This window comes from Tachypleus tridentatus, chromosome 2 (genome assembly GCF_004210375.1).
Source record: "Tachypleus tridentatus isolate NWPU-2018 chromosome 2, ASM421037v1, whole genome shotgun sequence".
In the NCBI taxonomy this organism is placed as follows: domain Eukaryota; kingdom Metazoa; phylum Arthropoda; class Merostomata; order Xiphosura; family Limulidae; genus Tachypleus; species Tachypleus tridentatus.
The window spans coordinates 53,398,469-53,542,647 of NC_134826.1; the positions used below are offsets into that span (position 1 = coordinate 53,398,469).

At 32.8% G+C, this 144,179-nt stretch overlaps 3 protein-coding genes across 5 annotated transcripts in view; 1 reads left to right on the forward strand and 2 right to left on the reverse strand.

Moving 5' to 3' along the window:
* Positions 1-719: 719 nt before the first annotated feature.
* On the forward strand, positions 720-30,246 carry wds (WD repeat-containing protein wds). Its single transcript, XM_076487516.1, has 14 exons — positions 720-799; positions 832-886; positions 9,185-9,281; positions 10,558-10,631; positions 11,945-12,034; positions 13,916-14,005; positions 14,518-14,601; positions 15,295-15,350; positions 17,954-18,000; positions 19,921-19,996; positions 21,149-21,182; positions 21,938-22,012; positions 23,465-23,552; positions 26,884-30,246. Exons 1-14 carry the CDS (start codon positions 735-737, stop codon positions 26,982-26,984), a joined length of 1,032 nt encoding a protein of 343 aa, XP_076343631.1. The 5' UTR covers positions 720-734; the 3' UTR covers positions 26,985-30,246.
* On the reverse strand, positions 30,138-111,448 carry LOC143243829 (surfeit locus protein 4 homolog). Of its 3 annotated transcripts, XM_076487514.1 has the most exons (6): positions 110,946-111,448; positions 45,059-45,250; positions 43,911-43,994; positions 43,480-43,743; positions 42,688-42,731; positions 30,138-32,298 (listed from the first exon to the last, which is right to left on the reverse strand). In XM_076487514.1, the coding sequence occupies exons 4-6, from the start codon at positions 43,660-43,662 to the stop codon at positions 31,845-31,847; spliced, it is 681 nt and encodes a 226-aa protein (XP_076343629.1). In that variant the 5' UTR covers positions 43,663-43,743; positions 43,911-43,994; positions 45,059-45,250; positions 110,946-111,448; the 3' UTR covers positions 30,138-31,844. The 3 variants fall into 3 exon arrangements, with proteins under 3 accessions (XP_076343629.1, XP_076343628.1, XP_076343627.1); XM_076487513.1 differs by lacking the exon at positions 43,911-43,994 and having other exon boundaries at positions 111,282-111,447; XM_076487512.1 differs by lacking the exon at positions 43,911-43,994 and having other exon boundaries at positions 110,946-111,447.
* Positions 111,449-135,492: 24,044 nt separating this feature from the next.
* LOC143243831 (uncharacterized) overlaps positions 135,493-144,179 on the reverse strand; it is a 12,035-nt gene continuing 3,348 nt past the window's right edge. The window contains exon 2 of the mRNA XM_076487517.1: positions 135,493-138,421. Coding sequence (XP_076343632.1) covers positions 137,246-138,421 — 1,176 coding nt within the window. The 3' untranslated portion in view covers positions 135,493-137,245. The remainder of the gene's footprint in view (positions 138,422-144,179) is intronic.

Consider the following 144,179-nt stretch of genomic DNA (forward strand, 5'->3'; position numbering starts at 1 on the left):
AACTGCCTCAACTGGAGTCTTGCCTGACTTTTCTAAATCTTAAACTACTGCCCTCATGCCCTGTTGTTTTAAGAATGTAGCCTCATAAATAGTTGTCTTTATTAATCTCCCGGATAATTTTGTCAGTTTCATTAGATTACCTCTCACCTTTCTTTTATTGAGAGAAAATAAGTTGAAATCTTAACCTATTCCTATAAGATGATTCTTCTATCTCTAAATTCATCCTAGTAACTGTCATATGAACCCTTTCTAATAAGTGAATATTGTTTCTTATATCTGGATACCAAAACTGTGTGTAATATTCTGTGTGAAGTCTAAACCAGTGATTGGTGTAGAGAGGGAATTACCTCTTCTGATTTCTAATATATATATAAGTATATCCTAGTAATGGAGCATTAACTTGTTGGTGTGACTTCTACAGTGTCAAAGTCCTTTTCTTTAACCACTATTGAGTGGTTTCCCAGCTATATTAAATGTGTGATCCAAATTACAGTAACCTTAATCCATTAGTAACAACCTCTTGCTTATCACTTAAGGCTGAAATTACAACTGTTTTATGATATTGTATTATTTGTTTGGCATGTGTATATAAAAAAAAAACATTTTATTTTTTTTGTGGTTTAGGTACCAGAATAACTACTATGAATCTATTTGGTGAAAATTGTATGAACTATTCACTTTTTTTCTTGGTTAATTTTGACATTTTAGCGTGAGTTGTGCAAAAAAGATATCTAATGGCAACAGAGGACCCACCAAAGTCTTCTCAAGAAAGCGATAATTTAAAAACTCATCTCAATCACAATCCAGTGCTCAGTCATCTTGCCCAGTGTCATCTGGTGGTGGGATAGTTTCCAAGTCTACAGATTCATCTAATTCCTCTAAACCTGTAAGTATTAGATTGCAAATTTCTGTCAAGTATTATTACAATACTCTACATATTTGCCATGTGGTTTTATTTGCTCTCTAGGAAAACTGATGAAGTTGTCAGTTTTTACTTTAACATGTTGATTGATCCTGAAAAAAAAAGCTAGGCAGTTAGTGGAACTTTGTAACTGAGTAATCGTGAGGCTTGGACAGTTGTTATTTTAGTTACTCAGTTATCTTCACAAGGTGTCTAATAAATATAACAGATTTAAAATGCCAGAATTTAAGCTTTGATACCTGCGACTCATCACAGAGTACAGACACTTTATTGTGTAACTTTGTCTTGCAACAAACAAACATAATGGGAATTATTTGACTCATTGGAATAATAAAAAAATTAGTAATAATTGGAAACCTTGCTTTCAGTTAGTTGGTTATTTCCATGAGTCATCACACTAATTTGTAGCTAAGATCCCATTTCTATAAACTCCACCCTGTACTGTAAGGCTGTGTGCATTCTGTAGGAGTGATGTTCATGCCCTTCTGTTTGGTTGGATGAGAGTTGCCCAAAATTAGATGATTGGTACCATAGACAAGTTTCACCATTGGAATCTTGGGTCAAAATGAATGGTAGTTTGTTTGAAAAGTTTGAAACCTGACACAGAATTATGGCTAACATGTTTCATGTTGCATTAATGTGGCACACATGCATTGTACTTACTGTATTCAGTAATATAAAACCAATTGTTTTTTTTTACTTAAAAAAGTGACTGTTTTGGTTGTGTTTTAGCAGACTGATATTTTTAATATATGGCCACATATCAATTATTATATATGTATATAGGTTATTACTATTTGGAAATAAGTTATTAAATATTTTTCTTAAAATATAGAACAGTAAAGAAATAAAGCAGAAAATTTCTCTTCTAGTTGTACTTGGCTGATGACAGATGTTGGTTGTTAAGTCTTTTAAAATTTTACATGTGGAAGATAAGAAATGAAATCTATTTTTTTAGGTTTTATGTTTTACAGATGAATAAACAAGAAATTATAAATAACTACACTGATACCATAGAATTATAGTATAATTTATTAAGGCTAGTAACTAAGATTTATTTAAATTAAAAAAAATACAAAATTTCAAGCAGACTAAAGACACAATCTAATTTCTTGAAATCTTGGTTTGAAAGAACATGGTAGCCTTTTAAAACATTAAAATGACTAAGAAAACCACTAGGGAGACATTTTAAGTTGTTGAATGGTTATTCAACTGTATATAAATGACTTTTCAAAACTGGTGAACAGGGCTACCATGTTTGATTCAGTACATACGTCATATCTTAACAAAATAAAAAAGATATGAGGTTCTTATTTTATTTTCTACCTTGATAATATTAGTAATTTTAGTTCATAATTTGTACAAAACTATAGACTTAGTATTTTGATATCACAAACATCTCATTTTAAACAGTGCTGCATTCAACATACCACACAACTCACTAAAATCTATATTTGTATGTTCTTTTAATATTTAAGTTTAAGAAATTAACTCGTATATAATATTAAAGTTTGAATTATAGTCTACAATTTAATTCTAAATTTATTGACATAAATTTATAAATTAGCAATTCATTGAAATTTTGAATGGAAGTCAAGAAATGTGATGCCATGGCCTTTGATCAGTGACTTGTTGGGGTAGGTTTGAGTACCTTAAGAAAATTTTAGTCTTACTATAAACATGGTTCATTGTGTGTGTGTGTGATTATTCTAGTTTTTGGTATTCTAACAGTACACTGTTTGACAGTGTTTGTTTGTTATGCATAAAGCTACACAAAGGGCTGTTTGTGCCTCTGCTCACCACAGATATTGAACCCTGGTTTCTAATAGTATAAGTCTACAGACATACCACTTGTTCGACAGTGTACATGGAGGGATAAAAACACTAAATATGGGACATTTCACTTCTGTATAGACTTCTTAATTTAAAAGACACAAGTATTTAATCAGCTAAACAAGTCATTTATCACTTTTCATGAAACAAGGTGTACAACTAGCATCTAATCTGGGCTTCCACTAGAAAAATAACTCTTTTAGCCACTGTGGATAAATAAAGTAATTTTCTTTTAGCCACAGTGACAGTTGTTTAGCCACAATTTTAGGTTGCCAAAAACTGTGTGGTGCGTGACTTTTATTTGCATCAATTCTATCCAGTAAAAAATAGTTGTAATTATGTTAAAATCTACAAGACATTAAGTTTTGTACTATTTCTTTATTCTCCAGCAATCTTCCCTGCCAAAATAAACAAAATAACAAAATAAACATGATAAAGAGGAAAATAAAGAGATACATTTCTCAAAATAACACAGAAACAACAAAAAAAAAGACTTGAAACTAGAATACGGTAGCATGACTAGTAAGTAGATAAATCCAATGGCAGCTCCACAGCCAAATCATTCTCAACAGATGTGGTAGAAGTTGACACCTGAGGTTCCGAAGCACATTTCTTCAACAGGGAATGGTACCCATGTCTGTCTTTGTGAGTGACCTAGTATCTGAATGTAGAGTTGAAATTAAAATGATCTAAAGGTTTGGACTCCATGGATAAGTTCAGTAACATTTCTGTCTTGGCCACAGACAGACTCCTCCTGGCATCTGTTTTGATGCTGTTGTACCTGCTAATTCCCTGCTCACAGTCAACAGATGTAACTGGAATTATTAATCCAATTGCTGCAAGCTGAGACAGATTTTGAAAAGTTTAATGGGTCTGGTGGATGTATTCCTTGTAGAAGTACTTCATGTTTCTGTTTTTGTGAGCATCCTGTTCCATTATGTTCCTTAGTAGCAGTCATTCAGTCAGTGCCTCATCCTCATAGACGAAAGGAGAGAAGTGCTGGATGAGTTTCTTTAGATCATCCTCATCAGATACTGCTCTGCTGTGCTAATGGGCTAAATATTGAAAAAATGACATGATGTTAGTGTCTGGGAATACTACTTGTAGTCTTGTGACCACCTCTTCAACAAATGACTCAGCAGCTGATCTGTACTTTTCATGTTGTTTATTAATATCTTTGATGTCATGGCTTCTGTAAGAAGTGTAACCACTGGCATCAGGAGCTTGTGGGAGTTCCTTCAGTGCAGTCTGGGTGTAAGGACCAGGGATGTGTACCAGCGACTGAATTGACCCATCAATAATTGCTTTAGCCTGATCATAAGATAAATCAGCTCTCTGTAGAGATCTTGACAAAGTCCAAGAATGCCAACAGCATCAGCCAAAAATGTGTTATCATGACAAAGCTGTAATTTCAATTTTTTCAGAGACCACTAGGTGTAGTCAATATATTTTTAACTTATTTATAGCTTAGTTAGAAAGCCAGTTAACCTGGTAGTTTTGGGATGTTCTATTCCAGATGTTTGATGTATTTATGTGTTCTAATTTGTATATTTAAAATTTACATGAATTTGTATTTAAAAATGGAACTTGGGAAGGATGAGACCTAGTACTGTCACTGTTTGGACTTGCAGAGAACATGAGAGTTGTGCTGTTTGCTTGTGTTTATAAGTGCTGATGGACTACTGCAATGATTGATTTGATTGGACAGAATGATCATTGCTATGACCTGCAGGCAGCTTATCACATATGCAATACAGTTGACTAGTGCTTGGACAGAATCATTAAAAGAGAGCCATCGTGTGAAGAACACTTGCTTGATTTTTTTGCTTTTCTCTCCATGCAATGCTTTGCTCTCTTCCAGAACCCAATACAACTTGGAAGAATATCTCAGGCTTTTTACAAACTGGTTCAAAACTGAAATGTACTTCACAAGGTATGGCACCTAGTTTGCTGCCTTTTCAGCTGCCAACTGTAATCCATGTGCCAAACAATGACTTGTTATTATCCAGGGGCATTCCTCCTTAAATTTTGTAGCAACACCGGTTTTAATTCCCACCATAACATTTGCACCATCAGTTGCAAGTCCAACCAAGTTAACATCAAACAATCCTCAATCTGCCATGACTGAGTGCATTGTGTTGTAGATAGAATCAGCCCCAGTGTTGGTTAGCTCATGCACAGCAATGAATCGACTTGCACCTCCACCTAATGATGAAAGATACCTGATATAAATTATCAGTATAGAGGTGTTTCCTGGTTCATCTGCTTCAAGAGCAAAAAATGGGAAAGGCGATGTCCTAAAGTCTGCCTGCATTTCATCCAGAATTACATGATTTAGGGCACTGTACATATCATCCAGGGACTGGCTGTGGGTGTATATGAAGCTCTCTGTTCCACTTTGTTACTGAGTCTGTAGTTTTTTAGAAAGGTCATTCCCTGTTAGAAAATATATAAGAACTTGTGTTTTGAAATAAGACCACTAATTACAGTAATAAACAAAGATATTTGGAAGAGTTGGCTAGCTACTAAATTTTTGATAGATATTTTCAAAATGTTTCACTTTTAGAAAATTGTCAAATTGACTTTTGTTTTAAGAAAATACTGTAGAAAACAGAAAGTATCGTATTAATACTAGAATGAAGAATATTCTTACATTGAATACTTGTAGTGGAAGGAAGGAATGAAACTTCACAGTTGGGATGGCTTCCTTTGCTTGTACATGTGGCCATCTGTGCCTGAATGCCACCTTTACACCCCCCACATTCACAGCAGCAGTTGACATGTCCTTCTTCAAAACTTGTGATGCTACTGCACTGCAATGATCTTCTGACCGTGCATGCTTCACCAAGTCGTCTTTTTTAGGCTTAGTAGCGGTTTTCCCAGTGGTAGCATAAATACAGTCAAACATCGATATAAGGCGCTAGTTGGGGTCCAAAAAATTCGACCGCGTTGTATCTGATTGCCTTATACCGATTTGATTATATATTTTTTTTACCCTTGGGCTGAGCGATAATGCAAAATTTACGCGTTTTGTAGTGAAATAAAGAAAAACAAACAAAACTACTTACACCAATGATATAGCATTTTTTAAAATTTAGTTTTATTTATTAAACTCAATTTTAAGACTGAAATTAAATGTAAAAAGCAGAATTCTAAAGAAATTTATCGAATTCATTACTTTGATGGGGGCTGATATTCTAAAAGTAGTTCCGTCAGTGCAATCATGTGATCGTTTTACGATTAGACGCTGATTAAAATTAGTTCAATTTTAAAGTTAATACATATAGTAATTAATTTTGATAATTTATTTACTAATTATTAAAATCTAAGTACAAACTGAAGTCAAATAATTACCAGATAAAAAAATCTCATGGCAAAGTTTAAAATACGAATTCAGTACTGAAACAAAAACGGATTTTTCAAAAAATTTAATAACAATAAAATATAGTAAGCACATAAAACAAGTTGAAATGCACAAATTTATAGTTACTCAGTAGTCTTCTTTCTTTCAAAAGCCTCCAAAAGTGTCTGTTGTTTTCCTCCTTGGTTCCGCATCCTCTTCGCAGTTCTCATTAGGTCCTGGATCTGTAGTATCTTGCAAATTCCTAGATTGTGGTGTTCTGCCCAATATAGAAGTTGTTCTGTGTACTGTACTGCCTGAGTTGAGGTGATGCAATTCCTGAGTTCTTCTGGAATGGGGTCATCTTCTTCTTCATCTGGAGTGGTAAAATCTGTGGGTGCTGCGCTGGGTTCTCTATTGCTTTCTGGATCTCTTCATCTGTGAGGGGTGGCTGGGTAACTGGTGCTACTCGTCAATCTCGCCCACTACTTCACAAGGGTTGTCAAGGGGAGTCCATCCTGGTAGTCTACAAACTTCCTTTCTGCCTCTGCTACTTCTTCTGCTGTAAATCCATGGAAAATGTCATCTTTTTCTTCTATTGGTTCTGGTTGTGGTTCTGGTGCTGTATCTTTGAGTCCTTTATTCCAACAATTGATGATGGTGCTCTGGCTTATCTTGTTCCATGCTATGCTGCTCATGTAGATGGCGTCCTTGATGGTCATCTTCTTCAAGAACTCTGGTACGTTGCTGATATCATCGACTATGGCCTTGACCAGTTGAGCTCTGTATTCTCTCTTGAAGCTGGCGATGATCCCTTGGTCAAGTGGTTGAATCTTGCTGGTGGTGTTTTTGGGTAAGTAGAGTACGGTAATCTTTCCATCTCTGCTGGTGAGGTTCTCTGCCGGCGGGTGTGCTGGGCCGCCAGGAATTATTACATGCAGGCCGGGGTTTGATCACAATATGCGGCGTGAAAACCATACAAAAAGATTGAAGTGGATTTGGTTTTGATTTTGATCACATTAACCGGCTGATTACATTAAGCAGTGGTAATATTAAGCGGCGCCTCTGTAGAAACCCCAAAAAATTTGGGGCCTAAGACCATCATCGCCCAACTGATTATCTTGCTTTATCGATGCGTTTTATATCGATGTTTACCTGTATTTGTCTTCTTGTTATCCCTGCATAATTTGCAATGAAATGTATTTTGTTGGGAAACATGTTCCAGCTGAGGAAGCTGTGAAAACCAAGTGTTTTAACAACTCTGAAAATTGGGGTATATTTTTTTCACACTGACAATCTGATCACTGCTGCAAGCTTCAGTATCTTCAGAGCTGTCTTTTCTTTTGGAAGTGGATTTCCCACCATCAGGTGATGTTGTTGCCTCAACCTTTTTTTAAAAAAAACTATAACTGTTCAGACATCTTTTTATCTGATCTAGGAGTTGTCATGATTTTAATTCAAACATATGTCAAACAAAACTTTGGATTTCCATTTTGATACAGACCATATGTTGGTTTGACAAAAGTCAGGTTTTGTCTGATTACTGTTTGTGTACCACGGGCAGAATCAAACATGTAGCATAAGAAATGAAAATAAAAGAAATCATTAGCACAGCTGAGTAATAATTTTTTTTTTAATTTTAATTTGTTAGTTGTCATATCCCTGAAATCATAAAAATACATATATAAAGAAAATATAGATTACAGTCAGTAGTAGTTTTTAAAGACGTTTCTTGTTTATTCAACTTGCTTGGGGCCTCTGGTCATTTGTCATCATTAATGGCGTAGATGGTGATAAAAACCATGAAAGCTGTTAAGACCGAAACTTGATCAGAATAAATAAAGGAAAACCATCCAAGTCTGAAAACTTATCTTTTGCCACTGTGGTGAAACCAACACTAGATTTTTTTAGCCACAGGCTGTTTCTTTTTGCCAATGGCAATGTGGCTAATGGCTAGTGGAAGCCTAGCTAATGAAGTCATTATATATTTAATAACAATAGAAATAAGAATATTATTATCCAACAATGTTCTTTATGTATATTTTGCTTCCTTAATAGATATCTTAAACTAGTTATATTAAACATTATGATGTGTAGCTTTACAGATACATCATTGGTCCAGTGTACCAGTGCTGTTGACAAAGGGTTAATTAATATGCTTCATTACTTATGAGAATGGGTCACTTCAGTTTGAGTTGCATGCAATAGTCAGTTAATTGAAATTATGATTAAATTGATTAATGTCATAAATAATCAGCTGATACATATTGCTGTTTTTTTTTTTTATAAGTTATTAGTAATCGTGAAAAATCTAACAAATACAGTAAAACATATAATTCAAGTATATTCTACTTGTAGCAGAGATCAGATTGTGTATGATTATTAAGGTAGAATATCTTAAGTAGATTTCTGATACAGTCTTCTTTCTTCTCACAAGAATAGATTTTCTTGTCTTATGCTGCCTTCTATTTGCAAATGTTTTTTCATGCCACAAGCCTTCATCATCCTTTTGTTGGAATCCAAAGTTCCAACACGTCTCTCATGGATCACCTTTCCACCAGTAGGAGAGCACTACTGTGATGCACGTAACTTCCTCTGCACATCACTTCTTGTTTAGCAGTATTTGAGTGTAGATGTCTTTTTTTGTACATCTCTAATTACTCAAGAAGTGGTTTAACTTTCGTTACCATAGCAGAACTTCATTTAATTCAGTTTAATTTTTTTAGAGAGCATTTGATCTACCTGTTTTTTTGACATGCATTTTTTGCTGGTTGGAAGCTTGTGGCAGGAATTCAAAAAAGTTTGCATATAGAGGGCAGCACAAAATGAGAAGAGCTAATCTTGTAAGGGGAGGGAGGTACTTATCTGAAATAAATTTTCATTTTGGAAAATTATAATTTCTGTCTATGTATCTATGTTGTAAGTTAAGAAGTCAACTTTTGTGTGAACTTAATGTTGTTACATATTTTAGTGCCAAATATTTGTATGTTAATTCAAGTAACTTCTTGCTGGACAAAAATTTCTTCTTCTATGCAATATTAATACAGTGTTCTAATACTCAAGTAAAGTCTTAGCTGTTATTTTTACAGAAACCAAACTATACACTGAAGTTTACACTAGCTGGACATACAAAAGCTGTGTCATCAGTGAAATTTAGTCCTAGTGGAGAATGGTTAGCCAGTTCATGTAAGAAGTATTATGAGTATTTTGCATGTTGTCAAAATTATTATGTGAAGCGATAATGCTTTAATTTTAGCAATAAGAATTTACTTCATATTATATATTCACAGAAAAAATTACTGAGAAGTTATGAACAAGCAAAGATATTTGTATCATGTATTACGTTAATACAGTTAATTTTCATAATTTTAAACAGAACTTCACTGCTGAAACAGATTTATTTACAACTTTTAATACAACACACTCTACAATAGCACTACATTTTTGTAGTCTTTACCCATGCTTGTTTGAACTAAAATTGAAATAGAATAATTAAATCTGTAAGTCAAAATTTATTAATTTTGTAATCTTTAATCAGCTTAGATTTCAATTCTTTTGCTTCATTTATACTCAAAATACACATAGTTTTTTTTCTAATACTAGGTAGTTTAAATAAAACTAATTTTTAAGTGTTTTTTTTCCAAAATTTTCCCCAAAATATAACCTAAAATTATCAATTTGTTTTGTATGTGTTTCTTGCTGTAGGACTAAGGATTCTTCTTCAGTAGGTGTCTGTGAGTTGGTGATAAATTAAAAAACAAATCAACAGCATGCACTACTCTTATTTTTTAAATTATAAATATACATGTATTCAAACTAGTTAAATGTACATATAACAAATTCTTTATACTATGTATATAATAGTTGTATCATAAATACTATATATACTATGTATATAATAGTTGTATCATAAATACTATATATACTATGTATATAATAGTTGTATCATAAATACTATATATACTATGTATATAATAGTTGTATCATAAATACTATTCATGCTTCTCTACTTCTTCTCAAAAGTTCAGTTCATAAGCCAAATTTCTTTTCTTATATTTTTATTTCACTAGTCTTGTGCATAATCCACTTATAATTATAATGTGAGTTACCACTCCTAGAAATCTCTATATCCTCACCATCAATAGATTTCACACAACATTTGATAACTTCAGTACCAATGAATTATAAGCACAATGTTTGATTCTTATCAAGTTGTCACTAATTTGTAATAACAGATAATTGTAACTAATTTGTAATAATGTTAATTGTTTAAGGCCTTACAGACAATTTAATTAGAGTGTAATGTAGTAGTTCCAGTTGTAGAATTTTGTGATAAATACTATAATTTCTCTCTTCTTTTTTTGTATTTTTCACTCTTCTAGCTGCACATATTATCCAGCAGAATATTCCTTCCATAATGAATGTTTCATTTTGTTAACATTATATAAATATTGTTTTTCAGCTGCTGATAAACTAATAAAAATTTGGGGAGCTTATGACGGCAAGTTTGAGAAGACAATATCTGGACACAAGCTGGTAGGAAACAATCCATCTTTGCTTTGAATATTGCTAAGCAGCAGAATTTTCAGTTACAATAAAACTATTTAAAATTATATATGTAACTGAAAAATAAAAATATGTTTTATTTACTTATTATTTTTTAGTTTCTAATTAGTTAATTTTAGTTGATTGAAATAGATACACAGAGTAAACTAAATTTTGTTGCACCTTTTTAACATCCATTTTGGATGTTTAATTATGATGTCTAGCAAGTTACAGTTAACTTGCTAAGTTTATTTTTTGATACATATATACAGATAAGATGGTAATTTGCAGTTTAAAGTTGCTTTTTACAGAAAGACTCTTTCACTTCCCAGTAAATAAATTATAATAACTCTTGCCTTGTCACTTATATCAAAAGCATCACTCAGAAACTGTTGCATTTTAAAGTTATTAATTCAGTAATTACTTTTTTCAATTTCTGAAGATTAGGCCTACCTTAAGGACACCATCTTTAATAGTACATGTCTAGAAGTCCTACAATCTAAAATATTTTCACTTGAAATGTGTTTAATACTATAGAAAAGCAATTGAAGTTGTTGAGAATGTCTGTATGCATTTACATTGTCCACCTTGAACATTCACGCTTTATTAAAATTGCTCAGTCTTAATAATTTCCACATATTCACTGATGCTCATTCAGTGCAGAAACAAGAAAAGCATTGTTAATTTTCACATTATAATGCCAACCAAATTTTGGGATACCCTGTACATTGTTTTAAGTAAAATGTTTGGATTAAATTATTTTTGGAATGAATTGAATGTTTTTTGGCTTATTGTATACACTTATTTTGTTATTAAGAATGTAAAAAAAGTTATTTGAGAAATGGATTTCATCTCTCAAAATAAGCTTAAAGAATTTTCTCTAATCATTTAATAATTGAAGCATTAGGCTTTCTACATATGTTTCTTACTTGTGAGTAAAATAAATTTACCTTTACATCTATCATTACTTATTTAAAAAAACAATAAAAATAATGATTACATACACATGTTAAAGATTTCTTTTCAATTTCACCAAAGGTGAAATTGAAAAGAGAATCTATGGTGTTTAGGCTTAACTTTTCATCCGTTGCCCTTACTGTTCGCTGTGGACTGCAGTTTCTTCTATTCTGTTGTGTATTTTATCAGCTCCTTCATTTCCACTGAACAAACTTTGTAAGGTTTTGTATGTTTGGAGGTTTTTTATGAACATCTCCACAGGAAGTATTAGCAGTTGATGTATTGTAGACTATGAAATATTAGATGTTATATTCTACCAGATAATATGTCTAATGTCTAATTTGCAGGGAATATCAGATGTTGCTTGGTCAAGCGATAGCTGTTTGCTAGTGAGTGCTTCCGATGACAAAACCCTGAAAATATGGGAAGTCAGTACTGTAAGTATTATTACATCAGTATATCATGTTTGGAAGTTAGTATTTTATATATTATTAGATCAGTATATTATGTTTTGAAGTCAATGTTGTATACATTATTACATCAGTATATCATGTTTGGAAGTCAGTACTGTATGTATTTTTACATTGGTATATCATGTTTGGAAGTTAGTATTGTATATATTATTAGATCAGTATATCATATTTTGAAGTCAGTACAGTAAGTATTATTATGTCAGCATATCATGCTTGAGTGTCAGTACTGTATGTAGTATTACGTTGGTATATCATGTTTGGAAGTCAGTAGTGTAAGTATTATTATGTCAGTATATCATGTTTGGAAGTCAGTACTGTATGTATTATTACGTCAGTATATCATGTATGGAAGTCAGTACTGTATGTATTATTACGTCAGTATATCATGTATATCATGTTTGGAAGTCAGTATATCACTGTACTGTATGTATTTTTATGTTTTTATGTTGGTATATCTGTATGTATTTTTATGTTGGTATATCATGTTTGGAAGTCAGTACTGTAAGTGTTAGTATGTCAGTATATCACATTGGAAAGTCAGTACTGTATGTATTATCTCCTCAGTATGTTATCCAGTAGAGTATTTTTTTATTTATTAAAAGAAAATGTTTAAAATGTGTATTTGTTAAACATGACTGATCCTGTATGTAAAGTATAGAGCTGTTATAAATAGTAGGTTATAACTTTTAGTTTTTGACTTTCATTAGTACTAATTTACATAGTTTACTGTGTTGTTACCAAAACTATGAGTTTATTGTACTTTAATGAGTGAAATAAAGTATTCTGAATGTATGCTATAGAGGATAGGATTGTTATGATATTAAAAAAATTAATATATCTCATTTATATTCACATTATATACCAGGTGAGATACCCTTACAGCTTCATACAATAAATGTACATTTTCACAACATTCTGTTATGGTGAGTTAAAAGATGTGCAACTATCTTAACTACATAACAAAGCTTCATTAAATGGTTATGGTTTTCAACAGCCATTTTTGAAAGAAAATTTTCACTTAATTATACAAATATAATAAATAATCAGAATAGGGTAACTGGCTTTTCAGTTAGAAACTAAATGTGAAGTGGATTGGCAAACATGCAAAAGTAAGAATTGTGATAGCCAAATAGTGAGCTGATAAAGATACATTTCAGAGACATAGCTTAAAATGTTGTGTACTTTCAGAGAAATGGATCTGTAAAATGACTTTTAAATAAGAAATAACATTTTTTGTGGATATTTGCCAGAACATATAAAATAGTGAACTTGAGAATCTGTCTGTAGTAACATTGATTAAGTTACGTGGTTTATTAATGTACTGGTAGTTATTCAAACATATTTCAATGGTTTCTTTTAGCAAGAGAAAATATACCTGTAAATGCTTGAATGCTGCCTCGTGAAGTGTTGAATGTTTATAATTATTTTAAGATTCTTGGCTAATGAACAAACCTTTGAACGTGGCTCTAGTAAAGTGCAGAGTCCCAAGTTTAAAGAAGTCTTAAGTCATTTTATTAAAAATTGATGTCTTTTGTATGAAGATAAAGATGAACTCTTTTACATGGTTACTTTTAGGGATTTATATTTTATATATAAATATGTTTAACTGTTTTACATGGTTACTTTTAGGGATTTATATTTTATATATAAATATGTGTTTAATGTTTTACATGATTACTTTTAGGGATTTATGTTTTATATATGTGTTTAAATGTTTTACATGGTTACTTTTAGGGATTGATGTTTTATGTGTAAATATATGTTTAACTGTTTACATGGTTACTTTTAGGGATTGATATTTTATATATAAATAAAGTTTGAAGTGTTTTACATGGTTACTTTTAGGGTAAATGTCTGAAGACTCTCAAAGGCCATAGCAATTATGTGTTCTGCTGTAACTTCAATCCCCAGTCAAATCTTATTGTCTCTGGTTCAGTAAGTTGTTCTTCATGTTAAGTGATTCTGTTTTGCGACTCTAATTATAACAGGTAATTACTTGTAAGAAATAGTAATGTTGAAGCAAGCTGTAAAGTTAACATGTGAGATTAATATCATGTCATCTTTGCCCTGACATTATTTGGCAGATGTCAGTTTCTGTACTAGGTAAGGTATCGAATGTTTGGTATAACAAGCCATGGCACTAGCTTGTGTTTACGTGAAATGTACAATGAATCTTGCTTGAGAAGAGGCTGGGGCTTTCCAAACTTAAAGTTTTTCATATAAAATGTGGTATCTTTAAGAAGGAATGTCAACATTAAATATCTCAGGTTTGTTAGAGTTTCACTTAAAAACAGTATTTATGTCAATAACATAATTTTTTATCTACTCTTACAAATAATTTACCATGCCTATTTTTAATAAACTCGTAATTTTTAAATGCTGTCTTGTGCACAAAATTTCTTTTGAAAAAAAAAAGTTCATATCATGTGACATTGTTTCTTTCCAAGTTTGATGAAAGTGTACGAATATGGGACGTCAGAACAGGCAAATGTTTAAAAACGCTCCCAGCTCATTCAGATCCAGTTTCTGCTGTAAGTGTTGAGAAATATTTTATATTTTAAAGTAATGTAAATTGTGGAAAATTGTTGTTATTTCTATTCTCTGATTGTGTTGAACATCTATTTTACTTTGAATTCTATCTAGTACTTAAGTAGTATGAACAGTATTATTACTAATTCTACCACATGATTATGGCCAATGTATAATTTCATCTGGTGTAAAATCCTTGATATTTAAGCAGCATGAATGATACCGTTTCATTATTGTGACTACACGGTTGAGAAAAACAAAATCTATTTTCATTGCAGGTACAACAGAAATGACTCCTTAATAGTTTCAAGTAGTTATAATGATTGCAGGTACATTTTAACAGAAATGACTCCTTAATAGTTTCAAGTAGTTATAATGTATTTTTATTGCAGGTACATTTTAACAGAGATGGCTCCTTAATAGTTTCAAGTAGTTATAATGTATTTTTATTGCAGGTACATTTTAACAGAGATGGCTTTATTTTCAAGTAGTTATAATTTATTTTATTACATTTTAACAGAGATGGCTCCTTAATAGTTTCAAGTAGTTATAATGTATTTTTATTGCAGGTACATTTTAACAGAGATGGCTCCTTAATAGTTTCAAGTAGTTATAATGTATTTTTATTGCAGGTACATTTTAACAGAGATGGCTCCTTAATAGTTTCAAGTAGTTATAATGTATTTTTATTGCAGGTACATTTTAACAGAGATGGCTCCATAATAGTTTCAAGTAGTTATGATGGATTATGGTAAGTACTTGATCTAATTTATCAGTAATATTTCTGCATATTTTATTCTCTGTTCATTCATAAAGTACATAATTATGTAAACTTTGTGTTAAAACAGTGTCACCTGTAACCTACCTGTAAGTACAAGTGTGATTGATGCCTTCAAAGCATTAAGATAAGAGCACAAAATGACATCAGTAAATGTCCATCACTTCAAACAAGGTTATGAACAAAACTTTAGAATGTTTTGTTTATAAATGGATCCAATTTCAAGTTATTTACCCAGCAGTAGTATACAAGTATGAGATTCATTTCAGAAGAACTACACAAAACTGATGGCACCCTGGCTGCTGACTGGTAAAATTAAATTTTCATCCATCTTGCCTTTCCCTCAGAAACAAGACTTATTTTGTAGGGGCTGGTTTTCAAGCAATACAGTACCTAAATCATGTAGCAAACATGAATAGCTTGGCATGGCCAAGTGAGGGTAGGGTGCTCGGCTTGCAGTCTGTGGGTTCATACCCCTGTCCCATCAAACAGACTTGCCCTTTCAGTTGCGAGGACTTTAAATGAGATGATCAATCTTACTATTCGTTGGTTAAAGAGTAATCCAAGAGTTGGCAGTGGGTGAAGATGACTAGCTTCCTTCCCTCTAGTCTTACACTGCTAAATTTGAGACAGCCAGTGTAGGTAGTCTTTATGCAGATTTGTGTGAAATTCATAACAAACCAAACAAATATCAATTATATTAAGGCTGGACAGGCTTATTCAGAAACTGAATAGGTCACATGGCTAGTAGAGAACGTGACTGAATTGCTCAGTGGAGTACAGTATGTTTAGAACAATATTTCACAATAGGATATTGATAAACTTGCATTAGCATTAAAAAGTTTACTGCTATGTTCAAAGTAAATTAAAATAGGAATTCATCGTGCAGCTTCTTTGATTTTTGTTTGTATTTTCTGTAATAATGTTTTGTTCTAATGATAAACTGACCACTTACAAGTATTCATCATTTTTGATCCCTCTGTCTTCCCTGATTATTTCCAATACTGTATATCTCATATAACACAAGAAAAACAGTTGTAAACTTTGACACTGAGAAGAAGGAAAGAAATATCTTTGCAACTGTACAAGTATATCCCAGCTAATAAAGTATATCCCAGCTAATAAAGGTTACTGTACAAGTATATCCCAGCAAATAAAGGTTACTGTACAAGTATATCCCAGCAAATAAAGGTTACTGTACAAGTATATCCCAGCTAATAAAGGTTACTGTACAAGTATATCCCAGCTAATAAAGGTTACTGTACAAGTATATCCCAGCTAATAAAGGTTACTGTACAAGTATATCCCAGTTCTCTAAAATTATTTTTTTTTTAGATGATGACAACCCCCCAGTAATAGGTGCTCAAGATTTACATAAGGCATTAAGAACTTTAAGATCAATGACTGGTCTCAAATTATTATTTTCAATTTTGTGAAACAGACTGTGTATTCTACTGTGTATACTTCTGAAAGTAGAATACTGTGTAGTGTATTTATGCTATTTACACTTGTACATGTAAAGTTGGATTTTTGTTGTTTTAATTTTAGTTCCTGAAGTAATTAGTTTGATCTCGGGTTGTTCTTCTGAATGTAATTTTTGGTTTGAGTTTATCTTTCATTTTTATAAAAAACTACTAAAATTGGGGAATTATTTGCTGAAAAATAATTTTTTCCATATGTTGTATGCTTTTAATCGTAAAATTACTAAATAAGTCTATAATTATAGTTTATTATTTTATGTGGGAAAACATCAAAGAATGAAATGAGAAGATTGATATTTGTTGTTGATAGATAAACACTATTAAGCCTATCATGAGAAGACGTATTTGTTGTTGATAGATAATCATATGAGAAGATTGATATTTGTTTTTGATAGATAAACACTGTTAAACCTATCCTGGAAGACATATTTGTTGTTGATAGGTGTTAAGCCTATCCTGAGAAGATAGGTATTTGTTGTTGATAGATAAACACTGTTAAGCCTATCCTGAGAAGACATATTTGTTGTTGATAGATAAACACTGTTAAGCTTATCCTGAGAAGACATATTTGTTGTTGATTGATAAACACTGTTAAGCCTATCATGAGAAGATTGATATTTGTTGTTGATAGATAAACACTGTTAAGCCTATCATGAGAAGATTGATATTTGTTGTTGATAGATAAACACTGTTAAGCCTATCATGAGAAGATTGATATTTGTTGTTGATAGATAAACACTGTTAAACCTATCCTGAGAAGACATATTTGTTGTTGATAAATAGACACTGTTAAGCCTATCCTGAGAATATTGATATTTGTTTTGATAGATAAACACTGTTAAGGCTATCCTTTAATAAATTTGTAGAAACACTAATGCTTATTAATAATTAAAAACATTCTTCTAGTAGTCACAACTTGTAATTCAAGATATTTTAAGGAGTAGATTTTTCTGTAACATAATAACTTAAAAAATGACAGTAGGGTCCACGCTTGGGACATGGTAAGTTCAGAATTAGCCGAGAAAATAAAGGTATGGCTTAGAATTCTTAAACTTGAATGTGTTGTGTTTTCATAATATTCATATTTTGTTTCAGTCGTATATGGGACACTTCATCAGGCCAGTGTTTGAAAACTCTAATAGGTAAGTAAATCATTTGTAGAGAAATAAAATTATTTACAGCTACTGCAGATGGAACTAGTGAAAAATATACAAAAAATAACCAAGGTTGTAATGATATGTATATAAGTTGACTAAGTTTTACTTATCAGCAGCAAAATGAAGTTATCAGTATATTTCAACTGTTTGTATTCTGGAATATTATTTTAATCATGTATGGATTGTAAGTAGAATAATACAGCTGTACCACCAAACATGCTTGCCCTTTCACCTGTTGGGGGTGTTATTGTGTACAGTCAATTCCATTATTCATTGATAAAAGAATAGCCCAAGAGTTGGTGGTGGGTGGTGATGACTAGCTGACTTCCCTCATAGCCTTACGCTGCTAAATTAGGAATGTCTAGAGAAGATAGCCCTCGTAGTTTTGTGCAAAATTCAAAACAAACCAAACTGCCACATTATCCAACTGTAGTTAAGCCAGTTGATATAATGATGATACACTTAAACCCTTCCCAGCATGATACATTAGAAAGTTTCTACAAAACAGCTGCTATAGTAATTTCAGTTTTAAATTAATTTTATTACTGGTATGAGTTAAGAATTTAAAAGTTAAAAACATAGAGATCTTGTTAATTAATAACTTCCTGTTTCTATTACACATTGTCATTTTTTATTAGTGAACTCTCAATAAACTTAAAGATTTCATAATTACTGATTTCATTTGCTTTTGGCATGACTCCCATAATGTGTTAACAAGTGTGTAGAGGGATATGATGTAACTCCAGAGAGCATCACATATAGGATGGTTTTTGATATGTTATCTTGACATTTTACTCAGACAGTTTTTAATTGTGTGATTATAATATATTCAAGTACTCATCACTTTATTACACATTAAAGACAGATGAAATATTTCAGTATTTTTCTACAAATATGTGAGTAAGTGTTATACAAAGAAGAACCATGGTTATATATTCTGGATGTGAAAGCCAGTGTCCTGGTTTTGAGTACATGTCCAGATAATTGGCTAATTTAACAAAGACAGGAAAGATACTGGGGGTGAGATTCACCTTAGTGATCTCTCACCCACATTCCAAGTCTTATTTAATGTTAGTATTTACATATATTATTGTTTTCTTAATTTCTAATCAGAATTGGTTTTCTACAGAAAAAATGACATAAACATTATTATAACATAGTTCTTTAATATTAGACTATATACATTTTTTATAAGATATTTTGCCATCAGTGTTTAATTTTATTATTTTGAATATCTTTCAGTGTAGCTTGTGTAAATACTTGAGAGAGTATATTCCAGCTAATAAAGGTTACTGTTCAAGTATATCCCAGCTAATAAAGGTTACTGTTCAAGTATATCCCAGCTAATAAAGGTTACTGTACAAGTATATCCCAGCTAATAAAGGTTACTGTACAAGTATATCCCAGCTAATAAAGGTTACTGTACAAGTATATCCCAGCAAATAAAGGTTACTGTACAAGTATATCCCAGCTAATAAAGGTTACTGTACAAGTATATCCCAGCTAATAAAGGTTACTGTACAAGTATATCCCAGCTAATACTGTACAGGTATATCCCAGCTAATAAGGTTATTGTACAAGTATATCCCAGCTAATAAAGGTTACTGTACAAGTATATCCCAGCTAATAAAGGTTACTGTACAAGTATATCCCAGCTAATAAAGGTTACTGTACAAGTATATCCCAGCTAATAAAGGTTACTGTACAAGTATATCCCAGCTAATAAAGGTTATTGTACAAGTATATCCCAGCTAATAAAGGTTACTGTACAAGTATATCCCAGCTAATAAAGGTTACTGTACAAGTACATCCCAGCTAATAAAGGTTACTGTACAAGTACATCCCAGCTAATAAAGGTTACTGTACAAGTATATCCCAGTTCTCTAAAATTACTTTTTTTGTTAGATGATGACAACCCCCCTGTGTCTTTTGTGAAGTTTTCTCCAAATGGAAAATACATTCTAGCAGCAACACTAGATAAGTAAGTAGAATGTAATCTTCAAATGATAAGAAACTAAATATTTATACTATTATAATAGCTTATTATTATTTTTTATTAAATTGGCTATGATATGCACTTTACATGACAGATTCTAATGTGAGATCACCTATTTCTTTTAGACCCAGACAAACAACTGGCTGTAAGTTAATGATTCGTTTTTTTATTTTCCTCACTGAACAGAATTTAGCTTTGGGTTAAAACTATGGGATTAAAAGTGTGTTTATAGCATGAGATATAGAAACATATTTGTGCAACCTTTTACGGATGTTATAGACATATTCGTGTCACTTTGTAGTGGACGCTACAGGTGTAATCGTATCAGTTTGTGATGGACATTACAGGTGTAATTGTGTTGCTTTGTAGTGGAAGCTACAGGTGTAATTGTGTCAGTTTGTGGTAGACGTTACAGGTGTATTTGTGTCGCTCTGTGGTGGACATTACGGGTGTATTCCTGTAACATTCTAGAGAGAGTTAACAAGAGTGAAATGAGCCTCACTAACATATTAAATAATTGGAAAACATTTCAAGTATTATTTCTGAAGCTGCTTCATTACTCTTGAGTGTTTTAAACAATGTAAGTAATTTGCATGTGATACTTTGGTATATACACCATGTTGTGTTAAAGATTACCTTCTTACCTTTCCAACGATTATTGGTGTTAGTCCACGCACCCCCCCCCTTTTTTTTTTCTTTTTTTTCCAAAGATGAAACCTAGTTTAGGTTCTCAGTATCCTTCCTGGCAGGGAGCTAAATGTGGGTTGAAACAATAAGTTTTGCTGCTGTACAGACAAAAATATAGCTTACTGAAATCTCATTGTAAGAAATCACTATAAGATTAGAATCAGCAAAACAAGAAAAGAAATTTGGGATAGTGCGATGTAGAGATAGAGACGTGACAGAAATGAACGTTTGAATTTTTTATAATTTTTATTCATGAAATAAATGATAGAAGCATTATATAATTCTAATATATAAAATCTTTAATATTTTTGTATAAAAGAAATGGTGTCAGGAATATATTGGACTGGTAAAAACGTATGAAGTGACTTCTTTGTTTGTATTACAGTTACACTTGACAAAAAGTAGAAATATTTTTTATATGAAATTGTTTTTCTCTTTTTTTTTTTGCAGTACACTTAAACTCTGGGATTATAGCAAAGGAAAGGTGAGTTAGGACACTTTGACATTTGTTAAAAATAAATCAGTGTGACGTATAGCCATTGATTGAACTTAAAAGTTACTTAGTACTGGTTTACCTAAGAATATGCCTGGCATGGCCAGGTGGTTAAGGCATTCAACTCATAACCTGAGGGTCACAGGTTCGATTCCCCATCCCACCAAACATGCTTGCCCTTTCAGCCATAGGGGCATTATAACATGACTGTCAATGCCACTATTTGTTGGTAAAAGAGTAGCCCAAGGATTGGCAGTGGGTGGTGATGACTAGCTGCTCACCCTCTAGTCTTACACTGCTAAATTAGGGGTGGCTGGCACAGATAGCCCTCAAAACAAACAAACCTAAGAATACATTTCAAAGAGAAAAAGACAGATAAAAAATGTTTAGAGAAATTAATCATTATAACAGAAAATAAGCAGATTCATAGTTGCATCTTTTGAGACCTAATTTCGTTTCAGTGGAAAAGTGACATCGTGAATTTTTTGTACTTTTTTTAAGCCTAAAGTTTACTTCTGACTGTGAAATTGTATCTTAAACAGCTTTAGGTGTTTTGCATGTAGTATATTGTGATTTAGTCTTGGTCTCATGTATAGATATGAAAATCCATAATTCTAAGAAACTATAGGTAATTGATGTTACCTGGTTAAAAGTTTTATTGTACAGTTCTTCTGATGTTTGTGATCCTAGGGGCAAAATATCTCATTTTTACATCATAAAATAACTTAAAGATTTTTATTTTTCAGTGTTTGAAGACGTATACAGGCCATAAAAATGAAAAATATTGTATTTTTGCAAACTTTTCTGTCACAGGAGGCAAGGTATGTCAAACATATTTTTATTTATAGTTCTAAGTGGATCTTTTCTGCCATTTAATATGTGATTTTATTGTTTTCATGTTTTAAATTTACTGTAAATATGGTAAGGTTTATGTTGAAGCTGATGAGTGATACAAAGAACAGTATATTACTGGTCTAACATGCACACTGTTTCATTTAATAGATAGTCCAGCATTTCACTAAAATGTAAATGTTTATTATAGTATTTAATTAGTAATTCATCTTGTCTCATGGTTTATTTTGTAAATAAAATGCGATGATCCAAAACACAAAGAGAATGACGGTTACCAACCACTAAGTAATGTGTAAACTTTTGTCTCATGAATGCAAACACCGAAAGCTCGACAGAAATAAATAAATTTTACTTTAAAAGTACTTCATGTTACAGTTTACTCCATGAGAATAACTTCCAACCCTCAGTGGGAGGTATGAGGACTTGTAACACAAAAATGGGTTTATATACTTGTGGTGGGCTTAACACAGATAGCCCAATGTGTAACTTTATGTATAACAATACATCGAGGGAACAACTTAATGTCTGTCAAACAGATAATTTTATTTAAGGTTATTTTGAGCAATATGTGCTCACTTTTGATTGTATTTTTCAACGAGAAAAGTTTTTTTAGTTTCAGTGCTTGAATTTCTTAGAAGATCTCTGTCTAGTTCATGTAATCTTTTAAAACATTAAACTTAGGTGTATACAGGATAACTGATTTTAAGAAAAGTGCTTGAGAAAGTTAATAATGCCAGGAGCAGCATTTTTATGTAACTTTTTCTCTGCTTTTAACTTCTGATACATCTCAGTTCTGTATCTTCATTGTATTATATTTTCTGGCCTTTCAGTTTTTTTACTACAAGGAGAAACATAACACAGATTTTTGGTAAACTTTAATCTGCAGAAGTGTTCTCTTATGATAAAGGCATACAATGGTTGTTGCTGTCAGTCAAGTAGCACTAGATCCAAGCTGAAAGCAATATTTATTGTAAAAGTGATTTGTTACCAATTTTATCATCATTTTTTGAACGTTGTGTGAATTTGTCTCTCACTATCAGAGTTGCAGAATTTATCATTACAGAAATGTTGTATTTTAAGACACGAAGCACACACTATGTGGTATTTTTTGTCTTTTTATAGCAGAGAATAGTGGTCATATTTAATGATTACAACATTACAGCTGTCAAACTGTATAATTCTATCTAATTAGTAGGCTAATGAACCAAGTTTATAAAACTGGTAACCTGGTGAGAATGGAAATATAGTGTTGAACAAAGTACATAAAACTGGTAACCAGGTGATAATAGAAGTGTAGTGTGAACCAAGTTTATAAAACTGGTAACCTGGTGAGAATTGAAAAGTAGTGAGAAAACTCTGCTACTATAGATTTGGTAGATTTTGTTAAGATACATTACAGTGATTTGTGTTCCTTCACACAGTGGATCGTGTCGGGGTCAGAAGACAACATGGTATACATTTGGAACCTGCAGACTAAAGAGGTAGTACAAAAACTCCAAGGTCATACAGGTTAGTTTAGATGTAGTTTGTCAGTGAACTTATGATTACTGACTATTTCTGAGTTTAATTTTAATATTCAGACTTTCACTCTTGGTCCTGGAAGGTGAATCACAAACAACTCAGACCTTTGTCATTGTTACAAATTATTGAATTTCAGTAACTTTATAAGACAAAGTGCAGTACTATAAAATAGAAAAGCTAACATTGTGTCTATTAACCTGAGTTTAAGAGCAACATTTTTGTACAAAAAACTTGCTTCTTTAAAGCCTTCAGTGGTCTTACAAATCATAGTTTGAAGATGGAAAGTTCTGGGCTTATTAGCATAGATTATCTTCATTTCTAAGCTAAGCTGAGATTTCAGAACTTTATAAATGGAAATATTCACTCTTAAGTGTTTCAGAAGGAACCTAACATGAAACTATTTTTGTAGAATATAATAGTTTTTGTTTAAATTTGCTTCTAACTGACCACTTGTATTGCAACAATAGCTTTCTTACAGTGCCACTGAACACCTACAACTTTTTCTGTTGAGTGAGAAACCTGCAAAATTGAAACATACAACAGTGACATATTGTACAGTAGGCATTTTGACACTCATAGTGTTGAGTTACCATTGGGAATTCAACTCTTGTTTTGAACATAACTCTTGGTGACGACTTAATATTATGAATTGAAATGTAATAATTATAATCAGAACTTGCATACCTTTTGTTATGTCAATTTTCATGTCTAAAACTGTTTACCTTTATTGCTTGGTAAACAGTAGTTGTTTAAAATTAACATTTTAATTTTTTTAACATTAACATCATTAGTGTTGCTGAAAGTAAGTCGTTAATATTAAACCAATTTGTACAAAATACTTAATTAAATTTCTTTGGTAATATTTTTGTTACTGTTATCACTGTAGCAGTGAGCACCCCACATTCTCCAGTACAGAGAGATTAGTAACATTGTTGAAATGAAATGAGTTTCAGATGACAAACAAGGGGTATTGATAATAAGTGCTGACCCCTAGTGGGGAGACAAGCTACTTCACAGAAGGTAGACTGCCACACTTATTCCTCATCTATTTGTTTCATAGATACACCTTATGGTGCTTTGTTTTCTCATGCCATCTGAGTGTTGATGTTAATCTTGGCTGTATAGTGTTTCTCTGATTCCCCATCTGTTCATTTCCTACACCATGCAGTACTTTGTTTCCCATTTGAATGTTGACAAAAATCTTGCATAGTTGTTGTTTTTAACCTTGTTGGTTAATACCTAGCCAGTACAGTTGCCAATGTGAAATAGGGGTTTGTCAGATCACTAGTTTAACTTTACCCCTCCTTAGCCTGGTACGTATGTCCAAGTGATGGTTACACCATGTAGTTGCATTATTTCTGCAATCCACTTGCAACTTTTCAGTCTGATCTAGATGCAACTTCTCACTGAATGAACCAGGTAAGACTGGTAGAATGTGATGTTCTTTGGCTCAATTTCCTGATTTGTCTGTCAGAGGTTATCCCTGATCCTTTTCTTCCAGAGTGATGGAAGTGCCTACAAAGAATGTTTGTGGTTTATCCTTATTGACTTGTATCTTGTCGAGTGTGTCAAATGTGTTTGTGGCTTTGGCAGAAATGATGACATTGCACCATTTGCTTATCTTCCTCAGGAATGGTTGCATTTTGTGTTTTTCATCTTATCTAGAGCCTCTGTCTGGACTGAGCTGTAATGTAGATTTTAATGAGGACAGGAGGTGAGACTTGAGACAGACCAGTGTTGATAGTAGGCCAAGCTTCCATGTTTCATGACTGATGCATCTTCTGGTAGTTGATACATCTGTGACCGATCCTACACTAATGCCTGCTCTGAGTATTTTGTCAGCAAGAATGGATACCTGGACTCTACTGTGAAGCTACTGTTGTGTTCTGTCTTTAAAGCCTTTCCTTGTATCAGCAATATTGATACAACCACTTTGATAACCATCAAATAATGATGGTAGTAGTAATTCAGTGTGATAGACAACTCTTCTAGCTAAGCCTTCTCTGGGATCTTGCCTTTGTTATTGTATAGGACAATGATTTGATAACCTTTAAGATGGGATTGATCCTTTTTGGAAGGATTTCATAAAGGCATTAGTCAATATTTCAATTACATGTTGTCTAGTTCTGTTGATGCTAAGACACTTCAGAAAGTTTAGTAGCACAAGGAACCCAAGACATAAAGTATATAGTTTTGAACTAACTTGGGTTTGTTTTTATCCAAATCCAGTAGTTGGTTAGAATGCACTTAAAATTACATTATCAAAAATGTAGCAAGTTAGTTGTGTAGGTGATTTGTTTTTTACAAGACTAAATAATTAATCGAGGAGACCCTATGTTATACTAAAAAGATGGCTTGAAAATTGGTGTGAATTGTCAAAGTGAAAAACAAATATTTTTGTGTTATGTCTGTTGTTTTAGTGACAGAACAACAACAGATTAGGATAAGGGCTATTTCACATGAACTTGTGTTGTCTCTGGCTTGATGGTTAGGCTCACATAAGAGAAACTATGCACTGTTACAGAATACATTAAGTATTAATGAAACTATGTCTCTAATTACTTTGTAAATTTATATTTTTCTAGCCATTTGGGAGTAGTTTTATTGGAAAATTTCATATGTTGGAAAATTCTCCCTTTGTGGTAGGTTTTATCAGATACTCTTAACTCCTTGATTCTAAAATTGTTCCCAACAATGACTCGACCTCATGAAATGTTTCATGTTTTCTAACATTTGTTAATATAGATATTTTACCAAGTGTCAACTAGAGAAACAGACAAATAACATGATTTGCAAAACACACCACAAATTGTTAACTAGATTATAACTGAAGTGTGACAAAATATTTTTATTTACATAGGTTTCAACAAAACTTGTATAACAAGTGATGAATCAAATCATAGAGTGGACCTCATAGTTGTTTTTAGAATACTTATTAGTTTCACTGCTTAGTGATTCCAAATAAGAAGACAGTAGCATTCATGCTGTTTATTCTTCATATTGGCCCAGCATGGCCAGATGGGTTAAGGCATTTGATAGCCTTCATGTAGCTTTGCACAAAATTCAAAAAATAAAATAAAATTCTTCAAATTTGATATAAGTTCACTGTAGGAAGGAAAAAAGCTCAAAATATTATACGTGCAGTATACAGTCTGTCACTACAAGAAACCTGCTTGTTCCTTTGATTAGGGTTACTAATGAGGGATAAGTTCTGTGACCTACATACAACACAGGTGATGAATCAAATAATAGATTGGACTTAATAATTGTTTATAGAAACATTTGGTATGTAAAATCATTTTGTTTATAATTCCTGTAGATGTTGTCCTGTGCACGGCCTGCCATCCAACTGAAAATATAATTGCTTCGGCTGCCCTGGAAAATGACAAAACTATCAAATTGTGGAAGAGTGATTCATGACAGCTGTGTTGATGTGGCAAGCATTCTCAGTTTTGGTGATGTATTTGTTTTTCTATGTTGTGTATCAAAAATTCTTTTTAAAAATTTAAAAACAAAAAAGATAATTCCAGTTTCCACGTGTCATGTTGGTTTAGGTTTTCAGTAACAAAACTATAAAACTGTTTACTTGGCTGGTCGCGTTATGATTATCTTAAGACATACAAATATTTAAAAACAGAATATATACATATCTAGGCATTATACACATTTCTTTAATATGCTTTGAACACATTAATAAGGGACATCAGTAAACATGACCAAAAAGAAAAATATGTGTACACAGATTGAACGTGGCTTATATTTTGTACAGGTGATCAAGTAATAACTAGTTTTGTAGAATATACTTGAAATAACCAATGAAATGGAAGCAGGAGCGACATTGACAATACCATCATTATTATATCTGGTACAAACTCTTCAAACCATCTTAACATACAACCAAACTAATTTGTACCCGTAACACAGCACTGTGTAACTGTTATCATTGTACTGGGCATACCGTAAACTGTTTCATTACCAAAACATTTGATGAATAACTAAGACTAATTTTTACAAGTATCAAGTCATTGGGTCAAACTAAGAAACATTTCTTCATCAAGGATGTGCTTATACGTGGCCAAGATTAATTTTTACATGCAATAAATTGCCACAGTGTGACTACCTAAATAAAATAAATGTTATTTTTTGTTTTCTTGATTAAGGTCACTTACTGAAATCTCTCAGTAACAACGCACAAAAATAACTTAAATGGAAAATTAATGGGATGCCAGTTAAAAATAAACTTGGTGTAATCGACTCAGTTTCATCTCTCATATCCAGTGTGTGTGAGGAAATAGCACACATTTTATAAAGTAAGTTAGCTATAATTTCTGTTATGTTTTTTGTTGCATTAAAAATACACGATATACGTTTATCATAAAATTCAGTTGTGTTCTGCAAGTGGAAACATAATGTTAAATTTGATGAAAGAAGAGAAAGGGTTTTAATGTTATAATGTTCTTGTATTAACAATGAATGTTATTAAATACTTACAAGACTAAATCAGTTACCTGGCCTAGACTCCTAGATTCCATCAGAATCTCAAAAACTTGGTATTCTTTCTGTGGATGTGGGGGTTATGTTACATCTATACATCATAAGCAAGGTTTCTCCACTTGGAATAGTTTTATCTTCAGTTGAGGAAGAAGTACTTATCTCTGTTTGAATGTTTTAATTTCTGAGTTTTAGTAAACAAGGGAACCAGTGTAGCTTGGGAGTTAGCCCAGTAGAAACTCCAAATTGGATCCTATTAGAATAGTTTTTGGAATGGTGTCTTCAGAAACATCCAGGTTTCATTCCTGGGGTAATTCAGCACTTTCTCTGTTCACTGTCTATAATGGCCTTTCAGCAACTTTAAGTTTTTTTTTCTAATTTCATTTCTTTCTGGGCTGTCTGTCCATTTCCTTATCAGAACTGCTCTTACTTCTTTTTATACTTGGTTTTCTGTACAATTCTTTTGAACAGCATGTGGAAGGTGACATGCCATTTTAGTCATGATCTTTCTATTCCTTCTCTTAACTCTGAACTTTAACCACATTTAATGCACTTTTGTGACCCTTATTCTTCTCTTAACCCCAAATTTTAGCTACTTTAATTGTCAGTTCTATATGAAATAACTTTACTTTTACTAAGGATATATTAATATATATTTATTCACATACTTGGAACTAATGAACCATTACGTGTTATTTTAATATCTTGATAACAGATTTTCTATTTTTATTAGATGCTTGTTGTTAAAAGACAAAACTACACAATGGGCTATCCAAATTCAATTATTAGTGTTGTAAACCTTCAGACGTAGTGCTGAGCCACTGTTTAGATAATATGCACAGTTGGGTCATGAAATAACCCAGGAAATTCAATTTAGGATTGGTTTAAATGTTTACAAATAAGGAATCACTAAAATGAATTTTATTTTGGAACAGTTTAGAAGTTATGACTACTGTCAGCAGTATTAGGTGTTTGGAAATGTTAGGATCGTGTATATACTATAGATATAAATTGATTCACATAATTATATTGACATGAACAGACTTCATCTTGTAAGTACAACATTTATGTCCAAATATATACATGACTGCAATGCAGGTTATTAAATTTATTATTGCTTAAGATTGTTTTATAAGGTTTATACATTTTATTGAATAAACATTATTTGGTTAGAAGGAAATAAAACCATGATATTACTTCACAATAAGGCAACTAACAGTCTAAATCATCATGTTGTAGCTGTAGTCTTAATGTCTTTGGAACTTTTCTCAAACTCACTGTAGGGCTATCTGTAGTAACTATTCATAACTTAGACATGACTGCCTGAAGAAAAGCAACTAGTCAACTCATCCCACTGCATTATAATGCCCTCACAGTTAAAAAGGCAGACACGTTCAGTGATGAAATTGGAACTTGTAACTCGCATATTGCAAACCAAGTGTCCTAACTATTGTTTTGTGATAGGATGAGTACTGCTAAGAGATTTTATATTAGGCTAGTTTCTGGAAAACGGAAGTATTGATTGAATACAAGAAGTTACAAAAATTCTGTTTGGTTGATAAACCAGTGTACACCTTTCCACTGAGGATCTGACAAATCACAGTTGATGTTAGTATAGTGTATAATAAGCTGTATTAGACTTTACAGTAATATACAACTCACCAAAACATGGTGCACTTGTCTGGAAAACTACCTGATCTACATGCGTTAAAATACACATCAGGTTGTTTGACAAAACTCTTTACTTTAACCAGAAAACTGTGTATTTTTCTAGAATATACAGAATTAGGTATGCAAGTTGACTGTCTGATTTAGGTCATTGGTATATTTAATTTTCTTTTAGTAAAAATTGTGGTTTATATCCTTTCCATTTGGTCCCTCAAGTAAAAAATTACACACGATTTTCTATTAATGTGAATGTTAGTGGTTTGAGAAAATAAAATAATTTCCATAATGCTTTCATGTTTATTCAGTTATAAAAATTTAGCTGAGTTAAGAACAAATCTGTAACCTACTTTTGTCGTGATTAACACATAAAAACAAGTGGACAGTGTGTAAATATCACCAGTACTGTATAATAAATATTTTTTAAATGTTTTTTTATTATGTAAAAATATTTACAATGTTATAAATTGAATGTTTAATGGTATAAACAATTTATACATTAAACACTGATATTTGATAAAAGTTTACAAAACAGTTTGTTTATTATTTCTAGCAAGGTAGATATATTAACGTTATTATAATTAGTGACATTAACTAATGTTAATATACAAAAGAGAAATAAAAAGCCAACACAAATTAAGCTCCCTGTTAAATGTCACCATCATATAGAAAGACTTATCAACCACATAATAAACAGGTTACAAACTGTTAACTTAATAAATATATGTAATTTAATGAAAGTAAAAAAGTACTTTTAAAGTTCCATGTTATAACTGAAAATATGTTTATGTTTATCTACTGCTGGACTTGAGGTGTTTATATAACAATACCAGCTTACTGTGGTTCGAATGATAATTTTCTTCAATCTTATACAAGATTTTGTTTCCTCTTAAGTTTAAACATAAAAGAACTGCTTCATGAAGTATAACTTTCCTCACAAAATTAATTTGGACAGTGCTGTCCAGTAAAATTTCCTGAGAGATTAGAATCAAATTAGAATGCACCTCACTTTATTACAGCTTTTGAAACATAGGAGATAAATAAAAATTTCTTTTCAGTTATCAACTTAGACAAATAATTAATTACTAGGACAAATTCTAAGGTAAACTTTAAATGCTTGAGAAATTAATGGAAGACAAATAACTAATTACAAGGACAAATTCTAACAGGCAAACTTTAAATGCTTGAGAAATTAATGGAAGACAAATAACTAATTACAAGGACAAATTCTAACAGGCAAACTTTAAATGCTTGAGAAATTAATGGAAGACAAATTCTAACAGGTAAACTTTGAATGCTTGAGAAATTAATGAAAGACAAATAACTAATTACAAGGACAAATTCTAACAGGTAAACTTTAAATGCTTGAGAAATTACTGGAAGACAAATAACTAATTACGAGGACATATTAATGGACTTGGTGTTTATTAAGTATTGGTATATTCTTAATGTCGTAGTTGTGTAAACAGTACTGGAGAAAGCAGTATTTGATAAACTCACCTAGCTAACTGACCGCTATTTGATGAAATGAAAATGTTTTTCATGCGTACGTAGATGAAGTAAACAACAATAAACTGTTAACCAGATTAAAGTGTACGTGAAACTTCAGAACTTCTTCAAACTTATCGTGTCTTCTTGAACTCTATTATTTATTAAATTTTACTCTCAAAAATAAATCTTACGGTATTGATTATGTGAATATATCAAGTCTTTAGTTACCATAACAATGGTAAATAGTCAGTAGTAATGAAGAATGTTTCACTACAACCATTAAAGTACTGCCACTTGGTGTGTTATACAGGATAATTAGTATACTTAACAAATGAGTATTTTGTAAGTATGCCACACGAACCATTCAAAGTCAAATACAATTTGGTTCAGATAGTGAATACATGTATGGCTTTCTTCATTATTAGGTGAGGTCAGTGTAACGTTTAGTAATATTTATGTCAATCTTTAAAGTAAAACAGTTTCAAATGATATTTTGAATAACGCTAAAACTTGAACTGTTGGAAGTGGATTTCTTTCTTGGAAAAAAAAATGAAGATATATTTCAACATTTAAAGCAATGTTTTTTCTTTTAACGTAACATACAACAAGTTGTTTAAATTTTTTGTGGTTGATCTACCACCGTTTCTTCTGTTCATCCATGCTGACCCCACCAGGTCCTAAAGACACAACCATCAGTAATCCACCAACCACGGACAAGGTCTGAAAAAAGTCATACTTCAGGAAATCTCTCATTGGACTGTATGAAGGAACAGACCACCAAGCATTTAAGTAGCAATTGAGACCTAAGAGCCAGAGAACCAGTAGTAAAGCAGATAGTTTTGTTTTATAGCCAATGGTGACAAGCACCATTAAGCTCGTAGCCACAACATTCTGTACAATGTAAATGATGGACAACTCCAGTCGAAGAACTGTTGTAAACATAAAAATCACCAAGACACGCCCCGTTAATTGTAAGTAGCTGAGAGGTTTGTTGTCTCCCAGACTTGGCAAGCCAGCAAATATGGTCTTGCCCTCTGACCTACTTTCAGCAAACAACAACAGCAGGGCTCCGACTAAAGACAGGTTTCTGTGGTGAAGAAACATTAAATGAACAATCAAATAGTAGTTATAAAATCAACATATTCTATTTATCATTATATAAGACAAACACAGCCTGCAAGACTATTTCAAAGGCTCATTTTCAGTTTTAAGGGGAAATACACTAAAGTGTATTCACTTTTTTTAAAACCAAATTTTTATGCTTAAAGAACAAACAAAAAGCAACATTTGAGGTTCTTTTTCCTGTCAAAAAGTATAATTTCTGGAAATAAAGTTGTATAAACGTGTTCGTATAATATTTGGCTGTAATATTTCTTGCAACACCGAACACTATGAACTAGTATTTTCTCACAACAACAAACCGTGTTCCAAAAATCACGACACAATATTGATTTTTAAACATTTACATTAATTTTTGAGAAATAAACTAAAAAAGAAGACATAAACAGCATATTTTAAATATACTTCACAGAAATTGATTATTCTCCAATGCCTATACCAAGGGAAAATAGCATCCGAAGTTTGTTTCTCGAATAGATTGATATATAGCTAGCAATAACGCTAGTTTGTGTATTTCAACACTAGTGTTAAGAACTAACTCCCGGATATGTTCCTTAAATCTATTTATATTAAAACAGTCATTATCTTATTGGCAAGAAAACCTGTTTTAGTTAATTATATATCCATACTAACTTGAATCTCTGCTTGTTGTATGTAGAGCTAAAAAAAGTCGGTTCCTAAACTACAATTTACACTACAAGCAGATTATCTGCATCGCAACATCAAAATAGGTGTCAGCACCTACTATGCAACCTCCTCCATTCAAATTTACAATTTCTTCAATATAAATGAAGTTTTAAGTTCTTTGTGAGGAAAGATGTTAGCAGGTGATGAAGTGTGAAAGATAACAGATATAAGAGAGAAAAGGTAGAATAATAATTAGGGTGCTTATTTTCCGGATTATTTTGTTTGTATTTTTCCCTGTTGGTTAATTATATTTTGACCTCTCACTACATTTGTAATAACAATAACCTGGACCCAAATTTCAACTCTCAATTGTAATCATTTCCCCAACAGTTTGATTTAGTTTCACGCACATACAATTCTTGTGTATGTATTTGATTATTGTTTTGGTTAAATCTGATATTCTATTTCTATCTAACCAAGAAAACAAGCCATTTCGTCATTGGATAAAAAAATCGGATAGTTGGGAGTTTAGTTGGTTGGCGTTTCATAGTGCAAAGCAACAGGGCTATCTGCGCCAAACATCTGGTAAAAAATTAAAGTAAAATTATTAAAATTCATAAAAAGGAATAAAGGTAAAACGAATTTTAATTTTTGAAGTAGAAACTTAAATAGCGTTAAATCCAATTTTTATATCCAGTTTACAGGAGCAAGAGAGAAACTAAACTAAGACAAGTTTTAAAGGACTTTCTGTAGCATACTTTTAATTATTATAACTCGCCAGGATGACTAACGGGTAAGTTAAAACATCAGTGTTAGTCACCTGAAGTTGACCTTTCCAGTTCTGGTTTCGAGTTACTTGACGTCACGGCCGTGCTCTAATTTTATCTTAATTCGTAAAAAGGAATCATGCTAAAAAAAAGTCAAATTTATGAATTGAAAACTTAAACAGCGTTAAAAAGGTCAATGGCTTTTAAAAACTAAAATAATTTGTAAAGTTAAAAAACTGTGACCAATGCTTAGTCTGGTGAGGACAACTTCCGCTTTCCGATTCTTAATGAAGCACGACGGGCAAAGTCCAATAGAGGGTTTCATCTGGAAAAGCTTATTTTTACGTTGATCACTCCAAGTCGACGACCAATTGACACGGAGCCAAGCCTTGAATACACGACTAGAGTCCACGTATGGAACCGGTACAGCAGTGATAGCATCAGTTTTTTTTTTGTGTTTTGGAATTTCGCACAAAGCTACTCGAGGGCTATCTGTGCTAGCCGTCCCTAATTTAGCGGTGTAAGACTAGAGGGAAGGCAGCTAGTCATCACCACCCACCGCCAACTCTTGGGCTACTCTTTTACCAACGAAAAGTGAGATTGACCGTCACATTATAACGCCCCCACGGCTGGGAGGGCGAGCATGTTTGGGATAGCATCAGAGCAGACAGACTTAGCTACGTTGTCAGCGAGCTCGTTCTCGCAAATAACAACGTGGCCTGGTATCCAGAAGAACTGAACAGAAGTTATGTTAAAGAGAAATGGGCGAGTCGTGTTTGAATATCGGCGAGATAAAGGTAAGAACTAACGTAAAGCGATTCCAGGGCCAGTATAAATAGTGTAATTCGAGTACTGCTTAGTTTTTATGTGATCCAGGGCATTGTTTGTTTGTTTTGAAAGCTACACGAGGGCTATCTGCGTTAGTCGTCCCTAATTTAACAGTATAAGACTAGAAGGAAAGCAGCTAGTTATCATTACCAATCGCCAACTCTTTGGCTACTCTTATCAACGAATAGTGGAATTGACCATCACATTATAACGTTCCACGGCTGAAAGGACGAACATGTTTGATGTGACAGGGATTCGAATCCAGGACCCTCAGATTACGGGTCGAGTGCCTTAACCACCTGGCCATGCCGGGCCTGATCCAGGGCAAGAGAAATAGCATACAGTTCGGCAGTGAACACAGAAACTGTAGTAAAGATTCTGTGTGCAACACCAAACCACAACAAACAAGAGCCACCTGACTTCAAACCATCCACGTAAATGGGAATGGAGGGATGGTTCAAAAGATGCTCAGTAAATAAAAACGGTACTTGCAATCAGGAGTGTCTGCTTTTCTCAGATGACTTAAAGAAATGTCACATTTGGGGATTGTAACAAGCCATGGTGGGTGGGCTGACCAGTGGACACAGCAATGTTATCCAAGGACAGACCTAATTCATCCAATGGCGCTTGGATATGAAGGCCAAAAGGAACAATGGCAGATCATCTGTTCTGAAAACGCATCCCCAGGTGGGATGCTGTGGTAAGGATAAAAATTTCGAAGCATACAGTGAAGACAGTTGCAAATGGCAGAAGTGTAGAGAAGGTTCAAGAGACTGTAAAAGCTCTGGAATGGGAAAGTGCAGAAAGCCCTGGTGCAGAGCTGAAGTCCCTGACAATGAAAGGGGTTCAGCATCTTTGAGGCCGAGGTGCTGCCAAAGACATAGACTAGTGACACATCGTCTAGTTTTGATCAAATAAAAACATGATATATCTTTAGCATAGAACATTGATCCGATACCCAAGTGGTGGAAGAGAGAACACGGAGGATGTTCAGCGCTCTTGTACATTTAACTCGTAGCTGCTTGATGTGTGGTATAAAGGTCAGCTTACAGCCAACAGATAAGCCCAAAGAACTGTATCAGGGACCATGGGAAGCACAAATTCACCGACAAGGAGTTCAGGATCAGGGTGAATACTTCAGTTGGCGGCAAAAGTGCATGTAAGCGGTTTTAGACAGAGAAAAGTTAAAACTGTTTATTGTGGTCCACTTCAGTAAACGATTGAGGACAGGCTGTAGCTGCCACTCAATAAACCTCATATTCAATGACTGACATGAGATGTGGAAGTTGTTGACATAAAACCTGTTTGCAACAGTAAGAGAGAGTTGTTCAGTGATGGTATTAATCTTTATACTGAACAGTGTGACACTCAAGACACAGCTCTGAGGAACTATAAGTTCCTGTAGAAAAGAATGGGAAAGTGCTGAACCCACACGAACTTGGAATCGTCTGCCCACTAAATTTCTTTAAATAGAAATCGGCAAATGGCTACATAATCCAGATATGTGGAGGTCTTGCAAAATGCCATACCTCCACGTACTATCATAAGTCTTCTTGAGATCAAAGAATATTGATACAAGATGTTGTTTGAGAAAGGTTTCTCTGATTGATGTTTCAAGTCAAATCAGATGGTCCATGGTGGAGCATTATCACTGGAACTCACACTGAGTGGGCAAGAGGAGGTTATTTGATTTGAAGAACCAAACAAGACAAGCATTAATCATCCTCTCTGAGATCTTACAGAGACAGCTCATCAAAGCAATTGGACGGTAATTTGAAGGAATCTTGGGATCCTTCCCAGGCTTAGAGAAAGGTGAGACAACAGCCTGGTGCCAAGCATCAGGAAAAATATTCTCCTGCCAGATCCAGTTAAAAACAAGAGAAGGAGATAGATGGTGTATATCATCAGACCCAACCAATGAAGGGTCAGTATGAGTTGCACCAGTGTAAAGGGACAATTATGGTCATAGAGACAATCAGCCCAAAAGGAAAGAGGTGATCGCTCTGCTCGAGTCTTAGTGGCTAAGAAGGTGGAAGATGAAGCAGAAGTGCTTGATACCCAGCAAAAGCTTTCACCAAAAGTACTGGCAATGCTCTGGGTATCAGCTACTTCCTGGTCATCAGAAAGCAAGATCAAAAGGGGAACAGAATTATACTGCCCACTGACCTTTCGAATCTTGCCCCATATGACTTTGGAACTGGTGGTAAAAGAAATGCTAGAGGTGTATTTAATCCAAGATTCCTTTTTGCTTTGACATATGACCTGCTGAGCATGCGCACAGGCCTGCTGAAATGCAATGCAATTAAAAGTGTGGGATATCTACGAAAGGTATCCAAAGCCTGATTTTGAACTTTTTTGTTATGTGACAGACAGGATTCCACCAAGGATGAGGATACTGTGGGAAACGTGATGACGTTTTAGGAATATTCTGGACACTACAGTCAGTTACTGCCGCCAAAGAGTCATCTATCGATGGCAGGTTCAAGTTCTGCTTGATCCAGCTTCTACCAGGTCACGTGGATAGGGCGGCATCGACCACGGCCAGTCTCTCAAAATGACAGCAAAATGATCATTGTCTCGTGGATTATTGTCAACCCTCTATGAAGAGTGGGAGAATAGTGAAGGGGAGCAAACTGAGAGATCAATAACAGTAAAAGACTGACTAGGTGCATAAACATAAGTAAAAGAACCAGTATTAAAGAGAAAAAAATTGTGATCTGAGAACATATGCTCTAGGGAGCGATCCCTTCCATCAATAGCAGCACCTCTTCAGAGGGGATAATGTCCATTAAAATTCCCCAGGATTAAAAAAGGAGACAGCAACTGTTCAATGAGAGCAGCAAGGTCTGATTGATCATAGGTATCTTCATGAGCTAGGTAGAGAGAACAAACAGTGATGGTACAATCCAAGGAAACATGGATGGCTATGGCCTCCAAGGGTGTGTCAAGCGGCAAAGAGAGGATGAGCACAGCTGATCAACCAACAGTGCCACCTCTCCATGCACTCGTTCATCACACAACCTGACATTTCTGTACAAAGAAAATTGCCGAAAGATGACTGTATCAGCAAGTTTCAGAAATGTTTTCTGTAAGGAAAGACATACTGGATAGTAAAGAAGCAATCAGTGTTTTGATGTCATCCAGATTAGAACGTAAACCTCGACAGTTCCATTGCATCAAGGTAGCCATTTTTATCGATGGGTAGGCGAATTGGGTGGATAGCCCTTCTGTTTTCAACCACATCTTTTTACTTTTTTCAAGGGAGATATATCGACCTTCATGGAACCTGCTCTGGGTTGATTGGACAGGTCTCTGTTGTTGGAAGAAGATTTCAGGGACTGACGACGTGAACGAATGATCGTTTTGCATTTTGGGGCTGGAGAAGAAGATGTACCCGAGGAAATGCCCGTACCCGGAACCAAAGGAAGTGGATCTGGAAGTTTGCTGGAATGAATGGTAGGGACAGAGATGGGTGTTGACGTTGATTCATCAACTTTCTTAATCATTGAAGTCAAAAGACTTTTCATATGGATTGAGAACAATTCTTTCAGAGGCACGGAGAGATTCGTCTGCATTCCCACTGTAGTTGTGGAATGACGTGCAGCAGTGTACGTCTGAGATGAGGTGGCAGATAGAAACTTTCGAGCCTCAGGGTAAATGATATTTTGAATTGTTTTCAAATGTTGTACCTCTTCTTCTTCCAGCCATTTAGGACAAGAACAAAAGTAGGACGGGTGAGAGCCATTACAATTGACGCAATGGGGGTCCTTTTCACACTCATAGGTATAGCGGTCCTTGCCACTGCAACAAGCACACATCAAGGAACCACGACATGAGGTCTTTGAGTGACCTAATTGCTGATCTTGGAAACATCTGAAAGGGTTTGGAATATATGGCCGTACATTATAATTAAGATAACCTACCTTGATGGTGACAGGTGGATGTGGTGATCTAAATGTCAAAATGAAAAGACCGGTCAACATCATAATTCAATATTTGCGAGTGAAGATATGCTTCACTGCTGAAACTCCTTGGGTAGAGAAGACAGCGAGGATTTCTGAGTCAGGGATGTTCTTCAAATCCCTCTCAACAATAACTCCTCGGGAATAATTCAAAGTAGCATGAGGTGTAACCTCAATAGGTATATCCTCAATCACCTTTCAGTGTAAGAGTTCACTATGTTTAGGAGTGGATGTTTCCACTAATGTGTCACCAAAGCAAAGCTTTTTGAGTGAGCAAGTCCCTCTAGTTTATATACAGGTAGACAGATACACGTAGAGAACGTTGTATATAGTTTATGTACAGATAGATAGATAAAAGTACTGAATAGTGTATAAAGTTTAAATACAGGTAGATAGATACACGTACTGAATGTTGTATGAAGTTTGCATACAGGTAGATAGATACACGTACTGAATGTTGTATAAAGTTTGTATACAGGTAGATAGATGCACGTACTGAATGTTGTATAAAGTTTGTATACAGGTAGATAGATACACCTACTGAATGTTGTATAAAGTTTGTATAGAGGTAGATAGATACACGTACTGAATGTTGTATAAAGTTTATATACAGGTAGATAGATACACGTACTGAACGTTGTATAAAGTTTAAATACAGATAGATAGATAGATACACGTACTGAATGTTGTATAAAGTTTGTATAGAGGTAGATAAATACACGTACTGAATGTTGTATAAAGTTTGTATAGAGGTAGATAGATACACGTACTGAATGTTGTATAAAGTTTGTATAGAGGTAGATAGGTACACTTACTGAATGTTGTATAAAGTTTATATACAGGTAGATAGATACACCTACTGAATGTTGTATAAAGTTTGTATAGAGGTAGATAGATACACGTACTGAATGTTGTATAAAGTTTATATACAGGTAGATAGATACACGTACTGAATGTTGTATAAAGTTTGTATAGAGGTAGATAGGTACACTTACTGAATGTTGTATAAAGTTTATATACAGGTAGATAGATACACCTACTGAATGTTGTATAAAGTTTGTATAGAGGTAGATAGATACACGTACTGAATGTTGTATAAAGTTTATATACAGGTAGATAGATACGCACCGAACGTTGTATAAAGTTTAAATACAGATAGATAGATACACGTACTGAATGTTGTATAAAGTTTGTATAGAGGTAGATAGATACACGTACTGAATGTTGTATAAAGTTTGTATAGAGGTAGATAGATACACGTACTGAATGTTGTATAAAGTTTGTATAAAGGTAGATAGATACACGTACTGAACGTTGTATAAAGTTTATATACAGGTAGATAGATACACGTACTGAACGTTGTATAAAGTTTAAATACAGATAGATAGATACACGTACTGAATGTTGTATAAAGTTTGTATAGAAGTAGATAGATACACGTACTGAATGTTGTATAAAGTTTGTATACAGGTAGATAGATACACGTACTGAATCTTGTATAAAGTTTAAATACAGGTAGATAGATACACGTACTGAATGTTGTATAAAGTTTGTATAGAGGTGGATAGATACACGTACTGAACGTTGTATAAAGTTTAAATACAGATAGATAGATACACGTACTGAACGTTGTATAAAGTTTAAATACAGATAGATAGATACACGTACTGAATGTTGTATAAAGTTTGTATAGAAGTAGATAGATACACGTACTAAATCTTGTATAAAGTTTAAATACAGGTAGATAGATACACGTACTGAATGTTGTATAAAGTTTGTATAGAGGTGGATAGATACACGTACTGAACGTTGTATAAAGTTTAAATACAGGTAGGTACCAGAGATGCCAACTATTTCAAATGACTGAGCGTAATGATTGTAAACAGAGTCCTTTTAGATTTACCAGAAACAAGACAATCTGGTGAACAAGGCCTCTTTTTTCCAACTTGTGAACTATCGCATTGGTGTTTCTATGACGCTTAGAAAACGAGAAATACTCATCTACGCGAGCGCTGATTGGCTGACAAGCACTGATGACGTAACTATGGATTTCCCCACGTACCCAGTGTGGAAAAGTACCGCACTCAAACTATTGGTAGACGTCGGAGATACAAATATTTTTTATTATTTCAAGCACAAACATGATTATCGCAAGTAGCCATTCAGATATGTCTTTTATTTATTATCAAAATTTATTTGTATCTCACTAGAAATTTTCTTTTCAACCCTTTCAAGCCCTGGGGGAACAATTTATGACTTTATTGTATAGACCTATATAATACATAATAATTTGGGAGTTGCAACAAGTCGTAATATTTGTATGTATGAGCGTATAATCATAATGTATACACCAAAATCGTAATGATTACGCTCAAACCTTAATGGTTGGCATCTCTGAGATACATGTACTGAATGTTGTATAAAGTTTATGCACAGGTAGATAGATACACGTACGGAATGTTGTATAAAGTTTATGCACAGGTAGATAGATACACGTACGGAATGTTGTATAAAGTTTGTATACATGTAGATAGATACACGTACTGAATGTTGTATAAAGTTTGTATACAGGTAGATAAGATACACGTACTGAATGTTGTATAAAGTTTAGATACAGGTAGATAAATACACGTACTGAATGTTGTATAAAGTTTAGATACAGGTAGATAAATACACGTACTGAATGTTGTATAAAGTTTGTATACAGGTAGATAGATACACGTACTGAATGTTGTATAAAGTTTGTATAGAGGTAGATAGATACACGTACTGAATGTTGTATAAAGTTTATATACAGGTAGATAGATACACGTACTGAACGTTGTATAAAGTTTAAATACAGATAGATAGATACACGTACTGAATGTTGTATAAAGTTTAGATACAGGTAGATAGATAACGTACTGAATGTTGTATATACTTTATATACAGGTAGATAGGTACACTTACTGAATGTTGTATATACTTTATATACAGGTAGATAGATACACGTACTGAATGTTGTATATAGTTTATATACAGGTAGATAGATACACGTACTCAATGTTATATATACTTTATATACAGGTAGATAGGTACACTTACTGAATGTTGTATATACTTTATATAAGGTAGATGGTACACTTACTGAATGTTGTATGCAGCTTATACACAGGTAGATAGGTACACATACTAAATGTTGCATACAGTTTATTAGTTTATATACAGGTAGATAGATACATGTACTGAATGCTGTATAAAGTTAAATACATTTTTCTTCTAGAAGTTACATCTGTGGTTACTAGAACTGAGAATTCCATGGGTGAAAGTGCTCTGTTGGCAGATGAAAGTATGTCAAAACTGCACTTCCCACATGATTACAAAGCAAGTTTAATGTGAAATAAACACTTTTGTGTTTCACAGACAATGGTGTTCTAATGATTATTGGCCTAATCTTCTAACCATATATATTTTTACAATGATAGGTTTAAAGCTGGATCATTGGTGATATGTTTTTTTAGGTTTTCAAAAATCAATCACTATAGTCCTAAGCAAGTTTGAATGTTAACGTTTGTTCTCATATGGCTGTCAGTGTGGTCACATGACAAGTTGTGACCGAATTATGAATTTATTTTTTTATTGATAAATTCAAGTGACAATTTAATCTCAAAATTATTCATCATCGTTCAGGATGTACGTGAGAATGTATACAACTTCAGAATGTTGTGGGCCTCACAACCCAGAACAACAGATAATGTTTTAATCAAAATGATCATTTGACACATTCAAGTTATGTTCGTTTTTTTATTTTTGTAAATTATTCTAGAATCTGAGTGCATGAGGCTCCCAACCAGCTTATGCACTAGACAAAAATTTGAACTACAGAAAAAAAAAGGTTCTAGTATCAAAATGGTAGATGTTTTTAATTACAGATTTACTTGAGCCAAGTTTATTTCTTTAATGTAACTACTACTATTATACAATTACAGAAACACAAGTAGGGAAAGTTTGGACAATATATGAAGACTTTTCAGTGAAATCAGAGTATTAGCTTTCACATTTATATAAGTTGAAATAATTCTTTTATGTTTATGTTTACAACAATATAACCAAGTTATTTTCAGATATTTGTGATTGTTTTCACCCTTATACATCTATCTCATCTTACAATATTGTTGAAACTTTGAAACTTACCTCAGCAAAAACTGTACATCCCACAATATGGTGTATGCCAAAGTCTGAAAAAATGCAAAAACAAATGCCATATGTATTAAAGAATGATTAAAAAGGACAAATGTGTAACACATTATAAGCACAGATCTGTCTCATGAATTTCCTATATTACCTGCTTACCACATAGCATGAGAGGCAGAATTTTCAGTCTGTGAATATGTGTGATAGCAAATTAGAGAAAATAAACGAATATAAAGGTTGTTTGTTTCTCATACTTCTATTAACTGTGTTAATTAGCCCTAATTTGAAACTGATAAACAAATACAGCACTACAACCAACAGCTGGATTTCATTGTTACTCTTATGATGCATCTTTAGCCTCAGAATCATGATTTTGTTGTAACAGGATGCAAACCATGGACCCTCAAGTTCAGATTCTGGCATACTAACATTGAGGCCATTCCTGCTGAAAGACCTGAGACAATACGGAAATATTACAGAAAAGAGACAAACAGTTTGGACTAACAGATACAATCATGGAATATAAAGTTAGAAACAGTGGTATACATTTTTACGTTCTCTGTGGCTAACCTAACTGAATATGGCATGGTTCTACACTTATATTCATCTATTTTTGTGCATAATTTTCAACATTCAGTGAGTTAAACAGTATTTACTTTTCAAAACACGCTGAACACGTTTATTATTTCATGTTTGTTAATACGTAAAATGTCCTTAAAGCTAGAGTTTCGAGTTTCGTGCTTGTAATGTTTAGAAAACAACACTTTGCATCATCATCAGTGGTGATCTTACCTGAAGGACAACAATACCGAACAACATTCCACACGCATAGTCCACTCTGAATCGTGTCAGCACCATCAACGAACCTCCGATTTGCCCAATGAGATTAAACCCCACAAAAAATGTTGCCAGAAACCAACCACAACCCCAAGAAGCATGGATGTAATGTTTTTGGTCATCCCATTGGAACCACATACGAAAACCATCCTCCAAGAATGTACTAACCAGACATAATCGGGCGAAGAACGGCAAAAAATATTTGCTTTGTTTTAATACCTGAAAAAGAAAGATAAAGAAACAGTTTGCAGAGAACTAAACCCAAAAATATACACGTGTACCAAAATCTGAAGAAACAACAACATTAAGTAAATATTTATTTCGTAATACATTATAATAATTATTTTTAGTTATAAAAGTCTTATATAATTGCATCGTAAACTTACAAGTTACGGTCTTGACAGGATGTTCACCACTGGTGTTATGGCTGCTTACTGTTTTCAGAAACATCTTGCAACTACAAACAGATTCTAATCACAAATATCTTTGATTTATATTTGTAACAAATATTTTATATGTGGTTTCTTAACTGAGTTAGAATTTATTTTTATAGTTTATATTAAAGGAATACAAAACTTAAAGTTCAACAAGTGATCATCTAAGCAATCCCAGTATCCATCTTGCTTCCGGTTTAGTAGGATATTATTTAACCATAATACTACACAAACTATCTGACCAGCACATTTCATTTGTTGTGTTTAATTTTATATTACAAGAAACATTTTCGAGTCGCCTTTAGTAACAACCTCAGTTGTTTTTATAATATTTAAAACACTAATGAACAGAGACCATTTCGCAGTACACATATCTTGATCGATTTTACAGTCTGGAATGTTGTAGGTATGATGATAAAAATAGATTAACATAGTCTGGTACGTTGTAGGTATGAAATGATAAAAATAGAACAGCATAACCTGGAAATATGTATATACGAAGTTATAACAATAAATTTAGAAGAGCTTAATCTGGAACGTTGTACATATGAATAACAATATAATTTAAAAAGGCATAGTATGGAACGTTATACGTATGAAGCGAAAACACTAGAATTTAGTGGGGTATAGAATGGAACGTTGTACCTATGAAGTGATAAGAAAAGAAAATATGAAACATATATTATTTGTTTGTTTCATGTTTCACCACACATACTTTTCATTTTTCTGCTAATGCTGAACATTCGATATTGACTATTACTATCGCTATCACTAGCGATTCTAACTGGACTTATACTACACACACTAGATGAGAACATATTTTTGTTTGTTAGTTAAACTAGTTTTATGCACCAATTAGTAGATTATGCTTTATGTATTCACCATACTTAGATACGTTACTGTAAGTTCGTCGTATGGTAAAAACAGTTAACAATTTCAACTTCTCGCTCTAGTAGCAACACGTCATTCACGTTCTGACCGCTTTTATAATGTAGGTCAGTCAAAATGCCAATGCAGTTTAACTTCGAAATTTGATATTACACAAGTTACTGAAACTTATTGTAACGTAAACAAAAATTATATAATGGCGATATTTTTACCTTATCTGCAATGTCCTCAGCAGTTGTTAATATCTCTTGCTGGTTAACCTTCATGGTAGCCATACCTTACGTCTCCCGACAGAAACACGTTTAACTTAACAGACGATAAAATGTAGGCCTACCCTGGCATTAGTGTACACACACGCAATCCACTTCCCAGAGTTCTGTGTTTAATTATTGGAATAGAGGTAGCTAAATATAGGAAATAAAATAAACTATTTTAGTGAAAATAAAAACTGTTTTGACATTGCTCGTAAAGGCGCTTGTTTGTCAAAAAATTAGCAACTTTAATAAAAATTCAAAAGAGCTAAAATGGAATAAAATTGCATCGTTTAAAGAAAAGTTTCGTCACTGTTAAACATTAACAGCTAAAATGAGATAAAATGGCGAAATGCATTTTATCTCATTTATATTTAATTGTAAAATGAGAGATACAAACACTTATATTTAACTTTTACCCAAACTGATTGAAATTTTCATGTTATTCTCACTTTTCTTAAACAAGTGACTAGATGTTGATAGTTTATTTTCAAAGATTTTAAGATTTACATGTATTGTTATACGTTATCTTGATCATTGTTATATCTTTATAATCATTCGAATGTAGATTAAGTTACGATGTTTCTAGGTTTCTTTTACTATAAGTATATATAGTCTCTTTTTAATTATTAAAAATTAAAACCTAAGAAAATATCTAATACTTAAATGTATTTATTTTAATTCGTACTTTTCCAGTGAAAGTTGAAATTTTTTAACAAGAGGATGACTTTCGTTCTAGATTTTTTTTTCACTCAATTATAAAAATATTGCAATTAAACACCTGAGGGCTTGCCTGCCATCTAGTGGTGTATTTGTAACTTACTAAGAAATATATGTGCATAACACAGCAATTATCTTGGTGAAACATGTTCATTATTGTTGGTATTCGAGATTTTACTTACATAAGAATTATACAAGGTATAATAAACAATCAACAACAGATGTTTTCGGAAAACTTCCTTTGCAAACGTTTGAAAAATTAATTCATGTTTCTTAACTCAATCTCCAAGTTTAAACGAATATCGGATCGACATACATATTTAACAGTAAAAGAAACCATAGCTGTGGTGACAGAAATTATTAAAAAATGCAGTATTAACAAATTCTAGTGGCTTAATCCTTTACTTCAGTTGGTAGAAAACTCGCCTTGCGTGAAATGAAGAAATTGGTAAATTACACACACACATAAAAGTCGTAAAGTAAATGCCGCTTCACGATTCTGATGTAACGTCCGGGACTACTTTTTGTGCGTGATAAGGCAAAGTTTGAGCTATCACAATATGACTTACGAGTTGAGCCCACCGAGGGGAACAAACCCATGATTTTAGCGTTGTAAACCTGTAGACTTACCTCTGTACTAGCGGGGGGCTAACTACTAAAGACAAACCTTTAACTGAGGTACTGGAAAAGTCGCTTCACGTGCAGAAAATTTCGGATTCACTTGTACTCGCGGGAAACAAAAGCCACATACGAAAGAAAAAAGTACATAGAAGTTGATTACACGAAACGTGTTTTCAGTTTTAGTTCCAACGTTTTTGATTTCTGTTACTTAATTTTTCAATGTTAAAAAGTAGTTCTCGTCAAATCATATTAACGTTGACAAAAGCAATAACAAACAAACTCTGATATTAAACGCATACATACAAATATTGTTTACTTAAGAATAACAACTTGCATTTTTAACAAAAATCCTCCAGTGGTACAGTAGTATGTCTGTGGACTTACAACCCAAAAAACAGAGTTTCGATACCCACGGTGCGCAGAACACTAACAACTTCACTTAAAAACATACGAAATATTTGTTTAAGAGTAAATATACAAGTTATGAGAGTATTTATTAAATTTGAGTTCCCCGCTGGAACAGTGGTAAGTCTACGGATTTATAACCACAAAATTAGTGGTTCGATTCCCCGCAGCAGAGAGCCCGATGTGGCTTTGTTGTAATAAAACAAACACATTTAAATTTAATATTAGTAAAGAAACGTATTCAAAGACGTGATTTGTTTTGAAATTTCTTTAACTTGGAAATAAATACAAGAATTACAGACTTCTCTTTTCTAAGTTGTTCGCAAGTTAATATATTTTAATTTAAATTGACACGTAAATATATGTAAATATATATATTTATAATGACAACCTACTTACACACTCTTACGTGTATGCATAGATTTCGTAGTTTAAACCCATCCACACACCCACATATATGTGGGTGTATAACTGTGTGTATTTCTTAGTTTTTAACGATATTAACTCACTGCTGTGTGAAGATGAAGTTTAATTCTAACACTGTTTTCTTGCCTGTCATAAATAAAACTGAATTATGTTGTTATAATGTAATGTATATTTCATAAGAAGTATTTTTTGTGAAGTATTTGAACTGAACAGAAAGTCTACTAGAAACAAGGAACGTAATGAACTAGGTTTTCTGTTTGTTGTTGTTAAAATAACGTTCTGTATAAAGAAGGATTTTAATGATTTCTAAGTTACAAACCAAGTTAAACCAAGTTAGATAATAAAATATTAGCACTACAATGTAGCTGTTTGGATGTATTTCTTATTTATATTCATCTGAATACAGAAAGCAATATTATAAGTATGCTTATATGAAAACCACGCTTTTGAGTTGATTATAAAAATTAGTTTAAAAGTATAGAAACAACAGCCGTGAAGTGTCTAATGATGAGAAAAAACAAAAACCACAAAACAAGCAAACAAGAATGAGAGACGAACGATATGGACAGGTCACTGTGGTCACTGGATACCACGTAGGTCAGTTTTTACAGCTGTTATTCAACACTTTTACTGAATATCACGTAGGTTAGTTTTTACAGCTATGTTTCAACACTTTTACTGAATATCACGAAGGTTAGAGGTTAGTTTTTTTAATGCCACAATTCAACTCCTTATGAAACAAATGTTAACCTGAGACTGTGTTTATTAACGAAAAAACAAATTTTGTTTAGATAACTAACTCTACTATTAATTAGCCTTGTAGTAAAGTGTACTGAAAAACAACAGGAAACAATGTATTTAAATAATGGTATTAAAAACAATGAAGTTCATTAGTTTTGTAGAATTTTCTTCGTTTGTTGTTGATTGCGAGGATACCCGCTGGAGGACGCTTTGTTTTAAAGAAATCTTTCTAGCTTGTGAACTCATTTTCTGTAAGAGTGTGTGTATGTGTTTTCTTATAGCAAAGCCATAAGGGGTTACCTGCTGAGGCCACCGAAGGGAATCGAACCCCTGATTTTAGCGTTGTAAGTCCGTAAACTTACCGCTGTATCAGCGAAGAACTTTCTGTTACAGACGAAACACGAACAAAGTACGCTTTCAGTTAACTAAACTTAAAATATTGTTGCTTTGTAGAAACAAATGGTTGACGTAAATGGTCATTAGTTTTTAAGTTAATACAAAGTTTAAAGATCATTCAAATAACACGGGAAACACAATTGTGGCGCCATCTACACACATTAAAATTCTTAGCAAGCTGCTGGAAATTCAAAGTTTATTTTGAACAAGGGTCGACAGATTAATAATTATGGTACGTGTAATTATGCAGAACAAATACATAATTCTAGTTTATTTTCTATTATAAAAAAATCCACGAATGCTAAAATAAACTGTAATCAATCTCAACGAACTGGTGGGCCTATTTCTTTTATTTTTTTTAAAGCCTTGATACAGCAATTTATTAAATCACTAGAAAAATCTCCTCACCTAGTTTAATATTATTACATTGTTTTGAAAGCGAACGTGTTTTATCAGAGTCCCTTGTTAAAGAACAAATAAATCATAAGTTGGTTTGTAAAAATAAATGCCTGACGTAAATGGCCATAAGTTTTTAAGTTAATACAAAGTTAATAAAAATATCAATTTTTACAATCTGTCTATGTGAGGATGTAGTTTGAATACGGTTCAGATCAGTTATATTAAAGAGTTCTATCGATAAAACTATCTGATTAATTTCACATACTTGACGGTACAAATTCTGATGGTTTGAAAAAAAACCGTGATGTCCACAAGAGAGTTGGTCTAATCTTATGATAGAAAATAACATTAAACCATAAATGTTGGTCGTCACAGTTATAGAAATACACGATTTGCAAGACTATGAAACTGAAGTGATAATAAAAATCTCAACTAAATACATCATCAGTCGTAAATAAATCAGATGACATGTTTGTAGTAAAAATATATGTAATTTTTTTGAACGTATGGGCCTTCAGATCACAGTCCGGTAGGCTACCCCAACGACTAGGACCACGCCCAGCTAATAATACGAGGAAAATGATTAGTGCACGAGAAAATAAAGAGGCTTTATTGTTCATGTTTATTACATGTGTATAGTGGCTGTAAAGTCTAAGACCGTTATGTTTCCAGAGTTAATAATTTGTATAACCAATAACAAATATGCGTATAACTTAACACACGTCTTTAACATGAAATTAATAACTCCACTGACATTCAGTGGTTGAATAAAAGAACAGACAGACAACATTCTTTTTTCATTCACTACAATAGAAAACTAAGAGAAAAAGACGAAACCTTTGAAGACCGAATTGGCTCTTGTCCTCGTTTACAAACCTACTTCTTTTAACACCAACCACGAGTTTAGATACGGACTATGAAAATACCTTTAAAACACTAAGAAATGGAAACATAAGATCAACTTGTGTTTGTTTGTTTTGGAATTTCGCACAAAGCTACTCGAGGGCTATCTGTGCTAGCCGTCCCTAATTTAGCAGTGTAAGACTAGAGGGAAGGCAGCTAGTCATCACCACCCACCGCCAACTCTTGGGCTACTCTTTTACCAACGAATAGTGGGATTGACCGTCACATTATAACGCCCCCACGGCTGGGAGGGCGAGCATGTTTGGCGCGACCGGGATGCGAACCCGCGACCCTCAGATTACGAGTCGCACGCCTTAACACGCTTGGCCATGCCGGGCCTCATCAACTTATGAATGAATGTCGTTTGCACAAGAACATTTCGGTTGACAAACCTAAGAAACTTATCACAAACAAAGTGTTATTTTTTAATATTGACAACCCACGCCTTTTAAACAACTTTTAGGTATTTTATACAAACAAAAAACCCTGTGAGTGAAGACAAACACAAAGTTTAAATTTGTAAGTAGTGATTTAGATAACTTCCTGATAAATGTTACTCTTCCACTTTTATATAAGTATGTCATAAACTAATTCATATATAATTGTTTTAAAATGAAAAGTCTTTCCCGTTTTCCAAATATATGGTCCCCCGATGACCCGATGGTACATCTACAAACTTAAAATATCAAAATCCAGTGTTCGATTCCCCGTGGTGGGCAGAGGTGCAGATAGTCTATTATGTAGCTATACACTAAGATAACAACAACAAATAATACACGGTCCTTATTGGCACACAAGTAGGTTTGAAGGCTTATAACACTAAAAACTTGGTTTCGACACTCGTGGTGGGCACAGCACAGGTAGCCCATTGTGTAGCTTTGCGCTTAATGATAAAGAAATAGATAACTAAATATATGTGTAAGGTAAACATTTTAAAAGTAAACATAAATCATTAATTAGATTCCTCCTGTGAGAAATAAAACAGAACAATATTTTATTTCAATAATTTCACCCAACCACAAAGTCGAACTAAAGAAACACATATCAAGGAATATTGTTTAACACTGGCACTGGTACTAATGTAAAGTGCATCATTTTATTATTGTTTCTTTCATTAATAATGTTGGTTGTATTAATATATATTTATATCAAATGCAATGAATCTTATTTTACTTTACTTTTGTTATAAAAATTGATTTGCATTGTTGGCTTAGTATCTGTATTTAGGAATAGTTTAAATCTCCTAAACCTCGTGAGGAGGGATTATGGTCGAGAATGTCGTTAACAGCGAGGGTACATTGTTAATGAAATAACGTTTTTATTTTTTGTTTTTAGTTCTATCGTATAAAGGCGAAAGTTGATTCTTTTTCTACATGTACAATAAATAATATGTCAAGCGAAACTCTATCTTGTGGAATATCTAGATGGAAGAGAAGTTAACAAATACGTTTGAAACACAAAACATTGACTCTACCCATGATGAGCGGCGACTGAGAGAACTCTCACTAAGAAACATTCAAAGAAGAAGCTCGTAATATATTCGCTATTTATCTATTATATTATGAAATACCAAACCGAACAAAACTTTAAATTGTAAATAAAATAAAATATATATATGTGCACTCTACGTTGAACTGTAAAATGTACGTGTGTGTTTTTTTTCTTATGGCAAAGCCACATCGAGCTATCTATTAAGTCCAGCGAGGGGAATCGCACCTCTGTCTCAGCGTTGTAAATCACTAGACTTACCGCTGTACCAGTGAGGGACTGATTCGTAGGAACGTAATGAGTTAATAAGTTAGTTTACGTTTAGAGGAACCACTTCTATTAACGTATATAGTAAGTAAATCAACTTAAAACACAATTTGAAAACTTATGAAAACTTAAACACAGGTCAGTTATAGTGCTTGAAATATATATAAAATCTAAATTACTAGATTTTTCCAAAGCGCTATGTATTAAACAGAAAACAGTGAACAACATCTATCTCCAAGTTTATCGTAACACTAATCAAACATTAAGACTTGACTGGTACTCTTATAACGCATACATGGCTTGGAAGCGCGGGGGATTATTCTGTGGCAATGAAACGCGAACCATGGACCGCGTTTGACTCGGGTTCAAACAGGCACACTAACCATTAAGACATTCCTGGCTTTAAAAAGTGCAATAGTCAGGAGAGAAATAGAAAAAGGTCCTCTATGTAATCATGTTAGTTATGAAACATTTCGATATGAATTCAGTTATTTCCTTCTAGGCTGGAAGATATTCTATAAATATTAACACTTATTTCCTTCTGGGCCAGGAAGTATTCTACAAATATTAATATTTATTTTCTTCTGGGCCAGGAGGTATTCTACAAACATTAACATTTATTCATTTTTGGACGAGAAGATATTCTAGAAATATTAACATTTATTTCCTTCTGGGTTAGGAGGTATTCTACAAATATTAACATTTATTTATTTCTGAACGAGAAGATATTCTAGAAATATTAACATTTATTTCCTTCTGGGCCAGGAGGTATTCTAGAAATATTAACATTTATTTCCTTCTGGGCCAGGAGGTATTCTACAAATATTAACATTTATTTCCTTCTGGGCCAGGAGGTATACTACAAATATTAACATTTATTTCTGGGCCAGGAGGTATTTTAGAAATATTGACATTTATTTATTTCTGAACGAGAAGATATTCTATAAACATTAATATTTATCTCATTCTGGGCCAGAAGATGATATTATACAAATATTAACATTTATTTCCCTCTGGGCCAGAAGATATTCTATAAATATTAACATTTATTTCCTTATGGGCCAGAAGATATTCTGTAAACATTAACATTTATTTCATTCTGGGCCAGAAGATGATATTATACAAATATTAACATTTATTTCCTTCTGGGGCAGAAGATATTCTATAAATATTAACATTTATTTCCTTCTGGGCCAGAAGATATTCTATAGATATTAACATTTATTTCATTCTGGACAAGAAGATATTTTACAAATGTTAACATTTATTTCCTTCTGGGCCAGAAGATATTCTGTAAACATTAACATTTATTTCATTCTGGGCCAGAAGATGATATTATACAAATATTAACATTTATTTCCTTCTGGGGCAGAAGATATTCTATAAATATTAACATTTATTTCCTTCTGGGCCAGAAGATATTCTATAGATATTAACATTTATTTCATTCTGGGCCAGAAGATATTCTGTAAACATTAACATTTATTTCATTCTGGGCCAGAAGATGATATTATACAAATATTAACATTTATTTTCTTCTGGGGCAGAAGATATTCTATAAATATTAACATTTATTTCCTTCTGGGCCAGAAGATATTCTATAGATATTAACATTTAATTCATTCTGGACAAGAAGATATTTTACAAATGTTAACATTTATTTCCTTCTGGGCCAGAAGATATTCTGTAAACATTAACATTTATTTCATTCTGGGCCAGAAGATGATATTATACAAATATTAATATTTATTTCCTTCTGGCCCAGAAGATATTCTATAAATATTAACATTTATTTCCTTCCCAGAATAGTCTATAAATATTAACATTTATTTCATTCTGGACAAGAAGATATTCTATAAATATTAACATTTATTTCCTTCTGGGCCAGAAGATATTCTATAGATATTAACATTTATTTCATTCTGGACAAGAAGATATTTTACAAATGTTAACATTTATTTCCTTCTGGGCCAGAAGATATTCTGTAAACATTAACATTTATTTCATTCTGGGCCAGAAAATGATATTATACAAATATTAATATTTATTTCCTTCTGGCCCAGAAGATATTCTATAAATATTAACATTTATTTCCTTCTGGGCCAGAATATAGTCTATAAATATTAACATTTATTTCATTCTGGACAAGAAGATATTTTACAAATGTTAACATTTATTTCCTTCTGGGCCAGAAGATATTCTATAAATATTAACATTTATTTGCTTCTGGGCCAGAAGATATTCTATAAATATTAACATTTATTTCCTTCTGGACCAGAAGATGATATTATACAAATATTAACATTTATTTCCTTCTGGGCCAGAAGATGATATTCTATAAATATTAACATTTATTTCCTTCTGGGCCAGAAGATATTCTATAAATATTAACATTTATTTCATTCTGGACAAGAAGATATTTTACAAATGTTAACATTTATTTCCTTCTGGGCCAAAAGATATTCTATAAATATTAACATTTATTTTCTTCTGGGCCAGAAGATATTCTATAAATATTAACATTTATTTCCTTCTGGACCAGAAGATGATATTATACAAATATTAACATTTATTTCCTTCTGGGCCAGAAGATGATATTCTATAAATATTAACATTTATTTCCTTCTGGGCCAGAAGATATTCTATAAATATTAACATTTATTTCATTCTGGACAAGAAGATATTTTACAAATGTTAACATTTATTTCCTTCTGGGCCAAAAGATATTCTATAAATATTAACATTTATTTTCTTCTGGGCCAGAAGATATTCTATAAATATTAACATTTATTTCCTTCTGGACCAGAAGATGATATTATACAAATATTAACATTTATTTCCTTCTGGGCCAGAAGATGATATTCTATAAATATTAACATTTATTTCCTTCTGGGCCAGAAGATATTCTATAAATATTAACATTTATTTCATTCTGGACAAGAAGATATTTTACAAATGTTAACATTTATTTCCTTCTGGGCCAAAAGATATTCTATAAATATTAACATTTATTTTCTTCTGGGCCAGAAGATATTCTATAAATATTAACATTTATTTCATACTGGACAAGAAGATATTTTACATATGTTAACATTTATTTTTTTCTGGGCCAGAAGATATTCTATAAATATTAACATTTATTTCTTTCGGAGCCAAAATATGTTCTACAGATATTAAGAAGTAAAATGCAGGTTATCGTAGAACAACCGACTCGAAATATTTTCTATGTAAAATAGAATAAACTGAGAGAAACATAGAACCTGCCATGTAATGAAGGAGAACGTGATAATTAGCTTTAATGTTATTCGGTTTTTCTTGTGGTTTAGGCAGTCGTCTAATGTACTGTGCATCTGGGGTTCGAATCTTGTCACTGAGCATATTTGCTCTTTCAGCAGTGGGGGCACTATGATATTATAGTGAACCTCACTTTTCGTTGGTAAAAGATTAACTCAACAGTTGGCGGTGGTTGATGTTGACTACTTAGTTTCTCTCTAACCCGTCACTTCTAAATTAGGGACAACTTTCGCAGACAGACCTCGATTAGCTTTGTACAAAATTCGACAAACCAGAATCAGTGTAGACCAAACTCTGGTTTTGATTATTATCGGATTAACACCAACATTTCAATTTTCGAATTACATTCCAAAGCAACCAATAGACCTAAATATGATGCAGTATGTTCTGGACCTTTCTATTTAAAGAGACAAGAACCAGATTCAAATGGATGTTTGTAAAGAAGTAATAGCTATAATACGAAGTCGAAATAGCTCACTTGTTTCGTTGTTTAAGATATATTATATCAAGATCTAAGAAGTTGTTTAGTGCTATGTACAAGTAACATTACAACGAACAGAAATCTTGTCTATCGTCAAAAGACATATCGTTTGTCACTCACATATTTGCAGGCCCGGTATGGCCGAGCGTGTTAAGGCGTTCGATTTGTACTTCGCGGGTTCGAATCCCGGTCGCACCAAAAATGCTTACCCTTCCAGCCGTGGGGGCGTTATAATGTGACGGTCAATCCAACTATTCAGTGGTAAAAGAGTAGCCCAAGTGTTGGCGGTGGGTGGTGATGACTGGCTGTCTTCCCTCTAGTCTTACATTGCTAAATTATGGATGGCTAGCGCAGATAGCCTTCGTGTAGCTTCGTGTGAAATTTAAAAACAAACAAACATATTTGCAAAGGTGACGTTGTACATGGAGGGGGTTACTTAAAAGTAATAAACTTTGGAACTGTGAAACGAAACGGTACGACGTTTCGATTACCTTTTTTTTCTGTATTTCTAACACATATAAAAGTTATGTGTTTGAGACGATTACTCTGAATTTTGTGCTCATTTAGAAAACGACTCTGACCTAGACACATAAATAAGTACTAATTATTTATTTATTCCTTCTTAGAGTTGAGTACTTTCAGGTGCTTCTAACAAGAAAGCTTCCATTTACATTTGTTAATATATTGAATTCCAATCATTTTGCGCGAGTCTATGAGCTAAATTCCAGGGTTCGTGTCCTCACGTTGGAAAAAGCGCATTTAGTTCATTTTTTGACTCTATGCTGATACAAACGAACAAACAAAACACACACACAAACAAAAGTATGTTACTGATTCAGTCGTAACGTTTGAGGGCTTATAATAAAAACATTCTGGGTTCGATACCCCTGATTGGCACACTGTAGCTAACCCATGGTAGAACTTTGTGCTTAAAAAAGCAAATGGTGACAAAAATGATTTCGTGCAGGGGAAAATTAACTTTTTCAAAATAATTAAAAATACTATCGTTCTAAGTCCACACGCTTTCTGTTAAAGGTCACAAATTAAAGTATGGTCCCTTAAGATTAAGAGTTCAATTTAAACTAACTGATGATACAAATACGCAGAATCGGATGGAGAATATGTCAGCGCGAGCTGCACGCGCGCTACCGCTTCCTTTTTTGGTAATCGGTTGTGTACCGGCTGACCCAGTAAGGTCCTTACCTCTGCGTGTGCGTTATTTGGGTCCTATTGGACCTGCGTGGTCGATAACAAGGTGTCTCACCGAGTGCAATGACCAGGGTTCTCGTTTATATGTAACATTAGAAACGTTCAGATAATGTCGACACCAGCAAGTCATTCCTGTTTTCATATAAAGGTATTTTAAAGATATTAAAACAATAACAAGAAGGATTTAGGAATTTGAATATAGTTATCGATTGTGTAGTAGTTGAACAAATTCGCGATTATTGTAATTAAATAAATTGTAATAAATAACAATTTGAATTTTAATACATAACTATAACGAATTGTAATGGTAAGAGATCCACATTACTGTACGTATTGTTAAATAAACCCAAATAATAAAACCTGGTGACTGTACGTATGATTAAATAAACCCTAATACAGAACCTTGGTGATTGTGCACATTAGTAAATAAACAGTAATAATACAAGAAACTCGTAATTGTAAATTAAACAATATAATCTAATAATCAGTTTTAAAAGTGGACAGTGATGATACAACAATCTCGTAATTGTACATTAAACAATATAATCTAATAATCAGTTTTAAAACACTGTTGGAAATAATTTACTTTTCTGAATTATACTTTTATAAAATCAAGATATCTTAACATGAATGTAATTTACTGCAAACAAAACATAAAGTACTTCCATATTTTATATTGTTTCTATTAGGCTCACTTATAGGCGAGAAAACAAATAAACAACTGAGCTAACAAGTTCAGTTAAGTATACTATCTTATACTCACCAGATGCTTGTTTTATTAGCCCTTGACACAAATGATGTTCATATTATTACATATAGGCAGAGCCAGAGCTAGCGGGAGTATGGGGCGATATCCCTCAAATGTTGGTGTCCGCCAAGTTAATGCTCTTCACTTATTTAATTTTATGTATAATCCAGTTAATGGAATGTAGAACCGAGGCTGCACATTAACCAAAAGTGTTTATTCTATTGTATAAATTTATTCACATTTGGATATGAGATTGAAAACCCTTAACCCTTTTAATGTATATTTTACATGTATGAAGATAAATAAAAAATATATCGCTGGTTTTGTCAGTATACCTTTATCGTGCCATCAGAATACAAAAACCTTGTTTAATAAATCTAAGATTAGTTTGATACAGATTCAAATATGGTCATATGACAATAGTGAGTAAAGAGAAATGATTGATGATAAGTAATAACACTACGTAACACAAATATTGTTCCTGTATAGTATGTGTTATAACACTACGTAACACAAATATTGTTCCTGTATAGTATGTGTTATAACACTACGTAACACAAATATTGTTCCTGGATAGTATGTGTTATAACACTACGTAACACAAATATTGTTCCTGGATGGTATGTGTTATAACACTACGTAACACAAATATTGTTCCTGGATGGTATGTGTTATAACACTACGTAACACAAATATTGTTCCTGTATAGTATGTGTTATAACACTATGTAACACAAATATTGTTCCTGTATAGTATGTGTTATAACACTATGTAACACAAATATTGTTCCTGTATAGTATGTGTTATAACACTACGTAACACAAATATTGTTCCTGTATAGTATGTGTTATAACACTACGTAACACAAATATTGTTCCTGTATAGTATGTGTTATAACACTACGTAACACAAATATTGTTCCTGTATAGTATGTGTTATAACACTACGTAACACAAATATTGTTCCTGTATAGTATGTGTTATAACACTACGTAACACAAATATTGTTCCTGTATAGTATGTGTTATAACACTACGTAACACAAATATTGTTCCTGTATAGTATGTGTTATAACACTATGTAACACAAATATTGTTCCTGGATAGTATGTGTTATAACACTACGTAACACAAATATTGTTCCTGTATAGTATGTGTTATAACACTACGTAACACAAATATTGTTCCTGTATAGTATGTGTTATAACACTACGTAACACAAATATTGTTCCTGTATAGTATGTGTTATAACACTACGTAACACAAATATTGTTCCTGTATAGTATGTGTTATAACACTACGTAACACAAATATTGTTCCTGTATAGTATGTGTTATAACACTATGTAACACAAATATTGTTCCTGGATAGTATGTGTTATAACACTATGTAACACAAATATTGTTCCTGTATAGTATGTGTTATAACACTACGTAACACAAATATTGTTCCTGTATAGTATGTGTTATAACACTACGTAACACAAATATTGTTCCTGTATAGTATGTGTTATAACACTACGTAACACAAATATTGTTCCTGGATAGTATGTGTTGTAACACTACGTAACACAAATATTGTTCCTGTATAGTATGTGTTATAACACTATGTAACACAAATATTGTTCCTGGATAGTATGTGTTATAACACTACGTAACACAAATATTGTTCCTGTATAGTATGTGTTATAACACTACGTAACACAAATATTGTTCCTGTATAGTATGTGTTATAACACTACGTAACACAAATATTGTTCCTGTATAGTATGTGTTATAACACTACGTAACACAAATATTGTTCCTGTATAGTATGTGTTATAACACTACGTAACACAAATATTGTTCCTGTATAGTATGTGTTATAACACTATGTAACACAAATATTGTTCCTGGATAGTATGTGTTATAACACTATGTAACACAAATATTGTTCCTGTATAGTATGTGTTATAACATTACGTAACACAAATATTGTTCCTGTATAGTATGTGTTATAACACTACGTAACACAAATATTGTTCCTGTATAGTATGTGTTATAACACTACGTAACACAAATATTGTTCCTGGATAGTATGTGTTATAACACTATGTAACACAAATATTGTTCCTGGATGGTATGTGTTATAACACTACGTAACACAAATATTGTTCCTGGATGGTATGTGTTATAACACTACGTAACACAAATATTGTTCCTGGATAGTATGTGTTATAACACTATGTAACACAAATATTGTTCCTGGATAGTATGTGTTATAACACTACGTAACACAAATATTGTTCCTGTATAGTATGTGTTATAACACTACGTAACACAAATATTGTTCCTGGATAGTATGTGTTATAACACTACGTAACACAAATATTGTTCCTGGATAGTATGTGTTATAACACTACGTAACACAAATATTGTTCCTGAATAGTATGTGTTATAACACTACGTAACACAAATATTGTTCCTGGATAGTATGTGTTATAACACTACGTAACACAAATATTGTTTCTGGACAGTATGTGTTATAACACTACGTAACACAAATATTGTTCCTGGATGGTATGTGTTATAACACTACGTAACACAAATATTGTTCCTGGATGGTATGTGTTATAACACTACGTAACACAAATATTGTTTCTGGACAGTATGTGTTATAACACTACGTAACACAAATATTGTTCCTGGATGGTATGTGTTATAACACTACGTAACACAAATATTGTTCCTGGATGGTATGTGTTATAACACTACGTAACACAAATATTGTTCCTGGATGGTATGTGTTATAACACTACGTAACACAAATATTGTTCCTGTATAGTATGTGTTATAACACTATGTAACACAAATATTGTTCCTGTATAGTATGTGTTATAACACTATGTAACACAAATATTGTTCCTGGATAGTATGTGTTATAACACTATGTAACACAAATATTGTTCCTGGATAGTTTGTGTTATATCTTAATTGTTTATGTTGTAAAAATACAGAAAATGGTCATTATTCCCTTCAAACTTTGCTTTTGTGACCTGAATAATGAAATTTAGAAATTAACTTATTTTCTATGTAAAAACAGGCAAATTTGCACACTTTCATTTACATAAGGTTTGAATAAAACAACATATGAATCAAGATTTACATGCATTCATACTAAAGTTATACAAAAATGTTTAGAAGTGAGTAGTTTTTCGAGATTTGCTACTGTAATGTAAATCACTTTCACGTATCAGTCCCCAGATATAGTCTCGATTGCACTTTGTTAGACCAAGATTTCTGAAGTCATTGAAGTCCCTTTGGTTGGGGTAGTATGGGTTTCTCTGACCATCTGCACCTCTGAAATTGTAATCTGGATCTTCAACGTCTACCTTCTCTTCTGATTTGCTGCTCTCTTCTGAGGATGGCTGCTTTCTCTCTGGCGGAGTAGGTACAGGGAGCTCAGGGCAGTGTGGCACTGTGGCGATGGATGATGGAAGGTCCGGATACATGACAGCAGATGCATTCTTGCCAGCCTGACGTTTGTAAGGGTCCACCATACAGAAGTAGTAATTGTTTAAGTGGTCAGCAAGTTCACGCCAAATTCTTGGAATAGTGAACTTCATGGCTCTCTTTTCCCCTCTGTACCATCTTGCAAAAGAGCGAAATAAAATTGTTATTATGAAGAATAAATTGATTTCATTCACAAGTAACGTGTAAGAGGTTCGTGCAAAATATTTTATATGTGATATTTTTTCTATACTATTGTAAATTCAATTAAAATATATTTAAATTTTAAAAGGCCTAAAATTTGTATAATATAAAATCTTACTATTCAAGCAAGCAAAAATTGTCCGTCTTACCTTGTAGAGTTTTTTTGCAGTGCTCGCAGGTAAAACGAGGTACCCAGGGTTTGTCTTGATCCCTGACAGGCATGTCAAAATATGTCTTGTAGGCTTCACACATCTTAGAAGATGCTGTCACAGAGTACTTTTTAGCTTTTGTCTTAATAAATTGGCCACATACATAGCAGAATGCGTCTGGAGAATGCTTGCAGCTTCTTGATGCCATCTCTGATAAAATAAGATGGGTCTATATGTTCACTTAGGCAGCTGGAACTAAACTGACGTGTGAGCCCTTGTATATATATATATATTACTATGGAAAGTTCTAGAAAATTCTTAAAGGATCTTAAAAATTCTTTTAAGTTCTACAACATTATAGAAAGTTCTTGAAAATTCTTGTATTGTTTGTTTTGGAATTTCGCACAAAGCTACTCGAGGGCTATCTGTGCTAGCCGTCCCTAATTTAGCAGTGTAAGACTAGAAGGAAGGCAGCTAATCATCACCACCCACCGCCAACTCTTGAGCTACTCTTTTACCAACGAATAGTTGGATTGACCGTAGCATTATAACGCCCCCACGGCTGGGAGGGCGAGCATGTTTGGCGCGACCGGGATTCGAACCCGCGACCCTCGGATTACGAGTCGCACGCCTTACGCGCTAGGCCATGCTAGGCCTCAAAATTCTTGTAAGTTCGAGAAAATTCTCTGTCAGCTACTCAGCACTGAATCTACTTGGAATGTTCTGGAAAATGGGTAAATTTAAAAATCTCATTACCCATGTGACAAAAACAATGATTGAAAAGAAAAATAGGTCTTTTTCATTGACTTTAGGCATAAGCAATTGGGAAATAACACTTTCTGCCCAGGAACAAGAAAAAGTAAAAATTTTTTTTACATAGTGTAATTGTTGATTCACGTACAGTCTACGGTTACACTGGAACTAATGTATACATGTATTACCACCATTTTCTAAAAGTGACAAATTAAAAAAAATATTTTTAAAAATATTTTTTGGAGACGGACAGCATTTAAATACACAACAAAAAAAAAAACAATATTTGGTTTGAGCTTAGCAATACTTTCAATTTGAGAAAATTTCTTCACTGAGAATATAAAAACCTGTACCAAAATAACGAACAACCACACTCAGCGTCATTCACTGCGCCCTCTAACGGTAGCTTTAATAATAATTTGCTTAGTAAAAAATAAATAAATTTCTTCAACAATGTACACTACTTCTGTAAATAATAGCGACAAATAGGACTGAAGATCGAGAACGGAATACGAGCGACATCTAACGAGAAAAATAAAAATAAATTAAGGTCGAAACTATAATTTCATTTCCTATTTGTTAGCCGCTCCTACTCCTTTTAGAAAAACCCAGTCATCATCAGTAACTTATCAGAAAACATATCATATTATTGTTTTATTGGTAGACTGGAAGTCACACGTATGGTTTTATAGTTGTATTCTATTCGCTACAAATAATCTATATTTAAATATGACTTGAAAAACTAGGATAAGTGATGTGACTAATCCATCTTTCGAAATGCTTTACCACAGAAATGTTTTTCTTACTGAAAAATTAATTATGTGTGTAATAATCAAACACTGACTCAGGCGACGTCTGGCGGCATTTAACATTTTTTCAAGGAAATACAATCTCCGGGTGCTAACATGCTAGTACAAAGAATATGATGCGAGTTATACTAAAAATTCAATTCATTTTTAAAGAGTCCAACACACTGAAGAAATAAATATTTATTAATATTTGTTAAAATTTATCCGTTCAGTTCGCAGCAAGCTGGTCAGCTACAAATAAAGTTAAATTGTGAAAGAAGTTACTCCACCATTTCTTTTTCCGCGAATAGTAAATTGTCCGTGAACTTTGATTATAGAAGGTTAAATTTCAAGGACATTTTCCCGAGTTAGCAAGACATATTGTTCTAAACATAACCACACCTATCTCTATTCCATACACAGACGTATAAAGCCAAATCAGAGATTTGGTCACGCAGGAAAAACTTTCACTGATGGCAATGTTTCCGCAAGAACAAGAACAACAACATTGTTCGACTTAACGTTGCAAGCATCATGTAACGTCACACCCAGTGGTGGTAAATGTAATGTTCCATATTTTATATATAAAAGGCTGTGTCTTCTCTTAAACATCAGTTTACCATTTGTCAAACACTGACGTGATATCTTGGATTCCATTATTTTAATGTAATTGAAGAGTCAAAGTGTATTATTTAAAGTGTAACTGAAGAGTCAGAGTGTATTGTTTAAAGTGTAACTAAAGGGTCAGAGAGTATTATTTAAAGTGTAACTAAAGAGTTAGAGTGTATTGTTTTAAGTGTAACTAAAGGGTCAGAGACTATTATTTAAAGTGTAACTAAAGAGTCAGAGTGTATTATTTAAAGTGTAAATAAAGAGTTAGAGTGTATTGTTTTAAGTGTAACTAAAGGGTCAGAGAGTATTATTTAAAGTGTAACTGAAGAGTCAGAGTGTATTATTTAAAGTGTAACTAAAGAGTTAGAGTGTACTGTTTTAAGTGTAACTAAAGGGTCAGAAAGTATTATTTAAAGTGTAACTGAAGAGTCAGAATGTATTATTCAAAGTGTAACTGAAGAGTCAGTGTATTATTCAAAGTGTAACTGAAGAGTCAGAATGTATTGTTTAAAGTATAACTAAAGAGTCAGAGTGTACTGTTTAATGTGTAACTAAAGAGTCAGAGTGTACTGTTTAAAGTGTAACTAAAGACTCAGAGTGTATTGTTTTAAGTGTAACTAAAGGGTCAGAGAGTATTATTTAAAGTGTAACTGAAGAGTCAGAGTGTATTGTTTTAAGTGTAACTAAAGGGTCAGAGACTATTATTTAAAGTGTAACTAAAGAGTTAGAGTGTATTGTTTTAAGTGTAACTAAAGGGTCAGAGAGTATTATTTAAAGTGTAACTGAAGAGTCAGAGTGTATTATTTAAAGTGTAAATAAAGAGTTAGAGTGTATTGTTTTAAGTGTAACTAAAGGGTCAGAGAGTATTATTTAAAGTGTAACTGAAGAGTCAGAGTGTATTATTTAAAGTGTAACTAAAGAGTTAGAGTGTATTGTTTTAAGTGTAACTAAAGGGTCAGAGAGTATTATTCAAAGTGTAACTGAAGAGTCAGAATGTATTATTCAAAGTGTAACTGAAGAGTCAGAGTGTATTGTTTAAAGTGTAACTAAAGAGTCAGAGTGTACTGTTTAAAGTGTAACTAAAAAGTCCAAGTGTATTATTTAAAGTGTAACTAAAGAGTCAGAGTGTACTGTTTAAAGTGTAACTAAAGAGTCAGAGTGTACTGTTTAAAGTGTAACTAAAAAGTCAAAGTGTATTATTTAAAGTGTAACTAAAGAGTCAGAGTGTACTGTTTAAAGTGTAACTAAAAAGTCAAAGTGTATTATTTAAAGTGTAACTAAAGAGTCAGAGCATATTGTTTAAAGTGTAACTAAAGGGTCAGAGAGTATTATTTAAAGTGTAACTGAAGAGTCAGAATGTATTATTTAAAGTGTAAATAAAGAGTTAGAGTGTATTGTTTTAAGTGTAAATAAAGGGTCAGAGACTATTATTTAAAGTGTAACTAAAGAGTTAGAGTGTATTGTTTTAAGTGTAACTAAAGGGTCAGAGAGTACTGTTTAAAGTGTAACTGAAGAGTCAGAGTGTATTATTTAAAGTGTAAATAAAGAGTTAGAGTGTATTGTTTTAAGTGTAACTAAAGGGTCAGAGAGTATTATTTAAAGTGTAACTGAAGAGTCAGAGTGTATTATTTAAAGTGTAAATAAAGAGTTAGAGTGTATTGTTTTAAGTGTAACTAAAGGGTCAGAGAGTATTATTTAAAGTGTAACTGAAGAGTCAGAGTGTATTATTTAAAGTGTAACTAAAGAGTTAGAGTGTATTGTTTTAAGTGTAACTAAAGGGTCAGAGAGTATTATTCAAAGTGTAACTGAAGAGTCAGAATGTATTATTCAAAATGTAACTGAAGAGTCAGTGTATTATTCAAAGTGTAACTGAAGAGTCGGAGTGTATTGTTTAAAGTATAACTAAAGAGTCAGAGTGTACTGTTTAAAGTGTAATTAAAGAGCCAGAGTGTACTGTTTAAAGTGTAACTAAGAGTCAGAGTGTACTGTTTAAAGTGTAACTAAAAAGTCAAAATGTATTATTTAAAGTGTAACTAAAGAGTCAGAGTGTACTGTTTAAAGTGTAACTAAAGAGTCAGAGTTTACTGTTTAAAGAGTAACTAAAAAGTCAAAGTGTATTATTTAAAGTGTAACTAAAGAGTCAGAGTGTACTGTTTAAAGTGTAACTAAAGAGTCAGAGTGTACTGTTTAAAGTGTAACTAAAAAGTCAAAGTGTATTATTTAAAGTGTGACTAAAGAGTCAGAGTGTACTGTTTAAAGTGTAACTAAAGAGTCCGAGTGTACTGTTTAAAGTGTAATTAAAAAGCCAGAGTGTACTGTTTAAAGTGTAACTAAAGAGTCAGAGTGTATTGTTTTAAGTGTAACTAAAGGGTCAGAGAGTATTATTTAAAGTGTAACTGAAGAGTCAGAGTGTATTGTTTTAAGTGTAACTAAAGGGTCAGAGACTATTATTTAAAGTGTAACTAAAGAGTTAGAGTGTATTGTTTTAAGTGTAACTAAAGGGTCAGAGAGTATTATTTAAAGTGTAACTGAAGAGTCAGAGTGTATTATTTAAAGTGTAAATAAAGAGTTAGAGTGTATTGTTTTAAGTGTAACTAAAGGGTCAGAGAGTATTATTTAAAGTGTAACTGAAGAGTCAGAGTGTATTATTTAAAGTGTAACTAAAGAGTTAGAGTGTATTGTTTTAAGTGTAACTAAAGGGTCAGAGAGTATTATTCAAAGTGTAACTGAAGAGTCAGAGTGTATTGTTTAAAGTATAACTAAAGAGTCAGAGTGTACTGTTTAAAGTGTAACTAAAGAGTCAGAGTGTACTGTTTAAAGTGTAACTAAAAAGTCCAAGTGTATTATTTAAAGTGTAACTAAAGAGTTAGAGTGTACTGTTTAAAGTGTAACTAAAGAGTCAGAGTGTACTGTTTAAAGTGTAACTAAAAAGTCAAAGTGTATTATTTAAAGTGTAACTAAAGAGTCAGAGCGTATTGTTTAAAGTGTAACTAAAGGGTCAGCGAGTATTATTTAAAGTGTAACTGAAGAGTCAGAGTGTATTATTTAAAGTGTAAATAAAGAGTTAGAGTGTATTGTTTTAAGTGTAACTAAAGGGTCAGAGAGTATTATTTAAAGTGTAACTGAAGAGTCAGAGTGTTTTATTTAAAGTGTAACTAAAGAGTTAGAGTGTATTGTTTTAAGTGTAACTAAAGGGTCAGAGAGTATTATTCAAAGTGTAACTGAAGAGTCAGAATGTATTATTCAAAATGTAACTGAAGAGTCAGTGTATTATTCAAAGTGTAACTGAAGAGTCAGAGTGTATTGTTTAAAGTATAACTAAAGAGTCAGAGTGTACTGTTTAAAGTGTAACTAAAGAGTCAGAGTGTACTGTTTAAAGTGTAACTAAAAAGTCAAAGTGTATTATTTAAAGTGTAACTAAAGAGTCAGAGTGTACTGTTTAAAGTGTAACTAAAGAGTCATAGTGTACTGTTTAAAGTGTAACTAAAAAGTCAAAGTGTATTATTTAAAGTGTGACTAAAGAGTCAGAGTGTACTGTTTAAAGTGTAACTAAAGAGTCCGAGTGTACTGTTTAAAGTGTAATTAAAAAGCCAGAGTGTACTGTTTAAAGTGTAACTAAAGAGTCAGAGTGTACTGTTTAAAGTGTAACTAAAAAGTCAAAATGTATTATTTAAAGTGTAACTAAAGAGTCAGAGTGTACTGTTTAAAGTGTAACTAAAGAGTCAGAGTGTACTGTTTAAAGTGTAACTAAAAAGTCAAAGTGTATTATTTAAAGTGTAACTAAAGAGTCAGGGTGTAGTGTTTAAAGTGTAACTAAAGAGTCAGAGTGTACTGTTTAAAGTGTAACTAAAGAGTCAGGGTGTAGTGTTTAAAGTGTAACTAAAGAGTCAGAGTGTACTGTTTAAAGTGTAACTAAAGAGTCAGAGTGTACTGTTTAAAGTGTAACTAAAAAGTCAAAGTGTATTATTTAAAGTGTAACTAAAGAGTCAGAGTGTACTGTTTAAAGTGTAACTAAAGAGTCAGAGTGTACTGTTTAAAGTGTAACTAAAGAGTCAGAGTGTACTGTTTAAAGTGTAACTAAAGAGTCAGAGTGTACTGTTTAAAGTGTAACTAAAATGTCAAAGTGTATTGTTTAAAGTGTAACTAAAGAGTCAGAGCGTATTGTTTAAAGTGTAACTAAAGAGTCAGAGTGTACTGTTTAAAGTGTAACTAAAATGTCAAAGTGTATTATTTAAAGTGTAACTAAAATGTCAAAGTGTATTATTTAAAGTGCAACTGAAGAGTCCAAGTGTATTGTTTAAAGTGTAACTAAAGAGTCAGAGTGTACTGTTTAACACTTACACGAAAGTGTTCTAATTTAATTTGTTAGGCAAGAGGATCTTACACAACGTGAAGGTTCAGTGGGTATCTGTGATTGACGTTTGTTTTACCGATCAGAACGTGTTGAAGAATAACAGTAGTGTTAGTTTAAATAACAATAATAGTAGTGTTGGTTTGGATGACAATAACAGTAGTGTTAGTTTGAATAACAATAACAGTAGAGCTAGTTTTAATTACAATAACAGTAGTGCTAGTTTTAATAGCAATAACGGTAGTGTTAGTTTTAATAACAATAACAGCAGTGTTAGTTTTAATGACAGCAACAATAGTGTTAGTTTTAATAAGTACACGGAGCTAAACAAATTTTTAAACACAGACGGTGCACAGAAAATTTCAAATAACAGTAGCGTTCTTTGAAAAATGGACAGTCCTTCATCATGAGTTGATGTTCAACTACTTTTGTTCTGTGTGTACCTAGCTAACATCTGTAAGAAGTTCAAGTTATGCCACAAAATAACAAAACGGTGTTGTTTTGTAGTAATGTTACACAGAAGACTATTCGTGATAATACGGCATCGTTGAAACTTAGTAAAGCCTTTAATATTTAATATAAAGTATTGAGTTCACAGGTCACCAAAAATTACACGACCACAATCCCAGGGTAATTTTTAATATATAAAGGGACCAATTTACACGTCATCAAATATCACATGACATCATCCAATCTTAGTGTAACATTCGATGTATAATGTGAAGTGAAACCTGAATACCAACCTGTACTGAACTTTTTCCACGTGTCCGTGATATCAAAACTCAAGAAAGAAACTGGAATGAACTGGATCACCTTATTCAATCAATTACACAGCAGACCCTTAACACGAGTCTCCATTAATAGTGGACGTATGACCATCTTTAAGACCTTGTGCGATGTCCGAAAACTCAGTTCAATAACCAATTCTTATAATGCCTTGGAAATTATATAGTTGAAAGTGATTTAACTCCAAAGAAGGTCCTTATTTTACCAATGTTTCGGGTTATACCTTTCTCCAAGAAAAACATTTTAAATAAAAAGTGTTTTACCAACGTTTCGGCTTGCACCTTTCTTTGTATTTAGTGTTTTAAGCAACGTTTCTTGTACCTTTTTACTTACAGAATGAACTAGGTCAGGGGTGGCCCAGTTAGAAGCGTGCAGGAGTGTGGGTCAAAGGGTTTCACGGTTCGCATCACTTAACAGCGAATTTGTGTTCCACATTTATGGGCTGTGGGTGCGTTATATGAGTAACGGTCAAATCCTACTATTCGGTTATAATATTCCAAGAGTTATAGCTTTCAAACTTACCGTTGAGCCGCTGAAGGGAAGGCAGAGGCTATCATAAAATCGGACACCAATTCGGACACCACATCGGGGACAATTCCTGTAGTTTGCATGTAGTGTAAACATTGGTCACGTTTTCTTTGTATGTACACTTTTATATCTTAGTAAAGTGGCGAGTTTACATTTAACGTACCCCCCGGTGGGGCAGTGATAAGTTTACCGACTTACTACAGCGGACAACGCAGTGGACAGAACAGATAACCCATTCTACACGTGGCAAAACGTTTCGATAATATAAATGTATACATAATAGAAACCGTACGTGGTTGTACAGTGTATATTCACGATGTCACACACAGGCAGCGCAACTGAGGGAAGCATGTCCTCCATTTTAAAGCCCGGTAGCGAAATATCCCTCAAAGAAGAAAGCACTGCTTCAGTGTTTAATTCAGAATCAGAGTGAATTAGTGAACAGTTAGTATTTTAATAATGTTTTTAAACCATGATAAGGGGAATTTAAAACCGGGATAATATATGTATACACAAAATTAAATATTGAAATATGTTTGGAAATTATTTTAATTCCAATGTACTGCCCATCTGTATACATGTTGTTTAGAATTAAGCACAAATCTACACAATGGGCTATCTGTGATCTGCCCACGACGGGTATCGGAACCCGGTGTTTAGCGTTGTAAATCCGCAGACATACCGCTGAGCCACTGGGGGGGGGGGGGGCTGTACACATGTACAGAGTGTACGACAATAATATACATATATATTATTTACCAAATATTCTGTACTGCTTCCATCTTATTGTTGAAAATTGGAACAATCAACGAATGACGAAATAATTCATTGTTAAAATACAGTGGGATTAGGCTGACAATAAGTAGTAATAACAAACTGCAAAATGTGGTTACGGCGTAAGTGAATGAAAAACTTCGAAAATAACCGACTTGCTTTAAACTTCTCGTTACTCGACGTGTTTGTATAAAAATAATCGATAAAGTAATTCGTATCTGGAACTATGTAATTTAATTATATAATAAATCCCCTTCTGTACACAGAGAGTTGTTGAAATACTAAAGAAAAAACAAAACAAAAAAACACGCACATCAAAAAACGTAGAGAATTCGCCGCAGGTATTTGCACACTAATAAATCAGTTAAGTCCCCCCCTTCCACCATTAGAGGCTATTAAGTGACAACGTTTATATTATCGTCAAGACGACATTGTTAAAAAAAACAGCAATGGTCACTGTGCCATAGTTTTTGTTAACAAAACAATAATGTAAGTAAATCACTGTCAATCGACATCTAGTGTTAGGCATAGGTCACCAAATAGCAATTAATATATTAAGCAAATGACAAAATAAAAAATAGTTAGTAAACATGAGTCTGCGAATAATTTAAATGGTTTGGCATAGAAAGCACGCGGACATCAATTTTTTTTTCCCTTCCTTAATGACTCTGTATTTAAATTGCTAACAACTTACAAGGAATTGAAATCTTATACCAAAATTAGCCATAACAAATTCATTTGGAGGACGTGGATCTTTTAACTAATTATATCCTCGGGGATCGTAACCTGGTATAGATTTTGGCTTCCCTGAGGTTCATACACAGAATTATCCATTACGACCTTTACGTTTTGGTGTCACAACGTACAGTTATAAAACAATTCCACCCATTCTTAAGGCTCTAACGTTTGACGAATTTACTGCCCCGGACTCGTCTTGTTTTGTCTTCATGTAAAAGGTTTACACCTCCCAATGAATTAGTTTGATATACGAATATTCCATTGCTTGAAAAAACTCGTTCAAGAATAGATTCTTACTCGTGACATAACTAAAGAACAACACTTATTGTTGACTCAGTAGGAGGTGAGCTACATAAGTACAACACTTATTGACTCAATAGGAGGTGAACTACATGAGTACAACATTTATTGTTGACTCAGTAGGAGGTGAGCTACGTGAGTACAATACTTCTTGTTGGCTCAGTAGGAGGTGAGTTACATAAATACAACACTTATTGTTGACTCAGTAGCAGGTGAGCTACATGAGTACAACACTTATTGTTGACTCAGTAGCAGGTGAATTACATGAGTACAACACTTATTGTTGACTCAGTAAGAGGTGAGCCACATAAATACAACACTTATTGTTGACTAAGTATCAGGTGAGTTACATGAGTACAACACTTCTTGTTGACTCAGTAAGAGATGATAAACAATAGTCACACTATGTCTGTGTATACCTTGTCGTCATGATATATCAGGTGGTCAGTAGGTTTATTCCCACTTACCTCTTATAGGTGATTAAAAATCTGGTAAAAATAAGTTAATTTTATTAGATTATACTCTATGTTTCACCAGAACAGTGTTACTAAATAAAACAAATTTGTTTATAAATTGTTTCAGTATAGTGTATTAGCATAATGTGCTCACACACACATGGAGCAGTTTGTTTTTATAAAGCACAGTTTAGAAAACTAGTGAAATATTGTAAAATCAATAGGCCTAACACTTGCTGTAATTAAGTTAGCTACAAACATTAAACGCTATTTTTTACACAATCCTATTTCGACCCACAGTGAGCAAGTTAAAACGATGGTTATAAAAACAACCTGTAGTTTATTTATTTTTATAACTGTTACTACTCACAAAGCTACGCGGCAATAAAAACTCGTTTATGTGTTATAAACCCCCAGTCTCACGGTTTAGCCTCCAGGAGGGGTAAACCTTTTACTCAGCAATGAAGACGTTCTTATATAATAATTTAACCACTGAATATTGTAAATAAATTCATATCAAGAAAAAAAGAAAACCAAAACCTGTAATTATCGAGGTACATTCATCCATCAATATTTGCTGACATATAGATTACGCCCTAGTAACAATAACGTTAGAACGCGGGTAATGAAATATCTTCGAGAGACATAGTTTAGAAACTACCAAATTTTGATTAATTATACTACACTGATTAATAGCACGTGTGTCTCTCTCTCTTCTACCTTGAAGTTCATACGCTATCATTACCATGGACGTGTTTCATAAAAACTTATAATTAAAACACGTGACAGTCTGGTTTTACCTATGTAACAACGAGGTCTATTAGAAATCTGTCCTGCATTTCTGATAAAGGCCACAAGTATAAAAATATTTTTCAATTCAAAATAGTTTTCACATTTGTAGTCCAGTTAAGAATTAAAACTACGTCAAATTACTTTACTCGTGTTTATTGGTAAATAGTAAAAAAGAGTCGTTTTAAACTGTCTTCAGGAATTATTTCAAAGGGTTTTATTTCACACTGTTTAAGGAATTATGTTAAATCTATATTTGTAAAGTTGTCATTTGAAACTGTGTTTTAAGATTTTGAGATTTTATTTTCTGTCGAAATTTGACGTCCAATGTTTTCAAGATAAACACATCGTTTCATACGGCGCTTTAAATAGAGTAAGAAACTAAAAGATGAAAGAAAAATACAATTATACCGAATTATAGACCTTGTTCGTCATGTTGTTCTCTAAGTTCTTGCTTCGTCATTGGAAGTTATTAGGCCAGGGAAAACTTCCGTCATAGAAAACAATTTTTTTTAATAACCTTTGCAGAATTCCTATTCTACCATGTGTAATTTACATAACAATCCATCATTGTGTTTTTTACTGTAGTCATTGATAAGTTGTAGCACATGCCCTTATTTACTGACAGGCTGATATACAATGACATTTTATGATTATAATGGGTCGAAAACAAAAACAACATATAAGTGTGTAATTTTGGTTGTTCGAAAGAAAAAAAGAGGGCGTATTCTGTTTCTGCAGATACCACTTCTTTGTTAAAAAAAATGGAAGGATACATAGTATTTAATACTAGGGACATTACAATTATTAAGCGTTCTCAAACTATTCACTGCAGTGACTGTATGTGTATATATACACAGGGTGAGGGAAAGTAGCTTCAAAGTTAACACGTAATATTTCAAGAAATTGGTGTTAAAGCAATAATGTATTTGTTTGTTTGTTTTTAATTTCGCACAAAGCTACTAGAGGGCTATCTGTGCTAGCCGTCCCTAATTTAGCAGCGTAAGACTAGAGGGAAGGTAACTAGTCATCACCACCCACCGCCAACTCTTGGGCTACTCTTTTACCAACGAATAGTGGGATTGACCGTCACATTATACGCCCCCACGGCTGAAAGGGCGAGCATGTTTGGCGCGATGGGGATACGAACCCGCGACTCTCAGATTACGAGTCGCACGCCTTAACACGCTTGACCATGCCGGGCCTGAGTAATAATGTAAAAGGAGTTTTGTATGCTTGATTTAACACAAAGCCAGACAACAGACTATTTATTTTGAGTCCCTGTTTTTAGCTTTATAAAACCTTCAGAATTGCCGTTGTATTTGTAGGAAGGGGCACAGGGATATGAGAAACGAGAAAACTGAAATATTCGTCAAATGAATAAAACTGAGACAATTGATAAAGAAAAAGATTTGAAATCCTTCTGTGACATATTCAAACACCCCTGAAAATTTCACGGTGATAAGAGACCTTAAAGCTGGAAATTTTTCGTAACAGACAGAAAAACATACAGAAGTCGCATTTCACTATAGATTATAATATGTAATACTCACATCTAAATGTTGGTCAGTTACGAACGTATCTTCCAAGTTGAGGCAGTCAACTACTGAACTCAATATTACAGCTTCACATGATATCTTCCAAGATCAATATCTTGTCTCCGGTCACCAGCTCTACATTAGTGACCCGTTAAACGTGTGGCATTATCAGCAAATAAGGTTGTGAATATCAAATACTAAATATTCACTAAAAGAGTGAATTCTTAGATTTTTTTTTTTTACCGCAAAGAGAAGTCGATAGTCTTACCAGGAGCTTTGAACTTCTCTGTGTCAATGAAAACAATTAATAATTTGGAAGAATAGCGTCAGAAATTTAATGGTAAAATCAGTTTCAAAAATGGTTATCTAACCAACATAGCTACACATGTTTAACGGTAAAAATAGTTTCAACAATGGTTATCTAACCAACACAGCAACAATCCTTTAGAAGTAAAAGTAGTTTCAACAATGGTTATCTAATAAACATAACAAACCTTCAGTGTTAAAAGTGGTATTAACAATGGTTATCTAATAAACATAACCAAACTTTATTGGTAAAAGTAGTATCAACAATGGTTATCTAATAAACATAACAAACCTTCAGTGTTAAAAGTGATATCAACAATGGTTATTTAATAAACATAACAAACCTTCAGTGGTAAAAGTGGAATCAACAATGGTTATATAATAAAATGTTTTGAATCATGTCGTTCATTTAGCAACCAATTGCTTTGTTCTCAACTTCTCAAGCTTCCTGACGTCTATGTGAGGTTAGTTTAAACTTTTATTATAGAATATTTCCAGAGTTTCTCTAAACATGTTTAGTCATCCCACCTACTGTAGCATGAAAACTACTATAAAATATCAACTAGTCAAGTTCATGCATATCTCTGTAAATCTTTTATTTAAGCCTTATTTGAATCTTGCTATCTAATTCATTCTTACACCTAGCTCGGGGGTTGGTATTCCTGTCTTCTACTAAATGCTCAACTTCGATGGACGGGTCATGTGCCATCTTGATGGAGGAATCCAAAATCTCTAGCCAGATCTTCTACGCAGAGCTGTGGCGCAATCAAAGACGACCCTGAGAACGGTATAAGACAACCTGAAGTACAACCTCTAGTGATGCAAGATAGTTCCTTGCGAGCTGGAAAACCTCGTGAAGGATGGACTCTCCTGATGTTTAATTTTCAACAAATCCGTCACAAAACTTGTATCTTATAGACAGAGAGTGGTCCAAGGAATTAATCGCTATGAAAACAAACAAATAACCTATAAAAAATAGCAAGCACGTGCAATATAAAACATTGCAATAGAATAATCATGATCTGGCATGACCTGATCATTAGAGCTCAACTCGCAGCCTGCGGATCGCGGATTCGATTCCCGTCTTTCCAACTATGCTCTCTGACAATATTTTTTGCTAGTTCATCAGTAATAGCATTCTTGTAATACCATAACGATTTGATAGAGGCCTTTACAATTATTATTATTATTATTATTAAAGCCTGAAAAAGAACATTTGCAACTGGTTTATATTACTTAATCCCCCATTGAACAGAGGTGAGTCTGAAGGCTCATGACACAAAAAACTGAATTTCTTTACCCCTGCTGAGTATAGCACAGATCGCCCATTGTATAGTTATAATGCTTAACAAAAAACGAACCTAAATGTTTTTACCTCGACCCACGGAATAATTATTAATAACTTATTGTTTTTATTATTTAAAGATCTTATAAACTAATATAAAAATATTAATATATTCTTGACAATAAATAAATAACCTGATTTACAAAACTGGCATCTTATTGGTGGGGTTTCAATTGTATGAGGTTTCAACAGTTGTAGGTAATTTAGTTTTTTTCGTAAAATATGCCTGAATTTTATATATTATGAACAACTTAACGATCAAACTTACACTATGTTGGTATCTATCTTGTTAATAAAACTCTTAACAGGTTCATTACCATTTTAAGTTATAAAAAACAAGTACACTTACGTATCGGTGCTTACAAATATACCTGACCATCAGGATAAACTAAAACATCAGATTGTAATAGACCTGAAACGTTCTGTTCCACTACAGATCAAAATGTGATTAGTAACTATTAAGCTAGTTAATAATTATGATTAATTTAATCTAGATGACATCGTAAGTGTCATGGAAGTTAATGATACAAATACATATAAACAACTACTATATATTCGTCCTATCCCAGCCGAAGTTATGACTCTTGGAATTTACAAAAGGCCTCATCGGCATTGGATATGGCAGATATAGTATGATAACATATTCTGCTTTGGTTTATCTCATAGCTCATAATTTTTATGCACTATCTTACATAGCATTTGAATAATTTCCTTTGTTATATATGAAAAGGATGTATCAAGTTATCTAATAGGCGTATTAAAACATTGTTGTTTGGTTGATATATTTATTAAAACATTGTTGTTTGATTGATATGTTTATTAAACATTGTTGTTTGGTTGCTAAGCATATTAATATATTATTGTCTGGTTAATATATCTATTAAACTTTGTTGTTTAGTTGATATATTTAATAAATCATTATTCTTTGGTTGTTATATTTATTAGACATTGTTGTTTAGTTGATATATTTATTGAACATTGTTGTTTGGTTGATATATCTATTAAACATTGTTGTTTAGTTGATATATTTATTAAAACATTATTGCTTGGTTGATATATTTATTAGAACATTGTTGTTTGGTTGATACGTCTATTAAACATTGTTGTTTAGTTGATATATTTAATAAATCATTATTCTTTGGTTGTTATATTTATTAAACATTGTTCTTCAGTTGATATATTTAATAAATCATTATTCTTTGGTTGTTATATTTATTAAACATTGTTGTTTAGTTGATATATTTATTAAAACGTTGTTTGGTTGCTAATAATATTAAAACATTGTTCTTTGGTTGCAAAGTATATTATTGCATTGTTGTTTGGTTGATATATCTATTAAACATTGTTGTTTAGTTGATATATTTATTAAAACATTATTGTTTGGTTGATATATTTATTAGAACATTGTTGTTTGGTTGCTATATTTATTAAAAGATTGTTCTTTGGTTGCTAAGTATATTAATACATAGTTTATTGTTTGATATATTTATTAAACATTGTTGTTTAGTTGATAAATTTATTAAAACATTGTGGTTTAGTTGCTATATTTATTAATACATTCTTGTTTGGTTGATATATTTATTAAAAATTCTTGTTTGGCTGATATATTTATTAAAACGTTGTTTGGTTGCTAATAATATTAAAACATTGTTCTTTGGTTGCAAAGTATATTATTGCATTGTTGTTTGGTTGATATATCTATTAAACATTGTTGTTTAGTTGATATATTTATTAAAACATTATTGTTTGGTTGATATATTTATTAGAACATTGTTGTTTGGTTGCTATATTTATTAAAAGATTGTTCTTTGGTTGCTAAGTATATTAATACACAGTTTATTGTTTGATATATTTATTAAACCTTGTTGTTTAGTTGCTATATTTATTAAAACATTGTGGTTTAGTTGCTATATTTATTAATACATTCTTGTTTGGTTGATATATTTATTAAAAAATTCTTGTTTGGCTGATATATTTATTAATACATTGTTGCTTAGTTGATATATTTATTAAAACATGGTTGTTTGGTTGTTAAGTATATCAATACATTGTTGTTTGCTTGATATATTTATTAAAACATTGTTGTTTGTAGTATGTAGGGTTATGTTTGTATATAATCTTAATCTATATTTGTTTGTGTTGAATTTTGCGCAAAGCTACACGAGGACTATCTGCGTTAGTCGTCCCTAATTTAGCAGTCTAAGACTAGAGGGAAGACAGCTATTCATCACCACCCACCGCCAACTCTTGGCCTACTCTTTTACCAACGAATAGTGGGATTGACCATCACATTATAACGCCCCGACGGCTGAAAGGGAGAGCATGTTTGATGCGACGGGAATTCGAATCCGAGAACCTCAAATTAAGAGTCGAATGCCTCAACCCACCTGACTATGCTGGGCCGCTTAATGAAGTGCAAATAAAGTTTAATGTAAATAATATTCTAATCGTAAAGCTACTCGTGATTTCTACTGTTAACGTATGAAATGGTGATTACATCAAAATTAATCCACTAAAATAATCAAAGCAGTGAAAAAATAATTTTTCGAAGCTTACTTCTTAATTTCAACCTCAACAGATCTCATTAGTTCTAGTGTTAACCTCTTGATTCATGCTCTGTGTTAAACAAAGTATAGTTGAAATGTTATCGTACCTTTATATTATTGGAAGCCCGTAATGGGCAGGTTAAGAGTGCTGTGCATAGATTTTTTAAAACTCTTATCACGATGTTTCATCACGCTTATTACAAATATGGTTTCGTTTTTGTAGCTTCGACATTAACACAATACAATAGTTCATTCAGTTGAGTGATATCAATTTATATATTCACACGGCGTGTTAAAAGAAGCCTTCTAGCGCTATAACCAAGTGTAATTAGAAGTTATAGTGGTTGTTTATGTTTGATTTTTTTTCAGCCCAAAGCTACGTAATGGACTTTCTGTACTTGTCCACAGCTGTTAAATGAGCGAAGAATTTAGTGTTGTAAGCCTGAAAAATTTACCCTTGACAACAGACATCTACGTTTTGTATCACGCTTATTACAAACATGGTTTCGTTTTTGTAGCTTCGACATTAACACAATACGATAGTTCATTCAGTTTACTAGAAACATGTATTTAAGAACAACTTAAAGCAATTTTAGATAAATGAAAATATAATTAGCATATTTTTATGGATATTATTAAATGGAAGATAATTAGCACATTTTTTACGTATTGAGTTTTGACACTTGGAACAATCATGTGGATATAGTAAAGTGATTTACTTGTATATTTTGTTCTTAAGCTATGCATGTTCTGCCCGCTACGAGTATTTAAATTCGGGTTTTAGCGCTATAGCCCCTCAGTCTCACCATTTAACCACAGAAATGAGAGAAGCATGTGTTTAGAAATCACGTTTTCCCACAACACATCACGTTGGGTGGTAATTTTTAGACAAAATACACAATGAGATATTTTATTTACCACGAGTATCGAAACACAGTTTTTTGCGCTATAACCTTTCAGACTTGTCGCTGAGTCACTGGGGGTAAAATGGTCTTTGTCCTTGACTTTTAGTATGTGAAAACCGGAAATGACAAACAGACAGAAGAATTCAAAAATAATATGGTAGATAGTAATAAATATTATGGTAGATAGTAATAAACATTATGATAGATAGTAATAAATATTATGGTAGATAGTAATAAATACAGGTAGATAGTAATAAATATTATGGTAGATAGTAATAAATATAGGTAGATAGTAATAAATATTATGGTAGATAGTAATAAATACAGATAGATAGTAATAAATATAGGTAGATAGTAATAAATATCATGGTAGATAGTAATAAATATAGGTAGAGAGTAATAAATATTATGGTAAATAGTAATAAATATAAGTAGATAGTAATAAATATTATGGTAGATAGTAATAAATATAGGTAGAGAGTAATAAATATTATGGAAGACAGTAATAAGTATTATGGTAGATAGTAATAAATATAGGTAGAGAGTAATAAATATCATGATAGATAGTAATGAATATAGGTAGAGAGTAATAAATATTATGGTAGATAGTAATAAATATAAGTAGATAGTAATAAATATTATGGTAAATAGTAATAAATATTATGGTAGATAGTAATAAATATAGGTAGATAGTAATAAATATAAGTAGATAGTAATAAATATTATGGCATATAGTAATAAATATTATGGTAGATAGTAATAAATATAGGTAGAGAGTAATAAATATTATAGTAGATAGTAATAAATATTATGGTAGATAGTAATAAATATAGGTAGAGAGTAATAAATATTATAGTAGATAGTAATAAATATTATGGTAGATAGTAATAAATATAGGTAGATAGTATTATATATAGGTAGATAGTAATAAATACTGTGGTAGATAGTAATAAATAGAGATAGATAGTAATAAATATAGGTAGATAGTAATAAATATTATGGTGGATAGTAATAAATATAGATAAATAGTAATAAATATCATGGTAGATAGTAATAAATATAGGTAGAGAGTAATAAATATTATGGTAGATAGTAATAAATATAAGTAGATAGTAATAAATATTATGGTAGATAGTAATAAATACTATGGTAGATAGTAATAAATATAGGTAGAGAGCAATAAATATCATGGTAGAAAGTAATAAATATAGGTAGATGGTAATAAATATTATGGTCGATAGTAATAAATATAGTTAGATAGTAATAAATATCATGGTAGATAGTAATAAATATAGGTAGATAGTAATAAGTATTATGGTAGATAGTAATAAATATAGGTAGATAGTAATAAATATTATGGTAGATAGTAATAAATATTATGGTAGATAGTAATAAATATAGGTAGAGAGTAATAAATATTATAGTAGGTAGTAATAAATATTATGGTAGATAGTAATAAATGTAGGTAGATATTAATAAATATTATGGTAGATAGTAATAAATATTATGGTAGATAGTAATAAATATAGGTAGATAGTAATAAATATTATGGTAGATAGTAATAAATACAGATAGATAGTAATAAATATAGGTAGATAGTAATAAATATCATGGTAGATAGTAATAAATATAGGTAGAGAGTAATAAATATTATGGTAAATAGTAATAAATATAAGTAGATAGTAATAAATATTATGGTAGATAGTAATAAATATAGGTAGAGAGTAAAAAATATTATGGAAGATAGTAATAAGTATTATGGTAGATAGTAATAAATATAGATAGATAGTAATAAATATTATGGTAGATATTAATAAATATAGATAGATAGTAATAAATATTATGGTAGATAGTAATAAATGTATGTAGATCGTAATAAATATAGGTAGATAGTAATAAATATTATGGTAGATATTAATAAATATAGATAGATAGTAATAAATATTATGGTAGATAGTAATAAATATAAGTAGATAGTAATAAATATTATGGTAGATAGTAATAAATATTATAGTAGATTGTAATAAATATTATGGTAGATAGTAATAAATATAGGTAGATATTAATAAATATTATGGTAGATAGTAATAAATATAGGTAGAGAGCAATAAATATAATAGTAGATAGTAATAAATATTATGGTAGATAGTAATAAATATAGGTAGATATTAATAAATATTATGGTAAATAGTAATAAATATAGGTAAATAGTAATAAATATTATGGTAGATAGTAATAAATATAAGTAGATAGTAATAAATATTATGGTAGATAGTAATAAATATTATGGTAGATAGTAATAAATATAAATAGAGAGTAATAAATATAAGTAGAGAGTAATAAATATCATGGTAGATAGTAATAAATATAGGTAGATAGTAATAAATATTATGATGGATAGTAATAAATATAGATAGATAGTAATAAATATCATGGTAGATAGTAATAAATATAGGTAAATAGTAATAAATATTATGGTAGATAGTAATAAATATAGGTAGAGAGTAATAAATATTATGGTAGATAGTAATAAATATAAGTAGATAGTAATAAATATTATGGTAGATAGTAATAAATATTATGGTGGATAGTAATAAATATAGGTAGAGAGCAATAAATATCATGGTAGAAAGTAATAAATATTATGGTAGATAGTAATAAATGTAGGTAGATATTAATAAATATTATGGTAGATAGTAATAAATATAGGTAGATAGTAATAAATATTATGGTAGATAGTAATAAATACAGATAGATAGTAATAAATATAGGTAGATAGTAATAAATATCATGGTAGATAGTAATAAATATAGGTAGATAGTAATAAATATTATGGTCGATAGTAATAAATATAGTTAGATAGTAATAAATATCATGGTAGATAGTAATAAGTATTATGGTAGATAGTAATAAATATAGGTAGATAGTAATAAATATTATGGTAGATAGTAATAAATATTATGGTAGATAGTAATAAATATAGGTAGAGAGTAATAAATATTATAGTAGATAGTAATAAATATTATGGTAGATAGTAATAAATGTAGGTAGATATTAATAAATATTATGGTAGATAGTAATAAATATAGGTAGATAGTAATAAATATTATGGTAGATAGTAATAAATACAGATAGATAGTAATAAATATAGGTAGATAGTAATAAATATCATGGTAGATAGTAATAAATATAGGTAGAGAGTAATAAATATTATGGTAAATAGTAATAAATATAAGTAGATAGTAATAAATATTATGGTAGATAGTAATAAATATAAGTAGAGAGTAATAAATATTATGGAAGATAGTAATAAATATAGGTAGAGAGCAATAAATATCATGGTAGAAAGTAATAAATATAGGTAGATGGTAATAAATATTATGGTCGATAGTAATAAATATAGATAAATAGTAATAAATATCATGGTAGATAGTAATAAATATAGGTAAATAGTAATAAATATAGGTAGAGAGTAATAAATATTATGGTAGATAGTAATAAATATAAGTAGATAGTAATAAATATTATGGTAGATAGTAATAAATACTATGGTAGATAGTAATAAATATAGGTAGAGAGCAATAAATATCATGGTAGAAAGTAATAAATATAGGTAGATGGTAATAAATATTATGGTCGATAGTAATAAATATAGTTAGATAGTAATAAATATCATGGTAGATAGTAATAAATATAGGTAGATAGTAATAAGTATTATGGTAGATAGTAATAAATATAGGTAGATAGTAATAAATATTATGGTAGATAGTAATAAATATTATGGTAGATAGTAATAAATATAGGTAGAGAGTAATAAATATTATAGTAGGTAGTAATAAATATTATGGTAGATAGTAATAAATGTAGGTAGATATTAATAAATATTATGGTAGATAGTAATAAATATTATGGTAGATAGTAATAAATATAGGTAGATAGTAATAAATATTATGGTAGATAGTAATAAATACAGATAGATAGTAATAAATATAGGTAGATAGTAATAAATATCATGGTAGATAGTAATAAATATAGGTAGAGGTAATAAATATTATGGTAAATAGTAATAAATATAAGTAGATAGTAATAAATATTATGGTAGATAGTAATAAATATAGGTAGAGTAAAAAAAAATATTATGGAAGATAGTAATAAAGTATTATGGTAGATAGTAATAAATATAGATAGATAGTAATAAATATTATGGTAGATATTAATAAATATAGATAGATAGTAATAAATATTATGGTAGATAGTAATAAATGTATGTAGATCGTAATAAATATAGGTAGATAGTAATAAATATTATGGTAGATATTAATAAATATAGATAGATAGTAATAAATATTATGGTAGATAGTAATAAATATAAGTAGATAGTAATAAATATTATGGTAGATAGTAATAAATATTATAGTAGATTGTAATAAATATTATGGTAGATAGTAATAAATATAGATAGATATTAATAAATATTATGGTAGATAGTAATAAATATAGGTAGAGAGCAATAAATATAATAGTAGATAGTAATAAATATTATGGTAGATAGTAATAAATATAGGTAGATATTAATAAATATTATGGTAAATAGTAATAAATATAGGTAAATAGTAATAAATATTATGGTAGATAGTAATAAATATAAGTAGATAGTAATAAATATTATGGTAGATAGTAATAAATATTATGGTAGATAGTAATAAATATAAATAGAGAGTAATAAATATAAGTAGAGAGTAATAAATATCATGGTAGATAGTAATAAATATAGGTAGATAGTAATAAATATTATGATGGATAGTAATAAATATAGATAGATAGTAATAAATATCATGGTAGATAGTAATAAATATAGGTAAATAGTAATAAATATTATGGTAGATAGTAATAAATATAGGTAGAGAGTAATAAATATTATGGTAGATAGTAATAAATATAAGTAGATAGTAATAAATATTATGGTAGATAGTAATAAATATTATGGTGGATAGTAATAAACATAGGTAGAGAGTAATAAATATCATGGTAGATAGTAATAAATATAGGTAGATAGTAATAAATATTATGGTCGATAGTAATAAATATAGTTAGATAGTAATAAATATCATGGTAGATAGTAATAAGTATTATGGTAGATAGTAATAAATATAGGTAGATAGTAATAAATATTATGGTAGATAGTAATAAATATTATGGTAGATAGTAATAAATATAGGTAGAGAGTAATAAATATTATAGTAGATAGTAATAAATATTATGGTAGATAGTAATAAATGTAGGTAGATATTAATAAATATTATGGTAGATAGTAATAAATATAGGTAGATAGTAATAAATATTATGGTAGATAGTAATAAATACAGATAGATAGTAATAAATATAGGTAGATAGTAATAAATATCATGGTAGATAGTAATAAATATAGGTAGAGAGTAATAAATATTATGGTAGATAGTAATAAATATAAGTAGAGAGTAATAAATATTATGGAAGATAGTAATAAGTATTATGGTAGATAGTAATAAATGTATGTAGATCGTAATAAATATAGGTAGATAGTAATAAATATTATGGTAGATATTAATAAATATAGATAGATAGTAATAAATATTATGGTAGATAGTAATAAATATAAGTAGATAGTAATAAATATTATGGTAGATAGTAATAAATATTATAGTAGATAGTAATAAATATTATGTTAGATAGTAATAAATATAGGTAGATATTAATAAATATTATGGTAGATAGTAATAAATATAGGTAGAGAGTAATAAATATAATAGTAGATAGTAATAAATATTATGGTAGATAGTAATAAATATAGGTAGATATTAATAAATATTATGGTAGATAGTAATAAATATTATGGTAGATAGTAATAAATATTATGGTAAATAGTAATAAATATAGGTAAATAGTAATAAATATTATGGTAGATAGTAATAAATATAGGTAGATAGGAATAAATATTATGGTAGATAGTAATAAATATTATGGTAGATAGTAATAAATATTATGGTGGATAGTAATAAATGTATGTAGATCGTAATAAATATAGGTAGATAGTAATAAATATTATGGTAGATATTAATAAATATAGATAGATAGTAATAAATATTATGGTAGATAGTAATAAATATAAGTAGATAGTAATAAATATAAGTAGATAGTAATAAATATTATGGTAGATAGTAATAAATATTATAGTAGATAGTAATAAATATTATGTTAGATAGTAATAAATATAGGTAGATATTAATAAATATTATGGTAGATAGTAATAAATATAGGTAGAGAGTGATAAATATAATAGTAGATAGTAATAAATATTATGGTAGATAGTAATAAATATAGGTAGATATTAATAAATATTATGGTAGATAGTAATAAATATTATGGTAGATAGTAATAAATATTATGGTAAATAGTAATAAATATAGGTAAATAGTAATAAATATTATGGTAGATAGTAATAAATATAGGTAGATAGTAATAAATATTATGGTAGATAGTAATAAATATTATGGTAGATAGTAATAAATATTATGGTGGATAGTAATAAATATAGGTAGAGAGTAATAAATATCATGGTAGATAGTAATAAATATAGGTAGACAGTAATAAATATTATGGTCGATAGTAATAAATATAGTTAGATAGTAATAAATATCATGGTAGATAGTAATAAATATAGGTAGATAGTAATAAGTATTATGGTAGATAGTAATAAATATAGGTAGATAGTAATAAGTATTATGGTAGATAGTAATAAATATAGGTAGATAGTAATAAATATTATGGTAGATAGTAATAAATATAGGTAGAGAGTAATAAATATTATAGTAGATAGTAATAAATATTATGGTAGATAGTAATAAATGTAGGTAGATATTAATAAATATTATGGTAGATAGTAATAAATATAGGTAGATAGTAATAAATATTATGGTAGATAGTAATAAATACAGATAGATAGTAATAAATATAGGTATATAGTAATAAATATCATGGTAGATAGTAATAAATATAGGTAGAGAGTAATAAATATTATGGTAAATAGTAATAAATATTATGGTAAATAGTAATAAATATAAGTAGATAGTAATAAATATTATGGTAGATAGTAATAAATATAGGTAGAGAGTAATAAATATTATGGAAGATAGTAATAAGTATTATGGTAGATAGTAATAAATGTATGTAGATCGTAATAAATATAGGTAGATAGTAATAAATATTATGGTAGATAGTAATAAATATAGGTAGATAGTAATAAATATTATGGTAGATAGTAATAAATATTATGGTAGATAGTAATAAATATAGGTAGAGAGTAATAAATATTATAGTAGATAGTAATAAATATTATGGTAGATAGTAATAAATGTAGGTAGATATTAATAAATATTATGGTAGATAGTAATAAATATAGGTAGATAGTAATAAATATTATGGTAGATAGTAATAAATACAGATAGATAGTAATAAATATAGGTAGATAGTAATAAATATCATGGTAGATAGTAATAAATATAGGTAGAGAGTAATAAATATTATGGTAAATAGTAATAAATATAAGTAGATAGTAATAAATATTATGGTAGATAGTAATAAATATAAGTAGAGAGTAATAAATATTATGGAAGATAGTAATAAGTATTATGGTAGATAGTAATAAATGTATGTAGATCGTAATAAATATAGGTAGATAGTAATAAATATTATGGTAGATATTAATAAATATAGATAGATAGTAATAAATATTATGGTAGATAGTAATAAATATAAGTAGATAGTAATAAATATTATGGTAGATAGTAATAAATATTATAGTAGATAGTAATAAATATTATGTTAGATAGTAATAAATATAGGTAGATATTAATAAATATTATGGTAGATAGTAATAAATATAGGTAGAGAGTAATAAATATAATAGTAGATAGTAATAAATATTATGGTAGATAGTAATAAATATAGGTAGATATTAATAAATATTATGGTAGATAGTAATAAATATTATGGTAGATAGTAATAAATATTATGGTAAATAGTAATAAATATAGGTAAATAGTAATAAATATTATGGTAGATAGTAATAAATATAGGTAGATAGGAATAAATATTATGGTAGATAGTAATAAATATTATGGTAGATAGTAATAAATATTATGGTGGATAGTAATAAATGTATGTAGATCGTAATAAATATAGGTAGATAGTAATAAATATTATGGTAGATATTAATAAATATAGATAGATAGTTATAAATATTATGGTAGATAGTAATAAATATAAGTAGATAGTAATAAATATAAGTAGATAGTAATAAATATTATGGTAGATAGTAATAAATATTATAGTAGATAGTAATAAATATTATGTTAGATAGTAATAAATATAGGTAGATATTAATAAATATTATGGTAGATAGTAATAAATATAGGTAGAGAGTGATAAATATAATAGTAGATAGTAATAAATATTATGGTAGATAGTAATAAATATAGGTAGATATTAATAAATATTATGGTAGATAGTAATAAATATTATGGTAGATAGTAATAAATATTATGGTAAATAGTAATAAATATAGGTAAATAGTAATAAATATTATGGTAGATAGTAATAAATATAGGTAGATAGTAATAAATATTATGGTAGATAGTAATAAATATTATGGTAGATAGTAATAAATATTATGGTGGATAGTAATAAATATAGGTAGAGAGTAATAAATATCATGGTAGATAGTAATAAATATAGGTAGATAGTAATAAATATTATGGTCGATAGTAATAAATATAGTTAGATAGTAATAAATATCATGGTAGATAGTAATAAATATAGGTAGATAGTAATAAGTATTATGGTAGATAGTAATAAATATTAAGGTAGATAGTAATAAGTATTATGGTAGATAGTAATAAATATAGGTAGATAGTAATAAATATTATGGTAGATAGTAATAAATATAGGTAGAGAGTAATAAATATTATAGTAGATAGTAATAAATATTATGGTAGATAGTAATAAATGTAGGTAGATATTAATAAATATTATGGTAGATAGTAATAAATATAGGTAGATAGTAATAAATATTATGGTAGATAGTAATAAATACAGATAGATAGTAATAAATATAGGTATATAGTAATAAATATCATGGTAGATAGTAATAAATATAGGTAGAGAGTAATAAATATTATGGTAAATAGTAATAAATATTATGGTAAATAGTAATAAATATAAGTAGATAGTAATAAATATTATGGTAGATAGTAATAAATATAGGTAGAGAGTAATAAATATTATGGAAGATAGTAATAAGTATTATGGTAGATAGTAATAAATGTATGTAGATCGTAATAAATATAGGTAGATAGTAATAAATATTATGGTAGATAGTAATAAATATAGATGGATAGTAATAAATATTATGGTAGATAGTAATAAATATAAGTAGATTGTAATAAATATAAGTAGATAGTAATAAATATTATGGTAGATAGTAATAAATATTATAGTAGATAGTAATAAATATTATGGTAGATAGTAATAAATATAGGTAGATATTAATAAATATTATGGTAGATAGTAATAAATATAGGTAAATAGTAATAAATATTATGGTAGATAGTAATAAATATAAGTAGATAGTAATAAATATTATGGTAGATAGTAATAAATATTATGGTAGATAGTAATAAATATAGGTAGAGAGTAATAAATGTAAGTAGAGAGTAATAAATATCATGGTAGATAGTAATAAATATAGGTAGATAGTAATAAATATTATGGTCGATAGTAATAAATATCATTGTAGATAGTAATAAATATAGGTAGATAGTAATAAGTATTATGGTAGATAGTAATAAATATAGGTAGATAGTAATAAATATTATGGTAGATAGTAATAAATATTATGGTAGATATTAATTGTTTGTTTTGAAATTTCGCACAAAGCTACTCGAGGGCTATCTGTGCTAGCCGTTCCTAATTTAGCAGTGTAAAACTAGAGGGAAGGCAGCTAGTCATCACCACCCACCGCCAACTCTTGGGCTACTCTTTTGCCAACGAAAAGTGGAATTGGCCGTAACTTTATACGCCCCCACGGCTGGGAAGGCGAGCATGTTTAGCGCGACGCGGGCGCGAACCCGCGAATCACGAGTCGCACGCCTTACGCGTTAGGCCATGCCAGGCCCCTAGATAGTAATAAATATTATGGTAGATTGTAATAAATATAGGTAGATAGAAGTAAATATTATGGTAGATAGTAATAAATATAGGTAGATAGAAGTAAATATTATGGTAGATAGTAATAAATATTACGGTAGATAGTAATAAATATAGGTAGAGAGTAATAAATATTATGGTAGATCGTAATAAATATAGGTAGATAGTAATAAATGTTATGGTAGATAGTAATAAGTATAGGTAGATAGTAATAAATATTATGGTAGATAGTAATAAGTATAGGTAGATAGTAATAAATATTATGGTAGATCGTAATAAATATAGGTAGATAGTAATAAATGTTATGGTAGATAGTAATAAATATAGGTAGATAGTAATAAATATTATGGTAGATAGTAATAAATATAGGTAGATAGTAATAAATATTATGGTAGATAGTTGTAAATATTGGTAGATAGTAATAAATATTATGGTACATAGTAATAAGTATAGGTAGATAGTAATAAATATTATTGTAGATCGTAATAAATATAGGTAGATAGTAATAAATGTTATGGTAGATAGTAATAAGTATAGGTAGATAGTAATAAATATTATGGTAGATAGTAATAAATATTATGGTAGATAGTAATAAATATAGGTAGATAGTAATAAATATTATGGTTGATAGCTTTTCTTTTTAAATGAAAACGTTGCTATAATAAGAATTCGTCTTTTGTGCTAAATGCATTAAGTATGTACCCAAGTATACAATATTAGGTCACGCACCTCCAAATGGGCAAATGAAGTACACTCTCAGATGAGCTATGTGACCACGCTTACCCTAGAACTCAGTTTATGCCTGAAATGAAGACGTTTTGCCCATTGTTTTAAAGGGTAACGTTCAATAGAAATATGGGAATATTGTTTTAAGATATCCAGTAAGATGTATCTTGCCCTTATAGCTAGCTAGCTACTTGTCTTACTTTTCCCACACGCCATTTTGGTTTGCAGTGTTGATCCAATAAAGCAACATACAACGCATTATTATTTTTAAAACAGAGTTGCTTTGAAGTTTCCCCAATTATACAACCATAAGATCCTTCTGGAGATGGAAGTATTGGTTTTGTTTCTTTTAATTTTCGCACAAAGCTACACGAGGGCTATCTGCGCTAGCCGTCCCTAATTTAGCAGTGTAAGATTAGCGGGAAGGCAGCTAGTCATCACCACCTACCGCCAACTCTTGGGCTACTCTCTTACCAACAAATAGTGAGATTGACCGTCACATTATAACGCTCCCATGGCTGAAAAGGCGAGCATGTTTGATGTGACGTGGATTCGAACCTGCGACCCTCGGATTACGAGTCGAGTGCCTTAGCCAACTGGTCATGCCGGGCCAGGAAGTATTGAGGTAATTGGTATAATTTGATAATATTAGTTAAGCATAAGTAAGCTATAAATAATGATTGGTTTTTGAATTTAGCGCAAAACAGCACCTTTTAGCTGTGGAAAACAAATGAATTATACAGTTTAAGTTAGGATGGTGGCGCTGCAGGCTGTAATTAGTTGGATACAATTTATAATGATTAGTTACATTGTGGTTAATAAGTACCTTTAGCAAGCAGCTAGTATCGCTGTCATAACACGAGAAGAGTGTAGGAAGTATATATGCTTGGCTGGAGTGAAAGTTTGTTCTTATTTACGAGATAATCGTAAGAATCCTTCCGACCCTTTGTGAGTCTCTTAAGGAAACAGTAAGTTGGTCTTTCTTATTCTCTTATATTTTCTCAAAGTTAAGATAATTATCCTTCTTATTATTGTGCTTTTAATAAATGAAGAAAAAGTTGTGACCTTATTACTCTGTGTAACCTTTTTACGGTAATGGTAAGGGTCCTCTCACTCTGTGTGATCTTACCATACCATACCTCTTAATCTGCGTGATCTCATTAAAAGAACAGTAAAGATCTTTGCTACTTTATTAGGTTTTATTAAAATTATGATATGCGCCCTCTTATCCTGCACGAGCTCAGTAAGGAACAATAAACAGACCCTATTTACTCTGCATTATATTATCAAAGCGATGATAACGACCCTTCTTACCGTTTTCGTGTGGTAAGGAGGTCCTCATATTAAAAATATTAAGTCCAGCTGTTCAACCCGTTTTTCCTGACGTGTGTCATGGGGATATAGTCGTAGTGTAAGTTTAGGAAGCTATATCATTGTTAATAACAGTAATTAGTCATGTGAGTTGTAGGGCAAAACTTAACTTAATGAATAAACATTAGTATTTTAACGTTAAGCATACAAAAAACCCAAAAAAACCAACTACTTTGTTGGCTGGAATATTAGTATGCTGTAAAGACAATGTCGTACGCAAAAGCAAATTATTAAAAGCATACCGACCGTAGACAGAAAGTCGGTATTACTGACAGATTTCTATCTTGGACAATACAAAAGAGAACAGTTCGAATTTATACGTTGAGCGCATACCAAAAGAGCTTTGAAATCGCATAAAATTGATTATGACCACCAGTTAGGGCAGGCTGTTCTGTACGGATTTCTGGTTTCTGACTGCTTGAGCGTACACATCTATGTATTAACATGCGAGATATGAGGTGGAAACTGGCTCTGAGCGTTTCAAAACGGCTTTAACATTGACCATACTTGTATCGAACCTTTGTTATCAGAAGCAGCGAGACAGAAACATATAAAAAGCTTTTGGATAAAAGACATTTAAAATTACGTTCTTCTAGCATTGTGTGCATTAAGATTGTTCTAAACAAGTCGAAAACAAAAACAAGTCCCCGCTAGTACAGCGATATGTCTACGGATTTACAACGCTGAAAGTAGGGGTTCGATTCCCCTCGATGGGCTCAGCAGATAGCCCGATGTGGCTTTGCTATCAGAAAACAATCACAAACAATCAAGTATTAAAACATAATTTCAATTGGCCAAGCGTGTTAAGGCGTGCGACTTGTTGTCCAAGGGTCGCGGGTTCGCATCCCGGTCGCACCAAACATGCTCGCCCTTTCAGCCGTAGGGGCGTTACCATGTTACGGTCAATCCCACTATTCGTTGGTAAAATAATAGCCCAAGAGTTGGTGGGGGATGGTGATGACTAGCTGCCTTCCCAATGTTAAATTAGGGACGGCTAGCGCTGCTAGCCCTCGAATAGCTTTGCGCGAAATTCAAAAAAACAAACAAGCAAATAAAAAAGAAAAAAACAATAAAATAAAACATGCGCATTTAATTACGTCATGTGCCAGATAAAACAAAAATGATACCACGTCCTGTTCACGGTTTTGTCGACTAAATAAATCTTCAAATGCTTTATTTCTCTTTGTTAATTTAACTGAAAAAAACATGACACGTTACACTTTCAACGTGTCACGTGCTGTGTTCCTTATTAATCAGTTCGTTACCCCCAGTGATATGTTTTCAGTTTTAAAACAGCTTGAAATATTTTTTAAAAAAAACAACAAAAACTGTTCTGTAATGGAGCTCGCTCAGATTTACGTTTTTGCTGTTGACTAAATGCAAATAATGTGATATATATTTTCATTTCAAACTAACACTACATTATCCTAGTTTAACTGAACAAAGAAGATATAACTCCTATTTAGTTGCAAACCTACGATTTTCAGTAAATTTTTCAATAAGTCCCAAGAATCGTTATCTCTAGACAAAACTAGGGTTAATGATCCATTCTCTTATACGGTTATTTTATATGCCAATAACTTATATAAATGAAAGAAACGGATAAAAAGAAATCTGAACAAAGTGCCAGACCACTCGGCTTCAGGACGACAGGCCTAAAAAAGAAAGGAGTGGCTTTCAACTGTAATTGTCGGAAAGAAGCACGTGAAATAAAACGTGTTTCCCTTCCTACGAGATGATGTCACAATGTGGTTCCGCGATTGATAATAAATCAACAAAGTTACACGAGTTTGGCGCTAGTTACTATTTCTGATGTTTCATAGTTGTTTCTAACCACATGTTTGTAATTCACAGCCTCTGATTTACACGTTTCTTATGATTAACAAATGTAATGCCTCTTTTTTTCATCTGTTTCATCAGAAGGTGTCGGAAAGAACATGTTTGTTTACACTGAGAATATTTTTGGTACGGTTACGAGCCAAAGAGAATTCATGGAATGTGGTTCCTTTCTCTGGTTTCTTTGTTTTGAATTTCGCGCAAAGCTACACAATAGGTATCTGCGCTAGCCGTCTCTAATTTAGCAGCTAGTCATCACCGCCCAACTCTAACTCGTAAGCTACTATTTTACTAACGAATAGTGGGATCGATCGTGATTTTAGGCTGAAAGGGCAAACACCTTTGGTGAATGGGAATTCGAACCTGCCATCATCAGGTTGTAAGTCGATCGCCCTAACCACCTGGCCACAGTTCTTTTCTTTGGGCAAGTGTGGCTTACGAAATAGAATAAGACAAAACTTGATTAGAAAGTATAAGCGTTGTTTTAATCGTATTTTCTTCGCCTCTCAGACCACAAGTCTGTTCACTTGTACCATACATTCCGTAGCTTCAGAAATGCGTTCAATTAAAAAGCCGAGAAAAAGACCTTCATTTCTTGGTTAATTTGTTTCCTAGCGGTTTGTTATGTACTGGTCTTCACAGAGGACATTACATGCATGAGGTATTGTCGATTAATTCAATAGCATGAAAGTGACGTCACGAGCCAGCTTATGTGCATATAAAATGTTGTAATAAGCCAACCTTCTTCCTATGAAATCAATAGCATGAAAGTGACGTCACGAGCCATTTTTTGACGTAATTACTAGAACGAGAGATGCTTCCAGGTTTCGGATCACATCCCTGAATATTAACACAAATTATTCATTTATTTCTGCTTTGTACGACATTATACTCTTCTGGTCTTTCAATAGTATTAGCTACACAACTAGTTATCTGTGTCCTGACTACCGCAAGGATCGAACCCTGGTTTTAACGCTATAAGCCATCGATTTAACTAAGCTTCTAGGGAGTATTATTATTTGCTGTCTACATTAAAACTATCGTCTGAAGATTAGACATTAAAACTTAAAGACGATACGATACGTTGTATATCGGCTGTACTTTTAGCTAACCGTTTCCGTTGTGAAAGTTAATTTTGTACACTCGATTTTGAAAGTTAATTAAAGGATAATTATACTTGTCACAAGATATTGTTATTAGACCAATTATATTTTTAACAATAGATTCTTTATCTAGTCCTCTGGGGATTTTCAAGAATTAGAAGAGTGTGTGATAATACTATTCAGGCCCGGCATGGCCAGGTGGTTCGGGCGCTCGACTCGTTATCCGAGGATCGCGGGTTCGAATCCCCGATACACAAAACATGTTCGCTCTTTCAGCCGTGGGGGCGTTATAATGTTACGATCAATCCCACTATTCGTTGGTAGCCCAAGAGTTAGCGGTGGGTAGTGATGACTAGTTGCTTTAGTCTAACTACAAAATTAGGGACGGCTAGCGCAGATAGCCCTCGTGTAGCTTTGCGCGAAATTAAAAACAAAATCAATATTAATATTCTAACCACACTATATTCGACATGTCCACGTAGTTTGCTCCACGCTGATCGCACAGTAATAAAGCAACGTTAATTATTTCAAGTTTTTATTCGAAAATCAAAGCCATCAAGCTGAAAACACAATGATTTTACAATCTTATATACGCGGGATTTCTTTTATTATGACGTATGGTAACTATTTAAAAACACAGTTATTCATATGGTGGTACACTCTATAGCTTTCATTGTATGGTGTATTATAATTCTTAAAAACCAAAGTTGCTTATACTATACATTATACCTGTTAATTTATTGGATTATAATTATTTTAAAACACAGTTGTATAAAGTATAGAGCTGTTACTTTGAAACCAAAATTTTTTTAGTTCCCTCTTGGTTTATAAAAGTTACCAAGAAATTATAAGTTTATATCACCTTTCAAAGCCATATTTATCGCGAAAGGTTTTGTTAATTATCAAGTGTCCAAAGAAAATAAAATTTTCACTTAATTTATCGATTCTGCAAAACTAAAGAAACAATCTCTGATCGCACGTAAATAAATGTTTCATACACGTGTTTTAAAACACATACAAATGTTCTTATCATTCGAGAGTCCCCGTGTGGGTTAGAGTTGAGGTTAAACGACTGGGTACGGAGATTACAGATAGAGAACTCAAGACGAGGGGGTGGGTCCGATCATGAGTAGACTTGGACTGGAAGTTGGTCAGTGTAATTTGTATTTCAAGCACATGGCAGTAGCACCTTAAAGCTTAATTAGATAAAGTTGGCTGATAGTAAAGAGCACGATGCTGATAAACACGTTCTACGAAATGCCACTGTTAGGCCTATATTTTATGTGCAACGTGTGTATCCAGCTTGCAGCCTGGGAAGTTCGCTGAAACAAACATTATGGTATAACGGCTCTTTACGCCGCACTAAAACATATATAAAGCTAAAAGCCAGAACTGGAACTCACACAAATAAGCATCACTTACAGGGTGCTTAAAGTACTGAAGTTTAGACTTGAAAAAGTAATGCCTCCCCTATAGGAAACGAAAGTTTAAAATATATATATTGTCAGTAAAATACTTCATTGGATAGTATAAAACTGTACTTTGTTTCTAGATGGCACAGATAGCCCTCGAGTAGCTTTGTGCGAAATTCAAAACAAACAAACATCTCTCTAGATACGGGGAGTTCGTATATTATAGTAAATCGGTTTTTGAATATGCAAGTTACATGAAAACCACAGCGATATACAGTATGGTGGAATGGATGTATCAGAACTACATTTTGAGATTGCTTGACGTTTTTAATGATAAGATGCCAATGAAATTTATCGCTCTTGGGAAGTGTTTATAATACCCCTCTCCGACGCAATGTATTCATACACTCTGATAATAGAACTGTTTTAGATCGGGATTTTCGAATTTCCAAAATGGAAGTAATCTCTTACGCTCAATAGCTTTGGAAAACCAAGAGATTTGGTTCAGTTTGATGCACCAGAACCATCTAGAAAGAGACCTGGAACTAGTCGCACCCCAGTTGTGGTACAAAAAAGAACTTGTAACAGGCGAGAATTCGCAAATACTAAAATCAGTGACAAAAATCGATCATGTATCTCAGGCAACAGTATGCAATATAATGAAGAAGTATCTTCGTCTAAAAATAAATCCAACAAGTACAAGCTCATCCTGATAACGCTTCCATCCATACCTCTTGTTCAGCGGTTCCACGCCTTAAGAAGATGAAATATAAAATGACGATTCGTGTTATTCCATACAAAGACATATCGGTTAAATTGCTAGACTTAGTGTTTAATAACTTCTGTGCGATCTGAATACTGAAACTAGCACCGAGAAACCGTCGTTCTTTTACACCAGATCGATAACGGAAAGCATGCAGGGGAGAGTGTTATGAGTTGGACGTGGCAGTCTTATTACGACCTTTCATGATGTAACATGAACAGATGTCGCGACATAACTGTAACATAACATACCCGCAATCTGTACCTGTATATATAAGGTAGTTCAAAAGTACCACTGAGAGACAAGTAATTCAGAAGTCTAGAGAAACAGTACAAAAAGAATTGTTTGTGGCTTAGAATGAGGTATCGTAAGCCTATTTTGTGACAATATTGTGGAGGGCATTCACTGTTTAATCCCTTGAAATTTTTATGTATGCAAAATGTTAATGACATAGGAGTATGGAAAAATGAAATATGTTAAATCAAAAACCACTCAACAACAATACAGGCATATGAATCATTCAGTACATAGACTGTACAGCATTAAAGAGTCGAAATTAATAGGCCTAAAACACTCAAAACAACAACAAAAAAGACATATGAATCATTGAGTATATAGATGGTACAGCATTAAAAAAAAAAAAAAAGAGTCGAAATTAGGCCTAAAACACTCAACTACAACAACATGGACATATGAATTATTCAGTACATAGACTGTACAACACTAAAAAGTCGAAATTAATAAACCTTAAGTTTCGTGGTAGGAACCATGATAGACACCAGGTGTTTTTCTCCATATTCCACTTTGTTCATTAGCGATTTCTAGTCAAAAGGGTGTAAAAAAGCTTTTAAACCTACACATTGTCATAGAAGTGGTTTGTACTGGTTTTCATCACGAATATTCAGCCTTGTGGTTCTACTGCTTGATGGCCTGGACAGTTCCTAAAGGTTACCTTGTCCTCTATGGAGCCGAGGTCCTATTATCACCAAAAATAAAACAAAATCGCACTTCGCACGTTAAAGCCGGGTGTGCTTTCTTGATAACGAGAAACCAACTTGAAATCAAAATGTATCTCAGAACGTCTGGTATGGGTGTTAACACTGTTATTGATAAGCAGAGAACAACGTTTCATAGGAAGGTCGAATAAAAAGTGTTGAATAAATACCTGTAACAGCCGGGCGTGCTTTATTGAGAGCGATGGTCAGGAGACACGATTTATGGTAATGGCTAGCTTTAAGTAATGTGTATTTCGTTGTATTTTACAAATCTCAGTGAACTTATATTTATATCTGATGCCACTAATTTATAAATCTCGATTATTTAGCAGACAATCTGTTTAGAATATCAAGAATAAATATTTATTTTTAATAGCCTTTCCTCTTGCTCATAATTTTAAAACTGCGAATTACCAGCCCAAATAACCTTCGTGTAGTTTGGCGCCAAATTCAGCAAACAAGCCAACGACACTTATGATTTCTAGTCTTTAGCACCTGACGTCGAAAGTTGGTGGAGCAACTGGTTTTGTTTGTTGTCATAAAAATTGAATAACTCTGTATGACAATAATTAACAAATAATCAGAGAAAGAACATCAGTTCATTATCTAAAGAACAACAAAATGACAACAACATATTTGGAAATTCAATTTCAATCAAATCTTATAGGTTTTTATAACAACAAAATAATTTCATTTCCTCGACTGAAACTTACTATGCATCACATTTGATCACCTGCGGGTTTTTCAAATGATTTTCTTTGGCAATTATAGGGAAATTTCATCCCCCTCAGATATGTTCACCCCCATAACAGTATTATCCTTTCAGAAACGTTAGGGCCCGGCATGGCCAGGTGGTTAAGGCACTTGACTCGTAATCCGAGGGTCGTGGGTTCGAATTCCTGTCATACCAAACATACTCGCCCTTTCAGCCGTGGGGGCGTTATAATGTGATGGTCAATCCCACTATTCGTTGGTAAAAGAGTAGCTCAAGAGTTGGCGGTGGGTAGTAATGACTAGCCTTCCCTGTAGTCTTACACTGCAAAATTAGGGACGGATAGTGCCGATAGCCCTCGTGTAGCTTTGCGTGAAATTGAAAACAAACCAAACTAATCAGAAACGTTGGTTTTTATAGGCTTGTTACTCGCTAGTCTAAGGGTATTATTATTATTAACAACGATAGGAACAACTATTCACTAGTTGTTTATTAAACAGAAAACTGCACTTACTAACAATAATTAGAACGAACTGATCACCCAAAGAATTTAGGCTGACAATTAATCTTGTTTTGTTTTGTTTTTTAGAATTATTTGCTTCGCTAGCAAAGAGTATTTTTTTATATATAAGTTTCGTTTCAAGCAGCCATAACTTTCTGGATGACAATTCTTATGGTGTGAGTGCCTTTCATAAGCTAGCGAAAAAGGTTTGTAATAAATTATATTTGTCATAAGATAATAGTCTTAGTCTTATGATATTTTTGACACTATTTTATTTATTTATTCCCTAAAGGTTTTCAAAAACAAAAGGTTATAACCACGTCCACCACAGCTATTGCAAATGACATGCTACCACCAACTAGGAACATAACAACTTAGTCTTCAGCTGTAAGTTTTCTAACAACAAAAAGGTACACAACACATAATCACTTCAAGTCGAGATGAAGCGAAACAGTATCTACGGATTTTTGTCGTGTTGTTAAAGTAGCTATCTCGTTTAGGGTAGAACTCATAAGTTAAAGAAACAACTCCAATTAAACATGGCAGCCAACAAGTTGAAACCAACAAACATAGTCGTACATGTTTGCATATACAGACGCAAAGGTATTGAATTTTTCGAATTATTAAAACCATGAAAAATTACTGCAGTTTCTCTTGTGCTATAATCTTGTGTGGAATTGTTAAAATCACAACACATTGTAACGGTTCACCGTGAGTTAGGATGATGTTAATGGATTACATCGCAAAATTTACTTAATGTTCACAAATGTACAAAATACTATTATTGAAACAAAATATTTTCTTTCTAAAATGATAGTTCTGAAACTAAACCGAATCTTGAGTTATTTTATTTAGTGACTCAAGGCCGTCTCTCAGCACATTGTTTCATACAAGTTTAATCCCCTTGTAATACATCTCGTTTCTATTTTAGTCTCTCAGCACATTGTTTCATATGATAAGTTTAATTGTAATATATCTTGTTTCTATTTTAGTCTCTCAGCACATTGTTTCATATGATAAGTTTAATTGTAATACACTCGCTTCTATTTTAGCCTCTCAGCACATTGTTTCATATGATAAGTTTAATTGTAATATATCTTGTTTCTATTTTAGTCTCTCAGCACATTGTTTCATATGATAAGTTTAATTGTAATATATCTTGTTTCTATTTTAGTCTCTCAGCACATTGTTTCATATGATAAGTTTAATTGTAATATATCTTGTTTCTATTTTAGTCTCTCAGCACATTGCTTCATATGATAAGTTTAATTGTAATATATCTCGTTTCTATTTTACTCGACAATTTTTTTATATGATGATGAAATTGAAAACGTTTTTGACTTTTGATATATAAAACTTTAGTTTCCATTGTTTAACATCAATCAGATATCTAAACAAAAATGATTTTATGAATTTAAAGTTGTTTCAGTTTATCTGAAGTTTAACCGGTTGAATATTACACGAAACGTAAAGTTGAACATAATAGGAAGGACAAACATTGTCTGAGTGGCTAATAATCAGAATATTAAACAAATGTAATCTGAATGACTAATAAAGCGAACATTGGACAAACGTAGTCTGAGTGGCTAATAATCTGAGCATTGGACAAACGTAATCTGAGTGACTAATAATCAGAGCATTGGACAAACGTAATCTGAGTGACTAACAAAATGAATACTGGACAAACGTGATCTGAGTGACTAACAAAATGAACATTGGACAAACGTAATTTGAGTGAGTAACAAAATGAACATTGGACAAACGTAATCTGAGTGAGTAACAAAATGAACATTGGACAAACGTAATCTGAGTGACTAACAAAATGAACATTGGACAAACGTTTTCCACTCTAGTTGGTCTCAAGTTTTAATCATTAAAGAAGCTATTAATGTGATTTAACTCCTAACATAAAAAGTTGACAAGTTTACAGTGTGAAATATAGTTAATTGAAAAATCGTAAAAACAAATCCATTTCATCAATAAATAACACATGAAGAAACAATATATGAAAGTTACATTTGTCAGAACTAACAATCCTAGTGTATCTACTCCATGATATCTTTCGACACCAGCAAGTCGTAACTTATGTATTACTTATCAAACACTTACTCTCCTGGTTTGTACAACTTAACACACTAACATATCAAACATTTACACTCTTGTGTTGTAGAAGTAAACACTAAAATACGAAACATTTCTGTTGTATACATGTAAGATTTGTGAAACGATTCTTGTATGAAAAGCAACAGTAAAGCGGAGTAAAAATAATAACTTTCAGACAACATATAGAAGTTGCATTTGTATACCATTAACGATATACTTAACTGTTTTCTTTGTACAGAACATGGTATTGACTAAAAACTAATCACAATAACGCACGAATTCGTGCAAATTTACATTCTGTTTGTATTCCAATGAAGTCCAATCATCGCTTGTTTATTGTCTTTTTTATTATATTCCAGTTAGCACGATGAACAAATACGTATCCAGTGATTGACGAAAAGGACCGCCGAAATATATTCTTCGTGTCACACACTGTACTTGGAGAATAATCCACGTGCACGCAATCTTTACATCACAGCTTATCTCTGTACCACAAGATTTGATCGGAAAGTCCTCTGCATAATGCCGAGCCCGAGCGGAGTGAACGACCTCTCCACACCCCCACTTTGATGTTTCCAAAGTGGGTCGAACAACCTAACTTGATATTTGAACTGATTTTCACCTCGAGAAATAAGCGACCTAACTAACCGAACACGACTCACTAACGTTTCAGAATTTTGTAAAAAATTAAAATAATAATACAGAAATGTTATGTTTTATTTAAAACAGATTATTATTAAGTTCAACAATAACACAGAAATGTCATGTTTTATTTAAAACAGATCATTATTAAGTTCAACAGTAACACATAAATGTCATGTTTTATTTAAAACAGATTATTATTAAGTTCAACAGTAACACATAAATGTCATGTTTTATTTAAAACAGATTATTATTAAGTTCAACAGTAACACAGAAATGTTATGTTTTATTTAAAACAGATTATTATTAAGTTCAACAGTAACACAGAAATGGTATGTTTTATTTAAAACAGACCATTATTAGGTTCAACAGTAACACAGAAATGTTATGTTTTATTTAAAACAAACCATTATTAAGTTCAACAGTAACACAGAAATGTTATGTTTTATTTGAAACAGACGATCTGTATTCTTGCCACTGTGGGTATCGAAACCAGATTTTAATGTTATATGACTTACAGTTCATACCTGGGGGTGAGTCAGTTTCAGTAGTTGTTAAGTATCTACCAAAACGAGTCGTGTTGATTTATTTAAATTATTCTTTAAATTGGATAACGGCCCAGCATGGCCAAGCGTGTTAAGGCGTGCGACTCGTAATCTGAGGGTCGCGAGTTCGCCTCCCCGTAGCGCCAAACATGCTCGTCCTTTCTGTCGTGGGGGCGTTATAATGTTACGGTCAATCCCACTATTCGTTGGTAAAAGAGTAGCCCAAGAGTTGGCGGTGGGTCTAGTCCTACACTGCTAAATTAGGGACGGCTAGCGCAGATAGCCCTCGAGTAGCTTTGCGCGAAATTCAAAAAACAAAAACAAATAAGTTGGATAACGCCCTCTATGAAACTTAATTCTACTGAAGAGCCACATTTCACAACGGCAGTGCCTTATTACCGATTTGAGACTTTTTAAACATTTGTTATAAAAGGATATCATCTCAAACATCAACACGAATCAGAAGGTATAACAATGACGTCATTATCAGCAGCGAGTGACAATGCGCGTGAAATCATCCAAGGAAAAACCTGTGGTTTTAGTTTTGGTTCTGATGGTGCCATGAAACCTCGCCATTAACTTTAACTACATTGTTCTGTGAAGCGCTTCCGTGACTCATTATGGAAATGGGGTTAAAGCTCTGATAATAGTAATTGTTATACAAAATCAGACTGGTCATATGTTAAACTGTTGTACGAAACATATGTATATTAATTAGTTGGGAATAAAAGTTAGATGTACCTTAAACAATATTTCACTCAAGTACATCTATAACACGAACAAAGCAGATGTTAGAGCCACGTGTTTGGAAGTTATATCACGTTAGTAACAAGAGGTTGAGTTATATGGTTCTCACCATAACTGCTACCATCGTTATGAAAACCTTTCCGGTGACTATAGAAACTTATTGCCAAGGTTTTACCGGAATTTTTTAACGAGAATTCTGTTAAATATACGTGTAAAAACGGCTGGTTTGGGTTGAGAAATTTTTTTCATGTAGAGGAGCGAACAACGTTTCGACTTTTTTCAATCATCGTCAGGTTCACAAAGAAAGAAAGAGGTAACTGACCGTTAGTTGACCACATGTTTGAAGGGGTTGTGAAACGAAGTGTGGGAATGTAGATGGCGTGCTTAGATGTTTGATTATATTTATTAATATAGGTATAAAGGTGTTCCTTTGTATTGGTTTATTTTGGGCTTGAGTTGACTGTAATTCTAATAAGGTTGTATATATAATTATTGATGAATTCTAGGATACTGATAGTCTATTTAGATTTATGTATTTCGGTTCTTATAGACTGACTATTATGGGTGCTAAAATTCCCACATCTTATTACCCTCGACGGATTGTGTGGCTGAGGTTCTATGGTTCATGTCCCGTTACGCCAACGCACACACATTCCCGCTCTGTATTTTGGAAGCGTGAGTGTGTTATAAGAATTACAGTCAAATCCCACTTTGCTATTGGAGTTATCGATAGGTGCTGTAATCCACTCTAGCCTACCACTTCAAAACGGGGGGCAGTTACCCCTTGGGATAGAATTCAACAAATAAACAATACCTTATTACTGCTAATTAACCAGTGTTAATTAATCTCAGTTATATTTAGTGCTTAATATTTCCGTTTTATCAGGAGCAACTAATGTGTGGTAACTAAGAATGAAATATGTTGCTGAATTCGAAACATGATTTTAAACAGGTCGGTCATGGCTAATGGTTGGTGTAAGGGGCTGCTGATTAGGAGGCCCAGTGTTCGAGCTCGCTTTTAACTTATTTCACAACTTATGTTTTTGTTTTTCTTTACAGATTTTTATGACCGTATTACTCGTGGTTTAGTAATGATTTTAGTTTTCACGTTTAATAAATATATTTTCTCTTAAATTGTACCATAAGCTCGTTAGATTTTCACTAATAACAACCAAGAATGGTATAAAACCATAATATATAATTTTTCTACGTTAACTGGTTTTGTTTTCCTTCGAGACAATTGTTTTTAAAGTATTCTTTTGCGATTTGAATTACGTTTTTAAGTGATATATAGTCTTCGTGCTGTAATTAAAGACTTATAATTTCGATCGCTGATGGAGTCTTTTGGGAAATTTACATTCTGCGACCCTTCTCAGAAACACCTAATACACCTAGTGGTTCACAAGATAATAAAATACTGTAAACTTGTTAGCTCAGGATGGCCTGGTGCTTAGAGCGCTCGACTTGTAATCTTATGTTCGCGGGTTCGAATCCCAGTCACACCAAACATGTTCGCCCTCTCAGCCCTGGGGGCGTTAAAATGTGATTGTGAATCCCACTATTTGTTGGCAAAAGAGTAGACCTAGAGTTAATGGTGAGTGGTGATGACTAGCTAGCTGCCTCCCTCTATTCTTACACTGCTAAATTAGGGATGCTAGCGCAGATAGCCCTCGTGTAGCTTTGCGCAAAATTCAACACAAACAAGTATAGATTAAGATTATATACACACATATTCCTACATACTAACTATTTGAGGCCGATCAATCTCTGGCTGATGTGTTTCTTCGCTCATGCGCACTATACTTTTGGCAGGTCTCTGTCGATTGTCATTTTTGTGATTCAAGAATATCACAATTATAAGGAGCGACAAAGATACCTGATGAACACTTCTCAACGAAACGAATCTCATCTACGTATGGCCTGCTTCAATAACGAATTACATAAAAACTTGTGAGTATACCATAAAATGATACAGATAAAACGATAAGAAAACTGTCGCGTAAGGTTGCACGATTGGATTATATGCAATTTGAATATATTTATGCATCATTTGATTGGAGGTATATGTAAGTTGAATATATTTATGCATAGATAAGATCACTTGATTATATGAATATGTAATTTGATTATAAGGCGATGTTTTTTTATTAATAATTAGGCTGTACAATTCGTCTTACAATCGTGGCCGACCATAGGTCCCTTCACCTACTCTAGCATTTCTGAATGTACAAATAACATTTGTATACACATGCACGCTGAATGTTACTCAAGGTCATTGCTTATTCCTGCAACTTATCAACCTGCAGGCTATTCAGTTAAAGTATTGACTTTGGGGGCCTAAAAAGACTTTATGATACTCATTTTTTTTATTTCCCATGCTTGATGAAAAGGGAGGGTCGCCTTATGTTCGAGACCGCTCTTATAACCGAGTCAATACAATATTATTTTGACAACATAGGAGGCCTTACAATCTCCTCATATGCAAATACATACAAGCCAATACGAAGGAGAAATTGAGAGAAAGTCTTGAGTGTAACAAACAAATCCTGTGTGGGAGAGGTGGGTTTAAAAGCTAATCTGAAATTATCTTGGGGACAGGTGTAGTTTTTAAGAAAAGAAGATTGACTGAAATACATATTGGACAAAACAGTTTGGGTTTCGATACATCCACTACAATGTAGTACTCAGGTTTGCTAGGAAGTGTCACAGAAGAGATATTAAATTATAATCCATTTATTCGGCATGGTTACAATACTATCATGCATGCACATAATACCGACATGATTATATACATATAAACCGAAAAATAACAATTATATACTCAAATACAATCCCCTTTCCTTGCGTCTGTTTCGTTCCCGCTGATATATGCGAAATTTTTTTTTTCAATAAGTCGACGGAAAAAGCCCCATTTTTTTGTAAATTTTCCTCACAAGAAGAAGGATGTTTGTATTTAATATATATATTTTTCCCACTATCCCCTCAGTATAAACGAAAACTGACAAGACTGATGTTGGTATAGATAAGAAATATAGGTGTGTATAAATATGTATCTCATTTGTTATGTTTATATGATGCTTGGAATATTGTTTTTACACCACTTAGTTAATATTTATAATACCCGGACACACATTGTAGACGTTCTTTAAATTATAACACGTGTTGGTGGAGAAAGTTTAAAAGTTTCACATGTTCCTTTGGCACGAGTCTGTTTTGTTTTTAAAACCATAAACGTTTTGACAAAGTGCCAACCATTCAATAGCAATAACAATATTATTATCATATTATTATTATTATAGTAACAATGTGGCAACTCGTTTCTTTACGAACTGTGGGACAGAAATACACATTTAAGTAAAATTGGGACACATAAGAATGGACTCACTTTAGATGTTTCGTATTTCCATCTTGAACGGCATCTTATGGGTTAAACATCCAGGTCAAAGGTTAAGATATACCCATCCTAATTTGTAAGAAACGTTTACAAGAAAGTAGGCCACGAGTCAACTGTACTCTCCATGTCGAAGTATTCATACAACCAATTCGTAAAGTTGTGTTCATATTGGATACATAATATCCAAGGTTATGGTAGCCATTGCACTTAATACTTTTGTAAAGAAAGGAATAATACGGATCAACTTCGGACACGGAGACTATTCAGGAAAAGACTCTCTTAAGACTATGACTCTCTTAAGGTAGCCAAATGCCTCGTCATCTAATTAGTGACGCGCATGAAAGGATTAAGGAGATTCCCACTGTCCCTATCTATTATCTAGCGAAACCATTGGCTGTGGATTCGCTAGATACTAGATAGAGTCAGTGGGAATCTATGTTGCTATGCGTTAAGCAAAATGAGGAGTCTTGTAACATTTAAAAATCCATGAATCGTAAAAGTGCTCCAGACAACAATACGCAACGTAATCAAGAAGGTTTTCTCTGCAGAGAAACAGCACAATTCCTGTGCATAAAGGCTGTTTTTACAACATATCAGATCAACCATCGCATACTTTAAGCAGTTGAAGAATAAAACTGGTATTGAAAGAGTTCTATAGATAGGCATACTGGTAAAGTTGTCCATGAAACGTACACCAGGAAACTGTCGTCCTCCTACGCTAGATGACATACGGTTTGTTTGTTTGTTTTCAATTTCGCACAAAACTACTCGAGAGCAATCTGCGCCAGTCGTCCCTAATTTAGCAGTGTAAGACTAGAGGGAAGGCAGTTAGTCATCACCACCCACCGCCAACTCTTGGGTTACTCTTTTTTACAAACGAATAGTGGGATTGACCGTCAGATTATAACGCCCCCACGGCTGAAAGGGCAAGCATGTTTGGTGTGATGTGGATTTGAACCCGCGACTCTCGGATTACGAGTCGAATGCCTTAACCACTTGGCCATGCCGGGCCGATGGCATAAGGAGAGGAAACAAGAGAGCGGGGTGTGCTTTAGACACATGACAGCCTTACGGCGAAGACTTTAGCAATGGAAACTACATTGCAAGTTTATTGTTCAGTTATAAAAAAAATAGCATGATAGGATATGAAAACATGGACTGCACCCACGCTATAAGGCCATAAAATCGTTTTAATGTAGAATTTTGTAAGGCTATGTACAATTCTCTTGGTAAGCGTAAGAAATTCTGTATAGGGTTCGCCCACGAACTTTCTTAGTTTCAGTTTCATTTTGGACAACACGAACAACCCCATTAAAAATCAACACATAAAAACCTCTAGCGACCTCTAGTCACTTTTTTTTTTAAGATTTTACAGATCATGCTATAATGAATTAGCCTTCATTTAGTATAAAAAATACTGGATTTTTGTATTCAAATAAAAAACAAACAAAACAACACAAACGTTTGAATAAACAGCTTGTAGACATAATATTAATGAATACCTCACAGTTCCTGTTTAGAAGTGATTTATGTGCTAAGGGATATAAAATATTATGGTTCCAGTCGCGGCCACCAGGGTTGGAATTTTTATGAAATTCAAATGAAAGAAGTCTAGATCGTGATTCATCAGGTCTTGACCGAATACTTTTCAAATCAATAAACTATTCTTTATTGTTGTATTCTGTGTCTGTTACCATGAGAATAAATTTATTAATATAACGACTCACTGGTCTATCTATATTGTCGGGTCACTGCGTGTAAAACGTGAGAATTTTTCTTACCATTTAAATTAGACGTTGTTTAACACGATCCGTTTTCAATGGCCACCACACACAGCACTGTTTCATTTTGGCATTATCCCAAACACCATTCAATGATTTAATTTGAAATCTACATACTGGTGATTATAATTATGTATTAAACAGCAACATGTTGCTAGAACTGTTTATTTCTATTCTTGTTGTCAGAACTTAGATTTGTTATGTTTCTTCTGGGCGAGTTTTTTAAAAACTAAGATATGTATATACATGTTCCCTGGTAGCTCAGAGGTAAGCCTAATGATGTATGGCGCTAAACATCGAGTTTCGATACCTGTGATTGGCAGAGCATATTAAGCATATTGTGTAGTTTTGTGCTTAATAACAAAACAAACAATAGCACTAACACAAGCCAAGGTTCAATCCTCGCTGAAATAAATACATATATTCAGCTATATAATATGACAGATGGACTAAAAACCAAATATGAAACACTTCAAACTGGACGAGGAATAATTCGTTCTTGAAATTAATGGGTTTGTGTTCGAAATGTGTTGAATTCATGTACGAGGGGTTTTCGAAAGGTTCATGATTTGGACTAAACATGAAAGAAACGTTGGTTCAACTGTGATCTATTTTTAACATATTCTACCCTTGAGTCTATACATTTGCTTTAAAGCCTTTATACAGTTCTGAAAGAAAGCTTTCTCTTGATCTACAGTCCATGATTAGACCCTATGCACAAGACCAACAACAACCTTCGACCTTACAGAAAGGTCTTAAGGTTAGGGAAGAGAAAAAGAAAGTAATTTGGAGTTAAATTCGTTAAGTAATTTGAAGTCAATATTATGGATAGCATTCAAAGCAACATAAAATGTTTGAACTGGACATTGTTCGTATGGAAAAGCCATCTTTTTCTTCTATCCTCTTCTCTTTTATTTGATTCCTTGGCGCAAATTATTGGTTTAGGAAGCATAATAATCACTTTTAAGGGTCTGACCCCTTTGCAAATAATCAACTAATAAAATGTCCTTGGCATTCCAAAAAATGATGTCATGACCTTACTAGCACTCGGTTGTCACCTTAAAGTTCTTATGAGTGGGAAAACTTGGGTGTTTCTGTTACAAACTTTGTATTTTTGTCTCTGGGTCAAAGTCGTGAATCCAAGTTTCACCCACAGTTAATTTTGGAGTTGGAGCTTTTTAACAACTCGGATACGTTTCTGTTCAAATGACAACATTTTTGGAACACATGTGGCACTGGCCTTACTCATAACCTCAATGACACTGAAAATATCTGTTACAGTACGTTTACGGATTCCCACTTCATAATGGTAATTCTTCTATTGTACATAACAAAGTCGTTAACATTATCTACAATTTCTGTTGAGGTCGATGGTTTTGACTGGCTGTCATCATATTAGTTTTTCACTGCTAATTTAGAGGCAGCTAGCTCTTGTGTAGCTTTACGCGAAATTGAAAACAAATCTAAGCCTATTGTTATGCAAATGAAATTAATAAAGTTCTATTTGTTTTGTTTTATGGAATTTCGCTCAAAGCTACACGAGAGCTATCTGCGCTAGCCGTTTCTAATTTAGTAGTGTAAGGCTAGAGGAAAGGCAGCTAGTCATCACCTCCCACCGCTAACTCTAGGGCTAATATTTTGCCAACAAATAGTGGGATTGATCGTCACATTATAACACCCCCACGGCTGAAAAGGCGAGCATGTTTGGTGCGACGGGGATTCGAACCAGCGATCCTCAGATTACGAGTCGAACGCTTTGACTCACCTGGCCATGTCGGGCCTAATAACGTTCTAATATACTACATTTTTTGTTTAAAACAATAAACAGGCTTCGCACACATATAGATTACCTGATGGATGGAAAACAGAAATTTCCAAACATCTTGATGAAGTGTTGTAGAATGGTTAAAAATAAAAGTGCAAAGTATTTAGCTTCACAGTTCCACTTGTGCATAAAGACAATACCGGATTCCAAACTCTGATTCAAGGAAAACTTGCGGAAGCTGATAAATTATAATATTTGTCACCAGGGGGAAAAGAACACAAAACAAAACACGTGTTTACACATTAGAATGGGAAAGGCTGGTAAGAACATAAAACCAATGTGAAATGGACATGAATGAATATACGTTATGAAAGGTTGCGACATTTCCCATTAGAAGTACAGCAATTATTCCCTAAATACGACTATAAAACTATAATAGTTGCCATGAATAAAAAATACATTTAATGATTTAATCTTTCGACACAATTGTCTTGGAAACGCATGAGTGAAGGTAAAACTGGTCTCATATGCTTTTGTCCTCTCCTCACTTTGGTTTGTTTGTTTGTTTTTGAATTTCGCGCAAAGCTACATGATGACTAGCTGCCTTTCCTCTAGGCTTACACTGCTAAATTAGGGATGGCTAGCGCTAGCCATCCCTAATGTACCAGTGTAAGACTAGATGGAAAGCAATTAGTCATCATCATCCATCACCAATTCTTGGTCTTCTCTTTTATCAACGAATAGTGAGATTGACCGTCACATTATACATGCTTGCCATTTCTGGTTGTGGGAGCGTTATGAAGTGATGGTCAATCCCATCTTTTGTTAGTAAAAGAATAGACCAAGAATTGGCGATGGATGATGATGACTAATTGCTTTCTATCTAGTCTTACACTGGTACATTAGAGATGGCTAGCGCAGATAGCCCTTGTGTAGCTTTTCGCGAAATTGAAAACAAATCTAAGCCTATTGTTCTGCAAATGAAATTAACAAAGTTGTATTTGTTTTGTTTTTTGGAATTTCGCTCAAAGCTACACGAGAGCTATCTGCGCTAGCCGTTTCTAATTTAGCAGTGTAAGACTAGAGGAAAGGCAGCTAGTCATCACCTCCCACCGCTAACTCTAGGGCTACTATTTTGACAACAAATAGTGGGATTGACTGTCACATTATAACGCCCTCACGGTTGAAAGGACAAACATGTTTGGTGTGAGAGGGATTCGAACTCGCGACCCTCAGATTACGATAAGAGCGCCTTAACCACCTGGCCATGCCGGGCCCTCTCACTTTGGTATCAGTGAGAAAGCTGTGCCAGTATCTCTTCTCTCTTACCGCTATTTATGCAACCTCTTAATAAAACAGAATTTCAACGTTTCGTCAACAACACATATTCCCCCCCGCTAGTACAGCGGTAAGTCTACGGATTTACAACGCTAAAATCAGGGGTTCGATTCCTCTCGGGGGGCTCAGCAGATAGCCCGATATGGCTTTGCTATAAGAAAACATATACACACAACACATATTTTAAGCATTATTTAACAGCCACCACATCAATTAAACATACACTAGTTTTTATTTCAACTTGTGGATCACCATTAGGCTTTCCTTAGAAAAAAGGTAACTGACAACTGTTTCAATAAATATGTTCGCACGTAATAAGTTCCATCCCTTTGCTATGAATCATATAAGTTCCATCTCTTTCTTATGACGCATGTAATAAATTCCATACCTTTCTTATGACACATGTAATAAATTCCATACCTTTCTTATGATGCATGTAACAAGTTCTATCCCTTTCTTATGACGAATGCAATAAGTTCCATCTGTTTCTTATGACGCATGTATTCCCTGAGCTCAAATTCAGATCTGAAGAGAATCAACCCAGCCGATTCTGTCCAACGCCATATTCAAATTTGATGAAAATCCATGTGGTTTAGACAGGTAGAAAGTAATCTACATTTTTTATTGTACATTTAAAATTGATTTTAAAGCAAAGGATGAATTTTAGAAAGCCTGCAGAAAAATAATAAAACTTTTTCTTCATATCCTTATAAACGTTGCAACTCAAATAATGATTAACTACTGAATAATGGCTACCTGTACTTTTCTCCAGTCCTTGTCGTCAGGAATGTTATTAATTACCCTGATGTCTCGTTGTTTCCAACTGATTCCGATAAGTCCCGATTTTGTTGCTCCAAGTTATTGTATGGTTTATAAAACAGACTCGAGTTCCGAGGTCAAGGAGCAATGGTTCCCAACAAAGGCTGGTACGACTGTGAGCTAATTTATATGCCTACCGTGTAGGATCAGAACAGGCTCATGTGAAGTAGAAGGTCACGTGATAACACCCCAGATTTATTACTCTTGATGGGCGACAGAAATCTCTCTAAGCTCTAGCGTTACGATTATCTTCTAGGCATTTCTGCGATAACCTGCATAGCCAAACTACGGCTGTAAGCTAGCTATCAGAGCATTGTTGAAAGAAAACAATGAAAAACGTTCTAACACACCTAGATCATTAAGAGATGTTCCCTTCGTCCAGGTGTCACGACGCACAAACAGGGCTTAACATCCGTAGACTAAAGAAATGCAAAAAACGGAAAAGAAAAACCTACATTTTTTGTAGGTTATTGAATGTATTGAATAAGAATTTATATATAGTAAAACCCAATTACATAAAGTTGTGCCATTTGGGAATCAGTGTTTGGTCCATATGGTACTAAAAGTCTTCACAAACTCTACTAATAATAATACAGTTGTGAAGTCGCACCATGAGGGTTGTGATGCATTACATACACCTATTATCTTATTTACTGACTGCTTGTATTTTCATTCACTTGTTTGTTTGGTTTAAATTTCACGCAAAGCTACACGAGGGCTACCTGCGCTAGTCATCCTTAATTTAGCAGTGTAAGGCTAGTGGAAAGGCAGCTAGTCATCACTAATTCTTGGGCTACTCTTTTACTAACGAATAATGGGATTGACCGTAACGTAATAACGCCTCCACGGCTAAAAGGGAAAGCATGTTTGATGTGACAGGGATTCGAATCCGCGACCCTCAGATTGCGAGTCGAGCGCCCTAAACATCTGGCCATGCTAGGCCCAGGTGTCAAGAGTACTTGAACTGGGTGTGCTGGGGTTGTGCACCTACTGGTTTTTTATAACCTGTTTTAATAATAACAACAGAATGCAAGATGTACAGTTTCTCTCGGTACCAGCACTAGTATTGTAAACTGTTCTAGTCCCCTTCAGGGAAGGAGTGATACAAAAAAATTCAAAACTTTTAATCACACCTTATGAACTTCATTTATTACGTGTTCTTCCTCTCACTTACCGTGAGGAGAGGAACCCCAACCCACTCTTTCTTTGCAGCTTTCGATAGACCTTCAACCATCTATCATGTCGTTAAAGTGTGGTGTAGGCTTGTGAACTGGTTATGTAGAAGGTAGCTACATACGAAAAAACAGAACCTACTGTTACAAGCCTGTGTTTCTTCTGCTCAAGATCCTCCCCTAAAAAAAACAAACCAAAACCCCTCAATTTCTTCTTTTTTTAAACGCGCACTATTTGCTTCTACGCTGGCTTCAGTATTTATATTTATTGAATTTTAAACAAAGCTACACGAGAGCTATCTGCGCTAGCCGTCCCTAATTTTGAAGTGATAGACCACATTGAAGGCAGCTAGTTATCAACACCCACCGCTAACTCTTGGGCTACTTTTCTTTTACTAACAAAAGATGGGATTGAACATCACTTCATAACGCTCCCACAACCAGAAATGGCAAACATGTATAATGTGACGGTCAATCTCACTATTCGTTGGTAAAAGAGTAGACCAAGAATTGGCGATGGATGATAATGACTAATTGCTTTCCATCTAGTCTTACACTGGTACATTAGGGATGGCTAGCGCAGATAGCCCTTGTGTAGCTTTTCGCGAAATTCAAAACAAACCAAACCTTGAAAGTTCTTCAAAATACATATACTAAACTTTGAAAATCGCTATTTCTATTAAGAGAAAAATACATGTGTGCTTAAAACTAATCTACAGAAATAAAAATAAACACAAAAAACCTGTTTCGTCCCTAAATTCTGGAGTTTTGGAGAGCAAGTTTTACCTTCTGGAGCATTAGGGTCGTTATGGAAACCGGAAACTCGTGCCTTCTTCTGAGAAACTATAAAGTTAGATTTACACCCATAAGCATGAAATAACAACGCCAAACTATGTGGGTTTCCTGTTAATTTGTTCTACTATGTCTAAATCAAAAGAAAGGGAGGCGGTGAGGGTCACTTTGCTCGTGTCTCATTCATGCACGTTCCTGAAGAAACTGTTCTTTTTTACCCATGATTCTTCGCGATAAGAGCTTAATGTTGCAGTTACAGGTCTGTTCCTATTTATTTATTATCTGGGAAAAGATAAACTTCTAGGAGGAAGTTGGAAAACACATTTGGATCGTACAGTTCTGAGATAATAAACCTATTCAGGCTTAGGTTTTGATAAAATGAAGCCACACGTGTCTACGTTTGAAACAACCTGATATGCACGTACTAGAAAGTGTGGGTAGACAACCAGACTAGTGGATACACTAGTAACTTGTTTGGATTTTGAGAAAAGCTATTCAAGAGCTACATGCTCTAGCGCCCCCAGTGGCTCAGCGGTATGTCTGCATACTTACAACGCTAAAAACCGGGTTCAATACCCGTGGTGGGCAGAGCACAGATAGCCCATTGTGTAGCTTTGTGCTTAATTCAAAACAACAACAACAACAACATGCTCTAGCCGCCCTAATTTAGTACTAGTGTACTAGAGTAAAGGCAGGTTGTCAGTACTGCTCACCGCCAACTCTTGAGTTACGCATTACCAACGATTAATAGAACTGACAGTTACATTATAACGCAACAACAGCTGAAAGAGAGGCCATGTTCAGTGACAGGATTCGAACTCACAAACAGCAGGTTGCGAATTGAGTGCCATAATCATCGTACCATGTCAGGCCTAGTAGGGTAAAATGAATGGCTACTAACACTGATATCAAATACAGCAAGTTGAATGGTACACACAATGGTGAAAGGTCGGAGCATGTGCACTTTTACCCCTACCCATTCACGTTGGGATGAAAATACCTCATAATCTGAACAGTTGAAACGATATAATATAACCATTACCATCAGTATGATAATATTATAATAATCCAGTTTGTAGCTTTAAAAGAATGTATGTATATCCAGATTACCCTCCCTCCTCAGTTCTGGAACTGATGCATTGGATATCATTATATAGGCATAGTCACCGACCAAAAGGAGCCCAGTATGGCCAGATGGTTAAGGCACTCGACTCGTAATCTGAGGGTCGCGGGTTCGAATCGCTATCACACCAAACATGCTCGCTCTTTTAACCTAGGGGATGTTATAATGTTACGGTCAATCCCACTATTTGTTGGTAAAAGAGCAGCCCAAGATTTGACGGTGGGTGGTGATGACTAGCCGCCTTCCCTCTAGTCTTACACTGTTAAATAAGGGACGGCTAGCGCAGATAGCCCTCGTGTAGCTTTGCACGAAATTCAAAACAAACAAACCAACCGACTAAGGCAGTGGTTCCCAACAAAGGGTGCTCGCACCCCTTGGTAGTGCGAGATAGCGTTCCAGGGGGGGGGCGATATAACATTTGTTTTAGCCACAATCACCTTTATTCTTAAATAAATAATTACTGTGAGGGGTGACAAAACATATTAAAAATTTTTAGGGGTGCGAGGCATAAAAAAGGTTGGGAACCACTGGACTAAGGGTACTAATATGCCCTTGGAAGGCCATCTAGCCATGAAGAGTGCCTAAGGCAAATTTTTTAGGCCACTGAATACAATTCTAGTGTCATTTTTTGTATCCCTTGCCCCCTCACGATCCCAAGGGCATCTTGTGTTAAACTATATTCTTATTCCAACTCAGAAGTAAACAGGGCCTAATTTGGTCCTAACAGTTTTAGTTCAGGTATTGATACCACACCCCCACCATCCTTAATTGAAGCCAAATTTAAACACTGGGTTCTGGCTACATGGTTAAAGTTGTTCTGTAAACATCAAGTTCTGGCTATGTGGTTGGGGTTGTTCTGTAAACACTAGGTTCTGGTTATGTGGTTGATGTTGGTCTGTAAACACAAGATTCTAAATATATGGCTGGTGTTGATCTAAGAGCACCAGATTCTGGCTATGTTGTTGAAGTTGTTCAGTAAACACCATGTTCTGGCTATGTAGCTGACATTGTTCTGTAAACAGCAGGTTCTGGTTACATGGCTGATGTTCTGTAAACAGAAATTAGATTGCTATCAGTGGGCAGAATGTTTATCTTCCAACATCTCTTCTTTTTCCCCACAGTTTACAAAATAATATATTTACATCAATCTTGTCCAAGACGTGATGCCATCAGTTACTTAGCCATGTTGAATGTGACAAGTTATATACATTTCGTCACCATGTGGTTCCAACACTGCTCAATATGCAAATCCCCATATGAAACTTAAATAAGTATTCACCTGTCTGGTGCAAATAGGACATTTCTAACACAAGCCTTTTTTCCAATCCTCTAACAAGGCTAAATGTGTTTTATCAGTTAAGATCTGACAAACTGCCCACCTCTTCCAACTTTAATAAAATACCTCTACTATTATGAGATTTAGTAAAGAATTATTTAATCATTAGATATGATAATAAATTCAACACCATGACTTGAAGGGAAGAAAATGAAAGGAATGTCCCTTGGGGACAGAATTAACCGAAGTAAAGAATTATTGGATCATTATATATGATGATATATTCAACCCCATCATTCGAGGGAAAGAAAATTTAAAGAAGAGAAAAATATTTGGGTCAAATTTCATTGATGCAGAAATAAGGCTTAGCAAAAAACTTTTACAAAAAATAAGAACATAATTAGTTTCCAGAGACAAATAATTTAATTAAAAATCAAGTTTCTATTGCATTTAATAATAAAATAATAATTATATTGAACATTAGGTGATATAAGTTTAACATGCTGAAAAAAAAGAAGATATTAGTGCTATATTCAAGGAGAAATATAAAAGTGTTAAATGTGTTGTAGGGGAAGCCTATAACTGAGATTACTTCTTTATAGGTGAAGACCATAACTGATATTATCTCTTTACTAGAGAAAAATATATTTGATATTACTTCTTTACGGGTGAAGACCATAACTGATATTACTTCTTTATTAGAGAAGACTATAGTTGATATTAGTTCTTTATGGGTGAAGACCATAACTGATATTACTTTTCTGTGAGAGAAGACAACAACTGAAATTACTTTTCTATGAGAGAACACTATAACTGAGATTACTTTTTATGGGAGAAGACTACAACTGAGATTACTTCTTTATGGGAGAAGACTGTTAACTGATATTACTTCTTTATGAGTGTTTGTGTTGTTGATTGAAAAACCAAGTATTTGTATTGTTTTTAAAAAGCCAAGTACTTGTATTGTTGTTTACAAAGATTGTTGATATCATTGTTTAAAAAGCTAAGTATTTGTATTGTTGTTTAAAAATACAGGTGTTTGTATTGTTGTTTAAAAATACAGGTATTTGTATTGTTGTTTAAAAACCAAGTACTTGTACTGTTGTTTAAAATACAAGTGTTTACATTGTTATTCGAAAATCCAAGTTTGCATTATTGTTTATAAACCAAGTGTTTGTATTGTTGTTTGAAAAAACAAGTGTCTGTATTGTTTTTAAAAATCCAAGTACTTGTTTTATTGTGTAAAACCTAGGTGTTTGTATTGTTATTTAGAAATCCAATTCTTTGTATTGCTCCTTAACAAATCAAGTATTTTTATTGTTGTATAGAAATCCAAGTGTTTGTATTGGTGTTTAAAAAGCTAAGTGTTTGTGTTGTTTAAAATCCAAGTACTTGTTTTGTTGTGTAAAACCCAGGTGTTTGTATTGTTATTTAGAAATCCAATTGTTTGTATTGCTCCTTAACAAATCAAGTATTTTTATTGTTGTATAGAAATCCATGTGTTTGTATTGGTGTTTAAAAAGCTAAGTGTTTGTGTTGTTTAAAATCCAAGTACTTTTACTGTTGTTTAAAAATTCATGTAGTAGTATTGTTGTTTAAAAAGCCAAGTACTTGTATTTCTTAACAAGAAACACGAGTAGGGAGAGATACAATATTTTTCTTAAAGGTCCTTTGAGTTCAGAGAATTCTGAAATTATTCATTTTGTTAAATGTTTTATCTTCCTGAACTTCTAACTTAATGAAACTATCGTTAGATTATCTGTGTGGTTTATACTTTCATTTAAAAAGAGTAAATTTATTAATACCACCCTTTACACTTTAAAATTATACTATTACTAGAACATTCTTAGACCTAATACATATAAGAAATTCTCTAATTGACTAATCTTACCTACCATTAAAGAAAGAACTAATTAATAAGTTCCACTTCTACAACTTAGCCTATATAATGAATTATTTTTACTGTCAGCCACTTAGGAAAGTAAAACACTGGACTCGCAGTCAAGGCCAGAAATACTAGATAGTTTAACCAAATGTAAACAAAATTATAGCGCTGAAACGTAAATGTCGTGATTGTAGAAATTCAGTTAATGTGGAAAGCTGTTTGTTGGTGTACTTATGCGTGACTGATAAGAAATAAAGTAGGCTTAACTTCCCTACTTGACGTGCACACACACACACAAACACAAGCATTTTTTGTACGAATAATTTAAGGAAAAATAATCTATGTCGTTTAGTTATCTCTCTAAGAATCATTTAGCTTTAGCGTAACAGACAAAAATACAATACACGTTTTCCTTCACTTTCACATAAAAAAAGTACCACAAACAGAAATATTAGTAGTGCCATTTAACAAATGCACCAACAGTACCGAAACTTCACGTAAATTGCTGACTTCCATACATAGGTAAATAAAGTTTAAACTGAAAACAACAACAACAAATTAAACGTTAACACCTGAACCTGATTTCAAATTAGATTCCAAACCAACGGCAAATAAACACGTGTTTTTTCATTGTTTGTTTTTGAATTTCGTGAAAATTTACATAAGGATTCTCTGCGCTAGTCGTCCTTTAGAAGGAAGACAGCTAGTCATCACTACCCGCCGCCAACTCTTGGGTTACTCTTTTCCCAACGAATAGTGAAATTGATCGTGACATTATAACGCCCCCACGGCTGAAAGTGCGATCATGTTATATGGGGCGGGGATTCGAAATTGCGACCCTCAGATTACGAGTCGAGCGCCTATATATAATAAAAATGTACCAAACATACATCAGACCTATAATAAAATATGCATCTCCTGCCTGGATAAACATAACACAAAATCAATTACAGAAACTACAAAAATACAAAATTCATTCTTAATTTTATTCTATAAAGTACCACGTAGCACTTCATCCATATCCATGCACAAGTATACAAACATAGAGACAATATCTGTAAGACTCTTGTATAATGCACTAAAGTATTTTAATAAGAATTGATATAAAAATGACTTAATGTGTGATCTCGACAGATACTACGTACATGATGAACATAGCCCTAAGTATCTCTCTCCTATAAATATATATTTAAGTAATATTAAACAAGCTGGCCACCATGCACTAAACGGTTAAAACTAGAACTATTTTATTTTTCCTTCTTTTATTTTATTATTAGTATTTCACTTCTTCGATAAATATATATGAAAAAAGGATTATATATATATGTATATATATAAAAGTGAAGAAAAAAACCCAACAAGAAACGAATACAAATATTGAAAAAAACCCTTAAATAATGAAAAAAGGGCAAATCAAGACTATACATGGACATTGCCCTGAAAAGGGCCTGAGCACTGGGTAATACTCTGGCCCAAAGTCTACCCAACAACACATTCCAACGAGTAGACAACATGAAAGTTAGGGATGGAGGAAGAGGTCTCGTGCACCTGACCCTACTGGGTATTCAAAAATTAACATACCCAAATATCCACACAGAAGAAGCGAGTCGAGCACCCTAACCATCTGGCCATGCCGGGCCGTTTTTTTTCTTCCAACCCAAACATCCTTTCAATTCCTTATGATTCTTGATTTGTAAATCTTTACACGATTTCAGACTGTGTAGCCTCATGTGTTGTTAAATCTACAAGCTATCTGAATATTAGAGCCAATAAATGTAGGGGTATTTCTATTAGAATCAGAAAAAGAAAGGAATAAAGAAAAGTTTATTAACTTCTGTGCTTTCTATATTTACCAGTAGGATACCGACTTTCTATATTTACCAGCAGGATACCGACTTTCTATATTTACCAGTAGGATACCGACTTTCTATATTTACCAGCAGGATACCGACTTTCTATATTTACCAGCAGGATACCGACTTTCTACATTTAACAGCAGGATACCGACTTTCTATATTTTCCAGCAGAATACCAACTTTCTATATTTACCAGTAGGATACCGACTTTCTATATTTACCAGCAGGATACCGACTTTCTATATTTACCAGTAGGATACCGACTTTCTATATTTACCAGCAGGATACCGACTTTCTATATTTACCAGCAGGATACCGACTTTCTACATTTAACAGCAGGATACCGACTTTCTATATTTTCCAGCAGAATACCAACTTTCTATATTTACCAGCAGGATACCGACTTTCTATATTTACCAGCAGGATACCGACTTTCTATATTTACCAGCAGGATACCGACTTTCTATATTTACCAGCAGGATACCGACTTTCTACATTTAACAGCAGGATACCGACTTTCTATATTTTCCAGCAGAATACCAACTTTCTATATTTACCAGCAGGATACCGACTTTCTATATTTACCGGCAGGATACCAACTCATCTTATTTCACTATTCTCTGAAAATCCAACACTGATCTGGAAACATTGAGTGAAGAAACCTTCCACAACAATGCGTTGTCCAACCCTAAATAGCACATAGTCTTAAGTTAAAGTGCACATTTTTAAATATGTATTTATAAAATGGATATTATTTAGTATGCTTTCTTTCTCAAATTTCTTCTCTTACTCGCTTTCCATGCGATTTTTAGTGTTAAATGTAGCATTGCAATTTTAGCAATGTCCATCATGAATTGATGTAGTTTCTTCATGATGTAAAGATGGAATCTCTAGTGTCGTAGTCCTTTTTATTATAAAACCTCGTGTTTTTTCTTTTCAAATTACAAATAATAAATACATAATTTTTATTTCACTTCAAATTTAACAAGTCTTCAAAAAGCTGGAAGCAAACGACAGAAATAAATGATTCGTTTTATAATAATAAAATAGTTCGTAAAACAGTAATAATTTAAAGATATGGTTTTCTTCCGTTTTTGTTGATGTCTGTTCAGTTTCAAGCAAAGTTGCTTAAAAACTTTCTGCACTTGTTGTCCTTAATTTCAAAGTCATCTGCTAGAGGGAAGGCAGGTATTCAACGTCACTCATTTCTACCACGTGGACTACACTGATCGATTATTGGAATTTCACTATCGTCCTTATAATGCTATCATAGCCCTAAAGTACAGAAAACGAATTTTTTATTTCTTATTTTAATTTTTGGCAGTAACAAGGCATGAACATCAGATTGACTATCTGACACACCACGCACCCTCGTTTTGATCATTCGCTCCCCCACAATCCCATTACGTAACTTACAATTTACTTGAAGATTCTGAATAAAATATAGATATGAGGATAGAAACTGACTTTGTAAACGCAAGTAAAATATAACTCGTATTTCAGCACGTGACTTCATACAATGTGTGAAATAGAGCCAGAGTTTCACCTCGTGCCTGGAATGCACGTGTGAAACAGAACCCGAATTTCATCACGTGCCTTACTAAAACATTCTATAAACTCAAAATCAAAATAATGTTTTGTTTTAAAGCTAAAGCTGATGAATAAATGCTGTTATTGGAACGAAAATTAGAGCAACTTTCACGTTCGTTGTAATGGTTTGTTTGTTTGTTTTTTAATTTCGCGCAAAGCTACACTAGGGATATCTGCACTAGCCGTCCCTAATTTTGCAGTGTAAGACTAGAGGGAAGGCAGCTAGTGATCACCACCCACCACCAACTGTTGGGCAACTCTTTTGTCAATGAATAGTGGAATTTACCGTAACAGGATAACGCCCCCACGGCTGAAAGGGCAACCATGTTTGATGTGACGGGGATTCGAAGCCGCGACCATCGGGTTACGAGTCGAGCGTCTTAACCACTTGGCATCTATTGGAGTTTAATAACTGTTTTCATTATCGTTTCAATGATGAATGTGATTTCGAAATGTCGTGAACAGGAAATCGCACATTTGCTACAGAGAACAATACGTATAGATTTGATCGCATATAAATTATTTTCCCAAGGCCAAAGTTTTTTGTTTTTTGTAAATAATCAAAACGTGCTTCATGAGACGGGAAATAACAAACAACGAATAACTTACTTTTATATCGATCTACGTAATGGTAATTTTTTCTTGCGTGTATGCTAATGTGATATAAATATAATTGATCAATTTTGAAAACAAACTTATTTTATTTGCATAAAGCTGATGAAATATTTGTTCTAAAACTACGATTTTGTTTGTTTATTGTTGGGCACAAAGTTGTACAATGGGCTATCAGTGTATCGCATTCGTTTTGTTAGCGTGATGAGCCGTCAGACTCACCGCTGGACAACTACCACAACACAAATGCCCCTACTGGCACAGCGATATATTTATTGACTTACAAAACTCTCGGTTGATTTTTCATTATTGTATATAAAACGACTGTATTTAACAATATCTTTTAAGTTGAGTTAACTAATAGGTGAATTAAAACGTTTGGTTGATATGTGTATTAAAACACTGTTGTTTGATTGATACGTGTATTAAAACTGTTGTTTGGTTGATACGTGTATTAAAACTGTTGTTTGGTTGATAGGTGTATTAAAACACTGTTGTTTGGTTGATATGTGTATTAAAACGTTGTTTGGTTGATACGTATTAAAACACTATTATTTGGTTGATACGTGTATTAAAACACTGTTGTTTGGTTGATACTTGTATTAAAACACTTGTTTGGTTGATATGTGTATTAAAACATTGTTGTTTGGTTGATACGTGTATTAAAACACTTGTTTGGTTGATACGTGTATTAAAACTGTTGTTTGGTTGATATGTGTATTAAAACACTGTTGTTTGGTTGATACGTGTATAAAAACACTTGTTTGGTTGATACGTGTATTAAAACACTACTATTTGGTTGATACGTGTATTAAAACTGTTGTTTGGTTAATACGTGTATTAAAACACTATTATTTGGTTGATACGTGTATTAAAACATTGTTGTTTGGTTGATACGTGTATTAAAACACTTGTTTGGTTGATACGTGTATTAAAACTGTTGTTTGGTTGATATGTGTATTAAAACACTTGTTTGGTTGATATGTGTATTAAAACATTGTTGTTTGGTTGATACGTGTATTAAAACACTTGTTTGGTTGATACGTGTATTAAAACTGTTGTTTGGTTGATATGTGTATTAAAACACTGTTGTTTGGTTGATACGTGTATTAAAACACTTGTTTGGTTGATACGTGTATTAAAACACTACTATTTGGTTGATACGTGTATTAAAACTGTTGTTTGGTTAATACGTGTATTAAAACACTATTATTTGGTTGATACGTGTATTAAAACATTGTTGTTTGGTTGATACGTGTATTAAAACACTTGTTTGGTTGATACGTGTATTAAAACTATTGTTTGGTTGATATGTGTATTAAAACACTTGTTTGGTTGATACGTGTATTAAAACTGTTGTTTGGTTGATATGTGTATTAAAACACTGTTGTTTGGTTGATACGTGTATTAAAACACTACTATTTGGTTGATACGTGTATTAAAACTGTTGTTTGGTTAATACGTGTATTAAAACACTATTATTTGGTTGATACGTGTATTAAAACATTGTTGTTTGGTTGATACGTGTATTAAAACACTTGTTTGGTTGATACGTGTATTAAAACTGTTGTTTGGTTGATATGTGTATTAAAACACTGTTGTTTGGTTGATACGTGTATTAAAACACTTGTTTGGTTGATACGTGTATTAAAACACTACTATTTGGTTGATACGTGTATTAAAACTGTTGTTTGGTTAATACGTGTATTAAAACACTATTATTTGGTTGATACGTGTATTAAAACACTATTATTTGGGTGATACGTGTATTAAAACACTATTATTTGGTTGATACGTGTATTAAAACTGTTGTTTGGTTGATACGTGTATTAAAACTGTTGTTTGGTTGATACGTGTATTAAAACTGTTGTTTGGTTGATACGTGTATTAAAACACCATTGTTTGATTGATACGTGTATTAAAACTGTTGTTTGGTTGATACGTATTAAAACTGTTGTACGGTTGATACGTGTATTAAAACACCATTGTTTGGTTGATACATGTATTAAAACACTATTATTTGGTTGATACGTGTATTAAAACTGTTGTTTGGTTGATACGTGTATTAAAACTGTTGTTTGGTTGATACGTGTATTAAAACTGTTGTTTGGTTGATACGTGTATTAAAACTGTTGTTTGGTTGATACGTGTATTAAAACACTATTGTTGGGTTGATACGTGTTATAAAACACTTGTTTGATTGATACGTGTATTAAACCACTATTATTTGGTTGATACGTGTATTAAAACTGTTGTTTGGTTGATACGTGTATTAAAACTGTTGTTTGGTTGATACGTGTATTAAAACTGTTGTTTGGTTGATACGTGTATTAAAACTGTCTGGTTGATACGTGTATTAAAACACTATTATTTGATTGATACGTGTATTAAAACACTGTTGTTTGGTTGATACTTGTATTAAAACACTTGTTTGGTTGATACGTATTAAAACTGTTGTTTGGTTGATACGTGTATTAAAACACCATTGTTTGGTTGATACATCTATTAAAACACTATTATTTGGTTGATACGTGTATTAAAACTGTTGTTTGGTTGATACGTGTATTAAAACACTATTGTTTGGTTGATACGTGTTATAAAACACTTGTTTGGTTGATACGTGTATTAAAACACTATTATTTGGTTGATACGTGTATTAAAACTGTTGTTTGGTTGATACGTGTATTAAAACTGTTGTTTGGTTGATACGTATTAAAACTGTTGTTTGGTTGATACATGTATTAAAACTGTTGTTTGGTTGATACGTGTATTAAAACTGTTGTTTGCTTGATACGTGTATTAAAACTGTCTGGTTGATACGTGTATTAAAACACTTGTTTGGTTGATACGTGTATTAAAACACTATTATTTGGTTGATACGTGTATTAAAACTGTTGTTTGGTTGATACATGTATTAAAACACTTGTTTGGTTGATACGTGTATTAAAACTGTTGTTTGGTTGATACGTGTATTAAAACTGTTGTTTGGTTGAAATGTGTATTAAAACTGTTTGGTTGATACGTGTATTAAAACTGTTGTTTGGTTGAAATGTGTATTAAAACTGTTTGGTTGATACGTGTATTAAAACTTTTGTTTAGTTTATATGTATATTAAAACACCATTGTTTGGTTGATACGTGTATTAAAACACTGTTGTTTGGTTGATACGTGTATTAAAACACCATTGTTTGGTTGAAACGTGTATTAAAACACTGTTGTTTGGTTGATACGTGTATTAAAACACTTGTATGGTTGATACATTTATTAAAACGTTATTGTTTGGGTGATAAGCGCATTAGCTCCAAGTGGCACTGCGGTATTTCTGCGGATTTACAATGCTAGAAATCGGATTTAGATACCCGTCGTGGACAGAGCACAGATAACCCATTGAGTAGATTTGTGCTTAAACTTCAAAAGACGAGATACATAAAGTTGTTTTAGATTCTATAACGACGCATGTTTGATATATATAATGATATATATATGATATAATGATATATATTATATCATGTCCCTACAAGTACAGAGTAACAGTAATAGCTCTGTTTCTATATTAAGTCGCGGCTTTTACAGTCCTGCTTATCTTGTTACTACAGTAACCATTTCAAAGTTGGGCTAACTAGCGGTAAAATCATTCATTATCTTCATGGTTACGTGATTAAACCTCATACAGTAACGAGTATGTTGATATTATGCAGTTCAGTATTGGTGGTTAAGAGTCTACAACACGTTGACATTACTGGTAGAGACCTTCTACACATTACTGGTAGGCTTCTTTAAGCTAAAAAGTATCTTATTATTCTTACTTCATAATGGTCTAGCAATTAGGTTGCCTGACTCACGATCTGTAGATTAAGGGATCGAAATCTGTCGTCGAAAATGCTCACCGTCTCTATTTTGAGCTGAGAGACTAGAAAGAATGCAGCCAGCTAGTCAAGAGCACCTATGTTGAAGGCATGTCACACTTATACCACGCCCTTGATTTTAAAGTTTGGGTCACGAATTTCGAATCTCTATATTTACAGTACATAAGAACACTAAGCACGAGACCACGCGCAGCCTAGCGTGTGTGACGTATAACATACCTGAAACAAGTGATGATACAGTTATTTAATTGTTGGATGTATTTCGCTGAAGTTGTATAATTCTTTGCGTACAACTGCTTAACCGGATACATTACTTTTGGTGTACGTGTACGATTAAACCCCAACTTGCTGAACACGACATTACCTTTAAGGATACACCTCCTTCTGGCTTAAAATAAACGAACTTCGTTATTCACCGTGTTTGGCCTACTTTATAGTTTTGAGAATTTATTTCTTACATACAACAGCAAAACAAGACAAAAAATTAATTATGAGTGATGAATAGCTGACGTGTAATAACCCGAGGAGAAGCCAAGATATACGTTGGACCTAAATATCTGTTTTATAAGAATAACCCTTCAGTGACACAGTAGCATGTCTGCAGACTTATACTGCTAGAAACAGGGTTTCGATACCCCTACATTCACAAATTACTGGTTTCTTTTTTATTTATGGTTAAGTTCATGTTTCAGATAATCAAAAATGTATCGAACATTACATTGATATTTTCCCAATGCCAACTCTTGGGATACTCTTTACCAACGAAGAGTGGGACTGACTGTCACATTATAACGTTCCCACCGTTGAAAGGGCGAGCATGTCCGGTGACGGGATTGGAACCCGCGACCTAAAAGGATATCAAGGATAACTGACAGAAAAGACATTTCCCCTTTCAGCGAAAGTAAGAAAAAAACAATAAACCAACTCTGTGGTCATTGTGGCCAAAATTAACGGTAATAAAAATAAAGGAAAATAGTAGGACACGAAACATTTCTTTCTTTCTGTTACCAGCTCTGTTCTGATGTGTATTTAAACTAACTAGTTTTAGTCTTCGTCAGTTATGAGCTCTGTATACGAAGTTTTTATCATAAATATATAAATTTTTCCTTTATTTCTTTTGAATTTCGCGCAAACCCACTAGAGGGCTACGTACGTCAGATGGATTGGTTTTGGTTTGTTTTGAATTTCACGCAAGCTATACGAGAGTTATCTGCACTAGCCGTTACTAAATCAGCAGCGTAAGACTAGAGGGAAGGCAGCTAGTCATCGCCACCCACCATCAACTCTTGGGCTACGCTTTTATCAACGAATAGTGGGATTGACCGAAACATTACAATGCCCCCCACGGCTGAAAGGTCCAGCATGTTTGGTACGAGGGGGATTCGAACCTGTGACCCTCAGATTACGAGTCGCACGTCGTAACCTACCTGGCCATGTCGGGCATGAAACTGGTTAATCCAGGCCTTCTGTGACTTTTGCCATATAAAGGATAAGTGTTATCTGAATGGTAAAGTACTTCAAAATGATTACTCAAATATATGACGAAACAATATTTTTTACATGTGGTGTTTCCTTTGTGTTTATTTATTCACCGCATTCGACTCATAATCTGAGGATCGCGGGTCCGAATCCCCGTCATACCAAACATGCTTGTCCTTTCAGCCGTGGGGGCGTTGTAATGTGACGGTCAATCCCACTATTCGTTGATAAAAGAGTAACCCAAGAGTTGGCGGTGGGTGGTGATGACTAGCTGCCTTCCCTCTAGTCTTACACTGCTAAATTAGGGACAGCTAGCGCAGATAGCCCTCGTGTAGCTTTGCGCGAAATTCAAAACAAACCAAACCTCACTGCAAAATCTAAATTTATCTAGAACTAAAATAATCCTAGATTTATGGTTTTTTTAAAGAATATGTGTAATTGAAACCTTTTTTTAATTTGCCTTTATCGATGGCTACTGATGAGGGGTCGCATTCTCCGAAACCGGTTTCACTCAGTGACTAGAGGTGAGTCGAATGACAACCTGAGCTTTCCGTTTTGTTTTTAGAAACATAATTTATTGTAACTATAATTTGTGTTAGTAAAAAAAAATTAATTGTTATGCATTTGGTACTTAATTCTTCGAGCATGTTGGATGGACAGAAATTCGAACCCGCGAACCTGAGGTTCCAAGTTGAGCCCATAAACCATCTGACCGGAATAAGTTTCTCCTAGACAATAGTCATGTATTGATAATTCACAATCAGTCGGACAATGTCACACCAGGATAATACCTATGAAAGTTCTGACAGTCATATTATTCCCAGTAGTAGTGTGGTGATTCATTTACGTGTCTCAGGACAGAAACGGCATATGAAAAGACTCGTACAAACAAATCTTGTGCTGTGAAGGTTACTCAAAATGAAATATTGAGACAAATTTCAAGTTTCGATAATCGCCATGTGTGGGGTGAGGTCTGTAAGAGGTACATGAAGTTTGTACTGTTGATTCTGGAAGTAGTAGCGGAAGGAATCCCAAACTCTTCAAAACTGATGCCAAGTAACTCAACCAAAAGGGTGAAATTAGTACCAAATTAGTAAGGGCAAAGCTGGGATACAGTTATGTTTGAAGGGAGTTGAAATTTAAACCATCTGGTAGTAATAAGTGATAGATTGTTCATTAGTCAACGTACACCATCTAAAGTAGATCATACTGGAAGACCTAAACAATTGTGAACTACGTCTAAGTTAATGTGATGGAAATCTACATAAAATTGATGGTGCCCTGACTGCAGATAGGTACATGCTAGTCTTCATCTATTTTGTTATTTCCTCAGCAAGACGGTAATCTCAAGCATACAGGAAATGTAATGAAGTGATACGTGGAAGTATAAAAGGTCATTAAATACTCATAGTAATGGCAATACTGCACTAAACACTGACATTAATATGATTAACGCTGCATTGGTTTATATGAAAAGTAAGACCAGTAGTAATCAACGAACTTGGCTGACTTATTGAATGTAATTTCAGACATTTTGAACAAAATTTTATTATCATATATTGATAAACTTATGGTTCCATAAAGCAAAATGTACGTCTCTGTTTGTCCACCAAGGGGAATCAAACCACTGATTTTAGCGTTATAAATTCGTAGACTTACTGCTGTACCAGCATAGCACGACTTAATACATTTTCTTTTCAATTTTCTACAGTAACGTATCGTAGTAACGATAAACTTTTCATTTAGTTGCGACAACACCTTGTTTGTCACTTCTGTGTGATTTTTATTTTCCATTTTCAACGATCATTTTCAGTACTTTAATTTTTTTCTAGAGTTAATTTGGTAAAGGCAGTTGGAAGAGACATTATATTACATATATGCAATTAAAAATTTCTTCCAAATTAATAAGGTAATTCAATTGTTCATATCTCCAGCCTTATCCATTTCTACATTTTAAAAATTCTATTGTTTATCTCTACTACTGTAACATTAAATTTGTGTGTGTGTGCGAGTTGTAATCTTATATCAAATCTACATTTTTCTTTTACAAAATTTCTTTGTTCATCTACTCTCATTTCGTTAAATTAAACAAAATAATTAAAGAAACTGGTGAAACTTAATTCTACAAAGTCCTGTAGTAATTCAAGCACAGTTTGGAAATACATCTGTCCAACAAGGTTAGCTCTGAAGGTGAACTTCTAATGACTGAGTGAAAGGTTGAGTCATGGAATAACGTCCAACGAACGAACTGACCTCTCTTTTAAATTGTTGTTTTTTACTTTCGTGATACAAGAGTTGAAAGTTGAATAGCAGCAGGTCGTCAGTTGGTAATTTCCAACAAGCAAGAAAAACCCCAAATATTTCTTTATTGAAACATCATCTTGAGCGACTCAAACGGAAACCTAGTTATTCGTTGGTAGAACCACAAACCCGTGGATCCGCAATGAATCTGTGTTTAGTGTGCAGCTAGTTAAGCATTGTTTGAGTTAAGTTCCAAGTATCGTCAACGGTTCGGTATACGAGACACATGCTACAAAATGGCGGATTTATAAATCATGCTTTCTTACCAATACTGCTATTTATTTTTAATTTTTCCTGTCAGTATTTTTGATCGATTGGAATTAAGCACAAAGGTGCACAATGGGCTATCTGCGCTCTGCCCACCACGGGTATCGAAACCCAGTTTGTAGTGGTGTGACTCAGAAGACATAAAGCTGTGTCACTGTAGGGTCTTACCAGTATTTAATTTCACGATAATGAAAGAGGCAGGCTACGGTTAATAGTTTTACATTATGTGTAAAACTGGCAAAGTTTCATTGCTTATAATATTTTTATTAAGCCTTAAGTTCTCAGATATTATTTATTGTCCTATACTGTTTGAGATTGGCTTGGTGGTTCAGGTGCTCGATTCGCCATCTGAGGGTGTAAAACGCTCTTGGCTTACCTAATTACTGGTCGACCTCTAATTCACTGGGACAAATAACAGTGACGGGTGCTTAATATTAGCAGTTAGGTTCTTAGTAGCTCAAACGTCTCCCATAACTTATATATCGTACTTGGGACAAAATGAATTAACACTTTGGTATCTAATTGGTTCCATGTTTGTAACACATATTTAATATTTAAAATTAAAACAGTTTATATTTAATTCCAGATGGACCATACATTATCTTTAATTCGCTAGAAAATGTTTTATTTGGTCAACAGATCATTTTAGCTTGTTATAACTTCTTATGTTCGATTCACTGTAACACCAGCTTAACAAGAAGTGTACAGTTTTAACTGAATTGTTTTTGTTGTGTTCAAAATGGTTCTATTTCATCGTGAGCAAAACCATTTACAAGACAAGTTTTGTATTATATTAGTTTTACTTCTATTGTTTATCATGTTTCGCTAGTAAATGCACAGATACAAGCAAGTGGCTTATTATACTAACCGAGCCAAGTGCATAAGCAAAAAAAATGACCTCATGAAAATTACACTAAAGAAAGTAAATCTTCACTCTAGTAGTGTACAAAAATATTTCTAATAGAACAGTGGTACTTTTACTTTCCTATTCAAATAGAACAGTAGTACTTTTACTTTCCTATTTGAACAGAACAGTGATACTCTAACTTCCTATCCAAACAGAACTGCGGTACTTTTACTTCCCTATTCACACATAATAGTGGTACTTTGACTTCCCTATTCGAACATAGCAGTAGTACTTTTTATTTCCTATTCAAATAGAACAGTAGTACTTTTACTTCCCTCCTCGAGCAGAACAGTTGTACTTTTTCTTCCCTTTTAAAACAGAACAGTAGTACCTTTACTTTCCTATTAAAAGAAAACAGTAGTACCTTTTCTTCCCTATTCAAAGAGAATAGTTTTAATTTTACTTCCCTATTCAAACAGAATAGTAGTACTTTCACTTCCCTATTTAAAAAAAGAGTGGTACTTTTACTTCCCTATTCAAACATAACAGTGGTACTTTTACTTTCCTATTAAAACAGAACAGTAGTACTTTTACTTTCCTATTGAAACAAAACAGTAGTACTTTTACTTTCCTTTTCGAACAGAACAGTGATACTTTTACTTTCCTATCCAAACAGAACTGTGGTACTTTTACTTCCCTATTCAAACAGAATAGTGGTACTTTTTCTTTCCTATTCAAACAGAACAGTAGTACGTTTACTTTCTTATTGAAACAGAACAGTAGTACTTTCACTTCCCTATTTAAAGAGAACAGTTTTAATTTTACTTCCTTATTCAAAGAGAATAGTGGCAATTTTACTACCCTATTCAAATGAAACAGTAGTACTGTTACTTCCTTTTTCAAACAGAACAGTAGTACTTTTACTTCCCTTTTCAAACAGAACGGTAGGAGTTTTACTTCCGTTTTCAAACAAAACAGTAGTACTTTTACTTCCCTTTTCAAACAGAACGGTAGGAGTTTTACTTCCGTTTTCAAACAAAACAGTGGTACTTTTACTTCCCTTTTCAAACATAACAGTAGTACATTAATATCATTCTTCAAATTTAATATGTTTAATCCCCTTTAACATCATTCTATTTATAGTTATTAACTGATATTAACAGTTAGTAACTGAAATTAACAATCATTAACAGATATTAACAGTTATCTTCTCGTTGATTGTGGTTTAAATTCAACTCCAATAATTCATCATTCAGGACAGAATTTCTTTTGAACCGTATTAGCTTCCAACTTAAAAATACAATCACAAGTGTGAGTTATTGAATATTTGAGTTAACTAAAAACGATTGTTGTGATGTTTCCAAGAGTACTTTGAGTGTTTTAGATGCAAAAAGTTATGTTAAACTCAAGCCAGAATTAAAATCATCAATACCTGAAACTTCAAATAATCCTCCGTTACTACAGAAGTAGTAACTATCTTATTACCTATCTGGCAACTACCTGATAACAGTCAATTGAACATAAACAAGAACCTTTTCAGCTGTCACATACGACACAACTTCAACATAAGAATACCTTGAAGTCTTACCAACACTAACCTGATACAACTTGATCACAACAATATCTTGAGGTATTAGAAACACTAACCTGATACTACATGAACACAACAATACCTTGAAGTCTTACCAACACTAACCTGATAGAGCTTCAACACAGCAATACCTCGAAATCTTACCAATCTTACCCAACACTACTTGAACACAAAAATACCTTGAAGTCTTACCAACACTAACCTGATCCAACCTGAACCTGTTGGCAAATATAACATGTTGGTTACATTAATATGTTGGTAAGTGTATCGAGCAGGCAGATCACCATTTAGTAGTTAAAAATTTATGTCAATTATAAAATTTTAATTGGTACTAGTAATTTAAACTTTTTCCCTCAAATAATCGTGACTGTCTGGGCTTAATCTCTGGTAGGAACTAAAAACCTTTTTTTTCTTTGTTTATTGTGTAGTTCTAGGATTAATTCCTGTTCGTAGTTAATCTTTTCGTCTTCTTTAGGAAGAATATACCTGTTTTTATGAACAGGTTTCCACAATTATTTCAAGTCCAATTGTTCAGTTTAACGAGATAATTGAATGTTTTAAGCTTAATTCTAGCGTGACTTTAAATGAAATCTACATGCATTTGTACTTAGCTAAATCAATAGCTGTCTACATGTTTTTTCTATACTAAGGGTTAACAAGATCCTCTCGCATGAACTTAAAATATTAACGAACTTACGTTCTTCACAAAGCACAGTGTATGTTTCCTTGTAAATATTTAAACCACCCCTCTTTTTAATGGCAGTACTGAACATGCACGAAAACGATAATTTAACAGTTGCTAGAGGCAGGTGGGACAGACAAGAGCGGGTTAATGAATACCATATAATTATTTAAATATTATTGAAATAAAAGTTTGAAACGTTAGGACTGATAAGAAGGAAGACAAACTTTAAATCTTATTCCATAAGCACATTAAAAAATATAAACATTATATATGTTAAGCATATCATTAACGAGAAAAATAGATCCTTAATAATAAAAAAATAAACAAGGTACACTATTACGATCTATTAGAATCTACCTATTTTAGTCTCATTACATTTCTTCGTCGATGAGGAATTAACAGGTACCCCTAGTTTTTGAAAAGCGAACGTTAGTTTGATATTTTATATTTTGTAATGTTTCTGCATTATTAACTGTTTGTTTGTTGCCTAAGTGCAAAGTTACTCAATGGGCTAGTTGTGACGTGTCCCTCTGAATTTTGTTTTGTTTTATTAAGCTCTCAAACCTTACCCCCTCTCTAGTCACCGAGGGAGGGTAGAAGCTATACTGATAGTAATATTAATAATATAAAATGCAGCCAGTGGTAACACTGAATATTATTCATAGAATATCAATGTACAAATTTGACACTGTTAGAAATTTCCTCTCTTTACCGGTATTAATCTTTTCAAATGTAAGTACTATCTGAAGTTCTGTTACATCGTCTACATTCGAACAATCGAATACTGCATTACTTGTTCTTTTTTTTCCAGAGACATTCTGAGAAGAGGAAATGCTCCATTTATTTATATCTTGAAATGTTTTTTGGAAGAAAAGAAGTGAGAAAATAAACAGTTATGAAACAAATCCGTTTTAATTGTCATTGCAAGAATTTACAATTTTTAACATTTTTTCTGAGAAAACATGAAATTCGTAAGGACACCGTTTTTAACAACTAAGAAAGACGGCCTTCACCAGAGACTATACATGTTTACAGTTTAAGTGTAAACAATACTCGTGTATGAAACCTTCGTAGAATAAAATAAACCAAACTTGTCTCAGAATAATCGAACACGTATAAAAAAACCTTCATAATATTGAATATTTAAAAAAAAAAACACGAGAACACAATACTGATAATAATGTTCACAATACATGTGTATTAATTACTGTCATGGAAGTAACAGTGGCACTTAAACATGGCTAGGAGATGCTGTCCAGTGCATATCTGGCAGACCACTTCCCTTGCACGTTAATAACACTTGGATGTGCTAATAAAAGCATATGGAATACACAAATTCGTTCCGCGTATCATATGTGATATGTTTAAATGTGAAACTCTAAGTCTCCTCTGTCTCTTTCTGAATTTCTGGATTTAACCATTTCTTTCATGATTATATCTAAATGTTTATGAAAGTTGGTTAGTGATTTTATAAAATTATGAATATATTCTTTATCATGGCAATCGACTGAAGTAACTTTGACAGTATCTATAATCTCCAGTTTAATTTTATGTAAAAATTATACATATGTACATATCAATACAAACTAAGAAGTTAGGACACGATTAATTACAAATATAGTAAAACAAATAAAATATTTTATTTTCTCGAAGATAGGCCTTCAAGTTGTTCCCTTTATTTTAATATATATTAAAAAAATATATATACAAGAAAATAATGTTTGTTTTAGTAGCAAAAGGCCTTCACTTCTTTATTATAAATATGTATATGTCTTATTGAAATAAAGGCTTATTTTTGTGACTACGATACTGTTAGCAACTGTATCTAAATCAACACATTTCTAAAGCGAGGGTTTTCTTAAGTAAAGACTTCGTGTGGTAACTTTATCTGATGTGAAAGTGCTAAATAGAATGAAAATATTTACAACACGTGGTTTTTAAATGAATTTCATGTATTTGTTATCTGCTTTTTAACTATTTTAAAATAATATTTTGTTTTGTACGCGTGGTTTGAATTTTATCAACAGTATATGATATTTTCAATTAACGTAATTTTTGTTTGTTTATAAATAATTGACGATTTTCTGCACGCTCGTAAGATAAAGAAAATAATAATTTGTGGTTTTGCTGTTATCAGAAAAACTGTCAACCAACAATAAAAATTACAACACTATTTACCTATCATGTGATTGAGAACAACAGTTGAAATAGATAACCATAGCATTCTGTACGAACATCCTGCGTGCGTCTCTATACACATATCTGACAATATGTAAATCAATATAGATAATTATAATTATGTTACAGCTAAGTGAGCTTTCCAGCCACGTGTAAAACAATGAATTTTCTATCTTAATTTTTAACTTATATCAAGATTTATCACAGACAAGTCAAACAGGTAATGAGGAAACGTAAGCTACTTTAATAGACTAGAATATAAGCAAAGGTTAATAAGCCTCGGAGAAAAATTAAACCACTTTTTGCCACGTGCTAAGCAGTACTTGTTGATGGATAGCAAAGTCTTGCAATTAAAACATGGAACAAAATGTATACAATACGTCACATTGACCTTCACCTTGAAGAATTAGCTGAACTTTCCATTCTAAAACAGTAAAACAGTGGTCAACAATGCCAAAACTTTCTGATAAGTTAATATGACCTGTCAGTAACGTTGTAAAATAATGTGATTTGTTGGGAATGTGGTTGACCAATGTTGTACTTGGAATAAGTTTCAACAACATGGTTTACTCGGTATGTGGTACAACAATGCAGTTTACTGGGAATGTTGTACAACAACATGGTTTACTCGGTATGTGGTACAACAATACAGTTTACTGGGAATGTTGTACAACAACATGGTTTACTGGGTATGTGGTACAACAATATGGTTTACTGGGAATGTTGTACAACAGTATTGTTTGCTGGGAATGTTGTACAACAATATGGTTTACTGGATATGTGGTACAACACTATGGTTTACTGGGATTGTTGTACAACAGTATGGTTTACTGGGAATGTTGTACAACAGTATGGTTTGCTGGGAATGTTGTACAACAATATGGTTTACTGGGAATGTTGTACAACAGTATGGTTTACTGGGAATGTTGTACAACAGTATGGTTTGCTGGGAATGTTGTACAACAGTATGGTTTACTGGGAATGTTGTACAACAGTATGGTTTGCTGGGAATGCTGTACAACAATATGGTTTACTGGATATGTGGTACAACACTATGGTTTACTGGGAATGTTGTACAACAGTATGGTTTACTGGGAATGTTGTACAACAATATGGTTTACTGGATATGTGGTACAACACTATGGTTTACTGGGAATGTTGTACAACAGTATGGTTTGCTGGGAATGTTGTACAACAGTATGGTTTGCTGGGAATGTTGTACAACAGTATGGTTTACTGGGAATGTTGTACAACAGTATGGTTTACTGGGAATGTTGTACAACAGTATGGTTTGCTGGGAATGTTGTACAACAGTATGGTTTACTGGGAATGTTGTACAACAGTATGGTTTGCTGGGAATGTTGTACAACAGTATGGTTTACTGGGAATGTTGTACAACAGTATGGTTTGCTGGGAATGTTGTACAACAGTATGGTTTACTGGATATGTGGTACAACACTATGGTTTAGTGGGAATGTTGTACAACAGTATGGTTTACTGGGAATGTTGTACAACAGTATGGTTTACTGGGAATGTTGTACAACAGTATGGTTTACTGGGAATGTTGTACAACAATATGGTTTACCAAGAATGTTATGCAACAATATGGTTGTTTGTTGTTGTTGTTTTGAATTAATCACAAGGCTACACAATGGGCTATATGTGCTCTGCCCACCACGGGTATCGAAACCCGGATTTTAGCGTTGTAAGTCCGCAGACATACCGCTGAGCCACAGGGGCGCAACAATATGGTTTACTGGGGGTGTTGTACAACAATAAGGTTTGCTGGGAATGCTTTACAACAATACGACTCGTTTGAAAGTAGTAAAACTATATAACTTGACGGGAATGTGGTACAAAAGAGCATACGTTTTCTAAGAGTTTTCGCGACTATTACAATTACTTTATTTTTTATTAGTTACTTATTTTTACAAAGTACCAACCTGCGACCTGCCGAGTAATTGGGTGAATGGTAAAATTTTGATTTTTAAAGTCCTATTTAAACGTAGTCTTCTCCATAATGATAAAAACTATAAACTTGTTTTCACTTTGATATACTTTTGTATTTCTATTTCTCAAGCGACTTTCTTGTACACAGTTTATAAAAAAGGCTTAGTTCAAAGCTACTCACACTTTGAAATAACATGTTATTTAACTTAGCTTACATTTCGTACTTTATTTATAATACTTTGGCCGTTTATGTATATTGACAGTTTCGTGTAAAAATTGTTAGATTCAACAAGACATCGAGGAACTGGGTTTGTCATGGTTAGATTGTGTTTTTGTTTGAAATTAAGCACGAAGTAACACGATTTGTGCTGTCATGGTTAGTCTGAAAAATCGAATGGATTGTCTTTTTAGAACTTTAGTTCCTCGCTCCTTCATACAGTTGCATGTCTCTTCATGTGAAGGGACAGATGGTCGGATCTAGAGAAAGCACGTTCACACAGGCGACACTGGAAAGGCCTGACGCCGGTGTGTTTTCTGTAGTGTCTGGTCAGTTCGTCGGAACGTGCAAACTTCCAGCCACATCCTTTCCACGTACACTGATAAGGCTTCTCGCCTGTGTGGGTCCGGTGATGAGCCTTTAGGTGAGAGCTCTTAGTATACGTTTTACTACAACCCGGATGAGAACAAGGGTGACTTGTGATTTTTTTACGCCCCAGACTGCGACGCCCTTTCTTCAACTTGCCGTTGCCTTGAGAGACTTCCGACAACTGGACTCCATTCGATGTCGATGGACTTCCACTCCCAATTGGCTTGGTTCTGTTAAGAAGGTCTACAAGGTTAGGAGAAGATGGCGGGGTCATAATTCTCACGTGATGGGTGGCCTGTTTCGACTGTAGAAGACGGGATGGCGCAGATGTAAGGTGATCAACTTGATGTGGCTGCGTGATTGCAGATGATACCTCTAGAGGGAGTGCAGTAAAACTATCTAGCCATGTGGACGTTATTTTTTGTTGGAGTTGGAGAACAGTTCTTTCTGGAGAAGCTGGTGGTGACATTTGGTTCGAAATTAGCGTTTTATTGACTTTGGTCTGTGTCCAATGGAGATTTCCGTAAGATGGCGAAACCGTTGTAGTAGGGTAAGTTCCAAACTGATAATCACTGTTTATTCCGTTTGCATAGGTTGACGGGATAGGAAGATGACTCAACTGCTGACGAAGTGTCTCACCACCAGACTTAGACACGTTCAAAGATGGGCTAAAGAACTGAGAAAAGTTCTGTTTTTGAGTCACTTCTTGTGACGCACATAAGTCCATTTCTTCCGTACAAAAATTTCTTCCATGCGGACCCAATACAAATTCCAATTCTGACATAACGTCATTGAGGCCACCTTGCAACTGCTTCCTCTGTTGTTCTTTTTGAGGCTGCAACTCATGTATTAAAGTTTTGGAAACAACTTCTGGTTGTGGCTGCTGGATCTCGTCTCTCTGATTCTGATACGATGTTTCAGAATGAAATGGAGGTCCATTCAAACTGTACTGCACCATATTGAAATTCTGATCGAACGATTGTGGATCGACTAAAAACACACTTTCAATGTCATGCCACATCTGGAAATAAAAAACAGGTTTCAGATTATCTACTCGTCATGTTACATTAAAAATAACTTTACAGACGACAGTTTGTTATTCAATATGAAACTTTCGAATAAAATCAATAGTATTGATTAAGCAGAATTGAAGCTTTTGTTACAAACTAACTAAGTGTGTTTCATAAACATTTTGTTGGCATGGATTCAACGGAAGCTAAAAAAGGATTGAAATGAATTTTAAAACAATACAGTAGATTTATCAAACCAAAACCCTCATGAAAACAATATGGTAGATTTATCAAACCAAAACCCTCATGAAAACAATATGGTAGATTTATCAAACCAAAAACCTCATGAAAACAATACGGTAGATTTATCAAACCAAAACCCTCATGAAAACAATATGGTAGATTTATCAAACCAAAAACCTCATGAAAACAATACGGTAGATTTATCAAACCAAAAACCTCATGAAAACGTTATTATTAGAAAATATATTTTCACCAACATCAGAGCACTGTAGGGTCACTAATAAGTAATATTTCTAATTACATTTGATAGAGAGATGGTCCTGAAGTAGTGATGTTCATATTATGAACCTGAGGGTTTATGTCTGTCATATACTGATTATGAGTTTCATTTGAAAACATTTTCCACGTTCTTCAAGTGGTGATTACTAGTTTCTTTTAAGATATTTTCCACGTTCTTCAAGTGGTGATTACTAGTTTCTTTTAAGATATTTTCTACGTTCTTCAAGTGTTGGTTACTAGCTTGTTTTAAGATATTTTCTACGTTCTTCAAGTGTTGGTTACTAGCTTGTTTTAAGAGATTTTCTACGTTCTTCAAGTGTTGGTTACTATTTTTCTAAGTATGTATGTAACTATGTAGTTGGATTTTTCAAACTCTCTGTAAAGTCAACTTTTATTAGTTACCATAATGGAGCAACATTAAACGTTTCTATATTAGCATGATGCAACAATATTAAACCTTTATTATTAGCATGGTGAAACAACATTAAACGTTTTTATGTCACCATGATGGAACAATATTAAACATTTCTATGCTAGCATGATACAACAATATACCTTTCTATGTTAACATGGTGGAACGACATTAAACATTTATATGTTAGCATAAAGCAAAAATATTAAACGTTTGTATATTAACATAGTGGAACAACATTAAGTATTTATATGTTTGCATAATGAAAAAATATTAAACCTTTCTATATTAACATGGTGGAACGACATTAAACATTTATATGTTAGCATAAAGCAAAAATATTAAACGTTTGTATATTAACATAGTGGAACAACATTAAGTATTTATATGTTAGCATAATGAAACAATATTAAACCTTTCTATGTTAACATGGTGGAATAACATTAAACATTTATATGTTAGCATAATGAAACAATATTAAACCTTTCTATATTAACATGGTGGAACAACATTAAACATTTATATGTTAGCGTAATACAACAATATTAAACGTTTGTATATTAGCATGGTGGAACAATATTAAACGTTTTTATGTTACCATGATGGAACGATATTGAACGTTTTATTGTTAGCATCATGGAACAATATTAAATGTATTTATGTTTATTGTGTCTTTTACACTTATATAATATAATTACCCAAGAACGTGTTAATATTTTGCAGTTTATGAACTGACCGCAAGTTATAAGAGTGACAGCCAATCACTGTTCTCAGTTACCTATCCCTTCAAGTGGAAGCCGCTGTCGACTGTTTGATATGCATCTAGTTCACAGTTCAATACTTGAAAATAAGGGTCTCTGACCTGACTGCTTGACTATCTATCCACATATGGTTTTGTTCAGGTAAACATACAGACGTGAGAGAATAACTCGTGTCGTAGTTAAGGTGTGTCAAAAAACTAACTTGTTGTTTCTTAAAACACCTGGCGGTAGATCGCTGAAACGGTTTTCGTAGAAGCTAAGAGGTAAACTGAGGAGATTCAAATAAAAAAAAAACGGCTTTTGTGGAATGAGTTTTTAGGCATCATATTACCATGACTACCTAGATAAAAGTGAAGTAAAATTCAGGTATATAGCTGAGACATCCGTTTGGTTAGAAACATATCTACCACATCAATGTCTTCTTCATCCAGTGCCTTGCGTGCCCGAGCTGAGAATTCGAGAGTTTTATCTTCAATTCCCGTTGTCTTAAACATGCGCACAAGAGAGTAGTGGGTGAGTTATAATCGTGGCAGACATTTCTCACTTTTCGATCAGACAAGAGTCTCCCAAGAGTTGGCGTGGGTGCTGTTTGAATATCTGCTTTCCCTCAGTTTATCAGTTTCAAATTAGGGCTAAAACCAAACAAACAGTTCTATAACGAACCGCTCCCCCGAGTTTCGATACGTGGGTGGGCAGAACATGGACAGTCCTTTGTGTAGCTTTGTGCTTGATAAGAAACAGCAATTAGAACTAGCTCACCGTACATCATACTTTGTTAAAAGGCAACAGAATAAAAATATTATAATATTTGAATTTTTTTCCTTTTCCAGAGTTCCTGTCCTGTTTGTTTTTTGAATTTCGCTCAAAGTTACACGAGAGCTATCTACACTAGCCGTCCCTAATTTAGCAGCGTAAGACAAGTGGGAAGGCAACTAGTAATAGCCACCCACCATCAACTACTCTTTTACTAACGGATAGTGGGATTGACTGTAACCATATAACGCTCCCCACAGCTGAAAGGTTAAGCATGTTTGGTATGACGGGAATTCGAACCCTCCACCTTCAGATGACGAGGGCCTCGTTACCGTTATGAAACTTTGCAAGGTCTGACACGGTGCTAGACTTGCAACCTGAGGATCGCAAGCTCGAATCTCATCTCCATCGTGCTCTCTCTTTCAGCCGTGGGAGCGTTATAACAATCCGGTCTATCCCACTGTTCGTAGTGAAAGAGCTATTCAAGAAATGACGGTGGATGGTATTGTTAGCTGGCTGCTTTCCCTCTAGTGTGTCACTTCAAAATTGGGAAGGGACGACTAAAGCAAATAGTTTTCGAATAGCTTTGGGCGATTCAATAAACAAACAAAGAATCTGATGTCAACATCAGGCAACATACTACACTTAAATATAAGGAACAGTTAGTCATAAGAACACTAGAAACTGACACGTACTTCAAGAACTATTTTTGAAGATCAATAGCAGTTCAATAACCAAACAACTTACAAAGTTTTATCAACACTTCTCGCAATGTAGCGCTACGAATGATGTATTAATCACTGTTAAATAGTTGAACTAAAGGCCTCTAATGTTTGATAAAGTTACATTAAAGGTGGTCAGGGCCTTCGACCGCAATCTGAGGTCACAGGTTTGAAACACGTCATCAATCATGCTCGTTTTATTAGGTTTCCTGGTGGGTTAGCCACTCAAGAGTAAAACAGTTCTTGGCTTACAAAAACATCGGTCGACCCCACACAAGGCGAGGTTAAGGTCGTAAGACCAAACAAAATAAAATAAAATAATTGAAAAACAATCAGTTACTGTAACATCACTTTACCAACTTGTGGTTTGGTTTCAGTTTCGCTTTAAAATCCAAAACTTTACAAGCTTACAACGTTAAAATCAAGTATTCGATTCCCCGCGGTAGACACAACAGATATTCAAATATCGCTTGGTTTAAAAAGCAAACTTTCTTATGTAAGTGGGGACTCTTTTATAAACATCTAGACACTGCGAGGTTTTAAAATTATTACTTTATCTAATAATGTTCGCTTTTTGTATTTTATTTCAAGGTATTTCCTCTTTGTGTTTTTAAATGTCCAGTTTCTCATGATTTTATTGTCTCAGTACAAAGATTCCTGATGAAACTTTGTAGAATGAACGACAACTGCCTGTTGTGGAGACACAAGTGTAGAGGACGACTTGGAGACGAAAGGCGGAAGACTTTCAAAACGTCGTCCTCTACATTTATGTTTCCATACCAGGCAGTTGTCGTTCATTCTACAAAGTTTCATCATGAATACTCTGCCTAAACAATCTATCAAAGAATACAAAGATTCCTGTCCATCACAAGTTATGTAAACAATCCGAGCTTATCAAATCAGCGTTTGTACAAGTATGATGTTTGTTTCAAATTCTATTCATCATTTTGGTGAAGTTTGCCTTTTGGTCCGGATATAAGACATTTGAAGAAGTTTGGCTCGTAGCCTTGATATTGTGATAGACACTTGTTGGAAGGTTTTCTTATGACTTTGACAAAAGACAATTGTGGAATTTTGCATTATTGTTTTTTAGGAAAGACAATTTGGTGACAAGGGCACAATAATATCTTCTTTCATCTGCTTTTATGCAGAAAAAGCCGTATGAATAACAATATATTGTCTGAACAATAGTTTAGATACAATATATTGTTTATAGAATATTCTAGATACAGTATATTATCTAAACAATACTCCATATATGAAGTATTTTCTAAACAATGCTGTACGTACAATATATTGTCTGAACATTCTTTTAGATAAAATATATTATTCGAACAATTTCTGGATATAATATATTGTTTAACACTATTTTGTACACCATATATCTAATCAAAAACCCTTTAGGTGTGAAAAAAGATGTGGCCAAATGGTGATTGGCCGCGCGTCTTAAAATACTGAAATCCAAGCTGGTACTGCAGAAACACTTATAACACTAAAGATAATTTTTACAGTAAATATTCATTCATTAGTTAGCTTTGCTTCGTTTTTTGTTTTTTTTCACTTGGAGCATGAAGATGGGTAAAACAAAATATTAGGCCTAGCTGACGAATGAATGAATTATTTTCTCCAAACTTGTTATCAATAATAAATATTTTATTTCCTTTTTTTAAAGTTACACACACAATCTTTTAGTTACCACACGTTTTTGTCACATCTAAAGTGTTTGTCATTAGATATCAAAACATAGTAAGTGAGAAAGTGACGCGCGACAGCAAATAATATCAGCTTTAGGATCGCAGCCCTATTATTCTGAACAGACCTATACTTTACACAAAGAACCAGATTCTTTAATATATTTAGTGGTAGTTTTCCTTTATAAAATAGTGTTAATAAATTTCACTATTGTAGCGTCATGGAATGCCTCGCCCAAAATTACAACGATTAGGTGGGAACAAGATTCGAATCCACTAACCATTGGACAACACTATTTCCAGGTTGGGCTCGGCATGGCCAGGTGGTTAAAGCACTCACCTCGTAATCCGAGAGTCGCGGGTTCGAATCCCAGTTACACCAAATATGCTTGCCCTTTTCAGCCGTGGGGGCGTTATAATGTGACTGTCAATCCTACTATTCATTGGTAAAAGAGTATCCCAAGAGTTGGTGGTGGGTGGTGATGACTAGCTGCTTTCCTTCTTGTCTTACACTGCTAACCTAGGGACGGCTAGCGCAGATAGCCCTCGAGTAGCTTTGCGCGAAATTCAAAACAAATTAAACCATTTCCTAGTTTAATTACATCTGGAAATAACAAACCTTAAGGTTTCGTGAATCATCGAAGCTACTCTGATAGTAATCCATAATTTGATCGCCATAACTTTTGCCAAAGTTTTCCGTTTTTATAAAACCGTAATAGAATAGATATTTTTGTTTAACTTCACGGTTCACTTAGCAACAATAATTGTTATTAGTCTGTGTGGCTTGATTCTATATCAACTGCGGCAAAGTTTTCCTGTTACATACAGCATTAAAAATTAGTTGACGAAAATGTAGGAATGAATATTAGTAAAATAAACTATATGCTAATGTTTAAATTACAACTTCG

Coding starts and splice junctions, on each gene's coding strand:
- LOC143243829 (XM_076487513.1), bottom strand. CDS start 45,121: ATGGCTACCATGAAGGTTAACCAGCAAGAGATATTAACAACTGCTGAG. Junction 43,744..45,058: donor CTGAGGACATTGCAGATAAG/GTAAAAATATCG, acceptor TTTCTTTTTCAG/GTATTAAAACAAAGCAAATA. Junction 42,732..43,479: donor TCGGTATTGTTGTCCTTCAG/GTAAGATCACCA, acceptor GCATTTTTTCAG/ACTTTGGCATACACCATATT.
- wds (XM_076487516.1), top strand. CDS start 735: ATGGCAACAGAGGACCCACCAAAGTCTTCTCAAGAAAGCGATAATTTA. Junction 10,632..11,944: donor CAATATCTGGACACAAGCTG/GTAGGAAACAAT, acceptor TCTAATTTGCAG/GGAATATCAGATGTTGCTTG. Junction 19,997..21,148: donor CTAGCAGCAACACTAGATAA/GTAAGTAGAATG, acceptor TTTTTTTTGCAG/TACACTTAAACTCTGGGATT.